The sequence below is a fragment of the Canis lupus genome, chromosome 13 (genome assembly GCF_048164855.1).
Source record: "Canis lupus baileyi chromosome 13, mCanLup2.hap1, whole genome shotgun sequence".
Lineage (NCBI taxonomy): Eukaryota > Metazoa > Chordata > Mammalia > Carnivora > Canidae > Canis > Canis lupus.
In genome coordinates this window covers 11,340,292-11,462,187 of record NC_132850.1, presented here as the reverse complement: position 1 = coordinate 11,462,187, position 121,896 = coordinate 11,340,292, and the positions used below count along the sequence as shown (strand labels likewise).

Here is a 121,896-nt window from a genome sequence, read left to right as displayed (position 1 = left end):
TCCACCACCTCTAACCACAATTACTGAATAAATTTTTGACAGCTTCATAAAATTAAATTTAAAATATTTCATTTTTAAAATTTAGAAAGAAATAGAAATTGGGATATTTTTAAGGAAAAAGTGTTGTGTTTTGGATCTTAAAACCAGAATCAGTACACAAAATACACTCCTTTGGAAAGCTGAATGCTTTCTAAACACAAGCCTTTTACTGAAAAATAAAAAGAACCCTTCTGCGAGTTGCAACTGTAAAGATGGACGTTTCTGAATTTAAAGTGGAGTTTAATGAACTCTTCAGTATCCAAGTTTCAGCATTAAAATTACTTTTTAGAAATTTCAAATATAAAGGCATAGGGTGTCTATAAAGCTAGAGAGGAGTACTTTGTTCTTAAGTGGTTGGGAGTACAGTAAGGGGAGTCGGGAGCTCTCTCTTCATTTGCCTAAAATTTGCTAAGCATTAAAATATCGGCACATTTCTCTGGTTCTTTGCAGGAAATAGCTTTACTAATCTAAGTATTTTAGAAATGAGTTATGTGGTCCCCTCTAGGAAATATGAAAAACCATTATTCAATCTCTCAAAAACCTCGACAATATTCAGCAAGACTTTGCATATGCCGAAATGTATAGGGTGGAAGAAAAGGTGCTGCTGAGTTTAATGGAATCTAATTGGCAGGGAGCTGAGGTTGCGGAGGGTCTGAACTTAATTCAGATGCAGAGCGGAGCGGCAGCGCCCACTGACCCAGCGCTCAGAACCCCAGGAGACTACGCTGTAGGAAGGATGTGGGATGCTGAAGTAGGGATGCGCTCTCAAATGCAGTTCTCCACTGGGTCCGCATACACCTCTGGCAACTCGGGCTCAGCCTTTGCCCAGTAAATCGCATTCAAGCTTATACCTGGGGGAGGCGGGGGACACTAGCCGCACCTCAGGCCCCTTTCTGGTCCTTGAGCCTTTGAGCAAGCCCCATTTTACCATATTTCGGTAGTGAGTCAATAGTTTTCTGCTAAACATTACACAATCCCAATGAGGTGATGAGCTCCCCCCCACACACACCACACTGGGTGACTAATCAATAGATAAAATAATTCTAGCCCAGGAAAGCAATTCAATTGGTAATATTATAAATGTTCCTAATCATGTTGATCAAACGAACGTTGTGGAATCCGTAGCCTGAGACTGGTTTCGAAATCTCAGTTCCCAAAAAAGGTGCTTTCGGCTTTTGTCGGGGGTAGAAGTAGGAGTCCAGACGCGCTGCAAGGTCACGGTGCTGGAGCGAGGGGGGGTCGTGCCCGCAACCCTCCTGACCTGCCCTCAGCGCCCATCATCCTAAGGCTCTGGGGGGGGGGGGGGAGTCCCGGCCCTGCCATCTCCAGACTGTTGTGATTTTACAGGGCAGTTCCAAAAAAAAAAAAAAAGATCCACGGAGAGACCTACTGGGAGAGGCTGGAGAAATCTCAGCCTGAGACCCGGGGCGAACCTCTACCCATTGCCAAGCTAACCCGCGCCGTCCATGCAGGGGCTGCGAGGACATCCCTTCTCCCTTCGAAGTTCTCGGGCTCCAACGGCAGCTCGGGCCGCGCAGCCAGGAAGCCCGAGCCTGGCGCTCGCTCCGGGCGCGCGGAGGAGCCCGGCGTGGGGGTGGGGGAGCCTCAGGACCGTTAGCTCGCGTCGCGGGTGTGTGTTTTTTTCTTTTCCCTCCCTCGCTAAGGTTTCTTTTCTTTTCTCTTCCTGTCCAAATATTTCAAATTTCCGCGCCTTAAATAACAGTCTCCTTTTATTTAGCTCGTTCCCTCGGCAGGTCCGGCCACCCGCTGCTCTCTGCCCCCCCTCGGGCCCGGGGCAGCTCGCGCGCGGCGGAGCAGACGGCAGCCCCCGGCCCGGCTGCACGGCCCCGGGTGCACGGCCCCCGCTGCGCGGCCCCAGCCCGGCGCCCTGTCGCCGCGACCTCGCCTGACCCGGCGCCCCGGGCACCCGGAGCCAAGGGAGGCCGCCCCCAGCCCGGGCGCCCGTGTGCCTCCGCAGCTCGGCCTCCCTCCCCGCGCTCGGGAGCCTCCTCTGCCTCGGGGCTCGCCCCCGCGGCCGCCCGGGAGCGTCGGGAGGGCCGCGGCCCCGGGAGCCGCAAGGAGGCCGGCGGCCGGAGCCCGCCCCAGCCCCCACCCCGCGGGTAACCTTGGAGCCGCCCTGGGGTGAGTGCGAGCGCGGCCGCGCCGGGCGGCGGGCGGGAGGCGGGGGGCGGGGGGCAGGGAGCGGGCCTCTGTGCTCCGGGGCCGCGGGCTGCGGGGGCGGCCGGGGTTCTTCGGGCCCGGCCTCGGGCACCGTCCCCGCGGAGGCGGCGGTCCTCGCGCCGGAGGGTCCCCGCGACCTGCGCCGAGCCCGGGGCCGGCGGGCGACGGCGGAGCGGGTGCCGCGGGGCGGGGAGCGGATCGCTGGCGGCGGAGGTGAGCTGGCGGGGACCCGCGCGCCGCCGCCCCCCGCCCCCGCCCCCGCCCCCGCCCCCGCCCGCGCCGGCGCCCGCGTCCCGCCGGTGCCAGCGCGCCCTGCGCCCCGCGGCCCCGCGCCCGGCGGAGGAGCGGGAGGACCAGCGCACCTCGGGCTGCCCGGGCCCAGCCGCCGCGGGCATTGCCGCCGGTGCTGCCCTCCCCGCCTGGACTCCGGGTCGCCCGGGGCTCAGGACGCACGCTCTTTCGGAAAGACCCTCCGCTCGCGGGGCCGGGCGCAGGCCCGCCGGCGCTTTGGGTGCGGCCGCGCGTGCAAACCACCTCCGAGGGGGCTTCTTGTTTTGTTTTCACCCGGAATAGATCCGGAGAGCCAGTGGGGATCTGCAGCGGTGTCTCCAAGAATAAAAACTCTCCAGATCTGGATGTTGACTTGGTAAATTAAGGTTCCAGCGAGATGTGCCATCTGCTGCAGAAGCAGTGTGCAAGCTTCAGGTGTTAGGATGTGAGCTTGGGATTTTTCGGTACTGTCTTCTAATTCCCCAAGACATTAAATAACAGCAGGGTAACACACCCGACAAGTGAGCAAAGGTTATCCTTGCCACCACAGCACCTGCAAAAGCACAAGTGGAACTCGCAGAGTTTGCTTCCTGAGTTCTAAAATGGCTTCTGAACGGTCCAGAGGTACCAGCACATACAAGGAGGGGGACAGGAGTCAGGGAAAGAGTTTGCACTTTTTTTTTTTTTTTTTAAACCACACTGACATTATTACACTTCAGTTAATCCACCTCCCCTCTCCTTCTCCAAGCCCCCATCCTCATTGGTCAAGGAAGAATTTTAGTGTAGGCCTGTTGTATGATTCTATGTACTGCCTTTTTCTCTTCTCTCACCACCCTCCCCCCAAAAACCCAGTCGGCCAGAAATATCAGCTCTTTTGCGAGGAAGTAAAAAAACTACCAATCCTTGTCCAAACTACCCCTCATTTCTTTTGTATATTAAGAAGAAATCCTACATATAACCAATACTGTGCAAGAAGAAATGGTTTTCCTGGACCTCAAACGCTTTTAATTGGCATAATTAAAGTGATATTAATTATATTTTAACATGAAAATAATGGGACAGTTTCTGGAATTGATAGGTGAAAAGCTAAAAAGTACCACGGACATGTTTGGAGACATAGCTTCTGCTCCTCTTTATATTTAATCAGTACACTAGTTACTTAGGAAAAAAAAAATAGATCCTTTATCTTGACCATATAAAGCAATATCATGCTGACTAATTTTATTTTAGTTATATGCCTTAGTTTTTCAGATTAGTTATATATAGTGAAAGTTCACTATAAAGCAAAACTGACATCTTGTAATGTTAAACTTTTAATTTGGAAATGCAACAAATTATCACAACCATATTAAAACACAGTCTACTCCCTTGTTTCTTCTAAATGTGCAATGTGCACAACTTGTTGGTAAAGAAGTCTGCCCTGAGTTTAAAATGTTAAAGTGAAAAATAACTCACTGGTCTTTAATAATAATTATTCTATAATTTGGCTATTCTGTGTACAGCTAATGTAACAGTAGCTCCTTGTCTTACATCCTGGAACTGTTGTAAAAGCCATTTGGGCCCAAATAGTACTTGTTCCATAGTTTTCTCCTTCAGATATTCCTACTAAAAAGGGACTGTCCTCAATGATGCAGCAGTGTTCTGATGTACATTGTGCTAATCCAAAAACTTTAGACCAAACCTATACAGGCCATTTTAAAAGGAACATGCACTTCTTCTTATGTTAAAGCCTAAAAAAGATATGATTGAATCTTAACAGTTGAAAGTCTTGGGATAGCTAATTTGCAAATCAGTTATTAAGGTGTAGGGATGATTCAAGATGAAATCGTAAAATTTCATGTACTAGGAGAATAGGTGGGATCAAATTATTGAAGGGAGCAACATTTGATGATGATTAATAGTACAGTATTTCCTATCTCAGTACTCAAATAAGTAATAGTATGTATTCTGGTATGATTTTTAACTGTCAAGATAATAATATATAAGAATTATCATTAGATACAGAAGTAATTGTTCCAGAGTCTCTTTTCCATGGCTAAGTAAAATATAATTAGAACATAGGAGCACCTTTAAAAAAAAAAACAAAAACCTTCACTACATAATCACCTATATTTTTGGCTGGCCACCTCTTTTTTCTTTTTTCTTTTTTTCTTTTTTTTTAAATTTGATTTTGTGCTTTTTTGCCTCCACATTTTAGGTGATGAACAAAAATAGCATGTAGAAAGAGGTTTCCATTTCTCCCTATTCCTGTTTTCTCAGCCATCTATTTCCCTATTCACAAACGTTACTTCAACTTTAACAATCATATTGTGATGCTAAAAAGTAATTGTTATTCCAATTAATTTAAATTTATCACAGGCCTATAAGTGAAAAAGCACTCAATCTGTATTTTATTTAAAGTTAAATGGAAAAGTGTGGACATTAGGTTGTAGCAAGTGTGTATTTATGTTTTGAATACAAATTTGCTGGAATCTTAAAACCTATCTAATATTTTGACATATGCTAAGACTTTTAGTGCAGGATCAAGATCTAGAAAGTCTTAAATTTCTGGTCTTCAAAAAATAATATATTTTAATTTGCCATATTAAGATAAGACCAATTGTTTTAACTGATAGAAAGTTAAAATGTTGATACTTATAGAAAAATATAAAGAGAGGACTATGATATCAAATCTAATGTGGCTTTTTAAAGTAAATTATTTGTACTGGTAAATTGTATATGTTAATTATAGTGATCATTATTTTACAGTTAAATGTTGCACTGGGCACATGGACCAGAGTTTTCTATGTTTATCTAAAAGCATATAGTTGTTATCATGCAGGTATTCAAAATAATACTTTGTAGTCCTGTCCTAAATGGGTATTTTTATGTACATGCGTGCATGTTTAGATATTCTTTACTAAAGTTCACTACTGAGCAAATAGATATTTTGAACAAATACTGTCAATTCATTTCATGTTACCATTTTAAGATGTAAAATCATGATCTATAGAAATGTAAGCTGATAATTTTTTAGATATAGGTGAAATAATTTTCATTAATGGTCCAGGGAAAGATATAAATTAAAATCAGAGAACTGAAAATACTGAGGCAGGTCCTAGTTCTACCTAGGTTATTTTTTCAAATTCTTGTCATGAGGCAAATATATATGAAAGTGACTTAACATCCACAATTAATATAACCAATTTGAAATAATAGAAATGGAATTGTGATAGGGACAAGAGGAAGAAAGAACATTTAAAATGTTTTAGATAGCTATGACTGTAGGTTAATTTAATTTCAGTTACATGATGGGCAACTTGCTAACTAATCCAAAAGCAAGGACGAAACAAGATCACTGAAAAGATAGCTGCCCAAAAATTCAAAACCAGGGCAAACAAGATCAAAAATTATTTTCATTATACCACTGTGGGAAATATAAACAAGTTAATCTTGATATGGATAATTTAACAATTTCCAGTGTAGTTTTCTACCAATTCACTTGCTTAATGCTTTTAAAACCCATAGTTAGGAAATAACCACTTACTGTTTATGGTCAAAATTTTAAATGACATATGTATGTCTTACTTAAATACAACAGATACGTATTCTGTCCCAAAAGAGCAAGTTCAGCACCTTTCTGAAAGGGAGAGTGGATACCATTGGACATCTGGACTAGAGAAGCCTGAGTAGGGCCACATGGGCAAGAGCACTGAATTTAATGCTGGCTAATTTGCTCAGGAGTGATCAAAATGGCTGAGACTGGTATACATTGTCTATAATTGTTTAAATACACAATGTACTTACCGAAAGCAAGGAACTTTATTCAAAGGCACTTAGAGGAAGATATATATTTTTTTGGCATCCAGAAGGACATCGCCGATGTCACAGGGAAAATATTGATGTAGCAACATAAAAGAGAAGTAACTGTACATAATAACATCAGCTGAAGATAAATGACTGTTTTCGATTTCTTAAAAAAGGCTTGTTTTAAATATTTAAAACGCACAGTTCTTCAAATATATGGCTAGTATCTATAAAATACACAACACAAACTTATTAATATTCTAATTTTTAAAATTTCCACAAAGTACTCCAAAGTACCTTTTAGTTCATCAGATCGTATTGAAATATCACGCACCATACCCTAAGATCAGCAAGTAAATGTTGTGGTTTATCAATGTAAAAGAATCTTAAAGATCAGTACTATCTAAGGAAAATATCCTTTTTGAGTTATTAGGATGAAGATATGGGAATTTTTAGTAGCACATTTTGTATTCTACAAAAAAAAAAGACATTGTATTTAGGATCAGTGTGAAATTAATTTGACATTTCTAAAGCAAAGTAATATTTTATATCATTGTTTTAAGTTTAAATATGTAGAATTTAACCAATAGAACTGTGGATGGCCATTGTGAGATTTCTTTATCCAGCAACACAATAGACTGAAGAGAAATTAGATCAAGACATAAAATTCAGACATAAAATTCAAATGATAGAACAACAGTGATATTAAACCAACCAAGAGAAAAATTGTCTCACCCCAAAATCTTGTTTATTTGGGGAAAAGAATGTAAGAAAGACTATTTAAATCCCTTTTCATTAGATTAAAAGATTGCTGCCTTCTTATTCAATATTATAGGGAATAAAATCCTAAATATTTATAAAAGATATGAACATCCTAAGATACAAGTGGCTCCCTCCTTAGAAAGTATGATAGTAATTGATCTGGGATGGTTCTCTGAAGATTTTCAATGTAGTTATGAATATGTTAGCATATAAAAAGTACTGAATTGATTTTTGTCATCCTTTAGTAGTCCATTAAGGTGTATATATACAAAGAAAATAGAGGATACTTTAATAAATGTCTTTTCTTTTTGGAACTTCTTAATTTATACATATACTAATTAAGTTTACATTTCAGTAAAAGGAGAGAGAAAAGGAACAAAATCAAGCAAGTTAATAAACCAATATTTGTTATTTTGTATCTGTATTACCTAATTTAATATTCATAACCTTTCTCATGGATTGAGCTTTATTCTTGAATTTTACAAATCAGTTACTCAGATATGGACTGAGTAACTCCCCCATAATCACAGGCTAGTAATTTATAGCATACAGATACAAACCCATGTCTTCTTTAACTTCATTATGGCCAGATGGAAAGATCTTTGAGGAGAATTACCACATATCAGTCAATTCAACAACCACATATTAAGTACTCATCACTATAGTCACTTACTAGATTTACAACCTTGGGACAAATTATATCAGAGGTTTCCCACATCTGTAAAATGGGGGTAATAATACTTAATTTGTCATGTTATTATAAATAATAAATGAAATGTGTGTAAATCTCCTGGTACTTAGTAAGCCTTTAATAAATGGCAATTATCATTAGTGGAGAATACAAAGTAACAGGAAATCCATTCTTGACCTTAAGGAACTTAAAAAATATTTGGGTAAAGTTTACACATGGCATACACATAACAACTAGAAAGCATGCAAAGTCTAAGTAAGCGCACACACAAAAAGCAGTTTTATTATGGAAATTCTTATTAGAAGAATTATGATATGGATTTAAATATCCCATAGCGGAAAACTTCCCTTATTGAGAAGAAAAAGGAAAAGCTACCTCAAAAACATTGGCTGTTTTTCCAGCATGAACTCTTTGAGGGTGTCTATATCAGCAAATACACCAGGTGAACAATAGAAAGTAACTGCAAGGACATAAAATACATTATTAAACGCATAAGTAAGTAGGTATTTTGAAAGGTGTCTTCATTTATTTTGAAATAAGTGACTATGATATTCTGATTCAAATGAGAATAAAAAAAATACATAGGAGTTTCCTAAGCATTACATAACGGGATCCATAATAAGTAGTCAGTGTAGGCTAGTGAGTGAATGGTTTTAGAGCCAAATAAACTTTAGTTCCAACTCTGGAACACACTATATATCTCACCTTGGAACAGCCACTTAACCTTTTTTTTTTTTTTTCACTTAACCTTTCTGATCCTTATTCTCACATTTGTAAAATGGATATAATTATATTTATGTTACAGCGTTGTAACAAAAGAATAATATTTATTAAGAAGTCATTTTGTGGTCTAATACAGGAAACTTGTTTTGACATAAACCAACATGTTTCCTGAGACTTATATTTAGTTAGATTAATCAGAAAGAAAAGAAAATCCCTCTTAGGTGACCATAACCTTGAGTAACACAGATATTGTGGATTAAGAATAAAAACTTTGAGGGGCACCTGGGTAGCTCGGTGGTTAAGTGTCTGCCTTTGGCTCAGGTCATGATCCCAGGGTCCTGGGATGCTTCTCCCTCTGCCTGTGTCTCTGCCTCTCTCTGTGTGTCTTTCATGAATAAATAAATAAAATCTTTAAAAAAAAAGAATAAAAACTTTGAATTAAGACTTAAAGTCATTGCTACAAGCAACTATATATACATCTGTACATGTGACCATTATGCAGGTATATTCCTTTTAATAACCACTTGTTAAATACCTATTATATATGAGGTATTTTTCTATATGCTGAGTATACAGAAGTGAGTGACTAGGAACTTATTGAAACAAAACACCATATACAGAGTATAATAAGATATTAGATATAATGAAGGCACAAAGAAAAAATAAATTGGACTTGGCAAGTAATAAATACCTGAGAGAAACCAAACTCCATCTTCAGAAAGTTACTCTAGAAGAGTCAATCAGACTTTCATTTACAATAAAATGAAGACTAGATTTTCTTAAAAAAAAATCCCCAAACAAAACAAATAATTGGATAAAATATTTTTTATTTTTTTTTATGATAGTCACACAGAGAGAGAGAGAGAGAGAGAGAGAGAGGCAGAGACACAGGCAGAGGGAGAAGCAGGCTCCATGCACCGGGAGCCTGACGTGGGATTCGATCCCGGGTCTCCAGGATCGCGCCCTGGGCCAAAGGCAGGCGCTAAACCGCTGCGCCACCCAGGGATCCCGGATAAAATATTTTTTAAACATATTTTGAGGGATGCCTGGGTGGCTTAGCGGTTGAGCATCTGCCTTTAGCTCAGGGCCTAATCCCGGGATCCGGGATTGAGTCCTGCATCGGGCTCCCTGCATGGAGCCTGCTTCTCCCTCTGCCTATGTCTCTGCCTCTCTGTCTCTCATGAATAAACAAATAAATATTTTTTAAAAAACCAAACATTTTGGCATGCAGAGTGTAATGGAAGAAAGTAAGGGTAATCTACAGAGACAAAAAGTGGGGGAAAGTGAGTCCTGATAACAACTGCTCTGGGGGCATCCACTGACCTCTAATGTGTTAGTTTCTTGGGGACACCACAACAGGTATCACAAACTGGGTGGCTAAAACAAGAGAAATGTATTGTCTCACAGTTCTTTTTTTTTTTTTTTAAGATTTTATTTATTTATTTGAAAGAAAGAGAGTTCAAGCAGGGGAAGGGTAGAGGGAGAGGGAGAAGCAGAGCCCGATATGGGGCTCGATCCCAGGACCCTGAGATCATGACCTGAGCGAAGTCACTCAGCCAACTGAGTCACCCAGGTGCCCCTTGTGTAACAACAGTTCTAAAGGGTAGAAGTCTGAAATCATGTTGGTTCCTTCTGAGAGCTGAGGAAGAATATATTCCATTTGGTTCTCCTGGCTTCTGGTAACCCCAGACATTCCATGGCTTGTGGATGGTGTTCTTCCTGGGTCCTGGCATTGTCTTCCCTCCATGTGTGTCCAATTTCCCTGTATTTATAAGAACACCTGTCATAATGAATTAAGGCCCACCCTAATAACCTCATCATACCTTGATCATCTGCTAAAACCATTTCCAAGTAAGACAATACTCACAAGTACTGGAGGTTAGGACTTCAGTGTCTTTTGGGGGAGATACAATTCAGCCCATACCATCTGACAACCTCAAGTTTTTGTTTTACCTTTTTTTTTTTAAAGACTTCATTTATTTATTTGACAGAGAGAGAGAGAGCACAAGCAGGGGGAGTGGCAGGCAGAAGAAGAGGGAGAAGCAGGCCCCTGCTGAGCAGGGAGTCAGACACAGGGCTCCATCCCAGAACCCCAGGATCATGACCTGAGCCAAAGGTAGACACTCAACCAAGTGAGCCACCCAGATGCTCCTTAAGTTTTGGTTTTAAAGAGAGGCTAAAAGACAGTGGTTAAGACAATGATGAAGTAGGAAGACTGACAGAGAACCCCTTTTTAAAGCTGCACACCGCAAACTGTAACATGCTTAAGGAAAAGTTAAACTGTCTGTACAAACATTTTGCCCATCTGTATTGGTTTTTTTGTTTATTTTCCTTCCTTTCTTTTTTAAGATTTTATTCATTTATTCACAAGAGACACACAGAGAGAGGCAGAGATATAGGCAGAGGGAGAAGCAGGCTCCCTGCAGGGAGTCCGACGTGAGCCAAAGGCAGATGCTCAACCACTGAGCCACCCAGGTGCCCTTGCTTGTTTATTTTCTTATTGAGTTTTGAAAGTCCTTTGTATATTCTGGATACAAGACTTTTATCAAGTATGTGTTAAATATTGCCTCTAAAGTCTGTGGCTTGTCTTATCATTTAGTCTTCTCTTTTGAAGAGAAGTTTTTAATTTAATGAAGTACAATTTATCAATTTTTAAAATTTCCTCTTCATGCTTTGTGTGATCCAAGAAATCTTTGCCTAAGCCAGGGTAAAAAAAGTTTTTTTCCTAGAAGCTTCATAGCTTTATGATTTACATTTACAGGTATGTGATCCATTTCAAATAAATTTTTATATATGGTGTGAGGTAAGGGTTGAAGGTTTTTTTTTTCCTTTTGTATGTATATTCAGTCATTCTAGGATTATTTCTTAAAAACACCATTGGATTATCTTGATGTCTTTGTGGAAAAATCCATTGGCCATATATATGTAAGTCTAATTATGACTCATGTTCTGTATCATTGATTTATATGTCTTTCATTATACAAATGTAACATTGCCTTGATTACCATAGCTTTATAAGTCTTGAAATCAAACCGATTGTATTTGTTCAAATTTAATTTTGATATTCCAGATCCTTTGATTTCTGTATATTTTTAAATTTTAGAATTAGTAAATCAAATATTAAAAAACGATTGGAATTATGTTGAGTCTATAAATCAATTTGGGGGAGAACGCACATGTCAATAATTTGAGTCTTCTAACCATGAATATCTCTCTACTTATTCAGGTTTAAAGTTTCTTTAATTACTATTTTTCCATTTTCTATATGGATCTTGCATAAAATTTGTCAGACTTGCTCCTAAACATTTCACATTTTTAAGCTTTTTTATTTCAATTTACAATTGTTCATTGCTAGCATACAGAAATATAGTGACTTTTTAAATTCCAGTAGAATTAACATACAGTGTTATATTAGTTTCAGGTGTGCAATATAGTGATTCAACAATTCCATACATCACCCAGTGCTCATCATGACAAGTGTACTCCTTAATTCCCATCACCTATGTCACCCAAACCCCACCCACCTTCCCTGTGGTGGGGGTGTTTGTTCTCTATAGTTAAGAGTCTTGTTTCTTGGTTCATTTCTCTCCTTCTTTTTTCCCTTTGCTCATTTGTTTTGTTTCTTTTTTTTATTTTTAAAAAGATTTTATTTATTTATTCACGAGAGACAGAGAGGCAGAGGGAGAAGCAGGCTCCATGCAGGGAGCCTGACATGGGACTCGATCCTGGATCTCCAGGATCAGGCCCTGGGCTGAAGGTGGCGCTAAACCACTGAGCCACCCGGGCTGCCCATTTGTTTTGTTTCTTAAATTCTACATATGAGTGAAATCCTATGGTATTTGTCTTTCTCTGACTTACTTATTTCACTTAGCATTATACTCTCTAATTTCATTCTTGTTGGAAATGGCAAGATTTTTTTCTTGCAAGATTTCATTTTTTATGGCTGAATAATATTCCATTGTCTATTATATCACATCTTCTTTATCCATTCATCTATTGATGGATCCTTGGGCTGCTTCTATAATTTGACTACTGTAAATAATACTGCTGTAAATATAAGGATGCATATAACCCTTTGAATTAGTGCTTTTGTATTCTTTGGGTAAATACCCGTAGTGCAATTCCTGGATCATAGGGAGAAAAACAGTAACTTTTTTTATACTGATCTTATATCCTCCAACCTTGCTAAAATTCCTAATTATTCTAGGTTTTGAGTTTGTTTTGTTTTGGGGGAGATTTTCATGGATAGCCAAATTGTCTATAAGCAAGAAGTTTTATTTTTTTCCTTTCCAGTTTGTATGCTTTTTTTTTTTTTTTTTTCTTGCCTTACTGTCCTGGCTATCACCTCCAATACAATGTTTAATAGAAGTGATTAGAGTAGACATCTTTGCCTTATTTCTGATCTGAGAAAGAAAGCACTTAATCTTTCACCATGATATTAGCTCTAGATTTTTCCTTTTTTTTAATTTAAATTCAGTTAGCTAACACATAGTGCATCATTACTTTCAGATGTAGTGTTCAATAATTTATCAGTTTAAATTATAATTTAAATGGATGAGGAATTTAATAATTTTTTCTGCTTTTTATTGAGATGATTATTTGTAGTTTTTTAGCCTGTTAAGAGAGTGAGTTATATTGATTTTCTTTTTTGATTTTCAAATATTGACTTACCCTTGCATTTCTAGGAGAAACCCCACTTGCTTTTGATGTATCACACTTCCTACATATTGCTGGATTTGATATGCTAATATTTTGTTAAAGATTTTAATGAGTATATTCATGAGTAATATTGATTTATAGCTGGGATCCCTGGGTGGCTCAGCAGTTTAGCACCTGCCTTCAGCCCAGGGCGTGATTCTGGGGTACTGTGGTTGAGTCCCACCCCCATTGGGCTCCCTGCATGAAGCCTGCTTCTCCCTCTGCCTGTGTCTCTGCCCCTCTCTCTCTCTGTGTCTCTCATGAATAAATAAATAAAGAATCTTTAAAAAATATTGATTTATAGCTTTCTTTCCTATTAATGTCTTGCTATAGATGGAATATTTGTGTCCTCTCAAAATTCCTATGTTGAAATGTAATGCTCAGTGTGATGCTATGAGGAGATGTGGGAACTACTTAAGTCATGAAAGTGGAACCTTCATGAATGGGCTTAGTGCTCTTACAAAAATGAGACTCCACAGAGATCCCCAGTCCCTTCCACCAATGAACCAGAAAGCAGGCCTCCATCAGACATTCATTCTACTAGAGCTTGGATCTTGGATTTCTCAGCCTCCAGAACTATGAGAAATAAATTTCCATCGTCTATCAGTCACCCAGACTATAGTATTTTGTTATAGCAGCCCAGAAGGACTAAGATAACATCTTTTTCTGGTTTTGGTACCACAGTAATGCTGACCTCATGAGTTGGGAAGTGCTCTCTCTTCTGTTTTCAAAAAGAGTTTATACAGAATTAGTATTGTAACTTTCTTAGATGTTTGGTTGAATTAACCAGTGAAGCCCTCTGGAACTGGAGTCTTCTTCATGGCAAAGTTTTTATCTATAAATTCAAATTTTAAAATAGATATGGGCTATTCAGGCAATCTTTGGCAATGTGTATCTTTCTTTCTTTCTTTCTTTCTTTCTTTTTAGTGTGTATCTTTCAAGGAATTTGTCCATCTTGTTTTTGTTTTCAATTTTTTTGAAAATAAATTTGTCATAATATTGCCTTATTTTTTAAATATATGTAGTATATTAAATTATGTCCCCTCTTACATTCTTAATATTGCCAGTTAATATCTTCTCTCTTTTATTTATTTATTTTGATCAATTGAATATATTAATTTGTCAAACTTTTCAAAGAACTATCTTTTGACTTCACTGATTTTCTTTATTGTTTCTCTGTTATCAATTTCACTGATATCTGTTCTTGCCTTTATTATTTCCTTCTAGCTGCTTACTTTCAGTTTAATTGCTCCTTTATTTTAAAGTGAAATCTTAGAGTACTAATGATTCAAGACACTTCTTATTTTCTAGAAAAAGACAGTTTCTCAAATTTCTCTGGATCCCACAAATTCCAATATGTTATGTTTTCATTTTCAGTCAATTAAAAATATTTCTAACTTCCCTTATGACTTCCTTTTTGATCCATGGGCTATTTCCACTATCTATGGTTACAAAATATACTTTGTATTATTTCAGTGGAGATCAAATACATAGGTCATATCAATAAATGTAAATGGGCTTGTTTTGGGGCACCTGGCTGGCTTAATTGGTAGAGCATTGATTCTTGATCTTGGGGTTGTGAATTCGAGCCCCATGTTGGATGTAAAGATTACTTAAGTAATTTTTTTAAACCCAATAAATAAATAAATAAATAAATGGACTTGTTTCACCTATTTTTTGGTAAATATTTTATTTATTTATTCATGAGAGACAGAGAGAGAGGCAGAGACATAGGCAGAGGGAGAGGGAGAAGCTGGTTCCCTCTGGAAAGCCTGACATGGGACTCGATCCTGAAACTCCAGGATCATGACCTGAACCAAAGGCAGAGGCTCAACTGCTGAGCCACCCAGGCATCCCTTTGTTTCACCTATTAAAAGAAAAAGATACTCACATTTTGAGACAAAACAAAAGTCAACCTATGCTTTACTTAAGAGACATACTTAAAATTAAGTGAAACACAGAGAGGATTGGACTCCTGGGTGGCTCAGTGGTTGAGCGTCTGCCTTTGGCTCAGGGCGTGATCCCGGGGTCCAGGATGGAGTCCCGAGTCCGGCTTCTTGCAGGGAGCCTGCTACTCCCTTGGCCTGTGTCTCTGCCTCTCTGTGTCTCTCATGAATAAGTAAGTAAAATCTTAAAACAAACAAACAAACAAACAAATACAGAGACTAAAAAAAACCAGGATAGGCAAAGATATACCTGATAAATACAAACAAGCTCACTTAAAAAAAAAAGTACAAAAAAAAAAAAGTACAAGGAGAAATAGAAACACACTAATTGTATAAATCTATAATACGTGATTCTAAATCTAACACGTCAATTTTAACAAACGATGTAAAAGAGTTCTAAACAGTATAACAAATATGGTAGCTTTAATGCATATATCAAACTTTACCCTCTAATAATAGGAAATATACCTAATTCTTTAGTGCACATGAAGCATTTATGAAATTAGTTACATAGTAAAAAAAAAAAATCTCAACAAAAACCATGAAGTAAGTATATTACAAACAGGGACACCTGGATGGTCGAGCATCTGCCTTCAGCCCAGCGTGTGATCTTGGGGTCCCAGGATGGAGTCCCACATCAGACTTCCTGCATGGAGCCTGCTTCTCCCTCTGCCTATGTCTCTGCTTCTCTCTCTCTGTCTCTCATGAATAAATAAATAAAATCTTTAAAAAATGTTTAAGAAAGACACATTACAAACAACATTCTTATTACAATCTAAGAAAACTTGAAATCAAGAGTAAAAATTTTTATTTATTTTAACATATTCTTTACGCCCAATATGGGGCTTGAACTCACAGCCCTAAGATCACGACTTGCAAGAGTCACATGCTGTACTGACTGAACCAGCCAGGTTCCCATTTTACATTTTATTTTATTTTGTGAGTAAAAACTTTCTTTTCCCTCTGCCACTTTCTCGCTCTCTTTGTCAAATAAAAAAAAAATTTTTTTCTTAAAGATTTTATTTATTTACTCATGAGAGACACACAGAGAGAGAGAGACAGAGACAGAGACACAGGCAGAGGGAGAAGCAAGCTCCATGCAGGGATCCTGACATGGGACTCGATCCCGGGTCCCCAGCATCACACCACAGGCTGAAGGTGGCACTAAACCTCTGAGCCACCCAGGCTGCCCCAAATAAATGAATTCTTAAGAAAATAGATAAGCAAAAAACCTTAGTGGCTTAAAGCAAGATTTATTGTTTAATATGATTCTATGGGTTAGCTAGACAGTTCTCATCTGGGCCAGGACAGATGATGCTGGATACTTTAGGATGACCTTTAACAATTTCAAAAAAATGTTCAATTTCACTCAAAATTAGATAAATGCAAAGTAAAAATATAATTCTCACTGATAAGCTGGGTAAAAAAATAAAATTTGGTAAAAAAAAATGTAGTGTACTCTGTTGATTAGGCTATGAGGAAGCAGGCACTCCATTCATTGCTGACAGGAATAAAATAATGCTACAACCTCTATGAAGTGAATTTGGCAACACATAAGAAAACTATATATACATTCATGTTCTAACCCTATAATTTTAATTCTAGGCATTTAACCTGAAAATACACTTCCAAGATAGGAGAAAGACATGCACAAATATTTCATTATGTGTAAGTATTTCTTTGTAAACATTATTTGTAATAGCATTACTATACATTAGCTAATTGAATTTTTTTTAGCTAATTGAATTTAAATTTAAAAATGAACATTATTTTTCAGAGCATTATAGTGTTTATGATAGCATTACAAATAAGCATTTGTAAAAAAAAAACAAATAAGCATTTGTAATAACGAAATATTGTAAATATCCTAAATATCCAGCGACAAGGACTGATAAGAATAAACAGTGACACATTTACACAATTGAAAACTATACAGCCATTTGAAAAGGTAGGAAGAGGGCAGCCTCGGTGGCCCAGCGGTTTAGTGCCTGCCTTTGGCCGAGGGCGTGATTCTCGAGTCCTGGGATCAAGTCCCGCATTGGGCTCCCTGCATGGACCCTGCTTCTGTCTCTGCCTCTCTCTCTCTCTCTCTCTCTCTCCCTGTCCTTCTATTGAATAAATAAATTTAAAAAAAAAGAATGGATAAACAAAATATGATATATTCATACAATGGTATATATTTAGTTATAAAAAATAATGAAGGGCCGCCCTGGTGCAGCGGTTTAGCGCCGCCTGCAGCCCAGGGCGTGATCCTGGAGACCCTGAATCGAGTCCCACGTCAGGCTCTCTGTATGATGCCTGCTTCTCCCTCTGCCTGTGTCTCTGCCTCTCTCTCTCTCTGTCTCTATGAATAAATAAATAAAATCTTAAAAAAAGAAAGTACTAATTAATGGTACCACATGGTTGAAAATTATGCTAAAGATTGACACAAAAGACTATGTATTGTATGATTCCATTTAAATAAAATATCCAGGATAGGCTGCAGAGACAGAAAATAGATTAAGTGTTGTAAGGGGCTACTGGAGGGAGGAAATAGGGAGCCATTGCTAATGGGGACAAAGTTCCTTTTAGGGGTGATAAAAATGTTCTTGAACTAGAAAGTGGTAATCACCGCACAATTTTGTAAAGATACTAAAAAAAATGTCAATTATATACTTTATTGAAAGAGTAAATTTTTTTTTTTAAGATTTTATTTATTTATTCATGAGAGGGGATCCCTGGGTGGTTCAACGGTTTAGCACCTGCCTTCGGCCCAGGGCACGTCCTGGAGTCCCGGGATCGAGTCCCACGTCGGGCTCCCTGCATGGAGCCTGCTTCTTCCGTCTGCCTGTTTCTCTGCCTCCCTCTTTCTGTGTCTCTCATGAATAAATTTTTTAAAAATTTAGAAAGAGGGAGGCAGAGACAGAGGCAGAGGGAAAAATAGGCTTCCCCGCAGGGAGCCCAATGTGGGACTCGATCCTGGAACCCAGGGATCATGTCCTGAGCCAAAGGCAGATGTTCAACTGCTGAGCCACCCAGGCGTCCCTGAAAGAGTAAATTCTGTGGTATATGAATTAACTAATCAGTTTTTTTTTTTAAAGAGGAAGAGAGAAGCAAAAACAACAAAAGAACCCAAGCATGGGTCTACTGCCCTTTACTCAATACAAAGATGATGATCTCTAAAAGTAGGACTTATTCTTTAGATATTTTATGTAACTGGTTTTTTGGAGTGCTCGAAAGAGGTTTCCTTATTTATTTCCTTCCACAAGAATGAGGAAATGTGTTTATTTTGGTCACTTCACTATCTTCAGTTCCTAGCATGGTGCCTAGCACATGGTTGACACCCAGTAAATAAGTGTTGAATGAAAAAGAAAAGTAGAATGAATGATAATAGAGTTAAGAAATCCTATCTGGTAATTACCAGTGCAATACTTAGAAATTATTGTATGAAAGTTTGATGGGTAACAGGATATTTACAAGATCCCAAGGGATTACCCCTAAGATTACTTCATCATGAAGGGGAAAAGTATTATTACAATGGAGAGGTCTTTGGACACCACTTTAATCATGTGATCAAATTTAGCATGACCATAAGGGAATTACTTGACATTAGGTAATTCCTGATGTGATACAGAGGGAGCGCAATACTACATAGGAAATTCCTTGCCAAGAATGTTTAATCTGAATCTAATTTTGAAGAGGCAATCAGACAATGACTATGAGATCTTCTATGAGACAATTGGCTAGACTGTTTAAAAATATCAAATATTGTCAAAGAAAAAAAGCAAAGTGATATCTCATTGTGGTTTTAATTTCCATTTCCCTATTGATTGTGATGTTGAACATTTTTTCATGTGTTTTTGGGCCATCTGTGTGCCTTCTTTAGAAAAATGTCTATTCAGGTTGTCTGCCCATTTCTTTTTTTAAAATTTTTTTTAAAAGATTTTATTTATTTATTCATGAGAGAGACACACAGAGAGAGGCAGAGGGAGAAGCAGGCTCCTGTAGGGAGTCCGATGTGGGACTCGATCCTGGGACTCCTGGATCACTCCCTAGGCCGAAGGCAGATGCTCAACTGCTGAGCCACCCAGGCGTCCCTGTCTGCCCATTTCTAATTGGATTATTTGTTCTCTTGTGTTGAGCTGTATAAGTTCTTTATATACTTTGGATGTTAATCCCTTATCAGATATATCATTTGCAAATATCTCCTCCCATTCAGTAGATTGCTTTTTTGTTTTGTAGGTAGTTTCCTTCACTATGCAGAAGCTTTTTATTTTGATGTAGTCCCAATAGTTTTATTTTAATGTCTGGAAAAATGTTTCTATGGCCTACATCAAATAAATTACTGCTTATGTTTTCTTCTAGGAATTTTATTGTTTCAGGTTTCATGTTTAGGTCTTTAATTCATTTTAAATTTATTTTTGTGTAAGAAAGTGGTCCAGTTTCGTTCTTTTGCATGTAGTTGTCCTGTTTTCCCAATACCGTTTATTGAAGAGATGATATTTTTCCCATTGTGTATCTTTGCTTCCTTTGTCATAAATTAAATGACCATAAAAGCATGAGTTTATTTTTGGATTCTATTCTGTTCTGTTAACCTATGTGTCTGTTTTTTTTTTAATGTCTTATTTATTTATTCATAAGTGACAGAGAGAGAGAGAGAGAGAGAGGCAGAGACACAGGTCCAGGGAGAAGCAGGCTCCCTGCAGGGAGCCCAATGTGGGTGGGACTCCACCACAGTGCCCCAGAATCACGCCCTGGGCAGAAGGCAGCGCTAAACCGCTGAGCCACTCGGGCTGCCCTGTTTTTGTTTCAGTACCATACTGTTTTGATTACTACAGCTTTTGAAATCCTCGTGTTCTGTTGGTGGGAATACAAGTTGATGCAGACACTAAAGAAAACAGTACAAATTTCTTCCAAAAATTAAAAATTGAATTACCATATGATCCAGTAATTCCAATACTGAGTATTTACCCATAAAAACACAAAACATTAATCTGAAAATATATATACACCCCTATGTTTATTGAAGCATTATTTACAATAGCCAAGATATGGAAGCAACCCAAGTGTCCATTGATAGATGTGGTATTAAAAACTATGAAATTTTACTCAGCCATAAAAAAGAATGAAATCTTTCCATTTACAGCAACATGAATGGAACTAGAGGGCATAGTGCTAAGTGAAATAAGGCAGACAGAGAAACACAAACCATATAATTTCACTCCTATATGGAAATTAAGAAACAAATGAACAAAGGAAAAAAGAGAGAAACAAAAAAACCCAAACTCAAATATAGACAACAAACAGGTGATTGCCAGAGGGGAGATGGGTGGGAGGATAGGTGAAATAGGTGAAGTGGATTAATGTACACTTATGATGAGCAATGAGTAATTTATAGACTTTTTGAAACAGTATAGTGTACATCTGAAATGAATATAGCACTGTTAGTCAATTATACTAGAATTTTAAAAATCACTAAAAAATTTTAAGACAAATGACCCAATTAAAAGTGGACATAACAATTTGAATAGATACTTCTCTAAAGGAAATATACTAGTAGTATAAAAAAATGATCACTATCATTAGCAAATCAAGCCCAGAAAGAGATACCACTCTTATATCCAATAGAATGGCTGTAATCTAAAATAATAGGCACATCTGGATGACTCAGATAGTTAAGCATCTGACTCTTGATTTTGGCTTGCATTCTGATCTCAGAGCACAGGGCTCTGCACTCAGCAGTCTGCTTGAGATTTCTTTTTCTCCCTCTTCCTCTGTTCCCCCTGCTCCCCCTGCTCTCTCTCTCTCTCTCTCTCAAATAAATAAATGAGTAAACTATTACAAAAAATAAGACTACAATAAGTGTTGACAAGAATGTGGAGAAATTGAAATCCTCATTCACTAGCAGTAAGAATGTTAAATAGTACAGCCACTCCAGAATACAGTGTGGCAATTCCTCAAATTGTTAAATGAGGAATTAACTGTATAGCCCAGAATCCTACTTGGAGTGTATATCAAAGAAAAATAAAAATATATTCCATAAAACTTGGATACAAATGTTCATAGAAGCATTATTCATAATAGCCAAAAAAGTGGATACAACTCAAATGTCCATTAACTGATAAATGAATATACAAAACGTGTATATTTATAAAATAAGCAGATATTTTAAAATTTGATGAAGCCCATTTTTATCAGTCTTTTCTATTATTGTTTTCTGGTTCTGTCTGCAAAAACTTTGCCTAAATCATGACCATGAAGATATTCTCTTATTTTTTCTTCTAATAGTTTTAGCTTTTTATACTTAGATCTGTTATCCAACCTATCTGTTGTTGGTAGATGGGTGTTTCAGTCTCCAATTTTAGTTGTGGATTTGTTTATTTATCCTTTCAATTCTACCAGTTTGTACTTTACATGTTTTGCAGACCTGTTGTTTGGTGCATATATTTTTAGGATTGCTATGCGTTCTTGCTGGGTTGACCATTTATATAATGTATTTCTCTGTTTTCTGGTTATTTGCTTTGTTCTGAAGTATATATATATATATATTTTTTTAAAGATTTATCTATTTATTTATGATAGACATAGAAAGAAAGGCAGAGGGAGAGGCAGGCTCCACGCTGGGAGCCCGATGCGGGACCCGATCCTGGGGCTCCAGGACCATGCCCTGGGCCAAAGGCAGGCGCCAAACCGCCGAGCCACCAGGGATCCCCTGTTCTGAAGTATATTTTATCTGATATTAACATAGCCATTACTACTTACTTTTAAAATTTAACAGGTTTACTTATAATTGTTAAAAAGTTGAACTGCTGAAATTTGTTCACTGAAACACTTTGATTTGTATGAATGCTTTATGTTCCCTTATTTATTTATTTATTTATTTATTTATTGTTCCCACATTTATATTAAAAATTCACACACAAACGAAAATGGAAAAACTGCTACTACCTAATTTCTGTCTTCTATTTTTCCACTTACAGTCATATACTTTAGGTGCCTTTTGACTCTATGGGAAAAAATATCTAACATTCAGAGCTACCAATAACAGGAAAAATAGAATTTTTTTATATTTTAGTTTTTTAGAGAGAGAAGGCATGGGAGCACAGAGTGGGGGTGCGGGTAAGGGACAGGAATAGAGAGAGAGAGAGAGGGAATTTTTAAAAAATTTTATTTATTTATTCATGAGAGACACACACACACAGAGGCAGAGACATAGGCAGAGGGAGAAGCAGGCTTGCCACAGGTAACCTGATGTGGGACTCGATCCCAGATTCTGGATCCCAGGATCACACCCTGAGCTGAAGGAAGACACTTAACCGCTGAACCACCCAGGTGTCCCGAAAGAGGGAGAATCTTAAGCAGGCTCCAAGCCCATTGGAGGCCCACACAGGGCTCAATCTTATGACCCCGAGATCATGACCCGAGCCAAAATCAAGAGTCAGAGCTTAAACCACTGAGCCACCCAGGCGCCCAGAGAATTTTTCTTTTTTTAAAGAATGAAATGTTTTTCATCATAGTGGAAATGCTATGTACCTATGCAGAATGCTAGCTGGATGTCTTTTGGTATAATTGTTACATGTTTGGCATGGATAGCACTCATGTTGATGTCTTCAAAAAGGCCCACAAGATGGGTCTCACTTGCCTCCTGCAAAGCACCAAAAGCTGCAGTCTGGAAGCACAGATTTGTTTTGAAGTCCTGAGCAAGTTCTCCCACCAGCCACCGGAAAGGAAGTTTTCCAATCAGAAGTTCAGAGGACTTCAGATAACATCAACTTCCCGGAGTGCCACAGTACCAGGCCTTTACTACTGTGAAGTAGGTTTCTTCACCCCTCCAGTAGAGGGCACCCTTTTGCCACAGCTTTTGTAACCAGTTTCTTCCTCTGAGCTGTAGCACTGGTGGATTTGCAAGCATTCTGCTTTGTAGGAGCCATGGAATAGAGACCTCCTTATCTCTCTTCTCCTTTGGCTAGAGCTCGGTGAGATACAGGTGTCACTGGTTATTATATTTTTCAACTCTAAACTTTCCATTTGCTCCATCTTTACATTTCCAATTTCTTTACCAAGAATTTTTATTTTTTCATGTTTCAAGCATATTTTTACATTTGTTTCTTGAAGTATTTTTTTTAAAATATTTTTTATTTATTCATGAGAGACAGAAAGAGACAGAGGGAGCACAAGCAGGGGGAGAGGGAGAGGTAGAGGGAGAGGGAGAAGCAGACTCCCCACTGAGCTGGGAGCCCAACGTGGGGCTCCATCCCAGGACCTGGAAATCATGACCTGAGCCAAAGACAGATGCTTAACCATCTGAGCCACCCAGGCCCCCCTGTTTCTTGAAGTATTTTTTTTAAAGATTTTATTTATTTATTCATGAGAGACACACACAGAGAGGCAAAGACACAGGCAGAGGGAGAAGCAGGCTCCATGTAGGGAGCCCGATGTGGGACTTGATCCTGGGTCTCCAGGATCATGCCCTGAGCCAACGGCAGAGGCTCAACTGCTGAACCACCCAGGTGTCCCCTTGAAGTATTTTTATGATGGCGATAGACCCAAAATCTCCGTCATCTTAGAGTGGCAAGTATTGATTATCTTTTTGTTTGTTTGTAATTTACTTTGAGATTTTCCTAGTTCCAGGTAGGATGTGTGGTTTTTGATTGAAACTTTGACATTTTGGGGTTATGTGTTTTGAGACTCTGGATTGTATTTATTTATTAAAAAATTTTTAAAAAGTACGATAAACCAGCAGTAATTCTTTTTTTAAGTAGTAATTCTTTATTATCATCAAACATCCAAACAGTTTTTTAAATGTTCTTAATTGCCTCATTTTTTGACTATTTTAATCAGAATCTTAATAATGTCCACACTCTGCATTTCATCAATAAATCCCAAGTCTTTTTTATTCTATAAGTTCTCTCCTCCTTTAAAATTTTTCTTTTTTAAAAAAGATTATTTATTTATTCATGAGAGACACACACAGAGAGAAAGAGATAGGGAGAGATACAGGCTTCTCCCACAGGCAGAGGGATAAGCAGGCTCCCCGCAAGGAGCCCAATGTGGGACTCGATCCGGTACTCCAGGACCATGCCCTGGGCTGAAGGCAGACGCCCAACCTCTGAGCCACCCAGGCGTCCCCTTTAAAAGTTTTCTTACAAAATTTTTGTTGTTCTATTGTTATTGCAGAAACTGGGTGATTTATACTGTCTGGATTTTGCCAATTGCTTCACCATTGAATTCAACTTACCATGCTTCTCTGTTCCCTTTAGGTGTTGGGTTGAGCCATGGATATTATTTAAATCTGTTTTAGCCAGCTTTCTCTGACATTTCTATTGCTAGGGAAGGGAAGTGCAACATGGGGTAGGAGTCAGGGTACAAGTCCAAATTTCCAATTTGGACTCTGTTTATATGTAGGGTGGGGGCTATTCATTACTGCTGGGCAAGGATGGGGTTCTGGTTCCCCACTAGTGCTCCGACTGATACCACTCTGCACGGGAAAGATAGGAGTGCTTCATTTCTGTTCCCAATGTGACCTCCATTGACACTATGGGGGGAGAACAAAGTAGCTTATTATTGTTGGACATTGGTGAACATCCTGGCTCTCTACTAGACCTCCTCTGACACCACTCCCCATTATCCTTTTTCAAAAAGTAATATATTTAATTGTAAGTTTATGTAATTTAATTTTTAAAAATGACTATTTCTAACAATTGGCTCATAAAGTTCTTGAAAATTTAACAATCAACTCTCATGAGCCAGCAGAAGCTGGCTCTAACACAACTCAGTAAAAATGCACATAACCTTTGATCCAGCAACTCTACTGCTAGGAATCTACCCTAAGGAATTCTAAGTTTATCTTCAATTCATCTGAGCAACTGTTTGCTGGGCATGTCTTATACCCACGTGTGTCTAATAGGCATTTCAAATTTATTATGTCCAGAACTAAACCCTCAATTTTTATTCCATAAATTTGTTTCTTCTCCTGTGTTTCCCATCTTAGTTTAGAACTGTCATCATCCAAATGCTCAGGTTCATTAGTCCTGACTCTTCTTTTTCTCTTAATCATCTGAACTATTAGCAAATCCTGCTGACTGCTTCACCAATATATATTATAATCTGATGACTTCCTTCTTTGTCATTGAGCCTCGCTGGTTCTAAGTAACCAATATCTGAAGTCATCACTGTGGTTTTGTCTGGCCAAACCTGAGTTTGCCCATCTCTGGGAGTATAGAGTCAATCCCACCTAAGCACTTTCATAAATGGATTCTGGCAAAAAAGACAATTTTGACTTTAATGTTGCAACACGGTCATTTAACTGCTTATGTTCTCTGTGACAAACATCACATAATTCTATACATATATAGAAGATTAAGTAGGAAAAAACAGAAGAAAGAAATCCAGAATTTAGTGATTATAATGCTCTACATTTTCATGTGTAGCATGTTTTTATTTTTTAAATTTTTTTAATAAATTAATTTTTTTTAATAAATTAATTTTTTATTGGTGTTCAATTTACCAACATACAGAATAACACCCAGTGCTCATCCCGTCAAGTGTCCCCCTCAGTGCCCGTCACCCACTCACCTCCACCCCCTGCCCTCCTCCCCTTCCACCACCCCCAGTTCGTTTCCCAGAGTTAGGAGTCTTTATGTTCTGTCTCCCTTTCTGATATTTCCCACACATTTCTTCTCCCTTCCCTTCTATTCCCTTTCACTATTATTTATATTCCCCAAATGAATGAGAACATACACTGTTTGTCCTTCTCCGATGGACTTACTTCACTCAGCATAATACCCTCCAGTTCCATCCACGTTGAAGCAAATGGTGGGTATTTGTCGTTTCTAATGGCTGAGGAATATTCCATTGTATACATAAACCACATCTTCTTTATCCATTCATCTTTCGATGGACACCGAGGCTCCTTCCACAGTTTGGCTATTGTGGACATTGTAGCATGTTTTTTAAATGTTAAATTAATTCACATGATCTAAACAAGCCCTTTTTTCAATGGATATTTTAAATTATCTAGAGCTAGTTTGTTCTTTTGAAAAGGTCATTGATACTTTATCTTTGTTTGCATAGAATGGAACAAAGTGATTATATATGAAAATTCGTGGCAAATTCCTCTATATGGAAAACATACTTTTTTTTCCTAAGATGCTCTTTATTTCACTGCTCATACACTTAAAAGTAAACATGAAAGAAGACCTGTTTTATGCCTTTGTGCCAGTATCCTTTTAAATGTCTGTTCTGTTTATTGCTGATTTCTCTGGTTTCTTCACTAGACCCACAAGAGAATAGTTTTCTTCATTTGAAATATAGAATTGCCAAATAGAACACAGTTCTAAATTTGAAATGTTCTGACTTTTATAAAAGTTACCTTGACTTTTTAACTGCAGTAATTACTTTATATGCAATATTTCAGAAAATTATGGCTCATATGATTACTGCTGTTCAAGAAAGTTATATCTGTTAGATGCAATTTTTTGTTGTTTGGGAAGAATCTAATAAAGGAATTATGTTTACCTTTGTAAACTCTGCATGCACAGAGTTTAAGGAAACCAACAATGGATGCTGTAGTATCCCATCTCTTATAACAGTACGAGAGCTAGTAAAAGTGGATATTTCTTACCAGTATTCTCAACTGTTGGCTTTGCCAACAGACAAGCCAGGGCAACAGGACACACAGAATCATGAATGTGGTAATATATTAAAGTTGGAGACATCGGTAAGAATGCATGTTTAATTACTATAGGTACAGGGATCCCTGGGTGGCGCAGCGGTTTGGTGCCTGCCTTTGGCCCAGGGCGCGATCCTGGAGACCCGGGATCGGATCCCACGTCGGGCTCCCGGTGCATGGAGCCTGCTTCTCCCTCTGCCTCTCTCTCTCTCTCTCTCTCTCTCTCTCTGTGACTATCATGAATAAATAAATAAAATCTTTAAAAAAAAAAATAATTACTATAGGTACAGATGGTTAAGTATAGGAATATTGATAGATATGTGTACACACATGGGTTAGTATATGCACACATACTTCTTTGTTCTGTCCGCTGAGAGAGATTAGAAGAAATGACACCCCAAAAATAATGAACACACTTAGGGCTTAAATCTTGGCATCTAATACCATTATCCATGAAAAGGAAACAGGGCTCCTTGGAAAATAGCTGATTCTATGACTAGGGCAGACAATATACAAGATGAACCTGGATCATCTTGTGGTGTCAGAAAGTACAGAATTATTTAACACACACACATATACATACACACTGGTGGGATATGTCAAAGGGGCCTAGGAGCCAACTGAGAAAACTCTTAAATTGCCAACAATTGAATAATTTGAGCAACAAAATAAAAGTAGCATCAAACTATGACCCAAAGTATAACCCAAAGTATAAAATAAATATCCCTAAGTTCATAATGATACAAATACATGACTAAATCAATTAATGGGGAAAATTAGGCAAATTTCCCATGCAGAAGAATTCTCAATACATTATATAGATATTCAAACCTAAACAAAGGGGAACATAAGTTCCTACTCCTTAAATGTAGGTTGCACATAGTGACTTTCTTCCTAAAAATACAATATGGAAAGTTGGGGGGTAGGAATATCTTCATAGTAGAAAAGCCTAACACACGCTACAGTCAGAGGAGATCAAGGTCAATATGCACAGTTCTATGTCATGTTGGTGGTGTGTAACTTTGATATCTTAATGCAACCAAGATATCCATCAGTAGGGGAATGGATAAACTGTGGTACAGCCAGACAAGAGAATATTATTCAATGCTAAAACAAAGTGAGCTATCAAGCCATGAAAAGACATGAAGGAACCTTAAATGCATGTAACTAAGTGAAAGAAGCCAATCTGAAAAAGCTGCATATTGTATGATTCCAACTATATGATGTTATGGAAAAGGCAAAAAATAATCAGTGGTTGCCAGAGTTTGAGTGTTTGGAGGGATGAATAGGAAGAACACAGAAAATGTTTAGGGCAGTGAAAATACTCCGTAGGAAAAAAAAAAAAAAAAAAAGAAAATACTCCGTAGGCCACTATAATGACGGATACATGTCATATGTTTACCCAAATCCATAGAATGTGCAACACCAAGAGTTAACCCTAAGGCAAACTATGGATTTGGGGGTGATTATGATGTGTCGATTTAGGTTCACCAATTGTAACAAGCATACCGCTCTGGTCAGGTATGTTGATAATGGGATAATGAGACGACACATGTCGGAGGCAGGGAGTGTAGGGAAATCTCTGTACTTTCTTCTCAATTTTGCTGTGAAACTAAAATTAACATAAATAATAACAAATAACAAAACATTATTAACATGTACATAAACTTACAATTAGCACATTTTTATTGTCTTAAAAAATAATTTATCATTTATTTTTTGTCATTGAAACATTATATTCTACTGGGAAGTCAATTTAGAATCAGCATCCAACACCTCAAACGCAGCTACATGTTTATTTTTATTTTTTATTTATTTTAAAAAATATTTTATTTATTTATTCATGAGAGACACAGAGACAGAGAGAGGCAGAGACACAGACAGAGGGAGAAGCAGGCTCCATGCAGGAAGCCCAATAGGGTACTCGATCCCAGGACTCCCCAGGATCCAGGACTCCGGGATCACACCCTGAGCTGAAGGCAGACCCTCAACTGCTGAGCCACCCAGGCGTCCCTACATGTTTATTTTATTTTATTTTATTTTATTTTATTTTATTTTATTTTATTTTATTTTAAAGATTTTATTTATTTATTCATGAGACACACACACACACACACACACACACACACACACACACAGAGGGAGGCAGAGACACAGGCAGAAGGAGAAGCAGGCTCCATGCAGGGAGCCTGATGCAGGACCTGATCCCGGGTCTCCAGGATCACAACCCAAGCAGAAGGGAGGCGCTAAACCGCTGAGCCACCCAGGGATCCCCTACATGTTTGTTTTAAAGTAAATTCATAATGGTTCACAATTGCTTGAGTTCACTACTGATGCTATTCTTGTCTTCAACCCCTGTGTTACTACATATTTCTGCACTTAAACAGCAAATTTGATACAAAAATGATAACAGAAACGAAGAAACAAACTTCAGTTCCTTTATTTTTGTCATTTATTATGTCACTCATATCTAACAATATGAGTTCTTAATTGTGTTTAAAACTTTAAAATGCAGAGACATTTGAAAGCTGATAAAAGCAATACTGAAGAAACAAAGACATGTATGTAATTTCTAAAATTTATTGCGAAATAGGATTTTTGTGATTCTCTGCCAAGTCTATCCTTTCTGCTTGCAACTTTTACTATTTGTAGATATGTTGCTTCATTTAAAGAAACTTTTCAAAATTAAAGAGTTTTTCAATCAACAGTAAGTAAAGATAGATTGACAAATCTGGCTATATTCTCTATTGAATATGAGTACACAAAGGCCAATTTTGATGAAGTAATTGACAAAAATGCAGAAGGTATGGTGCAAAAGCAAAATGGCCTTCATTACTGCAACAGACAACTTGTTAAGTATAAGTTTCTTTCCCCTTTAAAAAATAATTATAAAGTATTGGGGGACTTGAGTGGCTCAGTCAGTTAAGCCTTTGACTCTTGACTTTGGCTCAGTCATGATCTCAGGGTCAAGAGATTGAGCTTCACATTGGGCTCCATGTTGGGTGTGGAGCCTGCTTGAGATTTTCTTTGCCTTCTCCATCTGCCCCTCCCCCCAAGCTCATGCTCTCTCTCTAAAATAAATAATTAATGAAAAATTATTAATTTTTATTTTATTTTTAAATATGGCCTTAAAATTTTTTTTTTCTAATTTACTCATTCATGAGAGACGTGGAGAGACAAAGAGGCAGAGACACACAGAGAGGGAGAAGCAGGCTCCATGCAGGGAGCCCCATATGGGACTCGATCCTGGGAATCCAGGATCACACCCCAGGCCGAAGGTGAAGCTAAACCGCTGAGCCACCCGGGCTGCCCAATTTTTATTTTATTTTTTAAAAGATTTTATTTATTCACGAGAGATACAGAGAGAGAGGCAGAGACATAGGCAGAGGGAGGAGAAGCAGGTTCCGTGCAGGGATCCCGATGTGGGACTCAATCCCAGGACTCTGGGATCATGCCCTAAGCTGAAGGCAGACGCTCAACCACTGAGCCACCCAGGTGTCCCTATTTTTTATTTTCCTGTACTGTAATTTTAAATTATTTTAAATTATTTTTGCTATTTAAAAATATTTACTGAGATACAATTGACATATTTTGTAAGCTTTAGGTGTACAATCTATTGGTTTTATTTTTTATTATTTTTTAAAAATTTTATTTAAATTACAGTTAGTTAACATACAGTGTAATATTAATTTCAGGTGAACGATATAGTGATTCAGTTCTTCCATACAATACCTGGTGCTCATCATAACAAGTACCCTCCTTAATCCCCATCACCTATTTGACCCATTCCTACAACCACCTGCCCTCTGGTGAACATCAGTTTGCTCTATAGTTAAGAATCTGTTTCTGGGGATCCCTGGGTGGCTCAGTGGTTTAGCGCCTGCCTTTGGCCCAGGGCGCGATCCTGGAGTCCCGGAATCGAGTCCCGCGTCGGGCTCCCTGCATGGAGCTGCTTCTCCCTCCTCCTGTGTCTCTGCCTCTCTCTCTCTATGTCTATCATGAATAAATAAGTTAAAAAAATGATTTTTTTGTCTCTCCCTTTTTTCCCCTTTGCTTGTTTGTTTTGTTTCTTAAAGTCCACATATGAGTGAAATCATATGGTATTTGTCTTTCTTTGACTGACTTAATTTTGCTTAGCTTAATACTCTCTAGCTCCATCCACATTGTTGCAAATGGCAAGATTTCATTCTTTTTATGGCTGAGAAATATTCTATTGTATATATGTATACCACATCTTTTTTTTTTTTAACCATGTCTTCTTTTTTAAAAAAAGAAAAAAGGTTTTATTTATTTATTCATGAAAGAGGCAGAGACATAGGCAGAGGGAGAAAGAGGCTCCCTTTGGGGAGCCTGATGCAGGAGTCAATCCCCGGGCTCCGGGATCATGACCTGAGCTAAAGGCAGATGCTCAACCACTAAGCCACCCAGGTGCCCCTCTACCATTTCTTCTTTATCCATTCATCTATTGATGGACACTTGGGCTGTTTCCATAATTTGGTTATTGTAAATAATGCTGCCATAAACATTGGAGTATCCCTTTGAAGTAGTATTTTTGTATTTTTTAGGTAAACCGAGTAATGCAATTGTTGCATTGTGGGGGTAGTTCTATTTTCAACTTTTTGAAAAACCTCCATACTGTTTTCCAGAGTGGCTGCACCAGTTTGCATTCCTACCAACAGTGCAAGAGGATTCCCCTTTCTCAGCATCCTTGCCAGAACCTATAGTTTCTTGTGTTGTTGGTTTTATCCATTCTGACAGGTGTGAGATGATATCTCACTGTAGTTTTGGTTTGTATTTTTCTGATGATCAGTGATGTTGAACATCTTTTCATGTGTCTGTTAACCATCTGTATGTCTTCTTTGGAAAAATGTCTACTCATGTCTTCTGCCCACTTTTAAATTGGATTATTCATCTTTTGGGTGTTGAGTTTGATAAAATCTTTACAGATTTTGGATACTAACCCTTTATCAGATATGTCATTTGCAAATTTCTTCTCCCATTCCATGGGTTGCCTTTAGTTTTGTTGACCATTACCTTTGCTGTGCAGAAGCATTTTGATGAAATCCAAGTTGTTTTTTTTTTTTGCTTTTGTTTCCCTTGCCTCAGGAGACATATATAGGGATCCCTGGGTGGCGCAGCGGTTTGGCGCCTGCCTTTGGCCCAGGGCGCGATCCTGGAGACCCGGGATCGAATCCCACGTCGGGCTCCCGGTGCATGGAGCCTGCTTCTCCCTCTGCCTGTGTCTCTGCCTCTCTCTCTCTCTCACTGTGTGCCTATCATAAATAAATAAAAATTAAAAAAAAAAAAAAAGGAGACATATATAGAAAGAAGTTGCTACACCGATGTCAAAGAGGTTACTGCCTTGTGTCTCAGTATTTTGATGGTTTCCTGTCTCACATTTAAGTCTTTCATCCATTTTGAATTTATCTTTTGTATGGTGTAAGAAAGTGGCCCAGTTTCATTCTTTTTCATGTAGTTGTCCAGTTTTCCCAAGACCATTTATTGAAGAGACTTTTTTCCATCAGATATTTTTTCTACTTTGTCAAAAATTAATTGATCATAGAATGGTACATTCATTTCTGGGTTTTCTATTTTGTTTCATTGAGATATGGGTCTACTTTTGTGCCAGTACCATACTGTTTTGATCACTACAGCTTTGTAATAAAACATGAAGTCCAGAATTGCGATGCCTCCAGCTTTGCTTTTCTTTCTCAAAATTGCTTTGAGAAAATTGCTTTTATTTCAGAGTCTTTTGTGCTTCCAATAAATTTTAGGATTGTTTGTTCTAGCTTGGTGAAAAGTGCTTATGGTATTTTGATAGCCATTGCATTAAATACGTACATTGCTTAGGAGAGTAGAGACATTTTAACAGTACTTGTCCTTCCAGTCCATGAGCATGGAATATCTTTCCATTTCTTTGTGTCATCTTCAATTTCTTTCATCAATGTTTTATAATTTTCAGAGTAAAGGTCTTTCACCTCTTTGGTTAGGTTTATTCCTAAGTATCTTATTGGTTTTGGTGAAATTGTAAATTGGATTGATTTTTTGATTTCTCTTTCTGTTGCTTCATTATCGCTGTATAGAAATGTAACATTGATTTTGTATACTGTAACTTTTCTGAATTCATGTATCAGTTATAGCACTTTTTGGTGGAGTCTTTTGGGTTTTCTATATATAATATCATGTTATGTTTCTATATATATTATCATGTCATTTGCAAATAGTGAAAGTTTGACTTCTTCCTTACTGATTTGGATTCCCTTTGTTTCTTTTTGTTGTCTGATGCTGTAGCTAGGATTTCCAGTACCAGTATGTTAAATATGGTTTCTTATGTCTCTTATGGTTTGTCTCTCTCCTTCATTTCGTCTTGTTTTATTTTTTCCTCTCTTTCCCTATGATCCTTTGTTTTATTTCTTAAATTCCACATATGATTGAGATCATATGATAACCATGAGAGACTCTCAACTATAGGAAACAAACAGGGTTGCTAGAGGGGAAGTGGGTGGGGGGATGGAGTAATTGGATGATGGGCATTAAGACAAGCATGTGATGGGATGAGCACTAGGTATAACTGATGTAACTGATGTAACTGAACTCTACATTTGAAACTAATGATATACCATATGTAGGTTAATTTAATTTGAATAAAAAAATAAATGTGTCCTGGATAGACAAAGAATTTTAAAAAGTGGGCAGAGGATCTGAGTAGACATTTTTACAAAGAAGACATATAGATAACCAACAGATACATGAAAATATGTTCAACATCACTAATCCTCAAGGAATTGCAAATCAAAACCACAATGAGATATCATTCACAGCTGTTGGAATGGCTATTATCAAAAAGACAAAAAATAACAAGTGCTGGTGAAGATGTGGAAAGAAGGGAACCCTTGTGTACTGTTGGTGGGAATGCAAAATTGGTGCAGTCACTATATAAAACAATATAGAGATTCTTCAAAAAAATTAAAAATAGAATTACCATATGATCCAGCAATTCTACTTCTGGGTATTTATCCAAAGGAAACAAAACACTAACTTGAAAAGACTTATGCATCCCCCTGTTCACTGCAGAATTATTTACAATAGCCTTGTTATGGAAACAACCCCAGTGTCCATTGATGGATGAATGGATACAGAAAATGTGGTATATATACACAATGGAATATTATTTAGCCATAAAAGGAAAATTTCCCATTTACAATGCTATGGATAGACCTTGAGGGTATTATAACTGAAATAACTCAGAGAAAGACAAATACCATAAAATCTCACTTATATGTGGAATCTAAACAAATTAAAACAACAACAACAACAACAAAAAAAAACCAAGCTCATAGATACAGAGAACAGATTGGTGGTTCCCAGAAGTGGGGGGTGGGTGAGATATGTGTAAATGGTCAAAGTGTACAAACTTTTCAGTTATAAAATAAATCAGTCCTGGGGATGTGATGTGAGAGATGTGATGTACAGCATGGTGACTATAGTTAACAATACTGTATTGTATATTTGAAAGTTGCTAAGAAGTAGATCTTAAAAGTTCTTATCACAAGAAAAGAATTATAACCATGTAGTGACGGATGCTAATTATATTTATTGTGGTAATCATTTCACAATAGATACAAATATCAAAAAAACATTATGTTGTACACATGAAGCTAATATAATGCTATATGTGAATTATATTTCAGTAATAAAATATTTTCACTGTCCATATTTATTTTCTGGCCATTATGATTATTCATTTCATTTTCTGATTTTTACTAAAAATAATTTTGTCAACTAGAGGAGGAATGTGCTAATAAAACTATCCAAAAATAAATAAATAAAACCATCCAATTCTTGTGTCAAACACACTAAGTCATCACTGCCAATAATAATAACAATTTATTATTTTAAGAATGAGGTTAAGGGGCACCTGGGTGGCTCAGTAGGATAAATGTCTGCTTTCAGCTCATGTCATGATCCCAGGGTCCTTGGATCAAGCCCCATGCTGGGCTCCCTGCTCAGTAGGAAGCCTGCTCTCCCTCTCTTCCCCTCTTGCTATCTCTGTCTCTCTCAAATAAATAAATAAAATCTTTTTTAAAATGAGGTTAAGAATGTTCTCCTTTCCTGAACACTCCAATCTCTATATATGACACTTTAGGTTTTTTTTTTTTTTTTTAGATTTTATTTATTTATTCATGAGAGACACACAGAGAGAGGTAGAGTCATAGGCAGAGGGAGAAGCAGGCTTCTCGCAGGGAGCCCGATGTGGGAGTCGATCCTATGACTCCGGGATCACACCCTGAGCCAAAGGTGGACGCTCAACCACTGAGCCACCCAGGTTCCCCGGCACTTTAGTTTTTATATTTTACTGAATCATTCATCAATTTGTGTATCTTACAAAATTACTAATTGTCTTATCTCTCCAAATAGACTAAATTCCATGAGGGCAGTTCATTTAATAGGAAATCAATCAATAAATATAAGTAAAAAATACTCTCATGGCATCCTGACTAGACTAAAAAATGAATTTGATTTTGAGGTGGAAAAAGGTTAGCACTGAAGTGTAATTATTCCAAATTTAGATGTTCATGTTCTGAGGCAACATCATTCTTAATCACGAAAAAAAAATAGTTATAACCATGACATTCTCCTCCTTTGTAGCAATGTCTTTGGTATTACCCATATCACATATCCAAAGCCCATCTTTGATTTTCTTTTTTTTTTTTTTAAGATTTTATTTATTTATTCATGAGAGACACAGAGAGAGAGAGAAAGAGAGAGAGAGAGAGAGAGACACAGGCAGAGGGAGAAACAGGCCCCATGCAGTCTGATGTAGGACTCGATCCCAGGTCTCCAGGATCAGGCCCTGGGCTGAGGGCGGTGCTAAACCGCTGAGCCACCCGGGCTGCCCCCATCTTTGATTTTAGCCATATCTATTAGGTCATCCCAATTCACTTCATATTGTCCTTGTCCTATTCAAAAAGTCTATCTTCTTTCCTAGAGTCTTCAGACATTATGAGAGCCTACTTAGCCCATTGGGCAAGCACAGCTCAGATAAGTGGGGGATTTAACTTCTTCTGAGGCAACTTGCAATTGATAGGATGTGAGATTCATGGATAAATGCTCCAGCCTCTTTAAAGTGGATTACAAAAAATTCAACATGTCCTTATATTTGATTTCCTCTTTCCCTATTTCACTTTACTTACTGCCTCCCTGCTGGTTCCTGGGATGACCTCCTAAATAAACTACCTGACTCCTAAATAAACTGTCTGCATCCAAGACCATGTCTATGACTCTGCTTTCAGAGAAACACAAATTGAAAATATACTCAACCACTATATTTCAATAACATTAGGGATTTTGTAGTTCTGTGAAAAGGGCAAGCTCTTTCTTGCCTCAAGGTTTTTGTATATGCTATTCCTTCCACTTTTTTGTGCATTTTCCCACCTCATCAGTCAGGTATCAACTTACAAATCACTTCGTGAGGAAACCTTTCCTGACTCTATAAAGTAGCTTAGATGGCTCCTTGTTTAATGCTCTTATTAACTAGTACTTTTCTTTCATGGGTCTTATTATAACTGTAGTTGAATATTTATTTGGGTAATTTTATTTTTAAAAAAAATTTAAAAGATTTTATTTATTCATTCATGAGAGACACACACGCACAGAGAGAGGAAGAGACACAGGCAGAGGGAGAAGCAGGCTCCATGCAGGGGACCTGATATGGGACTCGATCCCGGGAATCCAGGATCACACCCTGGGCCAAAGGCAGGTGCCAAACCACTGAGCCACCCAGGGATCCCAATTTGGATAATTTTATGTCTAAAGTTGGATTTCTGAGTTAGGCTGTAAGTTCCATGAGATCAGGGATGATGTCTATTCACAGTAGTATTCTCAGCATCTAGTAAAAATCTGGAATCCTTTGAGTAGTCAACAAATATGTACCCAGTACCTATCATTGGTTGAGCACTTTTCTAGACTCTAGGGATACAGTAAAGAACAAACCAGACAAGAATTCTAACCTCATTCTATGAGGGAGAACCAAGATGAAAACCAAAATATACAAATAAAATCTGTGGTATGCTAGAGGGTGGTAAATGCTATGCGAAAAAAAAATCAAAGGAAAAAGAAAGTATTGTGGGAATTGCGATTTTAAATAGGGTGATTGTGGAGGGAATCAATAGGTAAAATTTGAGAAAACATCTAAAAGTTATGAGCCATATTGCTATCTGGGTTAAGAGTGTTCAGACAGAGGGAAAAAAAATGAAAAGGCCCTTGGGCAAGGGCATGTCTGTCGTGGGCATATTCAGAGAACAGCAATGAAGCCAATACTGTAGAATTAGTAGAGTGAGTGAGGGGAAAATAGAGATTACATCAGAAGTACTGGGGGATAGTGAGGCAGATAATGTATAATCTTGGAGACCACTGTCAAAATTTTACCCTGAGTGAGATGAGGAGAAACATTTAAAGCTTTGAGGAGGGAAATAATATGATCTGATTTCTATTTTAACACTAAGATGTGTGGAAGGGAAGAGTTGTAATCATTGACCATAGAATTTAAATTAGGTAATTAGGTAAGAAAAGTGTGAGGTCATAAGTGGGATGAAGGATAATTAAAAGGTCACAGGAACAGTCTTGGGGCTTTGAGACTTATTGGAGTTATGATCTTAGAGAGAGTAAGTGGAAAGACAAATGATGGTTGGACAGTATGATGCTTGGAGTTGAGATTATAGGAAGGTTATAATTACAGGTAAGACAAGGTCCAGAGTGTTACAATGGTAGTGATTGGTAGATGTAGGTTGGAAAAAGAGTCAAGTAATGAAATACACATAGTCTAAAGGAAATTACAGTCTCAGGTAAGAGGGATGACCTATTGATCTGGGCTTTTTATAGAGGTTGGTATAAACAGGGACAAATGACCATCACAAGGTTATTTCTGATGGCCCCAAGGAAGATGTTTGTGGTAAAGTAGCGAATATTGCAAGAGAGAAGAAATCTTGTTAAAAGCTGAGAGTTTTGTGCCACACCTCAAATTCTGGCAGAGGTATTAAAATATTCAGAGGGTCCCTGAATAACAAAATTTAACAATTATTGAATGTCAATAATTCAGAATAACTGAATAAATGTAAGAAAATTTTGGGGTCAACTCACTGAAGTCTGGCTTCAATCCCTACCACTGTTATGAAGAATGCCAGTGAGCCTGCTTGGGTTTTCTTGAGAGGGACTCCATACAGGACTGCTTGAGAGTGAGGTGACCTCAATAGATAGGTGAACTGTCAGAAACTAAGGTTGAGGGGAGTTGTAACAATAAGCTAGGAGAGTCATTAGGTATTGTAGAGAGATTCCGAATTGAAAAGAAGGGTCTACAATTGAAAAAGCCCACAAAAGTACTCTATGAAAGAGAGAGCTACTAATTGTGCAACTGGCCTAAAGAAGACCCTAAAGGCAGATTATAAGTAAGTCAGTTAAGGGAGATTTTTCTGCCTCTTCCCTCTTCTCCCTCTCCCTTGTTCCAATCCAGATATACCCTAGTGAATAGGAAGGGGGGAGTGAAAGAGCAAGGTAGTAAAGTAGAACAGAAGTCAATTACATTACTCTCCTCAACTCGGGGTTTATATCTATCACAAGTCAAGCTGGATAAAGAAGTTTAAACTGTATGCAAGTTTGAAGTAGGAGAGTTTGGACTGGACGTTTTTAGTTTCAAACAAAAAACTCCTTTATTTGACTGGAAGTTACTAAAAATAATCTGAAAAGCTATGAAACATCTTGAGATATCATCCAAGGGTGGGAAAGAAAAAGTTGAGAGTAGTGTTGAAAGAATCTGGGGGAACAAACAACGTTATTTTCTGGTAGCACTATACCAGGTCCAGGTTGTTAGTAAAGAGGCTACAATTACAAAGTAGAATATGATAAGTGACATAGGAAAAGAAGAAAAGTTCTTTGAGAATTGGGTGAAAAAAAAAGAACCCAGGAAGTAAAATGGAAGGGGCAGCAATTAAGCATGACTTGAAAATAATATTGGATACTTCAGAGTAGATAGAATTTAAAGCTGAGAAGGAAAGACTACTAACTAACAAGTCACATTAGCCTGGGTTCCCTAGAAAACAAATCCTGAGGCAAAGCTGAAGTATTAAAGTAAGACTGAGGAAAATAGGGTGCCTTGGTGGCTCAGTCAGGTAAGCATCTGACTCGATTTCAGCTCAGGTCATGATCTCAGGGTTGGGGGATCAGGCTGGGAATCAGGCTCTTTGCCCAGCAGGGAGTCTGCTTGAGATTCTCTCTCTTCCTCTGCCCCTCCCCCTTCTCTCTCTCTCTCTCTCTCTCAAATAAATAAATCTTAAAAAGGAGAGAGAGAGAGAGAGAGAGACTGAGGGAAAAAGGCAGTGAAGTAGGGAGAAGTTGGTAGCAAATACTATGTATTGCATTGCTAAACTGGCTATTACTTCTCAAAGTTAGACAGCCAGCAGCAATTTACCCAAACAGGATATCTGCAGACAAGTTATACAGAAACACTTGACCCAGACATACCAGACCAGAGAAGAATGAAAAAAGAATCTACTGGTTGACCCCTCCTGTGTCCTGTCCCCATTGTCAAAGTTTTCCCCTGACAGAGTTAACTACCCTATATTTTCTAGTCATTTGGCCTCTCCTATACTTTTTGGATAAACAAGATCTCATACTCTATGGCATGATCCCTTAGTTGAGTCTGGAATTTGTGGGTGGAGTCTGAGACTTAAAGATTCAGTTGTGAAACAATTTGGATCAATTGCAATCTTTTTAATTGACCAAAGAGGCAGTAGCTAGGGCTGACCAAGTAGCTGAGGGCCAGGAAAACTGGTAGAAAAACTGAGGCAATGCTGGAAAGTATCAAATATACTCCCAAATCTGTAACTATAACCTACATATTCCCACTTGGATTGTCTACAGGTATTTTAATCTCAATATGTCTAAAATATGTTCAAACTTTTTTTATTATGATATATTACATACCCAAAGAAAACTGGGGGAAAAAGCCATGGAAAGAGAGAATATATTTGCAATACATAAAACTTACACAGGACCCATTCTAGAAGAATATACTAAAAAGCTCCTTTAAATCATTAAAAAGTAGGGGTGCATGGGTGGCTCAGTTGATTAAACAATTGGCTCTTGGTTTCAGTTTAGGTTGTGATCTCAGGGTCATGAAATCTAGTCCTATGTTGGTCTCCACACTTAGCACAGAGTCTGCTTTGGGACTCTCTCTCCTTCTCCCTCTGCTCTGTCCCCCTGTTCTCTCTCTAAAATAAATAAATAAATAAATAAATAAATAAATAAATAAATAAATAAATCTTTTTAAAAAGTAGAAAACTCAGTAGAAAAAAATCTTTTGCAACATACATTTCACAAAAGGGAAAATCCAATGCCCCTAAATAACATGAAAACAGCTCAATTTAATTAGTAATCTGGAAAATTCTCTTTAAATCATGATAATTCCACCTGTGGGTAGGATACGGTGGGAAGGAAAAATAAATGTTCTTTTGTAACAAAGAAATGGATAAATTCCAAAAATGTTTTTAAATACATCAATGTTCATTTAGATGAATTAGACTTTTATTTATTTTTTTAAAGATTTAAAAAAAATAAAGATTTTTATTTATTTATTCATGAGAGACATAGAGAGAAAGGCAGAGACACAGGCAGAGGGAGAAGCAGGCTCCATGCAGGGAGCCCAATGTAGGACTCGATCCTGGAATTCCAGGATCATGCCCAGGACCGAAGGTGGTGCTAAACCACTGAGCCACCCAGGCTGCCCTGAATTAAACTTTTAATGGGAAGAGCCCTCTCCAGGTAACTTGATAACAACCAACAGTTTTCTTTCCTCATTATATTTATTAATTCTAGGCACTGAGGAGTTGGGCTTGGCCAAACAGAGGGATTCCCTTGGGAGAAAAAGGAAACAGAAAAGCATCTGACAGCCATTGGCTGGTATAATGGATAGGAATTTAGAGGTACACCGAATAGAAAGAGAGAAAGAGAGAGAGAGAGAGAAGTAAACCATAAGGAACTCTTAATGATAGAGAACCCTTAATGATAAGGGTTGATGGAGGAAGGTGGGTGGGGGATTGGCTGAATGGGTAATGGGTAGTAAGGATGGCACTTGTTATGATGAGAACTAGATGTTATATATAAGTGATGAATTGCTAAATTCTATTCCTGAAATCAATATTACCCTATATGTCAAAACCTAGAATTTAAATAAAAATTTGAAAAAAATAGAAGTACACCATATATGGAGCCAGTTTATCATAAGGGTCATTTTCTAACTGAGTGGAGCAGGAAGCAAGAGAACCTGGGCCAGGGAGGAAGTGAAATTGCATAGGGCAGGAGACAGAGTCTTGCTGAATTAAATGGGCCTGCAATAAACACACATCAGGCCTCCCTCCCTCCCAATAAATTTGCTAGGTTTCATATCTGCATGAGAAGAGAAGCAAAACATTAAGTTTAAAACAAGGAAATTTCAGAGCTGAGGAGATAGAGACTCACCAGTCTTTCGTAAAAGCCTGGAATGGGCACACTGAAGGATGGGGCTGGGCTGAAAAGGTAGAGTGAAATCTCTGTGGTTTCCTGTTGTTCAGACCTCTGAATGAATGTCCATTAGTGTGTTAGGCTTCTCCCACAGTAGGTCAGTATTGCAGACTTACCAAAATTCCAATTAAAAGCTTAGAAGGGGGCAGCCCCGGTGGCGCAGCAGTTTGGCGCCGCCTGCAGCCCGGAGCGTGATCCTAGAGACCCAGGATCGAGATCCACATCGGGCTCCCTGCATGGAGCCTGCTTCTCCCTCCTCCTGTGTCTCTGCCTCTCTCTCTTTCTCTCTTTTTGTCTCTATAAATAAATAAATAAATAAATAAATAAATAAATAAATAAATAAATAAATAAATAAAATCTTTAAAAAAAGAAGCTTAGAAGGGCCACTTCTAGAGAACGGGGACAAATCAGAGGTGAACTGAGTTTCACTAAACGTATAATTCAGCTTTTGCCTAGTTCACTTTCCAGATTATACTGAGGTGATCTTACCTTATTTCGTTTATTTAGCAGAGAAAAGAGTGAACTATCCCTGAAGGAAAATAACATCACCAGTACTCCCTATAATTACGTTATACACAATGTCTGCATATAATTAAAAATTATAATACACATAAAGAGAAAAAATGACACCAATAAAAAGAAAAAGAAAAAAACAGAGCCAGAACCCAGATGATACATATATTGGAAATAGCAGACAAGGACTTTAAAAATCACTATTAACAAATATGTTTTTAAAACTTAAAGAACAGATTTTTATTTCATTTTATTTTAGAAGATTTTATTTTTAGTAATCTCCACATCCATTGTGGGGCTCGAATTTGCAAGCCAAAGATCAAGAATTACACACTCTGAGGGGTGCCTTGGTGGCTCAGTGGTGGAGGTCTGCCTTTGGCTGGGATTGTGATCCCGGCATCCTGGATCGAGTCCCATGTCGGGCTTCCCACAGGGAGCCTGCTGCTCCCTCTCCCTATGTCTCTGCCTCTGTTTCTCTTTGTCTCTTATAAATAAATAAAATCTTTAAAAAATTTTTTTAAAGAATCACAAACTCTTAGATCAATGGGGCAGAGTAGAAAACCAGAAATGAACCCACCACTCTCCAGTCAACTAATCTTCAACAAAGCAGGAAAGAATATTCAATGGAAAAAAAGATAATCCCTTCAGCAAATTACATAGGGAAAACTGAACGGCCATATGCAAAAAAGGAAACTGGACCACTTTCTTAACCCCATACACAAAAATAAATTAAAAGTGGATGAAAGACCTAAATGTGAGACAGGAAACCATCAGAATTACTAGAGAAGAACACAGGAAGTAACCTCTCTGACCTTGGCTGTAGCAACTTCTTACTAGTTATGTTTCTTGAGGCAAGGGAAACAAAAGCAAAAATAAATTATTGGGACTTCATCAAAATAAAAAGCTTCTGCCCACTGAAGGAAACAACAAAATTAAAAGTCACCCATGGAATGAGAGAAGATATCTGCAAAATGACATTTAATAAAGGGTTAGTATTCACTTTTTAGAAGATTTTATTTATTCATGAGAGACACAGAGAGGCAGAGACATAGGCAGAGGGAGAAGCAGGCTCCCTGAGGAAAGCCCGATGTGGGACTCGATACCAGGACTCCAGGATCATGCCCTGGGCTGAAGGCAGGTGCTCAACCACTAAGCCACCTAGGCATCCCAAGGGTTAGTATTCAAAATAAAAATAATGAACTTATCAAACTCAACAGCCAAAACACAAACAATCCAGTCAAAAAATGGGCAGATGACACGAATAGACATTTTTCCAAAGAAGACAAACAAATGGTTAACAGACACATGAAAAGATGCTCAGCATCATTGATCATCAGAAAAATACAAATCAGGGATCCCTGGGTGGCGCAGCGGTTTGGCGCCTGCCTTTGGCCCAGGGCGCGATCCTGGAGATCCGGGATCGAATCCCACGTCGGGCTCCCGGTGCATGGACCCTGCTTCTCCCTCTGCCTGTGTCTCTGCCTCTCTCTCTCTCACTGTGTGCCTATCATGAATAAATAAAAATAAAAATACAAATAAATAAAAAAAATACAAATCAAACCTACAGTGAGATATCATCTCACACCAGTCAGAATGGCTAAAATTAACAACACACACACAAAAACCCAACAGGCTTCCTCAGCAAGAATGCTGAGAAAGAGGAGCCCTCTTACACTGTTGGTGGGAATGCAAACTGGTGTAGCCACTCTGGAAAACAGTTACCAAAAACTGGATCGTTTCTTGAGAACTGGAGGTTTCTCAAAAAGTTAAAAATAGAACTACCCCACATCCAACAATTGCATTACTAGGTTTACCCCCATAATACAAAAATACTGATACAAAAGGATACATGCACCCCAATATTTATAGCGGCATTATCAACAATAACCAAAAAAGAGTCCAAATGCCCATCGACTGATGAATGGATAAAGAAGATGTAATATATATATATATATATATATATATATATATATATAATTAAAAAAGAATAAAATCTGGCCATTTGCAATGTCATGGATGGAGCTAAAGAGTATTATGTCAAGCAAAATAAGTCAGTCAGAGAAAGACATATACCATATGATTTCACTCATATGCAGAATTAAGAAATGAAACAAATGAACATAAGGGAGAAAAAAAGAGGCAAACCAGAAAACAGACTCAACTATAGAGAACAAACTGAAGGTTACTGGAAGAGAGGTGAACAAGGAGATGGGTTAAATGGGTGATGGGTATTAAGGAGGGCACTTGTTATGATGAGCACTGGGTGTTGTATGTAAGTGATGAGTCACTAAATTTTACACCTGAAACTAATATTACACTGTAATACTACACTGTATGTTAACTAACTGGAATTTAAATAAAAACTTTGGGGAAAAAGAGTGGAATACTCTAATAACTGAACCAGCCAGGTGCCCCAAGAAGAGATTTTTTATTTTATTTTATTTTTTATTTTAGAGAAAGAGCATGAGCAGGAGGAGCAAAGGGAGAGGGAGAGAGAATCTCAAGCAGACTCCACGCTGAGTGTGGAGCCTGACTTGGGGCTAGATCCCAGGACCCTGAGATTGAGCTAAGCTGAAACCATGAGTTGAAGACTTAACCAACTGCACCACCCAGGCACCCCTAGAAGAGATTTTTAAAAAGTGTTTGAAAAGGTGGAAAACTTCAAGAGCGAGTTGAAATGTATAGAAAGGAATCAAATAGACACTCCAAAACTGAAAATACAACACTGAAATAATGAATTCATTAAGTGGGTTTAAAAGCAGATTAAAAAGACCACTGAACTTAAAAACAGGTCCAATGGGGATCCCTGGGTGGCGCAGCGGTTTGGCGCCTGCCTTTGGCCCAGGGTGCGATCCTGGAGACCCGGGATCGAATCCCACATCAGGCTCCCGGTGCATGGAGCCTGCTTCTCCCTCTCCCTCTCCCTCTGCCTATGTCTCTGCCTCTCTCTCTCTCTGACTATCATAAATAAATAAAAATTAAAAAAAAAAAAACAGGTCCAATGAAAAATACCCAAACTGAAGCATAAAAAGAAAAAAGATGAGAAAAACAGAACATAAAAAATGTTAATGAAATATTCTACATTCTTTTTTTTCATACTGTCTTCCAAATCTAGTGAGTTTTACTTTTGCAGTGCATCTTAATTTGAACTAGCTACAACACGGCACCTGGCTAGCTCAGTTGGTGGAGCATCCAACTTTTGATCTCAGGGTCATGAGTTCAAGCCCCACACTGGGCAGAAACCTACTTTAAAAAAAAAAAAAAGAACTAGGTGCATCAAATACTTAATAGCCACATGCAGCCTAGTAGCTACCAAATTGGACAAAACTCTAGACATGTCAATATTTTTCTTTACTTATTATAATCATTACCACATAAGTCAGTAAATTCAGTCAAAGTAAATCAAGGGGACGCTTGGGTGGCTCAGGGATTGAGCATCTGCCTTGGGCTCAGGCATGACCCTGGGGTCCCGGGATCGAGTCTCACATCGGGCTCCCTGCATGGAGCCTGCTTCTTCCTCGGTCTGTGTCTCTGCTTCTCTCTCGGTGTCTTTCATGAATAAATAAATAAAATCTAAAAAAAAAAAAAAAAAAAGTAAATCAGGACTTCTATCACAATAGAAGAATCTTACAATAATCTAGCTCCACTTATTCCCCATCCTCCCTTTGTGACATTGTTGTCATATGTTTTATTTCTATATATGTAATAAACCCTACAAGATTGCATTATTGTTACCTTTTAAAAATCTGTATTCTTTTGTACCAACTCACATATTTACCCCTATGGTATTATTTATTCTTTTCTGCAGTTCTGTACCTCTTCTGGGATCACTTTCCTCTAACTTGAAAATCTTTTAGAATTTATTATTGGGTGGGGCTATTGGCAACAAAGTCATTTAGTTTTCTGTCTGTCTTTCTGTTACCTCATTTTGAAGAATATTTTTTTCTGGGTATAGAATTCTAGTTTGGGAGGGTGTTTGTTTGTTTAGCAATTTAATGATATCATTACATGATCTTTTTGGCTTTAGCTGAATGTCAGTTGGAAATCTTGTTGTTACTCTTTTAAAGAATACTTTCTTTTTTCTCTGTATGCTTTGAAGGATCTTGGTTCTTTTTCTTTTATTTTCAGCAATTTTTCTGAATTGTATCCGGTCATGGTTATCTTTGCATTCATCCACAACTTCTTGAATCTGTGTAATACTATCTTATAATCAATTTTGTAAAGTCCTTGATTATCATTTCTCAAATATTGCTTCAGCCCCATTCTCTTTTTCTTTTCCATTCCAGACTCCAGTTATATATTTATATATTTATATGTCTATATATTTATTTATATATTTATTATATATATGTTGATTACATGTTTAAATGATAATATCTTAAATATATTTGGTTAGATAAAAACATTGTTTAAAGTAATTTCACCTCTCTCTTTTTGCTTTGTAAATGTGGCTACTAGAAAACTTAAAATTACATATATAACTTATTTTATATTTTGGTTAGACAGCACTAATTTAGAGCAGTGATTCTCAAACAGGATTAATTTGGCTATCCTGGGGAACATTTAAAAATGTCTTGGAAATTTGGGGATGTCACAACCTTGGGTGGAAATTTGGGGATGTCACAACCTTGACTAGGTACAGGTCTTAGATGCTGGTAAACACCTAGAATGCACAGGACAGTCTCCACAACAAAGAATTATCTGCTCCAAAATGTCAGTAGTGCTGAGGCTGAGAAAACCCTTTCTTTCTTTCTTTCTTTCTTTCTTTCTTTCTTTCTTTCTTTCTTTCTCTCTTTCTTGGAAACCCTGCTTTAAAGTGATCTTTAATATAATAATACCTAGTGTGTAACTAAAAATTCACTATTCTAAAAGAAGAAGATGAGGACTATGGGAAAAGGTTAATAAGGAAACATAGATGAAACAAATAGCAAGATGACATATTTAAATCTAAATATATCAGTACTTAAATGTACATGGACATTGATTAAAAGAAAAGTATTGTAAGAATGACTGAAAACAAGACCTGGGGATGCCTGGGTGGCTCAGCGGTTTAGCACCTGCCCTCAGCCCAGGGCACGATCCTGGAGTCCGAGGATCGAGTCCCACATCAGTCCCTGCATGAGGCCTGCTTCTTCCTCTGCCAGTGTCTCTGCCTCTCTCATGAATAAATAAATAAAATCTTAAAAAAACCTCAACAAGATCTGATTATATACTGTTTACAGGAAACATGCTATAAAGACAAGAACAGGTAAAGGTAAAAAATGAACCTTAATCAAAAGAAAACTTACAGCTATGTTAACATGGGAAAAAGTGAAGCCAAGGCAAGAAGTATTGTTAGATATAAAAGGGGACATTTGATAATGATTAAAGTTATTAATTCAAAAGGAACACACAGCAATCCTAAGTTTATATGCACCTAATAACATAGCTTCAAAATATATAAAGCAAAAAAAAAAAAAAAAAAAGAAAGAAATAGAAAAACAAAAAGAAAAACAAAGAAGAAAGAAAAAGAAAAAAATCCAAATGGTCTTATACCTATTAAAGAAATGGTATTCAAAACTGAAACCCTTTCCACACAAAAGAACTCTAGGCACATATGGCTTCACTGGTAAATCATTCCTAACATTTTAGGAAGGAAATAATAACGGTATTAACAGCCTCTTTCAGACTATAGTGAAAGAGTGAACACTTTACAATTTGTTTCATGTAGCCAGCATAACTCTAATTATAAATAAAGACATTGTAAGAAAATAAAATTATAGGCCAATATCTCCCATGAACCTAGATGCTAAAATTCTTAAAAAAAAAAAAAAGTATTAAGAAATCAAACCTTGTGATCTGTAAAAAGAACATATCATGACCAAGTTAGATTTATTCCAGGAAGCAAACATGCTTTAACATTTGAAAAAGCAACTAACTAATTTATTTTACCACATAAAAGAATAAGAAGGAAAAAAATAAAATCATCTCAATAGCAGCAGCAAAAGCATTTAATAAAGTTCAAAATGAATTCATGATAAAGGGACGCCTGGGTGGTTCAGCGGTTGAGCATCTGCCTTCGGCTCAGGGAGTGATCCTAGGCTCTGGGATGGAGCTATATTGGGCTCCCCGTGGGGAGCCTACTTCTCCTTCTACCTATGTCTCTGCCTCTCTCTCTCTCTCTCTCTCTCTCTGTCTGTCTCTCATGAATAAGTAAATGAATCTTTTAAAAAAAAGAATTCATGATAAAAACTAAGAAAAAATAACTTTAAAATCTGATAAAAGTTATTTACATAAAACCTACACTTAGGTTACATCTCCTTTAAATCTGATAAGATGTTCACTATCATCTATTCAGTATTATACTAGAGGTCTTAGGCAGTGTGATAAGAAGAATTTTGCAATATGTGAAGATTGGAAAGAAAGTAAAAGTTGTATTTACAGATAATATGATTATATATATATATATATATATATATATATATATATATATATATAGCAAACCCAAGAAAATATACCAAAAAAATAGGTGATTTTGGCAAGGTAGCTAGATGCAAGGTTATTAGATAATAATTAATTGTATTTCTATATTCAAGCTAATTCTAAAATTTATATGGAAATGCAAAGTATTTAGGTTAGTCAACATAATCCTGAATAAGAATAAGATTTGAAGATTTACTGCAAAGGTACATTGGTTAATATACTGTGGTAGTGGCAAAAGAATAGACATTTGTGTCCTTCCCCCTCCCTTCCCAAATTCATAGGTTAAAATTCTAACCTCCAATATGGTAACATTAGGAGGTAGGGCCTTTGGAATATAATTAGGTCTTGAATGGAGCCATCATAAATGGGATTAGTGCCCCTATAAGAAGAGACAGGAGAGTTTGCTCTCTATTTCTCTGCTCTCCACTATGTAAGGATACAAAAAAAGACCCATCTAGAAACCAGGAAGCAGGCTCTCACCAGACACTAGCTCTGTGGGCATCTTGATCTTGGACTTCCCAGCCTCCAGAACTGTAGGAAAAAAATGTTTGTTGTTTACACCAACCAGTCTATGGTAATTTGTTATAGCAGTTTGATGTGCAACAGTAGACATACAGACCAATGCTGTTACAGAATAGAGTTCAGAAATAGATTCATATGTATATAGTCATTTGATTTACAATGAAGTAAGTTAAGTAACTGTAACTGCAATTAAGTGGCAAAAGGATTTTTTTTTAAGTAGTGCTAGGTAAAGTGGATACCTGTTTTAGAAACAATGAAACTTAACCCCTATTCATACCATCTATAAGAATTAGTTGAGATGAATTGTGAATCTAAATGTGAAGGCTAAAACAATTAAGTTCAGAGGGGCAAACATAGGAGACTATCTTTATGATCTTGTGGTAGGCAAGGATTTAAATAGGTCACAAACAAACACTAACTCTAAAATAAAAATTAATAAATTAAATTTAATTAAGAACTTCAGTTCATCAAAAATACTAGTAAGACAGTACAAAGGAAGGCTATAGTCCAGAGAAGATGTTTATAGCACATACAACTAATGAAGAACTTGTACCTTGAGTTTACAAAGATCTCCTACAAATAAGATGAAGGGAAAAATTAATTAAAAAATAACGAAGGAATTCAACAAGTATTTCTGAAAGAAGGTATCCAAATGACCAATAAAAATCAACATCATTATCATCAGGGAAATGTACTTTAAAACTACAGTGAGGGGCACGTGTCTGGCTCAGTCAGTAGAGCATGCAATTCTTGATCTCATGTTGGAATTTAAAGATTTTAAAAATAAAATCTTAAGGGGCTTCTGGGTGGCTCAATAGGTCAAGTGTCTGCCTTCAGCTCAGATCATGATCCTGGAGTCCCAGGATGGAGCCTGTATCAGACTCCCTGCATCAGTCTCAGTGAGGATTCTGCTTCTCCCTCTCCCTCTGCCTGCTGCTTCCCCTGCTTGGACTCAATCCCCCACCCCCCTCTCTCTGTCAAATGAATAAAGAAAATCTTTTTAAAAATAAAAATAAAAAATTACAAATAGAGTTTCCATACGATCCAGTAATTTCCTACTAGGTATCTATCTAAAGAAAACAATAACAGTAATTTAAAAAAATGAACCCCTATGTTTATTGCAGCATTATTTACAATAGCCAAGATATGGAAGCAACCCAAGTATCCACTGATAAATTGAATAGACAAAGATGTGGCAATAATGGAATATTATTCAACCATAAGAAAGAATGGGATCTTGCCATTTGCAACATGGATGGACCTAGAGGGTACAATGCTAAGTGAAATAAGTCAGTCAGAGAAAGATAAATACCGTATGACCTCACTCATATGTGAAAATTGATAAATAAAACATGATCAAAATAAAAAGAGACAGACTAAAATATAGGGAATAAATTGGTGGTTGCTAGAGAAGAGGTGGCTGGGAGGATATGTGAAATAGATAATAAAGGGGATTTAGAGTATACTAATCATGAGGAGCATTGAGTAATATATAGAAGTGTTGAATCAGGGGCTTCTGAGTGGCTCAGTTGTTTAAGTGTCTGCTTTTGGCTCAGGTCATGATTTCAAGGTGTGGGATCAAGCCCTGCATCAGGCTCTCCACTCAGCAGAGAGTCTGTTTCTCTCCCCTACTCTCCCTCTGTGTGCTGTCTCTCTCTCACACAAATATGTAAATAAAATGTTTTTTTAAAGAGAAATGTTGAATTATTATATTATACATCCAAAACTAATATAACACTGTTAATTGACTCGAATAAAAAATAATAAAACTGAGGAATAAAAACTTCATAGTTATATACTTAATATATTTTGCTACATGGATATTAAGCTTAGGAAAAATGGTGGCATGGCTATCACTAAACATCAGACTATATCATATTCAGAATGAATTTTCAAGTTATAGGATTTCATTGGAGACACTTCTTTTTTTCTTTTTTTTTTTTGATTTATTTTTTATTGGTGTTCAATTTGCTAACATACAGAATAACCCCCAGTGCCCGTCACTCATTCACTCCCACCCCCCGCCCTCCTCCCCTTCTACCACCCCTAGTTCGTTTCCCAGAGTTAGCAGTCTTTACGTTCTGTCTCCCTTTCTGATATTTCCCACACATTTCTTCTCCCTTCCCTTATATTCCCTTTCACTATTATTTATATTCCCCAAATGAATGAGAACATATAATGTTTGTCCTTCTCCGACTGACTTACTTCACTCAGCATAATACCCTCCAGTTCCATCCACGTTGAAGCAAATGGTGGGTATTTGTCATTTCTAATAGCTGAGTAATATTCCATTGTATACATAAACCACATCTTCTTTATCCATTCATCTTTCTTTGGACACCGAGGCTCCTTCCACAGTTTGGCTATCGTGGACATTGCTGCTATAAACATCGGGGTGCAGGTGTCCGGGCGTTTCATTGCATTTGTATCTTTGGGGTAAATCCCCAACGGTGCAATTGCTGGGTCGTAGGGCAGGTATATTTTTAACTGTTTGAGGAACCTCCACACAGTTTTCCAGAGTGGCTGCACCAGTTCACATTCCCACCAACAGTGTAAGAGGGTTCCCTTTTCTCCGCATCCCCTCCAACATTTGTTGTTTCCTGCCTTGTTAATTTGCCCCATTCTCACCGGTGTGAGGTGGTATCTCATTGTGGTTTTGATTTGTATTTCCCTGATGGCAAGTGATGCAGAGCATTTTCTCATATGCATGTTGGCCATGTCTATGTCTTCCTCTGTGAGATTTCTGTTCATGTCTTTTGCCCATTTCATGATTGGATTGTTTGTTTCTTTGGTGTTGAGTTTAATAAGTTCTTTATAGATCTTGGAAACTAGCCCTTTATCTGATATGTCATTTGCAAATATCTTCTCCCATTCTGTAGGTTGTCTTTGAGTTTTGTTGACTGTATCCTTTGCTGTGCAAAAGCTTCTTATCTTGATGAAGTCCCAATAGTTCATTTTTGCTTTTGTTTCTTTTGCCTTCGTGGATGTATCTTGCAAGAAGTTACTATGGCCGAGTTCAAAAAGGGTGTTGCCTGTGTTCTTCTCTAGGATTTTGATGGAATCTTGTCTCACGTTTAGATCTTTCATCCATTTTGAGTTTATCTTTGTGTATGGTGAAAGAGAGTGGTCTAGTTTCATTCTTCTGCATGTGGATGTCCAATTTTCCCAGCACCATTTATTGAAGAGACTGTCTTTCTTCCAATGGATAGTCTTTCCTCCTTTATCGAATATTAGTTGCCCATAAAGTTCAGGGTCCACTTCTGGATTCTCTATTCTGTTCCATTGATCTATGTGTCTGTTTTTGTGCCAGTACCACACTGTCTTGATGACCACAGCTTTGTAGTACAACCTGAAATCTGGCATTGTGATGCCCCCAGATACGGTTTTCTTTTTTAAAATTCCCCTGGCTATTCGGGGTCTTTTCTGATTCCACACAAATCTTAAAATAATTTGTTCTAACTCTCTGAAGAAAGTCCATGGTATTTTGATAGGGATTGCATTAAACGTGTATATTGCCCTGGGTAACATTGACATTTTCACAATATTAATTCTGCCAATCCATGAGCATGGAATATTTTTCCATCTCTTTGTGTCTTCCTCAATTTCTTTCAGAAGTGTTCTATAGTTTTGAGGGTATAGATCCTTTACATCTTTGGTGAGGTCTATTCCTAGGTATCTTATGCTTTTGGGTGCAATTGTAAATGGGATTGATTCCTTAATTTCTCTTTCTTCAGTCTCATTGTTAGTGTATAGAAATGCCACTGATTTCTGGCATTGATTTTGTATCCTGCCACGCTACCGAATTGCTGTATGAGTTCTAGCAATCTTGGGGTGGAGACTTTTGGGTTTTCTATGTAGAGTATCATGTCATCGGCGAAGAGGGAGAGTTTGACTTCTTCTTTGCCAATTTGAATGCCTTTAATGTCTTTTTGTTGTCTGATTGCTGAGGCTAGGACTTCCAGTACTATGTTGAATAGCAGTGGTGAGAGTGGACATCCCTGTCTTGTTCCTGATCTTAGGGGAAAGGCTCCCAGTGTTTCCCCATTGAGAATGATATTTGCTGTGGGCTTTTCATAGATGGCTTTTAAGATGTCGAGGAATGTTCCCTCTATCCCTACACTCTGAAGAGTTTTGATCAGGAATGGATGCTGTATTTTGTCAAATGCTTTCTCTGCATCCAATGAGAGGATCATATGGTTCTTGGTTTTTCTCTTGCTGATATGATGAATCACATTGATTGTTTTACGGGTGTTGAACCAGCCTTGTGTCCCAGGGATAAATCCTACTTGGTCATGGTGAATAATTTTCTTAATGTACTGTTGGATCCTATTGGCCAGTATCTTGTTGAGAATTTTTGCATCCATGTTCATCAGGGATATTGGTCTGTAATTCTCCTTTTTGGTGGGGTCTTTGTCTGGTTTTGGAATTAAGGTGATGCTGGCCTCATAGAATGAATTTGGAAGTACTCCATCTCTTTCTATCTTTCCAAACAGCTTTAGGAGAATAGGTATGGTTTCTTCTTTAAACGTTTGATAAAATTCTCCTGGGAAGCCATCTGGCCCTGGACTCTTGTGTCTTGGGAGGTTTTTGATGACTGCTTCAATTTCCTCCCTGGTTATTGGCCTGTTCAGGTTTTCTATTTCTTCCTGTTCCAGTTTTGGTAGTTTGTGGCTTTCCAGGAATGCGTCCATTTCTTCTAGATTGCCTAATTTATTGGCGTATAGCTGTTCATAATATGTTTTTAAAATCGTTTGTATTTCCTTGGTGTTGGTAGTGATCTCTCCTTTCTCATTCATGATTTTATTAATTTGAGTCTTCTCTCTCTTCTTTTTAATAAGGCTGGCTAATGGTTTATTAATTATGGTCTTATTAATTCTTTCAAAGAACCAACTCCTGGTTCTGTTGATCTGTTCCACAGTTCTTCTGGTCTCGATTTCGTTGAGTTCTGCTCGAATCTTTATTAACTCCCTTCTTCTCTTGGGTGTAGGATCTATTTGCTGTTTTTTCTCTAGCTCCTTTATGTGTAAGGTTAGCTTTTGTATTTGAGTTCTTTCCAGTTTTTGAATGGATGCTTGTATTGCGATGTATTTCCCCCTTAGGACTGCTTTTGCTGCATCCCAAAGATTTTGAACGGTTGTATCTTCATTCTCATTAGTTTCCATGAATCTTTTTAATTCTTCCTTAATTTCCTGGTTGACCCTTTTATCTTTTAGCAGGATGGTCCTTAACCTCCACGTGTTTGAGGTCCTTCCAAACTTCTTGTTGTGATTTAGTTCTAATTTCAAGGCATTATGGTCTGAGAATATGCAGGGGACAATCCCAATCTTTTGGTATCGGTTCAGACCCGATTTGTGACCCAATATGTGGTCTATTCTGGAGAAAGTTCCATGTGCACTTGAGAAGAATGTGTATTCAGTTGAGTTTGGATGTAAAGTTCTGTAGATATCTGTGAAATCCATCTGGTCCAGTGTATCATTTAAAGTTCTCGTTTCTTTGGGGATGTTGTGCTTAGAAGACCTATCGAGTATAGAAAGAGCTAGATTGAAGTCACCAAGTATAAGTGTATTATTATCTAAGTATTTCTTCACTTTGGTTAATAATTGATTTATATATTTGGCAGCTCCCACATTCGGAGCATATATATTGAGGATTGTTAAGTCCTCTTGTTGAATAGATCCTTTAAGTATGATATAGTGTCCCTCTTCATCTCTCACTACAGTCTTTGGGGTAAATTTTAGTTTATCTGATATAAGGATGGCTACCCCTGCTTTCTTTTGAGGACCATTCGAATGGTAAATGGTTCTCCAACCTTTTATTTTCAGGCTGTAGGTATCCTTCTGTCTAAAATGAGTCTCTTGTAGACAGCAAATAGATGGGTCCTGCTTTTTTATCCAGTCTGAAACCCTGTGCCTTTTGATGGGGTCATTAAGCCCGTTCACATTCAGAGTTACTATTGAGAGATATGAGTTTAGTGTCATCATGATATCTATTCAGTCCTTGTTTTTGTGGACTGTTCCACTGAACTTCTTCTTAAAGGGGAATTTTAAGAGTCCCCCTTAAAATTTCTTGCAGAGCTGGTTTGGAGGTCACATATTCTTTTAGTTGCTGCCTGTCCTGAAAGCTCTTTATCTCTCCTTCCATTTTGAATGAGAGCCTTGCTGGATAAAGTATTCTTGGTTGCATGTTCTTCTCATTTAGGACCCTGAATATATCCTGCCAGCCCTTTCTGGCCTGCCAGGTCTCTGTGGAGAGGTCTGCTGTTACCCTAATACTCCTCCCCATAAAAGTCAGGGATTTCTTGTCTCTTGCTGCTTTAAGGATCTTCTCTTTATCTTTGGAATTTGCAAGCTTCACTATTAAATGTCGAGGTGTTGAACGGTTTTTATTGATTTTAGGGGGGGATCTCTCTATTTCCTGGATCTGAATGCCTGTTTCCCTTCCCAGATTAGGAAAGTTTTCAGCTAGAATTTGTTCAAATACATATTCTGGCCCTCTGTCCCTTTCGGCGCCCTCGGGAACCCCAATTAAACGTAGGTTTTTCTTTCTCAGGCTGTCGTTTATTTCCCTTAATCTATCTTCATGGTCTTTTAATTGTTTGTCTCTTTTTTCCTCAGTTTCCCTCTTTGCTATCAACTTGTCTTCTATGTCACTCACTCGTTCTTCCACCTCGTTAACCCTCGTCGTTAGGACTTCTAGTTTGGATTGCATCTCATTCAATTGATTTTTAATTTCTGCCTGATTAGCTCTAAATTCTGCAGTCATGAAGTCTCTTGAGTCCTTTATACTTTTTTCTAGAGCCACCAGTAGCTGTATAATAGTGCTTCTGAATTGGCTTTCTGACATTGAATTGTAATCCAGATTTTGTAACTCTGTGGGAGAGAGGACTGTTTCTGATTCTTTCTTTTGAGGTGAGGTTTTCCTTCTAGTCATTTTGCTCAGTGCAGCGTGGCCAAAAGCAAGTTGTATTGGGAAAAGGAGAAAAAGAGAGGAGAGAAAGAAGGAAAGAAAAGAGAAAGAGAAAAAAAAAGGGAAGAAAAAAAAAAGAAAAAAAAAAAAGAGAAAGAAAAAGAAAGGAGAAAAAAAAGGGGGTGGGGGAAGGAAACAAATCAAAAAGCAAAACAAAACAAAACAAAACAAAACAAAACAAAACAAAACAAAAAAAAAGAACCACCGGGGAGTATCTTCTGATTCTGTGTACTTTAAGTCCCTTGGCTTCCCCTGGAAGTTGTCAGTCTAGCTGGTGTTCTCGGGGAGGGGCCTGTTGTGCTGATTTTCAGGTGTTAGCAGTTGGGGGAGCTGCTGTGCCCCTGCCTGGTGCAGGGCTCAGTGGGGGTTGTTTACCCCGTGAGGCCCCAGGAGCAACAGCCCCAGTGGCGGGGCAGCTCGGGAAACCTGGATTCAGCTCCGGCAGGAACTCCGTCTGCAGGGCCTGGAGGCTCCGGGGCGGGGCCGCTGATCTGCTCAGCTGGGGCAGGAGCGTCCTCGCTGTCCTGGGCCCTCCCGGCCTCTGCCTGTCCCGGGGGAGGCCGGATCCTGGGCTGTGTCCCGGCGCCCTGTGCTCCGGAGCCTGTGCTGGTGGATTCGCGCTCCCGGGCCGCGCAACCCCCTCCGCGGAGCTGCCGCCCGAGCCCCTCCGAGCTGCTCCTGGAACCGCGCAGCCCCCTCTGCACGGAGCCTCTTCCTCTGCCCGAGCCCCCCGAGCTGCTCCCGGGGCCGCGCAGCCCCCTCCGCGGAGCCGCCGCCCGAGCCCCTCCGAGCTGCTCCGGGTCCCGCCGTGCGCGCTGCAGCCCTTAGGGAGCTCGGCGCACTCTCCTGGGCGCGCAGTTGCTCTGTTACTGTCCCAGGGAGCCTGAGGTCATCCCCGCCCTCCTGGGTCCTGCTCCAACTCCCCGCGAGCCCCTCTCCGCCCGGGAAGGTCGGTGCAGCTCCTGCGTCTCCGGGACGGGGCTCTCCTGTCCTGGGGACCCTCGCCCCGGCCTCAGCCCGGCTCCTCCGGGGCCCCTCCCCCTTGGAGGCCTTTGTTTCTTTATCTCTTTTTCCCCGTCTTCCTACCTTGATAGATGCGCGAACTCCTCTCACTGTAGCATTCCAGCTGGTCTCTCTTTAAATCTCAGGCCGAATTGATAGATTTTCAGGATAATTTGAAGGTTTTCTAGGTAATTTGGTGGAGACAGGTGAATTGGAGACCCTACTCTTCCGCCATCTTGCTCCTCGGGCTCTTTTTTTCTTTTTAAAGATTTTATTTATTTATTAGAGACAGAGAGAGAAAGAGGCAGAGACACAGGCAGAGGGAGAAGCAGGCTCCATGCAGGGAGCCGGACATGGGACTCGATCCCAGGACCCCAGGATCACGCCCTGGGCTGAAGGCAGGTGCTAAACTGCTAAGCCACCGGGGCTGTCCTGGAGATACTTCTTGACCTGGACTTTGCCTTTCCAGAAATATTTATTCATTCTACCAACAGGCTCCTATTTATTTGTTATAGCTAAATATTTAGTGTTTTCTATAATATGCCACACACTTTTGAAACTTTGCAAATGCTGTTTTCTGCCTAGAATATCCTTTTCATCTCTTTATCCTACTCCAAATTTTCCTGAGTAATTTATACACAATTTTAAGTCTTGATTCAATTAGTATCTCGTCCGAAGAACCTTGGCAAGACATCTCAGATACAGTTAGGATACCTCTTTGCTATGGTTTTGTTGTTGTTGTTGTTGTTGTTGTTGTTGTTGTTGTTGTTGTTTTAGATTTTTAAAATGTATTTATTCATGAGAGATACAGAGAGAGAGAGAGAGAGAGAGGCAGAGACACAGGCAGAGGGAGAAGCAGGCTCCATGCAGGGAGCCTGACGTGGGACTCGATCCTGGATCTCCAGGATCACTCCCTGGGCTGCAGGCGGCGCTAAACTACTGCGCCACCGGGGCTGCCCCTCTTTACTATGTTTTTGCACACCCAATCATAGCATTTTCAAACTGCATTATAAGTTTTTGTTACTTGTGTGACTGTTTCACTAAATTGTGAATTCCTTAAGAACAACCATCTTATATTTGGTGTCTTTAAAAAATACTATTAAGGGATCCCTGGGTGGCGCAGCTGTTTGGCACCTGCCTTTGGCCCAGGGCGCGATCCTGGCAATCCAGGATCGAATCCCACGTCGGGCTCCCGGTGCATGGAGCCTGCTTCTCCCTCTGCCTGTGTCTCTGCCTCTCTCTCTCTCACTGTGTGCCTATCATAAATAAAATAAAAAAAAATACTATTAATACATAACATAGTCTGACATAAATTAGGCACAATAAAAGTTTTTGTAAGTAACTGAACAAGAGAACAATTAGGGGAAAACCTGATAGATTACTGTATTGAGTTTCTTCTATATGTTTAATGTAGTGTCTGTGGCTTTTCTATTATGGAGAAACTCAAAAGACAGAACTCCGTAATTCCTGACTTGAGTACTACAAGGATGGCATTAAATTTACTTCCTTCAGGGAGGTACTTAAATATATAAAATTGTTTGTATTCCCAGAAACAATTTTAGCAGTCAAATGACTTGAATAGAGGATAGATGATTTTGCCCAAGGAAGGTCCAACAATTAGTAGATCTATAATCTTTCCTTAAGAATAACCAGGAGAGATAAAACTGACCAAATCAGGCTAACATAGTTTATTCAGATGATCATTCATCATGAATAGAATGTCATTAAACATTAGAAGGTACAGAAATGATGGTCTTCATAGCATTTAAAAATTCATTTATCATTTTAAATTTTTAAAAAGTAATCATCTTCATTTCATCATTAACAAAACAGTGCTTTCTGAAGATATTACATACAGAGTATACAGGATTAATTATCTTGTACTGGGACAACTGGGTGGCTCAGCAGTTGAGTGTCTACCTTCAGCTCAAGGTATGATCCCAGGGTCTTGGGATTGAGTCCCATATCAGGCTCCCCACAGGAAGTCTGCTTCTCCTTCTGCCTATGTCTCTGCCTCTCTCTGTCTCTTATGAATAAATAATGAAAATCTTTTTAAAAAATTATCTTGCACCAAAATAATGGGTATTTGTTTTTTTTTTTTAATTTTTATTTATTTATGATAGTCACAGAGAGAGAGAGAGAGAGGCAGAGACACAGGCAGAGGGAGAAGCAGGCTCCATGCACCAGGAGCCCGATGTGGGATTCGATCCCGGTCTCCAGGATCACGCCCTGAGCCAAAGGCAGGCGCCAAACTGCTGCGCCACCCAGGGATCCCAATAATGGGTATTTGATTGACAATCTGTGCAGGTGTATCTTAAATTCAACCTAGTTGTATTACTCTAGGATAATGCACTTTTTAGATCAACAAAAGATGTTTGCAGTATCACACCAAAGCTTATTGAAACCATGTGTTTGGTCCCTATATTCTTTTTTAAAGTAGCTTTTAAATTATAAAACATTAACTTAGCAAATATACAGTCAAATGTGTTTTCAAGACATGATTATTGCCTTCATTTCATTATATTTTTTAAAATTGGAATTTTAAGCTAACACCTCTCAAAAATCAATGTAACAGATCACGTTAAAATGTATAGCAGCTGCTTAGTTTGTTGTAACGTATATTTGAGATTCCCTCATCCATACATTCTTTTTTTTTCATACATTCTTATTGTTTTTTTAAAGTTTTTATTTTAATTCCAGTTAGCTAACATACAGTGTTATATTAGTTTCAGATGTACAGTAAAGTAATTCAACACTTCCATACATCACTCTGTGCTCTCATAAGTGCACTCCTTACTTAATCCCCATCATCTATTTAACCTATCCTTTCACTACCCTATTGGTTTTGATAATGATCTGAGGTAAATCTTTTTTTAACCAGACAATCCAAAGAACATGTTCTGGATATGGTACAATTTAGTCTAAATACCTTATGATGTTTTTTTTTTAAAGATTTATTTATTTATTCATGAGAGAGAGACAGAGAGAGAGGAGGAGACACAGGCAGAGGGAGAAGCAGGCCCCATGCACCGGGAGCCCGACGCGGGACTCGATCCCGGGTCTCCAGGATCGCACCCTGGGCCAAAGGCAGGTGCCAAACCACTGAGCCACCCAGGGATCCCCTTATGATGTTTTAATAGCAGGAAATCCTGTTACAAATTTGTTAATAACATCTACTTCTACTAAGATTTTAATAGTAATTTTGCTTTTGTAAACTTACAGTCAAAATATTATTTGGGAATGTGTATGCAAAACCAAATTTGGAAGTAAGTGAACTACAGTAAATTTTTAACAGGAACACAACTTGAGAATTTGGAAAATTATCATTTTAACAACATAAAATAAGCATTTCTCATAAGAAGCCACCTGTAACACATTAAGTATAAATCATAGTTTCTCAAGTGCTGTTTGGGGACCTTTATGTTGCAATTCCAGAAACATAAATTGATTAAGCAAGGGTATTGTTGCATTTGGGATGAGCAAAACAGTGATGAAAGATAGGTCTTAAAATATTTGGGGGAGAAACACTTTGGAATTTACACTCGATATAGAGTAAATGTGGGGGAAAATAATAAAGTAAGAATTTAATGTATAAATATCTACATAGCAAAGGATCATTAATTTACTGATCTTACTAGATTATTTTATAATTGTGCCATGAACAGATTCCCTTTTATTTAAAAATATAACCAAACAGGGGCGCCTGGGTGGCTCATTTGGTTAAGCATCTGCATTTGGCTCAGGTCATGATCCTGGGGTTGGGCTCCCTGCTCAGTCTCCCTCTCTGTCTGCTCTTCCCCTTTTGCTTATGCTCTGTCTCTCATTTTCTCTCTCTCAAATAAATAAATAAAACCTTTAAAAAATATGTAACAAAACAGCACCGAAGTTGTAAATTAGAAGAAAAATTATATATTTTAACATTGAAATGCAACAAAATACAGAGTTCAGTCCTAATCCTAGAGCCTCTTAAAACCTTTACTAAAAATCCTCATTATTTTTTAATATTTATAATGCTTACAAAGTATCAGCTACAATTATAAGCATTTTATAAGTATGAAATTATTAAATCCTTATAATAAACTCATTTTACAAATGAAGAAAAAAATTGCTTTTGCTTGGGTAAAACCTACAACATATTGAAGTTAAGTAACTTGCCCCAGTTCACCAAGATAGTAAGTGGCAGAACCAGCCTTTTTTTTTTTTTTTTTTTAAGATTTTACTTATTTATTCATGAGAGATGAGACCCAGAGAAAGAGGCAGAGACACAAGCAGAGGGAGAAGCAGGCTCCATGCAGGGAGCCTGATGTGGGACTTGATCCCAGGACTCCAGGATCACACCTGGAGCCACCCAGGGGTCCCCAGAACCAGACTTGAACACAGACAATCGCTCCAAAGACTATGATTTTATTCACTCTATGCTATGCTGCTACCCCAATGCCTAATATTTAGTCTTCAGAAGATTAACTAGTATCAGATGTAGAACTAAACTAAAATGGAGTCATTTATGTCAATGACAAAATGGGAAGGGTCAATGCAGGTGCATAAAGAAAACAATCTAACCTTATAGGAATTTATAGCTCTTCTTGCAAATCAGCAGAGGACACCAGCCAATCCCCCAAACTCCAAGTCTGTTTTCATCATCTCTGGACTTCCTTGTTCCTGTGGCTCAGCTATCCTGATCCAAATAAGAAAACTACTAGGCAGCCAATCAGCTGAAAAAGCCAAATAACTTCTGCATTCATCTCATAAAAATCTCTTATTTTGTAAGCAACTTCGAATTCATCACTTCTGCATTCTTGAGTTCCTGGTTTGCAAGTCGAAAGCCTTGCAGTGAACTCATCTTTATGCTTTGTTTTATTCAGTATGTGGAGTTTGGCTTTTGACACAGGGAATAATAGTGCATTTTGAAATTTTTTAATTCAACAGAATATCAAAGAATATAAAAGCTAAGGGCATTTTATTCTCCTAAAACTCCCCATAGATAGTTGAATTCCCCATAAATAGTTGAATAGCAGGAATTTCTAACGTGTCTTCTAAAGTCACATGAAATTAACCTCATTTTTTTCACACTTACTCTTCAAATATGTGAAGGAAACTGACTGTGTTCTAAAATGTGTTCCTCATTCGTACTTTTTCTCCTCTGAATCTGCCCCAATCTGTCTTGTATCTTTTAAAGTGCACCATTCCTAAACTGAATTCCACATTCAGGGAGGTTTTTTTTTGTTGTTGTTAACTAAAACAGAGTAGCAACATTACTATTCATTCTAAATACTATTAATGTAGATGACTATTGATATTTTATTTTATATTTTATTTTATTTTATTTTATTTTGTTAGTAGGCTCCATGCCTAGCAAGGAGCTCAATGTGGGGCTTGGACTCAGAACCCTGAGATAAAGACTTGAGCTGAGATCAAGAGCCAACCGCTTAACTGACTGAGCCACCTCGGCACCCCATATTTTTATTTATTTATTTACATAATCTCTATATCCAATGTAGGGTTGAACTTATGCCCCAGAGAACAAGAGTTGCATGCTCTACTAACTGAGCCAGCCAGGAGCTGACTTTTTAGATAGCAAAAACTTACAGACTTGCATCAAATTTATCATAAAATAAAGCCTCTAAGATTTTTTTCACATATATTCTGCAGCTTGCAACCGATTTACTTATGCAGTTGATTTTTGAACATAAATTTAAATTTAGCCTTATGAAATTGAATCTTACAGAAGATCAGTCTATCATTCCAGTCTATTGAGATCTTTTAAAATCCCAGTTATCTTTTTTTTTTTTTTTAGATTTTATTTATTTATGCACGAGAGACCGGCAGGGACACAGGCAGAGGGAGAAGCAGGCTCCACGCAGGGAGCCCGACGTGGGACTCGATTCCGGGTCTCCAGGGTCACGCCCTGGGCTGAAGGCGGCGCTAAACCGCTGAGCCACCCGGGCTGCCCAAAATCCCAGTTATCTTAACAAATTAGCTATCACTTCTTGTTCTTCTCCACCGAAGTTGATTGGGACACTATCAATATTTATACATGATAGTCATTTAAATACCAAACATGAAAGAAACAAAGCTCTACTACTAACTTAAAAAATTATTTATTAAATGAACTGTTTACTTTATAACAGTTTGAGATGTATGTAAATATTACAAAGATAGTACAGAGACATATACCCCATATCCAGTTTTTCTATTATTAACATCTTACATTGTTAGTATGGTATATTGTCAAAATTAATGAAACAATATTTATATATTACTATTAAGTAAAGTCCATAGTTTATTCAGATTTACCCCGTTTTTCCCTAATAGTCCTTTACTGTTCCAGGATCTCATCTGGGATACCACATTTTATTTATTTATTTAAATTCAGTTAGCTAACACACAGTACATCATTAGTTTCAGATGTAGTTTTCAATAATTTACCAGTTGCTTATAACACCTCTTGTCTCTTTAGACTACTCTTGGCTGTGATGGTTTTTCAGACTTTATTTTTTATGACCTTGACAGTTTTGAAGAATCCTTTTTTTTTTTTTTTTTTTTCAAAATACAAGGATACAAGAATAAATTTTTGTGAAATTGACCTGGTGTTTTTCTCATGAGTAGAATGAAGTTACAGGTTTTGGGGAGGAAGACCACAGAGGTAAAATACCATTCTCCTCAAATCTTATCAATATGACTGCTTTCGATACTATCAATATGACTTATCATTGTTGATACTAGTCTTAGTCACCTGTCTTGAGATTGTTTGCCAGCATTCTCCACTATAAAATCACATTCTCCCTTTTAAAAAAAAATATTTTTCCATGATTTACCCTTTGAGAGAAAGTCAAAGAGTGTGCAGCTCACACTTGTGAAGCAGGGATTTCTGCTTCATCTCTTTAAAAGTAGATAATTTATGTAAGTTATTTGGAATCCTGCATGCGATACTTGTCTATTCTTTCTCATGTATTCATTTATTTAATCATTTAATTATATCAATATGGGCTTGTGGATATTTGTTTTAGACTTTGAGTTATAATTTGATACTATTTCATTTATTTTTTTTTGTTCAAATTGTTCCAGCTTTGGCTGTTGGGAGTCCTTTCAGATGGCTATGTCAGCCCTTCAACATACTCTCATCACTTGGGTGGGTGTTTGAGCACTTTCTTATTTTCTGGCACTACTTTTTTTTGTTTGTTTTTAAGAAGTCTCTGTACCCAATATAGAGCTCGAATTCATGATCCTGACATCAAGGGTTGCATACTCCACTGAATGACCCACCCAGTTGCCCCTCTGGCACTAGTTTCTTACTTTCTGGCTCATATTGTGTACTTGTTGCCCCAGTTATAGAGTTATCCATCTCTCTAAGGCTTATCAGTAGCTTTTTTTAAAAAAATATTTTATTTATTTATTCATGAGAGACACAGAGAGGAAGGGAGAGAGAGAGTGAGGCAGAGACACAGGCAGAGAGAGAAGCAGGCTCCATGCAGGGAGCCTGACATGGGACTCCATCCCGGGTCTCCAGGATCAGGCCCTGGGCTGAGGGTGGGGCTAAACTGCTAAGCCACCCGGGCTGCCCTTATCATTAACTTTTAATGACCAAATACTTCTTCAAGTTTAAAACGGACCTATAATTCTTACTCACTGAGTATTGTTTTTAATATAAATACACATTTTATTGCTGAATTATCAAGTCAACATGGCTATGTTATCCACTCACTGTTGTCACAAGCAATTAGGTCTAGAGAGTGTGTGAGCTGAAGTCCAGACACAACATATAATGGTTTCCTTATTCTAATAAAGGTCTATTAATACTTTCTAATGACATTATCCAAAGAAGAGAAGAGTTGATATGACTTATAAAACACAGGCTATATGCATGTATGACTGAAAAGGACTTATAGAACGAAGTATCACAACCTGAAAATAAGTCTAATTATGAAGCTGTTAAAAAAGCAAATAAAATCCTAGCATCCAGAAAAGAAGAGCAATATGCAGCAATTTGTAATTATCCCTCTTTATACCAGGTAGATATTTATTAGACTGATTTTGAGTCAATAATAAGTTACATAACCTCAGAAAGACAAAGCTTTTTAGAGAAAGCTTACAGAATACTCATGAAAAGGATGAAAGGGTAGGAAAATGGAAAAATTAATAGTTAAGATTAAGGAAAATTATATTACTCTAGAGAAAAGACAGATACAGTGTTATTTAACAGTGACACGTCTTTCAGTGCCTAGAAGAGATTTAGATATTACTGAAATAATTTAAAAAATCACCTGATACTGTATATTTATGTGGATAGCTGAGGATACCCTTTTGAGACTCCAACCCATAAATCTCTCAGAGATCAAATTTAGGATGGAATTAATTTAATCACTTGGAAGCTGAGTCCAAAAATAAAACAAATCTAAAACCAACTTATTGTTGGCATAATGTGCCCTTCTAATAATAGCTGAAGGCCTAAAAGACTTGCACATAGATAATTTTAGTCAGTTGTTTAATTTTCAGTTTCAGTATATGCTACATAGATATCTCGTATCTTGGAAAGTTTTAGTGCAAGAATATGTAGGTTTGTGGTAGTCATAGCCAATGCAAAAGACAAAATTATAAAATTGAAAATACTAAGAAAGAGGCAAAAGTATTATTATTTTGCAGATAAAACAATTGAATATGTAGATAATCTAAGAGAATCAACTGAAGACTTTTAGAAATGTGAAAATCTTTAGTAAGTAGTTGGTTACATAATATGCAAAAGTTGAAAGTTTTACTATATAAGATAAAAACATTATGATGACAACTACCATGAAAAAAATCTAAAGGATGTCTAGTTAAGAACTTGATAAGAAATATTCAAGACATATTGAAAAGCATAAACAAGATGGACATAAGGAAATAAATAGAAAAAATATAAGCATAGAAAAATGCTACTTCTCCCCTTATTAATTGATATACTTAATACATTCATCCCCTTATTAATTGATATACTTAATACATTCACAATCAAGATAAAAAATTTTTGGAACATAATGCCTTCAGAAATTCTTCTGAAAACATTAATATTGAGAGGTCTGTTTCCAGCAAATTGTTGGATTACACACTCTGAAGGGCTTTCCTACTACTGTATAATGACATCCTGGATAAAATACAACAAGTATATATTTTTTAAAGCTTTGCTGGCCATTCAATAAAGTAAAGGAAATTTCCAAGAGCCAAAATAAAGACAGTGATGTGAAAACAGAATTGTGAGGGGTTAGTAAATTCTGAAGTGGAGGTTTCACTGGAGTTAGATGCCAATACAAACACTTATATTGCGAGGCAGAATGTAGATCCTGCCTTGAAGTAAAAAAGCAGAATTCAAGATTCAGATAATTAACAGGAAGATAATAAAAAACACCTCATGAACAGGGCTGAAATTGTTCCATATTTATATCACAACTGCTTATTATTAGGAGCAAGCATAAATCTTCTTTGAAGGAAAGTAATCCCATTTAGACCTTCATGATTCTATATATTGAATTTAATAAATTATGTGAACTCCCCACAATACCAAACACACAAGGAAACAAGTTACCACGAGTAAAAGTCAGCAAAATGATAACAAATTTAGACCTCCAAAAATTTCATATATTAGAAGATCAGATAAAGAATACAAAAACTAAAATATAGAATGGTATTTTTAAATTATCAATAAACAAGAAATAAAATGATTAGGCAAACTTGAAAGTAAATAAAACTTTTAGAAATGAAAAGTAGAATAAGAGAAGTTTTAGGGGCAACTGGGTGGCTCAGTTGGTTAAGCATTTGCCTTTGGCTCAGGTCATGATCCTGCAGTCCTGGGATGGAGCGTATTGGGCTCTTTGCTCAGTGGGGAACTTGTTTCTCCCTCCCCCTCTGCTGCTCCCCTTGCTCTTCTCTCTCTCTCTCTCTCTCTCTCTAATAAATATGTAAAATCTTTAAGAAAAAAAGAAGTTTTAAAAAAATCTGTTTCTGAGTGAACAGATTAGCTACAGAAAAATATGGATAAGAGATGTAAAATAGAAAGGAAGATGGATATAAGACAATTTCCAATAATAAAGCACAAAAAGGTTAAAATAGAAAATAGGAAGAAGAATTTAAGAGCTAACATACCTCTAAGACAATTTCAAGAAAGAATATGGGAGATGGAGTATTCCAAGAGATTATAGCTTAGAATTTTCCAGAAATGATAAAATATACAGATATATTTTAATATAAAAATATAAAATTATAAAATATGCAGATAATAAATGTACAGATATATCAACAATAGTATTTACCATACAGGATAAGCAAAAACAAAGTAAAACCAAAAAACCCACTCCTAGATATATTGCTGACACATTTGAAAAACAACATAGATGAAAAAGATGAAAAAGATATATTCTAACAATAGCCAAAAAAAAAAAAAAAAAAAGGACAGGTAAAAAGAAGACATCTTAAAAACAATCATGGAAGCATAAAAAAATGGAGTATCTTCAAAGTGCTTAGAAAAAAATAACCACCTAAAATTGTACAGCAAAATTATATTTCAATAATGATTTTTTAAGTGCTTTTAGAGTAACAAAATAGATGTGAAATTACTACCAAGAAACCTAAATTAAAAAAATCTTCTAAAGGATTAATTTTAGGAATAAAGAAAATGTTCCCAGCAGGTAGTCCACAATACATAAAGAAAAAGTGAATACATAAACATGTAGAGAAATCTAAACAAAAATGGCCTATTAACAATAATAACAAAAAAATACTTTGTGGTGTTAAAAATACAGAATTAAGAGGAAAGGACTTCTAGCTTGGGCAGAATGAAAATTTTGACAAATCCATTCACCTCAAAACAACTATAAACCTGGAAAAAATTGTTTAATTTTTTTTTCACGTTCTGGAAATAGACCAGAGGGAAGCAACGAATTGAAAAGTGTTGTGAAGAACCACTGAATAGTATCAGTACGTGGAGTTCTTGCCTAGGGCTGCTTGCATCCGCAGAATAACAGGGAAATATGATCCATATTCAAGAAAAGTGCGATCAACAGAAACTGAGTCTAGGTGGGTCATGATATTGGAGTTAGCATAAAATGACTTCAAAGCAGTTATTATAAATAAGTTCAAAGAATTAAAGGAAACCATGTTTAAAGGTTAAAGAAAACTATGATGAGAATGAATGAACAAATATGGCATATCAATATAAATAGAAATTATTAAAAGAAGCAAATTTTAGGGTTTATAGGCTTTATTTTACAAATGTGAAATGATTAGAATGAAAAATTCACAACTGCAATTTAAGTGCTAAGTTTTTGTTTTGTTTTTTTTTAAGGAATCAGTGGGGATGCCTGCGTGGCTCAGTGGTTTAGCGCCTGCCTTCATGCCCAGGGCGTGATCCTGGAGTCCCGGGTTCCAGTCCCACATCGGGCTCCCTGCATGGAGCCTGCTTCTTATTCTGCCTGTGTCTCTGCCTCTCTCTCTCTCTCTCTCTGTGTGTCTCTCATTAATAAATAAAATCTTTAAAAAAATAAAAGAATCAGTGAACTTGAAGCTAGATCAATAGAACTAATTTAAGAACACAAAGTAAAATTACTAAACTGTTTTTTTTTTTTTTTTTTTTTTTTTTTTAGGAACAGGGAAGAGAGGGCAGAAAAGTATTTGAAGAATAATGGCTGAAACCTTTGCAAATATGATTAAACAAAGAAAACATTAACTGAGATATCAAGAAGCTCAAAAATACAGTTACTAGGAGAAAATCTTGAAAGTAGCAAGAGAAAAAAGATTATCAAGTGTAGAGAAACAACAACAATATGATTAACAGCTGACTTCTCAACAACAATGACCAGACAATAGGCAGTGGGATGATATATTCAAGGTGCTGGGAGAAAAAAATGTTATCACCGAAGAATTATATAATGAAAATTCAGGAAAAAAAAGGTATTTCCAGATTAAACAAGACTGAAAGAATTCAGTCAGGAAGTCCTTCAGGCTGAAAGGAAATGATATGAGACACTAACTTAAATCCACAGGAAGAAATGAAGTGTGCCAGAAATGGTAAATATATGGGTAAATATAAAAACCTGTATAAATATCTATAGTTCTTTTTTCATTTCTTAATTTAAGAGACAAGATTGTATGGAAGCAACAATCATAACATTATATTGTTGAATTTATAACATATACAGATAATGTATGACAATAGTAGTACCAAGGATGTAGCTATAATTTACTGGAATTGATCAGTATTGACCTTAAGTAGATAATCATGAATTAATATGCATATTGTAATTCCTAGAGCAAATATAAAAATAAGTACAAAATATTCAGTTAAAAAGATAACCAGAGGAATTAAAATGATATGCTAAATGTAGTTGTTTAAAACAAGAATGCAGTATAGAAAAAATATTACATTAGACATTTGGAAAACACATAGCAAAATAGCAGATGTAAATCTAACCATATCATAATTAATTAAATGTGAATGGATTAAAAACTACAATTAAAAGAGAGAGTTTAAGACAGTATAATAGGCAAGATTTAACTATATGCCATATACAAGAAATACACGTTAGATTTAAAGACACAAATAGATTTAAAGTAAAATTATCATTCAAAGAGTAACCATAAAAAAGTCAGAATGACTATGTTAATATCAGATAAAATATATTTTAAAGTGAAAAGACACATTTCATAACGTTTTTTTTTTAAGATTTTATTTATTCATGAGAGACACACAGAGAGATGCAGACACATAGGCAGAGGGAGAAGCAGGCTCCCTGGGATCATGACCTGAGCCAAAGGCAGACGCTCAACCACTGAGCCATCCATGTAACCCACATTTCATAATGTTAAAAAGCTTGATACATCAGGAACACGTAACAAGTAAAAATTTACACACATTTAACAACAGAGGCACAAAAAACATGAAGCACAATCTGACAGAATTAAAGAGAAAAATTGATAGTTCCACAGTTTGGGGTACAGATGTCAATACACCTTTCTCAATAATTGACAAAATAACCAGGCAAAAATTTAACAAGGAAAGAGAAAACTTGACTATTTACCAACTTGCCCTAAGGTATTTTTTGGACTAGTCCACCAAACAACAGCAGAATACACCTTATTTTAAAGAATATATAAACTATTTCCAGAATTGATCACATGCAAGGTTATATAGTCACATGAAAAAAGTCTCAGTAAATTCAAAAGGACAGACGTCATTAATCTATGGATTTAAAGTAGAAATCAACAACAGAAAGAAATTTGAGAAATCTTCAAATGTTTGCAAATTAAACAACATAACTTTAAATAAAAATCAAAAGAGAAATTAGAATACATTTTGAAAAGAATGAAAATTAAAACACAACATACCAAAACTTGTGAGACAAAATGAGTGTAGATTAAAAATATAGCTTTAAATGCATATATTAGAAAAGAGGAAAGGTTTTTAGCATATGTCTAAGCAATAACTATAACAAAACAAAAACCAACCAAAAAAAAAAAAAGCAAATCAAAAGCAAGCAAAACAAGGAAAGTAATAAATCAATGAGAGGAAATCAATGAAATAGAAAATAGAAAACAGGGGATCCCGGGGTGGCTCAGCGGTTTCGCGCCTGCCTTTGGCCCAGGGCGCGATCCTGGAGTCCCGGGATTGAGTCCCGTGTCGGGCTACTGGCATGGAGCCTGCTTCTCCCTCTGCTTGTGTCTCTGCCTCTCTCTCTCTATGTCAATCATAAATAAATAAAAATAAATCTTAAAAAAAAAAAAGAAAATAGAAAACAATTTCGAAAATCAATGAAACCAGAAGTTAATTCTTTAAGAAAATCAACAAAATTGCTAAACATCCATTTAAATCGACAAAGAAAAACAGAGAAGACTCAAATTACCAAAATCAGGAATGGAAAAAGGGATATAGTTACTATTGTCAATCCTATTGGAAAAAAGCAATTAAAGGGATTATTTTCGACAACTTTGCACCAATTAGGCACTTTAGATGACATTGACGAATTTCTAGAAAAACAAAAATTGCCAAAGTTGACTTAAAGTACTAGAAAATCTGAATATACATATAACAAGGAAATTAATTAAACTAGTAATAACAATTTATTTATTTATTTATTTATTTATTTTTATTGGTGTTCAATTTACTAACATACAGAATAACACCCAGTGCCCGTCACCCATTCACTCCCACCCCCCGCCCTCCTCCCCTTCTACCACCCCTAGTTCGTTTCCCAGAGTTAGCAGTCTTTACGTTCTGTCTCCCTTTCTGATATTTCCCACCCATTTCTTCTCCCTTCCCTTATTTTCCCTTTCACTATTATTTATATTCCCCAAATGAATGAGAACATATAATGTTTGTCCTTCTCCGACTGACTTACTTCACTCAGCATAATACCCTCCAGTTCCATCCACGTTGAAGCAAATGGTGGGTATTTGTCATTTCTAATAGCCGAGTAATATTCCATTGTATACATAAACCACATCTTCTTTATCCATTCATCTTTCTTTGGACACCGAGGCTCCTTCCACAGTTTGGCTATCGTGGACATTGCTGCTATAAACATCGGGGTGCAGGTGTCCCGGCGTTTCATTGCATTTGTATCTTTGGGGTAAATCCCCAACAGTGCAATTGCTGGGTCGTAGGGCAGGTATATTTTTAACTGTTTGAGGAACCTCCACACAGTTTTCCAGAGTGGCTGCACCAGTTCACATTCCCACCAACAGTGTAAGAGGGTTCCCTTTTCTCCACATCCTCTCCAACATTTGTTGTTTCCTGCCTTGTTAATTTTCCCCATTCTCACTGGTGTGAGGTAGTATCTCATTGTAGTTTTCATTTGTATTTCCCTGATGGCAAGTGATGCAGAGCATTTTCTCATATGCATGTTGGCCATGTCTGTGTCTTCCTCTGTGAGATTTCTGTTCATGTCTTTTGCCCATTTCATGATTGGATTGTTTGTTTCTTTGGTGTTGAGTTTAATAAGTTCTTTATAGATCTTGGAAACTAGCCCTTTATCTGATATGTCATTTGCAAATATCTTCTCCCATTCTGTAGGTTGTCTTTGAGTTTTGTTGACTGTATCCTTTGCTGTGCAAAAGCTTCTTATCTTGATGAAGTCCCAATAGTTCATTTTTGCTTTTGTTTCTTTTGCCTTCGTGGATGTATCTTGCAAGAAGTTACTATGGCCGAGTTCAAAAAGGGTGTTGCCTGTGTTCTTCTCTAGGATTTTGATGGAATCTTGTCTCACATTTAGATCTTTCATCCATTTTGAGTTTATCTTTGTGTATGGTGAAAGAGAGTGGTCTAGTTTCATTCTTCTGCATGTGGATGTCCAATTTTCCCAGCACCATTTATTGAAGAGACTGTCTTTCTTCCAATGGATAGTCTTTCCTCCTTTATCGAATATTAGTTGCCCATAAAGTTCAGGGTCCACTTCTGGATTCTCTATTCTGTTCCACTGATCTATGTGTCTGTTTTTGTGCCAGTACCACACTGTCTTGATGACCACAGCTTTGTAGTACAACCTGAAATCTGGCATTGTGATGCCCCCAGATATGGTTTTCTTTTTTAAAATTCCCCTGGCTATTCGGGGTCTTTTCTGATTCCACACAAATCTTAAAATAATTTGTTCTAACTCTCTGAAGAAAGTCCATGGTATTTTGATAGGGATTGCATTAAACGTGTATATTGCCCTGGGTAACATTGACATTTTCACAATATTAATTCTGCCAATCCATGAGCATGGAATATTTTTCCATCTCTTTGTGTCTTCCTCAATTTCTTTCAGAAGTGTTCTATAGTTTTGAGGGTATAGATCCTTTACATCTTTGGTGAGGTTTATTCCTAGGTATCTTATGCTTTTGGGTGCAATTGTAAATGGGATTGACTCCTTAATTTCTCTTTCTTCAGTCTCATTGTTTGTGTATAGAAATGCCACTGACTTCTGGGCATTGATTTTGTATCCTGCCACGCTACCGAATTCCTGTATGAGTTCTAGCAATCTTGGGGTGGAGACTTTTGGGTTTTCTATGTAGAGTATCATGTCATCGGCGAAGAGGGAGAGTTTGACTTCTTCTTTGCCAATTTGAATGCCTTTAATGTCTTTTTGTTGTCTGATTGCTGAGGCTAGGACTTCCAGTACTATGTTGAATAGCAGTGGTGAGAGTGGACATCCCTGTCTTGTTCCTGATCTTAGGGGAAAGGCTCCCAGTGCTTCCCCATTGAGAATGATATTTGCTGTGGGCTTTTCATAGATGGCTTTTAAGATGTCGAGGAATGTTCCCTCTATCCCTACACTCTGAAGAGTTTTGATCAGGAATGGATGCTGTATTTTGTCAAATGCTTTCTCTGCATCCAATGAGAGGATCATATGGTTCTTGGTTTTCTCTTGCTGATATGATGAATCACATTGATTGTTTTACGGGTGTTGAACCAGCCTTGTGTCCCAGGGATAAATCCTACTTGGTCATGGTGAATAATTTTCTTAATGTACTGTTGGATCCTATTGGCCAGTATCTTGTTGAGAATTTTTGCATCCATGTTCATCAGGGATATTGGTCTGTAATTCTCCTTTTTGGCGGGGTCTTTGTCTGGCTTTGGAATTAAGGTGATGCTGGCTTCATAGAACGAATTTGGAAGTACTCCATCTCTTTCTATCTTTCCAAACAGCTTTAGGAGAATAGGTATGATTTCTTCTTTAAACGTTTGATTAAATTCTCCTGGGAAGCCATCTGGCCCTGGACTCTTGTGTCTTGGGAGGTTTTTGATGACTGCTTCAATTTCCTCCCTGGTTATTGGCCTGTTCAGGTTTTCTATTTCTTCCTGTTCCAGTTTTGGTAGTTTGTGGCTTTCCAGGAATGCGTCCATTTCTTCTAGATTGCCTAATTTATTGGCGTATAGCTGTTCATAATATGTTTTTAAAATCGTTTGTATTTCCTTGGTGTTGGTAGTGATCTCTCCTTTCTCATTCATGATTTTATTAATTTGAGTCTTCTCTCTCTTCTTTTTAATAAGGCTGGCTAATGGTTTATTAATTATGGTCTTATTAATTCTTTCAAAGAACCAACTCCTGGTTCTGTTGATCTGTTCCACAGTTCTTCTGGTCTCGATTTCGTTGAGTTCTGCTCGAATCTTTATTAACTCCCTTCTTCTCTTGGGTGTAGGATCTATTTGCTGTTTTTTCTCTAGCTCCTTTATGTGTAAGGTTAGCTTTTGTATTTGAGTTCTTTCCAGTTTTTGAATGGATGCTTGTATTGCGATGTATTTCCCCCTTAGGACTGCTTTTGCTGCATCCCAAAGATTTTGAACGGTTGTATCTTCATTCTCATTAGTTTCCATGAATCTTTTTAATTCTTCCTTAATTTCCTGGTTGACCCTTTTATCTTTTAGCAGGATGGTCCTTAACCTCCACGTGTTTGAGGTCCTTCCAAACTTCTTGTTGTGATTTAGTTCTAATTTCAAGGCATTATGGTCCGAGAATATGCAGGGGACAATCCCAATCTTTTGGTATCGGTTCAGACCCGATTTGTGACCCAATATGTGGTCTATTCTGGAGAAAGTTCCATGTGCGCTTGAGAAGAATGTGTATTCAGTTGAGTTTGGATGTAAAGTTCTGTAGATATCTGTGAAATCCATCTGGTCCAGTGTATCATTTAAAGTTCTCGTTTCTTTGGGGATGTTGTGCTTAGAAGACCTATCGAGTATAGAAAGAGCTAGATTGAAGTCACCAAGTATAAGTGTATTATTATCTAAGTATTTCTTCACTTTGGTTAATAATTGATTTATATATTTGGCAGCTCCCACATTCGGAGCATATATATTGAGGATTGTTAAGTCCTCTTGTTGAATAGATCCTTTAAGTATGATATAGTGTCCCTCTTCATCTCTCACTACAGTCTTTGGGGTAAATTTTAGTTTATCTGATATAAGGATGGCTACCCCTGCTTTCTTTTGAGGACCATTCGAATGGTAAATGGTTCTCCAACCTTTTATTTTCAGGCTGTAGGTGTCCTTCTGTCTAAAATGAGTCTCTTGTAGACAGCAAATAGATGGGTCCTGCTTTTTTATCCAGTCTGAAACCCTGCGCCTTTTGATGGGGTCATTAAGCCCGTTCACATTCAGAGTTACTATTGAGAGATATGAGTTTAGTGTCATCATGATATCTATTCAGTCTTTGTTTTTGTGGACTGTTCCACTGGACTTCTTCTTAAAGGGGAATTTTAAGAGTCCCCCTTAAAATTTCTTGCAGAGCTGGTTTGGAGGTCACATATTCTTTCAGTTGCTGCCTGTCTTGGAAGCTCTTTATCTCTCCTTCCATTTTGAATGAGAGCCTTGCTGGATAAAGTATTCTTGGTTGCATGTTCTTCTCATTTAGGACCCTGAATATATCCTGCCAGCCCTTTCTGGCCTGCCAGGTCTCTGTGGAGAGGTCTGCTGTTACCCTAATACTCCTCCCCATAAAAGTCAGGGATTTCTTGTCTCTTGCTGCTTTAAGGATCTTCTCTTTATCTTTGGAATTTGTAAGCTTCACAATTAAATGTCGAGGTGTTGAACGGTTTTTATTGATTTTAGGGGGGGATCTCTCTATTTCCTGGATCTGAATGCCTGTTTCCCTTCCCAGATTAGGAAAGTTTTCAGCTAGAATTTGTTCAAATACATATTCTGGCCCTCTGTCCCTTTCGGCGCCCTCGGGAACCCCAATTAAACGTAGGTTTTTCTTCCTCAGGCTGTCGTTTATTTCCCTTAATCTATCTTCATGGTCTTTTAATTGTTTGTCTCTTTTTTCCTCAGTTTCCCTCTTTGCTATCAACTTGTCTTCTAGGTCACTCACTCGTTCTTCCACCTCGTTAACCCTCGTCGTTAGGACTTCTAGTTTGGATTGCATCTCATTCAATTGATTTTTAATTTCTGCCTGATTAGCTCTAAATTCTGCAGTCATGAAGTCTCTTGAGTCCTTTATACTTTTTTCTAGAGCCACCAGTAGCTGTATAATAGTGCTTCTGAATTGGCTTTCTGACATTGAATTGTAATCCAGATTTTGTAACTCTGTGGGAGAGAGGACTGTTTCTGATTCTTTCTTTTGAGGTGATGTTTTCCTTCTAGTCATTTTGCTCAGTGCAGAGTGGCCAAAAGCAAGTTGTATTGGGAAAAAGAGAAAAAGAGAGGAGAGAAAGAAGGAAAGAAAAGAGAAAGAGAAAAAAAAGGGAAGAAAAAGAAAAAAAAAAACGAAAAAAAAAAAAAAAGAAGAAAAAGAGAAAGAAAAAGAAAGGAGAAAAAAAGGGGGTGGGGGAAGGAAACAAATCAAAAAGCAAAACAAAACAAAAACAAAAACAAAAACAAACAAAAAAAGAACCACCGGGGAGTATCTTCTGATTCTGTGTACTTTAAGTCCCTTGGCTTCTCCTGGAAGTTGTCCGTCTAGCTGGTGTTCTCGGGGAGGGGCCTGCTGTGCTGATTTTCAGGTGTTAGCAGTTGGGGGAGCTGCTGTGCCCCTGCCTGGTGCAGGGCTCAGTGGGGGTTGTTTACCCCGTGAGGCCGCAGGAGGAACAGCCCCAGTGGCGGGGCAGCTCTGGAAACCTGGATTCAGCCCCCGCAGGAACTCCGTCTGCAGGGCCTGGAGGCTCCGGGGCGGGGCCGCTGATCTGCTCAGCTCCGGGCAGGAGCGTCCTTGCTGTCCTGGGCCCTCCCGGCCTCTGCCTGTCCCGGGGGAGGCCGGATCCTGGGCTGTGTCCCGGCGCCCTGTGCTCCGGAGCCTGTGCTGGTGGATTCGCGCTCCCGGGCCGCAGCCCCCTCCGCGGAGCCGCCGCCCAAGTCCCTCCGAGCTGCTCCTGGAACCGCGCAGCCCCCTCTGCACGGAGCCTCTTCCTCTGCCCGAGCCACTCCGAGCTGCTCCCGGGGCCGCGCAGCCCCCTCCGCGGAGCCGCCCCCGAGCCCCCCGAGCTGCTCCGGGTCCCGCCGTGCGCGCTGCAGCCCTTAGGGAGCTCGGCGCACTCTCCTGGCGCGCAGTTGCTCTGTTACTGTCCCGGGGAGCCCGAGGGCATCCTCGCCCTCCTGGGTCCTGCTCCAACCCCCTGCGAGCCCCTTTCCGCCCGGGAAGGTCGGTGCAGCTCCTGCGTCTCCGGGACGGGGCTCTCCTGTCCTGGGGACACTCGCCCCGGCCTCAGCCCGGCTCCTCGCGGGGCCCCTCCCCCTTGGAGGCCTTTGTTCCTTTATTTCTTTTTCCCCGTCTTCCTACCTTGATAGATGCGCGAACTCTTCTCACTGTAGCATTCCAGCTGGTCTCTCTTTAAATCTCAGGCCGAATTCATAGATTTTCAGGATAATTTGAAGGTTTTCTAGGTAATTTGGTGGAGACAGGTGATTTGGAGACCCTACTCTTCCGCCATCTTGCTCCTCCTAGTAATAACAATTTACACACACAAACACACACAACCACTTGTGCTCTGAGGCTCAGGTAGCTTAACAGGTAAATTCTTTTTTTTTTTTTAAGGTTTTATTTATTTATTCATGAAAGACACACAGAGAGAGGCAGACACACAGGCAGAGGGAGAAACAGGCTCCTTATGGGGAGCCTGATGAGGAACTCGATCCCCAGACCCCGGGATCACAACCTGAGCCAAAGGCAGATGCTCAACCACTGAGCCACCCAGGTGTTCCACTTCATAGGTAAATTCTATCAAACATTTAAAGAATAAAATAATGCCAATCCAAATAAACTATTTCAGAACATCTGAACCAATGTTCAGATGATGCACTTTTTCCAGCTCAACTTATAAGGCCAGTAGTACCCTGTACCAAAGCTAGATGAAGATATCACAAGAAAATAAAATTACAGCCCAGTATCCCTCATGAATTCAGGTATAAAATCTTTAACAAAGTATTAGCAAGTAGAATACAGCCATATATAGAAAGTATTACACACCATGGGCATGTGAGATTTATCCTAGTAGTTGGTTTAACATATGAAAATTCATTAATATGGTGCATCATATTAATAGAATTAAATAAACATGATAATTATAGTCAATACAAAAAACATTTGACAAAATTCAACACTTACTAATGATAAAATCTTTTAACAAACTAAGAGTAAGAGAACTTCCTCAATCTGATGAAGGGCAGCTAACAAAGCTTTGGACATCTAGAATGGATAAAGAAGATGTGGTGCACACACACACACACACACACACACACACACACACAGGAATATTATTCAGCCATAAAAAAGAATTAAATGACATGGATGGAGTTTTGAAATGACATGGATGGAGATAGTATAATGCTAAGCAAATAAGTTAGAGAAAGACAAATACCATATAATTTCACTCACATGTGGAATTTAAGAATCAACACAAATAAGCAAAGGAAAACAAAAGAGAGAGAGAGACAAATAAAGAAATAGACTCTTAATCATAGAGAACAACTTGATAGTTACCAGAGGGGAGGTGGGTAGGAGGATGGGTTAAATAGGGGATGGAGATTAATGAGGGCAACTTTTGATGAGCACTGACTGATGTATGAAATTGTTGAATTACTACATTGTACACCTGAAACTAATACAACACTGTATGTTAACTATACTGGAATTGAAATAGAATTAAATCTTCAAAAATTTTATTTATTTACTTATTTATTTATTTAGTTAGTTATTTGAGAGAAAGAGAGAGAGAACAAGCAGGGGGAATGGCTGAGGGAGAGCGAGAAGCAGGCTCCCCACCAAGCAGGGAGCCCAATGTGGGGCTCGATCCTAGGACCCTGGGATCGTGACCTGAGCTGAAGGCAGATGTTTAATTGACAGAGCCACCCAGGCATCCTAAAAAATGTTTTTTAAAAAGCCTTACATATTTAAAATCATATTTTAATGGTACAAGACCAAATATTTTCTCCTAATATCAAGATCAAGTCAAAGAAGTCCTCTCTCACCACTTTCTATTGAACATTTTACACTAAATTCTGGCCAATGCAATGTGACAAGATAAAGTTAAAGGTATACAGATTTACAATGTATTTCTTTATTCCTATTTAATGTTTGTACTGATTACATGTATTCAGATATAATTTTATGTCTGTTGAATTTAATAAGAAATTTGACTTGATTTTTCTATGTCTTTAAAAACTATTGCATTTTTAAAAAAGATTTTATTTGTTTATTCATGAGAGAGAGAGAAAGAGGCAGAGACACAGGCAGAGGGAGAAGCAGGCTCCATGCAGGGAGCCCGACATGGGACTCGATCCCAGGTCTCCAGGATCACACCCTGTGCCTAAGGCAGCACTAAACTGCTGAGCCACCTGGGCTGCCCCTATTGCATTTTTAAAGTAATGCATTTTAATTTTATTTTCCCAAAGTATTATTATGTGATAGATGGGTTTTAAAAAACAGAACCTGAACTTTCCCCACTGGAAATTTGAGAAGTGCTGCCCTAGACTAGTTTGCTATCCAGGGTCTCTAACTATATAGAGAGTCTGGCAATACTTATGTAGATTCCAAAGCTTCTGTTCAGCAGGCTGACCAGTGCTATAAAATAAACTCTATATAATCAACCACCCATTACTTATTAAACGCATTAATGAATCCAAAAGAAGAAAATTAGAAAAGGGAATTATTCATCCAAGACCACATAAAAGGAAAAACAAAACCACAAATATTATCAATACCCATCTAAGCAATGTCTAAGGGTAAGGGTAGGTAGCCACATTATTTATTTCCATTATATTTGCAAAGCCATGCCTACAAGACATTGATACTGTTGCCAAAGAAACTGGAATATTCTTATTCTTTTAATAGTATTAATATTTCTATGGACTCATAACTGTGGAATTAACCATTACATTCAGTCTCTGGATTAGTGACTTCATACAGGATGGTGAACTAGCAGTAGTTGTTGGCTGTCTCAGTTAATTCTGTTACTGTCCCTGAGCTCCAAGCTCACCCTTCTATACTCTGCTTTGTGAGGCTATTTCTTGGACGCTGCAAACTCTGGGTAGCTAATATATTTCAGGACAATTCTCACCAACCAACACAAAGACTGAGAAAATTTCCAGGAGGTTGAAAGTGGCTCTGCCAAAAGGTGGCAGTTGAGAAGGACTACAAGCCTTGGGCAGAAAGAAGAAACTTGCTGTTCCTGTTTGTTCTTTTTGGGCCTGTGTGGGCTTCCTACTTATTTGCAGTTCCTTTAAGTGGCATCCCAGTAATTATTTACCCATGGCAATACTTTCTTCCTATCACATCAACTAAATCCAGGATGCAGTTATTCCAACACTTGTAGAACCAGCTTCATTGTTCCCTATTCCCTCTAAAGGTACTAGCTTCAACTGGGTACCCCCTTCAAAGAAGGTAGTCCCAGGCCTAGGTTGGCAAGATCTCTGTTCAAACTTAATGCCATTAGTAATAGTCAAGCAGCACGCCTACTGAGATGTCTGAGTTTCATCTCTGTCTCCCCTTCTTTAAGTTTCCAAATTTTAGTAATTCCAATCTCTTCACCTCTTCTCAGCCACAGGAGTTTTAGCTGCCTTCTGCAGTTGCTACTTCTGGGATACCCTACAGTTCTCTGTTTACCCTTTCAGTTACATGGGTAAAAATAATTATATCAAATTTGTTGTATACACATGACTAGTATGGTTGCTGTTCCTTGACAGACTCTGATCCACTGGCTCCCTTCAGTGAATGCTTTCTGGAGAAGCCACAGGAAGGAGGAATTGATAGATCTCAGATCCATTCTTATCAACTAATTCAAGAACTGTGAGAAAATTTTAGGAAGACTGAATATTTCTAGGACAAACTGTAGAGAAAGAGTGTCCTAGGCCCATAGAAGGCTAGGGACCACAGACGGACAGATTTCTTTTTTTTTTTATTTATTCATGATAGTCACAGAGAGAGAGAGAGGCAGAGACACAGGCAGAGGGAGAAGCAGGCTCCATGCACCGGGAGCCCGACGTGGGACTCGATTCTGGGTCTCCAGGATCGCGCCCTGGGCCAAAGGCAGGCGGTAAACCGCTGCGCCACCCAGGGTTCCCGACGGACAGATTTCTAATTGCACTCTTTTCTCTTTACTATATTGCATTATATAAGTCTGACAACAAAAACAAAACAAGTGTGATCTAAATTGGGAAGATTGTTTTTTTACTGGCTGGTGACTCCTATTACTTTATTACACTGAAAACACAAATAAAGTAGAACACCCAGGCAGAACTGATCAAGAAAAAAAAGAGATCAATAAAATGTGGTGGTGGGGAGAGTGTGGGGGAAGGGAGGAGGGAGAGGGAGTTAGAAAAAAAAGGAGAGAAGAAATACAGAATTAGAATCAGAAAACAATCATAGATATATCCAATATTTTTTTTAAGATTTTATTTACTTACTCATGAGAAACACGGAGAGAGAGGTAGAGATACAGGCAGAGGAAGAAGCAGGCTCCCTGTAAGGAGCCTAATGCGGGACTGGATCCCTGGACCTCAGGATCACGCCCTGAGCCAAAGGCAGACGCTCAACCACTGAGCCACCCAAGAGTCCCTATATCCAAGATTTTACACTAATAAAAGAAATTATGAAAAACTATATGCCAAAATATTTGAAAACTTAGATAAATAGACAAATTCCTGGAAAGGGTTTTCAAATGGAAGAAAAAAAAACAGCACAACATTCAGTAGAAAACTTTCAGAAAGAGATAACATACAGAAGATAAAATGGGAGTCCATTCCCTCTTCCCTATTTCTCTTTTCTAAGTGCTAGTGTCAAGTAGTAGAGTTCTATTAAGTTTTCAAAGAACATAGAAAAGAAGTAGCACTAATTCTTTTTTTTTTAATTTTTATTTATTTATGATAGTCACACAGAGAGAGAGAGAGAGAGAGAGAGAGAGAGGCAGAGACATAGGCAGAGGGAGAAGCAGGCTCCATGCACCAGGAGCCCGACGTGGGATTCAATCCCGGGTCTCCAGGATCGCGCCCTGGGCCAAAGGCAGGTGCCAAACCGCTGCGCCACCCAGGGATCCCTAATTCTTTTTTTTTTTTTTTTAAAGATCTTACTTATTTAATCTGAAAGACACACACACACACACACACACGCACACACACACACACACACAGAGGCAGAGGCAGAGGCACAGGGAGAAGCAGACTCCATGCGGGGAGCCCGAGGTGGGACTTGATCCTGGGTCCCCAGGATCACAGTCTGGGCAGAAGGCGGCGCTAAACTGCTGAGCCACCAGGGCTGCCCAGTAGCACTAATTATGATATAATAATAATAATTATGAGATAATAACCTTGACAGAACATCCAAATATAGTACAAGAAAATTGTAAGCCAATTCCACTTATGAAAATACATGTAAAAATCCTAAACAGTAGCTAATTGAATGCCACAGTATATTTAAAAAATGCAACATGATCAAATTTAATTTAGCTTACTAACATGAGGAAACATTATTGAAGTTAGATATTTTGGATAGTTTTCTCAATCACTATTTCTCTCACCAATTATTTGAAGGCTAGAAGTCTTAAAAAACAAAACCCAAACATCTTCTAGATCCCTTTGCAGCTAGGGTTCTGAATATAAATCAGGTTCTACCAGTAGAATACACCACACCAGTGAGATTTAGAAGGTGAAAGTGAGATAGATATCTATTTAGCTGTAGTTCTGGTCTGTTGATGCTAGAAAGCAAGTTTTGTAAACATGCAGCATTCTGCAAAAGCATTCCAGTATCCAAAAGTAAGGATAAGTGTCCACATTCTTTGTTTATTCCAATCAGATTTGCAAAGCCATGCCTACAAGACAGATTGATACAAGGAACTGTTGCCAAAGAAACTGAAATATTCCCAGTTACCTGTGAGTAAAGAGGCAATAGTCATGGCAATGCTTCTTCATCTGAATTCATACTTTGTAATATCCTGTCTGTTGTATTAGATACTCATATGCTGCCTTGTGTGTAAGAGACTGTTGTAACAGCAACTTCTTTTTTTTAAGTTTTTATTTAAATTAGCTAATTAATATACAGGGTAATATTAGTTTCAAGTGCACAATATTAGTGATTCAGCACTTCCATAAAACACCCAGTGTTCATCACAAGTGTACTCATTAATCCCCATCACCTATTTAGTCCCCCCACACCTGCCCTCTGGTAACCATCAGTTTGTTCTCTATATTAAGAGTCTGTTTCTTGTTTTGCCCCTCTCTCTTTCTTTCTCCTTTGTTCTTTTTTTAATTTAAAATACATTAGCCAACATATAGTACATCATTAGTTTCAGATGTAGTGTTCAATAATTCATCAGTTGTGTAAAACACCCTTTGCACTTAGATGCAGTGGCCTCGGTGATAGTTGTCCCCTAGTGTATCACTTCAGAATTATTCTGGTAGTAATTCCAGGATACTTATTCAAGAAGCTGCTCCTACTACTCTCCAAAGATTTTGTGGATGGAAAGTAAATAACTGCACACTGACAAGTTAACTTATTTGTATGCTGTGGCAAAACATTTGGTAAAACTATTGTCTGATAAATTGGAAGTAAAATTATGTACTGACTGGGGTTAGAAAATAAAAACATGTAGTATACATTGGCTATTATTCGCTGCTTGTAAAAAGATGTTACAAGAAAGAAATATGCTCAGAGAAGAATTATCCAAATTTCAAGGAGAGATAAAAGATAATTCATCTGCTAAGGGAGACTCTTCTGCCTGTGGATTACAATCTAAGTTGACTCATACCTACCAGGGTTGGAAAAATTCAGCTGCTCATATTCCTCCAAACAAGAGAGTATATAGCTCCAGATTCTTCTCAGGATTCTTCCATTAAGACTTTTCTTCCAGGATGAATAAATTACAAAATAAACCAGCTGCAAAGATTGGGTTAAGAGTGATGCCTTCCAATTCAAGATTGTTATTAATTTAAGTGGACTCAAGATAGCTGCCATTTATCTGTACAAGATCAGACAAAAAATGTAAATAAGTTAGTCTCAAAAAAAACAACAACCTGGACTATGATTCTTTTTTTGAATTTTAAGATTTTAGCTTTGAACTTTATTTTTTTATAATTATTTTTATTGAGTTTGATTAGCCAACATGTAGCATAACACCCAGTGCTCATCCCATCAAGTGCCTCCTTCAGTGCCCATCACCCAGTCACCCCAACCTCCCACCCACCTCCCTTTCTACTACATGTTGGTTTGTTTCCCAGAGTTAGGTGTCTCTCATGTTCTGTCATCCCCACCGATATTTCCCTCTCATTTTCTCTCCTTTCCCCTTTATTCCCTTTCACTATTTCTTATATTCCCCAAATGAATGAGACCATATGTTTGTCCTCCGATTGACTTACTTCACTCAGCATAATACCCTCCAGTTCCATCCACATTGAAGCAAATGGTGGGTATTTGTCGTTTCTAATGGCTGAGTAATATTCCATTGTATACATAAACCACATCTTCTTTATCCATTCATCTTTTGATGGACACCGAGGCTCCTTCCAGTTTGGCTATTGTGGACATTGCTACTATGAACATTGGGGTGCAGGTGTTCTGCCATTTCACTGCATCTGTGTCTTTTGGGTAAATCCCTGCAGTGCAATTGCTGTGTTGTAGGGCAGTTCTATTTTTAACTCTTTGGGGAACCTCCACACAGCTTTCCAGAGTGGCTGTACCAGTTCACATTCTCACCAACAGTGCAAGAGGGTTCCCCTTTCTCCACATCCTCTCCAACATTTGATGTTTCCCGACTTGTTGATTCTCACCATTCTCACTGGTGTGAGGTGGTATCTCACTGTGGTTTTGATTTGTATTTCCCTGATGGCAAGTGGTGCGGAGCATTTTCTCATGTGCTTGTTGGCCATGTCTATGTCTTCCTCTGTGAAATTTCTGTTCATGTATTTTGCCCATTTCATGATTGGATTGTTTGTTTCTTGGGTGTTGAGTTTAATAAGTTCTTTATAGATCTTGGATACTAGCCCTTTATCTGATAGGTCATTTGCAAATATCTTTCCCTTTCTGTAGGTTGTCTTTTAGTTTTGTGGACTGTTTCTTTGGCTGTGCAGAAGTTTTTTATATTGATGAAGTCCCAATAGTTCATTTTTGCTTTTGTTTCCCTTGCCTTCATAGATGTATCTTGCAAAAAGTTGCTGTGGCCAAGTTCGAAAAGGGTGTTGCCTGTGTTGTCCTCGAGGATTTTGATGGATTCTTGTCTCACATTTAGATTTTTCATCCATTTCGAGTTTATCTTTGTGTCTGGTTTAAGAGAGTGGTCTAGTTTCAGCCACATGCAGAAGAATGAAACTAGACCATTCTCTTACACCAGACACAAAGATAAACTCGAAATGGACTATGATTCTTAACACCTATAATTGTCTGGAAGTATATCAGAAACCTACTAAATATTTTAGGAAATTGTGTTGCCAAAGAAACCATAACCTGGCTTGAAGAAGCCTGTGGTTGTGTCTAGGTATAAATATCTTTGAGCTTATCATACTTGGGGTGTGTTGAGCTTTTCTGATGTATAATGTTTTTCATCAAATGCAGGAAGTTTTTGATCATAATTTCTTCAAGTATTTTCTTCTGCTCCTTTTTCTTTCTCCTCTCTTTCTGGTACTGTCATTATGCATTATGCATTATATATATACATCACTATGCATATATGAGGCTGCATGTTTGAGATTATCCAGTCTGAGGACAGAAAGAAAAAAGAATGAACAAAAATGAACAGGGTCTCAGAAACCTGTGAAACACCATCAAACATATTGACATATATATAATGAGAGTCCCAGAAGAAAAAGTGAGAAAGATCAGAAAGACTATTTGAAGAAATAGTGGCCAAAATCTCCCCAAATTTGATTACAAAATCAATCTACACATGCAAGAAGCATAGCAGGCTCCAAGTCAAATAAATTCAAAGATATCTGCATCTAGACACTCCAAATGAAACTATTGAAATCCAAAGAGAAAATCTTGAAAGCAGCAAGGGAAATGCAACTCATCAGGCAAAAGACCCCCAAAAAAAGATTCACAGCAGATTTCCAATCAGAAATCTGGGAGGCAAGAAGTTGTGAGTTGACATCTTCAGAGTGGTGGGAAAAAAGACTGTCAAGTATTCTATATCAAGCAAAATCACCCTTCAAAATTGAAGGAGAGGGATACCTGGGTGGCGCAGCGGTTTGGCGCCTGCCTTTGGCCCAGGGCGCGATCCTGGAGACCCGGGATCGAATCCCACGTCGGGCTCCCGGTGCATGGAGCCTGCTTCTCCCTCTGCCTGTGTCTCTGCCTCTCTCTCTCTCTCTGTGAGACTATCATAAATAAATAAAAATTAAAAAAAATGTTCAAAATTGAAGGAGAACATAAGGATAACAAAAGCTAAGAAAATGCTTCATTTGCACACCTGTACTACAAGAAATTAAATACCAAAGGGAGCTTTCAGGCTAAAAACTACACTGCAGTATCATTTCTCACCTGTTAGATTTGCCAAACTTCACAAGCTTTTCAACACTATTTTGGTGAGGTTTCAAGAAATAAGCACTCTCATACATTTCTGATGGGAATTAAAAATAGTCCATTCCCTGTTGAGGTGAATGTGGTATTATCTAATACTATATATATAGTATATATAGTATATAGTATAGTATATATAGTAATACATATAGTAATATATATAGTTATATATAGTTATATATATATATATATATATATATATATATATATATATATATCCTTTGACCAGCAATCTCATGTTTAAAAATTTACCCTGGAAACGAACTAGGGGTGATAGAAGGGGAGGTGGGCGGGGGGTGGGGGTGACTGGGTGACAGGCACTGAGGTGGGCACTTGACGGGATGAGCACTGGGTGTTATTCTATATGTTGGCAAATTGAACACCAATAAAAAAAAATTTATATATAAAAAAATTTAACCTAGGATCCCTGGGTGGCTCAGCGGTTTAGCGCCTGCCTTTGGCCCAGGGCGTGATCCTGGAGACCCAGGATCGAGTCCCGCGTCAGGCTCCCCGCATGGAGCCTGCTTCTCCCTCTGCCTGTGTCTCTGCCTCTCTCTCTCTCTCTCTCTCTGTGTGTGTCTATCATGAATAAATAAATAAAATCTTAAAAAAATTTACCCTGAAGACACATCTCTAGGAATATGAAAATACATATGCACAAGGTTATTCATTGTCCCATTATTTGTAATTATTTGTAAACAGAATACAGAAAAAAAAACAGAAATGCTCATACATAAGAAATTGGATGAATAAATTACAGGACATCCACACAATAGAGCATGCAGTTGTAAAAGATAATGAGGAAGATCTGTATAAACTGAAATGAAGGGATTTCTAGGATATAATGTAAAGTGAATAAAGCAAATTTAAAATAAATATGCTATCTTTTATGTAAGAGATAAAGGGAAACAAGAAACATAAACATATAAACATAGTATATATATATATATATATATATACACTTTAAAAAGTAGCATAGGAAACACAAACCAATAACTAATGGAAATTACAACGTAGCAAATATAATGAGACAAATTGACATAATCATTATGATTTGGCCAAAATACATAACCTGAATTTAATCCTAAGGAAGCATAAGAAAAACAAAAATCAGAGGATATTCTGCAAAACAACTGTCCTACACTCTTCAAAAGCGTCAGTATCATTAAAACTTTAAAAAGTCCAGGGATCCCTGGGTGGCGCAGCGGTTTGGCGCCTGCCTTTGGCCCAGGGCGCGATCCTGGAGACCCGGGATCGAATCCCACGTCGGGCTCCCGGTGCATGGAGCCTGCTTCTCCCTCTGCCTGTTGTGTCTCTGCCTCTCTCTCTCTGTGTGTGACTATCATGAATAAATAAATAAAATCTTTAAAAAAAAAAAAAAAAAAAAAAAAAAAAAAAAACTTTAAAAAGTCCATTCTAAGGGGACCTGGGGGTCTCAGTCAGTTAGGCGTCTGACTCTATAAGTACATATATATATGTACTTATATATACTTATAGTAGCCAAAAAAAAAAAAAGACAGAAAATAGAATGGTAGTTTCCAGGTACTGGGAGGAGGAGAGAATGGGGAGTTGTGTGTGTGTGTGGGGGGGGTTTGTTTTGTTTTAAATTTTTTTTATGAAGTAATTTCTGTGCCCAACATGGTGTTCAAACTCACAACCCCAAGATCAAGAGTTGCATGCTCTACTGGCTGAGCCAGCTAGGTGCTCCAGGAGTTATTGTTTAATGGAAATAGAGTTTCAGTCTTACAAGATGAAAACTACAAGATGGAGAGTTATCCATCTCCACAGCTCCATCTTCATAGCATGTGATGGTTCCACAATATTATAACTGTATTTAATACCACTGAAGTGTACACTTAAAATGGTTAATATGGGTAAATTTTATGATAAGTGAGTTTTACCACAACACAAAATTGAAACATATGTATGTGTGTTTGTGTGTCTAGAGAGAAAGGAGTGATAATGAAAAACTAGCAAAATATTAAAATTAGTGAATTTGAGTGATTGGTATACAAAATGTACTATTTTTTCTTTTTTAAAGATTTGTTTATTTATTTGAGAGAGAGAAAGAGAGCAGAGGGAGCGGCAGAGGGAGAGAGAATCCCAAGCAGACTCCCAGCTGAGGTGAGTCCCATGTGGGACCCCAAGATCATGACCTGAGCCAAAACCAAGAGTCAGGCACTCAACTCACTGAACCACCCAGGAACATCATAAAATATGCTATTTTTGCTGTTTTTTAGGTTTGAAATAACTTCAAAATAAATTTTTAAAAAAGATATCGATTACCCATACCATCAGATGGTTTTTATTATAAAGGTCTGCATTAAGTGAATGTATGATGTGATGATGAGTTTGAGAAATCACTATTGAAAGATGAGAGATGGTAATTTTGAAGAGTTGCAAAGCTCAGAATAAGTCCAAAAGAAAATAATTTCTGAACAATAACATTACCAAAATAGAACTTATGAAACGTAGTTCTTAATATAGATCATGTTGGAAATAGGCTACTAGATTAGAATATGTTAGAGTATGTAATTTTAAATAAGTAGTACAGGTTTTTTAAATAAGTAATTTTAAAATGAGGTAAAAATATATTAGACTTATTGCAAAGGGGAAAAATTGGCCAAATCTTGTGATGGGTAAGTTATGTCAAATAAAGAACTGAGAAATCAAAGATTTCAAGTTTTCCAGTATAGCTAACAATAATAGTTACACATCATAAGAGAAAAATGTAAAGAGATAAGAGTTTAGTGATAAATTTTTAAAATAATGACTTTTATTTTTATTTTTTTAAAGAGGGATAAACATTTTTAAATTGTTGAAATATATTGGTAAATTGAGTAATCTACATTGTAGTACTAAGTGGCTACACATGGTCATCCTCAAATTAAGAACTTTCCAAATACCCCACTAACCATCAATCACAAGTCCTTGAAAATACTATAGGATTAACTTGATGAGATGCTATGATCACACAAAGGAGAATAGGAGAATCAATGACTGCAAAGGATTCGTGGTGACATCAGCCTTCGACTAAAAAGAAAATAGAAAATCAATCAAAACATGCATAAGGCATGCGAATTTTGGTGGCTTATTTTTCAACATTGCAATGTCATACATTGTTCCTAACAGAAGAAATCCTCTGACACTTACACAAAGCTGAAAACCAAAACATAAAAAACAGTCAAGAGAGAACCGTTAAGAATCAATTTAACCGTTTTACAGCTAAAAATTAATGTGACATAAAAATAGTGAAAGATAACCCACAAATATATTACGTTAGGGATTCATTTATAGTGCCTTCTTATCTGAAGTTATAAATAGAATAAGGATTTTTTATATAAAAACTATCAAAAAAGTATCAGTGAAAAGACATGATCTTCATGAGCTGTACTGAATGGCCAGGGAACAAGTCCTGCGAGACACAGCAGGCTAGCTCCAGATACCAGCAGTTTGTCAGCTTGTCTTTCACAGAAGGACCCCAGAAAGTTCCATATACCCGTGTATTGTTGACCTGATTCCTTTCTAGTACAACATTCAACATGTACCCGTGGTTTCAATTACAGACTTAAGAATTTGGGTGGAGAGGGGAGGCGGAGCAGGCGACTATTTAGAATTTCCTTGGAAATTTCTGTACACATTATGATGTCCTGTGGAATGCAATTCCTTCCAAATCTCAATGAGCAAGCTCTTGATTATTGAGTCATGATATTTTCTTCTAATTTTTGTGTACAGTCCTTGTTTGATTAGATATCATATTGATAGCTTCAGATGGCAGACCTACTTATATCCCTCCATAGTTTCTCCTCTTGTCATCTTCCATTATCGATTCTTCTGTAGCATCTTTAGCTGCTCCTGCAGGGCCTAGGCTGGTCCCTGCGCTGGTGGCGGTAGAGTTACTGCAGCCCATCGCGCCGCTGGCCGGGTGAGCGGCGCTCAGGAGCTGGCGGCCTAAAATAATGACTTTTAGATGTTTTTAGGAAAACCAATCAGAGACAGGTTCACCTTTCATCTTTTCCATAGCAAGTTTTTCATTTCACTTTTACCCATTTCTAGCTTCCTTCTTAGCTGCTTTCTAAAATTTTAATACATTCTTGCTGCATACCTTTGGTTGTTTTTGGAAATCCTCCCCACCCACTCATCAAATTTTCCTCTAAAATTTTCCTTCAGAACAATTCTTTAAAATTATTATATTAGCTATTTCATCAAATGTAAGCAATTACTATATTACTATAGCTATGGTGAGCTCAAATTGCAATAGTCTTAAATATTATTCACATTTATATATAGTTAACTATAGATAATAGTTAATTATTATTAACTATACCCATTTCCATCTACTGTGCAAAAGTCCTGATTTTTTAATTAACTGTTTTCTGTAATTTTGGTAAGTTTTTCCTTGTTAAAGACTGTAATAGTTCTTTCAGGATTCTTTAATGAAATACCATAGACTGACTGGGTTAAGCAACAGATATTTATTCTCTCACAATTCCAAAGGCTGGAAGTCCAAAATCAGAATGTTAGTATAACCAGTTTCTGGTGAGAAACCTTCCAGGAGTGCAGACAACCACCTTCTGGCTGTGTCCTCACATGGTGGAGAGAGAAAGAGCAACTCTGATATTTTTTCTTTAAAGGCCATTATTCCCATCATGAAGATCTGATCTCATGATCTTATCTAAACTTAATTCTCCTCCAAATGCCCCATCTCCAAATACCTTCACATTGGGGATAATCCTTTAACATATGAATTGGAGGGGTGCATCATACAGTCCATAGCAAAAACCTGGCCTTTATATAAGTTTAATTTATATTAGTTTATGCCATTTGGATGTTATTCTTAATCCTGGCAGTAAAGATGGAGCAAGAGATCATTTAAAACACATCCATTAATCTGTAAAGTATAAAAGATCCAATTTATGTCTCTATTACCAACTTTGAATATCATTTCATTATTTAACATTCTCTTTGAAAATATGTTTACAAAAAATAAAAATCTTGACAATAAAATGTAGTAATTTGAACATCTGAAATGCAAAATTAGTATTATTATAACAAATAAATGAAAATTGGTGATGATTTTGTGGTATACAATAGAATGTCACTTTTCTCTGTTCTCATTCTCAAATTCCCACATTAATATGTTAACCATGGCACCATCTTGTGGATATTTTATCAAATAGCTGAGCTGTGCAAACACGTATATGGAAACAATGAAAGCACATGTATTAAAAAAAAAAGAAAAATTTAAAACAAAGTAAGTTAATAAAATAAAATGTTGGCAAGTAATTTTCTTCAATCTTTTTCAAAGGGCTTTAACTAAGGACGCCTGAGTTGCTCAACAGTTGAGGGTCTGTCTGCCTTTGTCTCAGGGTGTGATCCTGGAGTCCTGGGATGGAGTCCCGCATCGGGCTCCCTGCATGGAACCTGCCTATGTCTCTGCCTCTCTCTCTCTGTGTGTCTTTCATGAATAAATAAATAAAATCTTTACAAAACAAAAACAAAAACAACCCTCCCCCTCCCCCAAAAAAAACCCACAAAAAAAACCAAAGGGCTTTAATTATATAAGTAAACTCTTGAACCAGCTCCAGCTTGGTTACTTTTTCTTTTTAAGGCATTTTCTGTACTAACTGCTTATATTAAGTTTCAAACTGGCCAACTGGTTCTGAATACACTAAATAGATTGTATTTAGTGTGTATAACGTATGCACATGTTTGTTTACACATATAAATATAGGGGTACCTGGCTGGTTCTGTCAGAGGAGCATGCAACTCTTTATCTCAGGGTCATGAGTTCAAGCTGCATGTTGGGTGTAGAGATTTCTTAAATGAATAAATTTTTAAAAATACATATAAATGTGTGTGTATACTACTGTAATTTTATATTGATCTAACTTCAGGCTCTATTAAAAGATGGGAATTGACAGATTAGGTTAAAAAAATAAAATAATAAAATAAAAAAGAAATTAAAGTTAGGGGGATCCCTGGGTGGCTCAGCAATTAAGTGCCTGCCTTTGGCCTAGGGCCTGATCCTGGAGTCCCGGGATCAAGTCCCACCTCAGGCTCCCTGCATGGAGCTTGCTTGTGTCTCTGCCTGCCTTTCTGTCTCTCTCTCTCTCTCTCTCTCTGTGTCTCATGAATAAAAATAAATAAATAAATAAATAAATACATAAATAAATAAATAATCTTTAGAAATTAAAGTTAGTTACCTATTGGCTATGAACAACTTACTTTGAATCTAATTTTTCTGAGGTAGAATGAAACATACTGGCAATTGTCAAATATTAAAGGAGATATAATAAAACACACCAAGTTCTGATAACATCAAAACTATATATTATTTTTTTAAGATTTTTATTTTTTTATTTATTCATGAGAGACACAGAGAGAGAGAGAGAGAGAGAGAGAGAGAGAGAGAGGCAGAGACACAGGCAGAGGGAGAAGCAGGCTCCATGCAGGGAGCCCGACGTGGGACTTAATCCCGGGTCTCCAAGATCAGGCCCTGGGCTGAAGGCGGCGCTAAACCGCTGAGCCACGCGGGCTGCCCTATATTATTTTAATATGAAGGATTTAAATGTCTATTTTTAAAAAGATTTTATTTATTTATTCATGAGAGGCACACAGAGAGAGGCAGAGACACAGGCAGAGGGAGAAGCAGGCTCCATGCAGGGAGCTCAATGTGGGACTTGATCCCGGGACCAGGATCACGCCCTGAGCCAAAGGCACACGCTCAACCACTGAGCGATCCAGGCATCCCTGATTTATTTATTTATTTTTAAAAGATTTTATTTATTTATCAAAGACAAAGAGAGAGATACAAAGACACAGGCAGAGGGAGAAACAGGTTCCATGCAGGGAGCCCGACGTGGGACTCGATTCTGGGTCTCCAGAATCATATCCCAGGCTGCAGGCGGCGCTAAACCGCTGGGCCACCGGGGCTGCCTAGATGTCCTTGATTTAAATGTCTATTGACTGTGATAGGAAAATATACTAAATATATTTTAATTAGAAAGGTATTGATCACACTTTTTTTTTTTTTTTTTTTACTTTTTTTAATTTATTGATAGTCACACAGAGAGAGAGAGAGGCAGAGACACAGGCAGAGGGAGAAGCAAGCTCCATGCACCGGGAGCCCGACGTGGGATTCGATCCTGGGTCTCCAGGATCGAGCCCTGGGCCAAAGGCAGGCGCCAAACCACTGCGCCACCCAGGGATCCCAATCACACTGTTTTGATAACTTCGTCAGAGAGTATGTGGAAAAATCACTGGTGAAATTGATGAGATTTTTCAAAAAAAATTACTGAAAGTGTTTTTCTGTAACACTTTCATTGTAGTTTCAGAATTTAGAGTTTACAACCACATTTAAAACCTTTCATTACTGGGGTGTACGGATGGCTCAGTTAAGCATCTGACTCTTGATTTTGTCTCAGGTCAGGATCTCAGGGTCAAGAGTTGGAGCTCCAAGTGGGGCTTCATGCTGGGCATGGAGCCTGCTTAGATTCCCTCTCTGTATCTCTCCCTCTGCCCTTACCCCCTACCTCATACACATGCTCTATCTCTCTCTCTCTAAAAAAAACTTAACAAAACTTCTCATTACCATATTTACACAAAAGAGAAAGGAAAGAGGAATAGCATCTCTTGTAAACCCTACTATATGCCAAGCATTTAGATACATTACCAATAAAAAGTATACTAATCCTTTGAGTTGGTATAATTATTTCTACTTTTCAGGTAAGGAAAACTGAGACTCTGTAGTTATATAACTCACCAGGGTCATAGAGTAGTAAGAAGTCATAATTTTAGCTTAAGTCTTCAAAGTCTAAATTCTTGTCAAAACACAATCCTGCTTCCAAGAAATTTAGATAGATATCAGAGATTTTAGTCCAGAGATTAAAATAGAATCTTAAAATATATTTACTCAAAGTCCTATATTTATGCCAAATTAACATTGTTTAATTTTTCACATACAAAATTTAAAATATATTAAACTTAACATTATTGCATTTTGAGACAAAACTCTCCCAATAAGACCATACTTTGAAAGTATAGAAATGCTAGGTATATTATTATAAAATTCTAGATAACTGTAAATAAGAATAAAATATAAAGAGAGAGCAAATTTTCTTTCTTTCTTTCTTTCTTTCTTTCTTTCTTTCTTTCTTTCTTTCTTTCTTTTTTTAGGGGAAGGAGGGGCAGAAGGAGAGAGAGAATCTTAAGCAGACTCCACACCCAGCATGAAGGCCCAGGTGGGGCTTGATCTCATGACCCTGAGATCATAACCTGAGCTGAAATCAAGTTGAACACTCAACCAACTAAGTCACCCAGGTACCCCCAAGACCAAATTTTCTTTTCCTTTCTTTTAATTAATTAACATATAATATATTATTGGTTTCAGAGGTAGAGGTCAGTGATTTAACAGTCTTATATAACACCCAATGCTCATTGCATCACCCAGTTACCCTCTCCCCTCTAGTGACTCTTAGTTTGTTTCCTATGATTAAGAGTTTCTTATGGTTTGTCTCCCTCTCTGATTTCATCTTGTTTCATTTTTTCCTCTCTTCCCCTATGATCCTCTGTTTTGTTTCTTAAATTCCACATATGAGTGAGATCATATGATAATTGTCTTTCTCTAATTGACTTATTTTGCTTAGCATAATACCCTCTAGTTCCATTCACGGCATTGCAAATGGCAAGATTTCTTTCTTTCTTTCTTTCTTTCTTTCTTTCTTTCTTTCTTTCTTTCTCTCTCTCTCTCTCTCTCTCTCTCTCTCTCTCTCTTTCTTTCTTTCTTTCAAGGCTGATATATATTAATATGTGATTATATATTATATTATATATTAATATATATTATACATATTATTATATATTATTATCACATATTTTTTATCCATTCATCTACCGATGGACATCTGGGCTCTTTCTATAGTTTGGCTATTGTGGACATTGCTGCTATAAACATTGGGGTGCAGGTGCCCCTTCAGATCACTGCATTTGTATCTTCGTGATACATACCTAGTAGTACAATTGCTGGGTCATAGGGGAGCTCTATTTTCAACTTTTTGAGAAAACTCCATACTGTTTTCCAGAGTGGCTGCCCCAACTTGCATTCCCACCAACAGTGTAAGAGGGTTTCCCTTTCTCCATATCCTTGCCAACATCTGTCATTTCTTGACTTGTTAATCTTAGCCATTCTGACTGGTGTGACGTGTTGTCTCACTGTGATTTTGATTTGTATTTTCCTGAAGCCGAGTGCTGCTGAGCATCTTTTTCATGTGTCTGTTGGCTATTTGTATGTCTTTGGAGAAATTTCTGTTCATGTCTTCTGCCCATTTCTTGATTGGATTATTTGTTCTTTGGGTGGTAAGTCTGATAAGTTATCAGATATGTCACTTGCAAATATATTCTCCCTTTTTTTGGCTGCCTTTTGGCTTTGTTGTCTGTTTCCTTCACTGTGTAAAAGAAAAGCTTTTTATCTTGATGAAGTCCCAATAATTCATTTTTGCCCTTGTTTCCCTTGCCTTTGGAGACATGTCTAGTAAGAAGTTGCTGCAGCCGAGGTCAAAAAGGTTGTTGCCTGTGTTCTCTAGGATTTTGATGGATTCCTATCTCACATTTAGGTCTTTCATTTATTTTGAGTCTATTTTTGTGTATGGTGTGAGGAAACGGTCCAAATTAATTCTTCTGCATGTGGCTGTCCAGTTGTCCCAACACCATTTGTTGAAGAGACTTTTTTCCATTGGATACTTTTCCCCACTTTGTCAAAGATTAGTTGACCATAAAGTTGAAGCTCCATTTCTGGTCTCTATTCTGTTCCATTGATCTAGTGTCTGTTTTTTTTTTGTTTGTTTGTTTGTTTTTGTTTTTTGTTTTTTGTTTTGTTTTTTTTGAGGACCATATTCTCTTGATGATTATAGCTTTGTAATAGAGTTTGAAATCTAGAATTGTAATGTCACCAGTTTTGGTTTTCTTTTTTTTTTTTCTTTTTTTATTTTTTGGTTTTCTTTTTCAACATTCTTTTGGCTAATCAGTCTTTTCTGGTTCCATACAAATAGCTCTCTGAAATAAATTGATGGTATTTTTTTTTTTAAGATTTTACCTATTTATTTGAGAGAGACAGATAGAGATAGTGATAGTGATAGAGAGCACAAGCAGGGAGGAGAGGGAGAAGCAGGCACCCTGTCCAACACGGGGCTTAATCCTGGGCAGGACCCCGGGCAGACGCTTAACTGACTGAGCCACCAAGGTGCCCCAGTTGATGGTATTTTAATGGAGATTGCTTTGCACGTATAGATTGCTCTGGGAAGCATAGACATTTTAACAATATTTGTTCTTTCAATCCATGAGCATGGAACATTTTTCCATTTCTTTGTGTCTTCCTCAATTTCTTTTATGAGTGTTCTATAGTTTTCTGATTACTGATCCTTTGCCTCTTTGGTTAGGTATATACTTAGGTATTTTATGGTTTTGGGTGCAATTATAAGTGGGATTGACTCCCTAATTTTTCTTTTTTTCTCACTGTTAGTGTATAGAAATGCAACTGATTTCTGTGCATTGATTTTATATCCTGCCGCTTTGCTGAATTTCTGTAGCAATTTTGAGATGGAGTCTTTTGGATTTTCCAGATAGAATATCATGTCATCTGCGAAAAGTGAGAGTTTGACTTCTTCTTTGCCAATTCAGATGTCTTTTATTTCTTTTTGTTGTCTGATTTCCGAGGCTAGGACTTCTAGTATTATGTTGACTAACAGTGGTGATAGTGGACATCCCTGCCATGTTCCTGACCTTAGGGGAAAAGTTCTCAGTTTTTTTCCCATTGAAATGATATTTACTGTGGGCTTTTCATAGATGGGTTTTATGATATTGAGGAATGTTCCCTCTATTCCTATACTGTGGAGAGTTTTAATCAAGAAAGAATACTATACTTTGTCAAATGCTTTTTTTGCATCTGTTGAGAGGATCACATGGTTCTTGTCCTTTCTTTTATTAATGTGGTGTATCACATTGATTGATTCATGGATGTTGAATCACCTCTGCAGCCCAGGAATAAATCCCACTTGGTTGTGGTGAATAATCCTCTTAATGTACTGTTGGACCCTATTTTGGTGAGAATTTTTGCATCCATGTTTATCAGGGATATTGGTCTGTAATTCTCCTTTTTTAGTGAGGTCTTTGTCTGGTTTTGGGATCAAGGTAATGCTGGCCAAAACTGAAACAGAAAGAAATAGAAAACCTGAACAGACTCATAACCAGCAAGGAAATGAAGCAGTAATCAATCATGCAGGGAATGATCCCAATCTTTTGAAGACCAAATTTTCTCAATGGTAATTCTTTTTTTTTTTTTTTTTAAGATTTTATTTACTTATTCATGAGAGACAGAGAGGCAGAGTGAGAAGCAGGCTCCATGCAGGGAGCCCGACGTGGGACTCGATCCTGGGTCTCCAGGATCAGGCCCTGAGGCCGAAGACAGCGCTAAACCGCTGAGCCACCCGGGCTGCCCTCAATGGTAATTCTTAAGCATCAATATCCCTTAAATCATTGTTTTCTTTTTTTTTTTAAGTACTATAGCTTAAAATTATTTATGTCTTTTAAAAATTAAAAAGAATATCATGCTAAGAACACTTAAGATCTACCTGCTTAACAAATTTTTAAGTGTACAATACAGTATTGTTAGCTATAGGCACAATGTTGCTCAATAGATTTCTAAAATTTGTTCATCTGAGTAACTGAAACTTGATACCCATTAAAAAAGCAATTCCCTATTCTCCCTCTTTTCAGTACATGGAAACCACTATTGTACTCTATTTGTATGAGTTTGACTATTTTAGATACTCTATAAGTGGAATTATGTAGTATTTATCTTTTTAAAAAGATTTTATTTATTTATTTGAGAGAGAGAGAGAGAGCGCGGGGCGTGGTGGTTGGCTCAGAGGAAGAGGGAAAGAAAACCCCAAGAAGACTCCATGATGAGCACAGAGGCAGATGCAGGGCTTGATCTCACAATCCAGAGATCATGACTTCAGCCCAAATCAAGAGTCTGAGGCTCAACCAACTGAGTCACCCGGGTGCCCCAGTATTTGTATTTCCATGATTGACTTATTTCACTTAGCATATTATCTTTTAGGTTCATCCATGCTGTTGCATATGGGTAGATTCTCTTCTTTTTTTAAGGCTGAATAGTATTTCCTCATATGTATATATTACATTTTCTTTATCCATTTATCCGTTTATGAACATTGAGTTTTTTTCCCCACACCTTGGCTATTATAGTGTTGTAATAAACACTTGAGTGCTAGTATCTCTTCAAGATCCAGATTTCAATTCTTTTGGATATATACTCAGAAGTGAAATTGCTGGGTTAAATAATAATTGCATCATTTTTTTAATGAATCTGCATACTATTTTCCATAATGGCTGCACCATTTTATATTATCCCCAATTTGTCCATATCTGAGCCAACACTTGTAACCTTTTGTGTTTTTATTACAGCCATCGATGTTTTTTTAATTTATTCAGTCATGAGAGACAGAGAGAGAGAGAGGCAAAGACACATGCCGAGGGAGAAGCAGGCTCCGTGCAGGGAGCCCGACGTGGGACTCGATCCCGGGTCTCCAGGATCACGCGCTGGGCGGAAGGCCGCGCCAAACCGCTGAGCCACCGGGTCGCCCCGTGAGGTGTTATCTCATTAAGGTTTTGGTTTGTATTTCCCTGATTAGTGACAGTGAGCATTTTTTTCATACCTATCGGCCATTTGTATGTTTTCTTTGAAGAAACATCTATCACAGTCCTTTGCCCGTTTTTTTTTTTTTTTTAATCTTTTAAAATTTCTGTGATGCTTTTTATTTTTTAATTTTTTTTATTGGAATTCAGTTTGCCAACATATAGTGTAACACCCAGTGGTCATCCTTCAAGTGCCCCCTCAGTGCCCATCACCCAGTCACCCCATCCCCCCGCCCACCTCCCCTTCCACTACCCCTTGTTTGTTTCCCAGAGTTAGGAGTCTCTCATGTTCTGTCTCCCTCACTGATTTTTCCCACTCATTTTCTCTCCTTTCCCCTATAATCTCTTTCACTGTTTCTTATATTCCCCGTATGAGTGAAACTGTATAATGTTTGTCCTTCTCCGATTGACTTATTTCACTCAGCATAATACCCTCCAGTTCCATCCACGTTGAAGCAAATGGTAGGTATTCGTCGTTTCTAATGGCTGAGTAACATTCCATTGTATACATAGACCACATCTTCTTTATCCATTCATCCTTCCATGGGCACCGAGGCTCCTTCCACAGTTTGGCTATTGTGGACACGGCTGCTATGAACATTGGGGTGCAGGTGTCCTGCTGTTTCACAGCATCTGTATCTTTGGGGTAAATTCCCAGCAGTGCAATTGCTGGGTCAGGGCAGATCTATTTTTAGCTGTTTAAGGAACCTCCACACAGTTTTCCTGAGTGGCTGTACCAGTTCACATTCCCACCAACAGTGCAAGAGGGTTCCCCTTTCTCCACATCCTCTCCAACATTTGTTGTTTCCTGTCTTGTTAATTTTCACCATTCTCACTGGTGTGAGGTGGGATCTCATTGTGATTTTGATTTGTATTTCCCTGATGTCTTTGCCCATTTTTAAAAAATATTTTATTTATTTTATTTATATAGTCATGAGAGACACACAGAGAGAGGCAGAGACATGGGCAGAGGGAGAAGCTGGCTCCCTCCAGAGAGCCAGATGCAGGACTCAATCCCAGAAACCCAGGATCATGCCCTGAGTCAAAAGCAGATGCTCAACCCTTGAGCCACCCAGGTGTCCCTAATTCCAGTATATTTAAACATAGCATTTTGTGTTTCAATGTTTTTAAAAAAGATTTTAAACCTTTTTAAAAATATTTTATTTATTTATTTAAGAGTGAGCAAGAGAGATAGCATGAGTGAGAGGCAGAAGAAGAAGCAAACTCCTCACTGAGTAGGGAGCCTGATGCCAGGCTCAATCTCAGGACTCTGGGTCATGACCTGAGCCAAAGGCATACACTTAACTGCCTGAGCCACCCAGGCACCCCAAGAATCCTTTTAAAAAAGATATATTTATTTATTAGAGAGAGGGAGAGCATGAACAGGGAGAGGGGCAGAGGGAGAGAATCTCAAGCAGACTCCCTGCTAAGTGCAGGGCCTGATGTGGGGCTCAATCCCAAAGACCCCAAGATCATGACCTGAGCTGAAATCAAGAGTTAGAAGCCCAAATGACTGAAGCACTGAGGTGCTCTGGGAGAGAGAGAGAATCTTCAGCAGGTTTCAGGCCCAGTGGGAGCCTGACTCAAGGTTCGATCTCACAGTCCTGAGATTATTACCTGAGCCAAAAACAAGAGTTGGATGCTTAACCAACTGAGCCACCCAGGTACCCTTTTGTGGAGATTTTTTTTAATTAAAAAATCATTTCTTTAATAGATATATGGATATTGACATTATATTTTTCTTCCTGAGTGAGTTTTGTTAGTTCCTTTCAAGGAATTTGTCAATTTGATTGTTATCAAATTTATTGTCACAAAGCTATTCATTATAGTCTCCTTTAACGTCTATAGTACCTGTAGTGATGTTCTCTTTTCATCCCTAATGTTGACAATTTACATCTTCTTTCTATTATTGATCAATCCTACTAGAGGTTTATATATTTTATTGATTCTTTCAAAGTACCTGCTTTTGTTTTCATTGACTTTCCCCAATTTTTCTGTTTTCAATTTTATCAGTTTTATTTCCTTCTTCTACATGCTTTGGGTTTTATTTGCTTTTTCTAAGTTGGAATAAGTTAGTATGTACTTGAGACATTTCTTATTTTCCAATAGAAGGTTTTAGTCCTACAAATTTCCCTCTAACCACTGCTTTAGCTACATCCCACAAATCCTATTATGTGTATTTTCTTTCCTTTCTTTTTCTTCTCAAGTTGCTTTAAAAAAGTTTTAAAAAATATAATTCATACATGGTATATTTCACCTATTTTAAAGTGCATAATTCAGTAGTTTTTAGAGTATTTGTTAAGTGGGTAATTATCACAACATTCTAAGTTTCGAATATTTCATCACCCTTAAAACAAACCTTATACCTATTAGCAGTCATTCCCATTTCCCCACACGACCCTAAACAACCACTGATCTATTATTGCCTATCTCAAAGAATTTTCCTATTTCACATCAACTTAATCATATAATATGTGCCTTTTCATGTCTGGCTTTTTTTTTTTTTTGATTATTTATTTATGAGAAACACACAGAGAGAGACAGAGACATAGACAGAGGGAGAAGTAGGTTCCCCATGAGGAGCTTGATGTGGGACTTGATCCCAGGCCTGCTAGATCATGACCTGAGCCAAAGGCAGATGCTCAACCACTGAGCCACCCAGGTGCCCCATGTCTGACTTCTTTTATTTAACATAGTATTTTTAAGATTCATCCATGTTGCAGGATGCCCGGGTGGCTCAGTGGTTACGTGTCTGCCTTTGACTCAGGGTGTGATTCCAGAGTTCCAGGACCAAGTCCCACATTGAGCTCCCTGCATGGAAACTGCTTCTCCCTCTGCCTGTGTCTCTGCATCTCTCATTAGTAAATAAAATCTTAAAAAAAATAAGATTCATCCATGTTGCAGTAGGTATCACCTACTTTATTCCTTTTCATAGTCAAATAATGCTCCATTGTTTGGATATACTGTATTTTATTTACTCATACACCACTCCACATTGGTTTATACAGGTCTTCTTAACTTTTTAATGCCTGTGTAGTCTCCATGATGTATATTTACCACAGTTTATTCCAATCGGCCCCCTGCAAATGGATGGGCAGTAAGTTTTCAAATTAGGAAGTGTGAGTACTTGAGCTCTGTTCTTTTTCAAGATTGTTTTGGCTATTCTGGATTCCCTACATTTACATATGAATTTTAGTATTATCAATTTCTGTAAAAAGGACAGGTTGTATTTTTTTTTAAGATTTATTTACTTATTTATGATAGACATAGAGAGATAGAGGCAGAGACATAGGAGGAGGGAGAAGCAGCCTCCACACCGGGAGCCCGACACGGGACTCAATCCCGGGACTCCAGGATCGAGCACTGGGCCAAAGACAGGCGCTAAACTGCTGAGCCACCCAGGGACCCCCGGACAGGTTGTATTTTGACACAGATTGCTGGGATTACTTTGGAAAGCACAGACATCTAAAAATATTAAATCTTCCAATCCAAACATATGAGATGTCTTTCCATTTATTTAAGTCTTTAAATTTTTTTCATATGTTTTATTTTTTTTAAAGATTTTATTTATTTATTCACGATAGACAGAGAGAGAGAGGGAGAGAGAGAGGCAGAGATTTAGGCAGAGGGAGAAGCAGACTCCATGCCAGGAGCCTGACGCGGGACTCAATCCCGGGACTCCAGGATCGCTCCCTGGGCCAAAGGCAGGCGCCAAAACGCTGAGCCACCCAGGCATCCCCTGTTTTATCATTTTTAGTATATAAGTCCTGCACTTCTTTTGTAAAATTTATTTCTGGGGCACCTGGGTGGCTCAGTCAGTTGTGTCTGACTTCAGCTCAGGTCATGATATCAGGGTCCTAGGATTTTTTAAAAAGATTTTATTTATTTATTCATGAGAGATAGATATATATATATATAGAGAGAGAGAGAGAGGCAGAGACACAGGCAGAAGAAGTAGGCTCCATGCAAGGACCCCAATGTAGGACTCCTTCCCAGGACTCTGGGATCACTCCCTGAGCCGAAGGCAGACACTCAATCACTGAGCCACCCAGGCATTCCAAGATTTAGGATTTTCTATCATATCATACTCAAATAGAGATGGTTTTACTTTTCCTTTGCAATCTGGGTATCTTTTATTTCATTTTTCTGAATAATTGCACTGAGTAGGACCTCCAGTACAAGAATGAATAGAAAATGGCAAAAGTGGACATCCTTGTCCTATCTTAGGGGGCAAACCTACAATATGATTCTAGCTGCGGATTTTTCATAGATGTCTTTTGTCAGGTTGAAGAAGTTCTCTTTTATTTTTCACTTATTATTTTTTAATGACAGGGTATTAGAATTTGTCGAATGCTTTTCTGCATCTAGGAATGATTTTGTGAGTTTCCCCCATTATTCTATTAATATAGTATAATAAATGTATTTTTCTGTTTTTATTTTTAAATTCAATTAATTAATATATAGTGTATCATTAGTTTCAGAGGTAGAGTTCAGGGATTCATCAGTTGCATATAACACCCAGGGCTCATTCCATCAAATGCCCTCCATAGGGACACCTGGGTGGCTCAGTGGTTGACCATCTGCCTTCAGCTCAGGTCCTAATCCTGGGGTCCTGGGATCGAGTCCCACATCAGGCTCCCTGCAGGGAGTCTGCTTCTCCCTTTGCCTGTGTCTCTGCCTCTCTCTCTCATGAATAAATAAATAAAATCTTTTTTAAAAAAGTGCCCTCCTTAGTGCTCATCATCCAGTTGCCCGCCCCCCCCCCCCAGCAACCCTCAGTTTGTTTCCTATAGTTAAGAGTCTCTTATGGCTTGTCTCCCTCTCTGATTTCATCTTATTTTATTTCTTCCTCTTTTCTCTATGATCCACATACGAGTGAATTCAAATAACGGTGAATTCCACATATGAGTGAAATCAAATAACTGTCTTTCTCTGATTGATTTATTTTGTTTAGCATTATACCTTCTAGTTCCATCCAGATCATTGCAAATGGCAAGATTTCATTCTTTTTGATGGCTGAATAATATTTCATTGCATATATATCATATTTTTATCCACTCATCTGTTGTTGGACATCTAGGCTCTTTCCATAGTTTTGCTCTTCTAGACATCACTGCTTTATAAACATTGGGGTGCAGGTGCCCCTTTGGATCACTATGTTTATATCCTTTGGGTAAATACTCAGTAGTGCAATTGCTTGGTCACAGGGTAGTTCTATTTTTAACTTTTTGAGGAACCTCCATACTGTTTTCCAGGGTGGCTGCACCAACTTGCATTCCCACCAGCAGTGCAAGAGGATTTCCCTTCTTCTGCATCCTCACCAACATCTGCTGTTTCTTGACCCATTCATTTTAGCCATTCTGACTAAAATGTATGAGGTGGTATGAGGTGGTATCTCATTGTGGTTCTGATTTGTATTTCCCTGATGCTAAGTAATCTGGAGCATTTTGTCATGTATCTGTTGGTCATTTGTATGTCTTCTTTGGAGAAATGTCTGTTCATGTCTTCTGCCCATTTCTTGACTGGGTTTTTTTGTTGTTGTTGTTGCTGTTTTGTTTTGTTTTTACTGTTTTTTTTGTTTTTGTTTTGTTTTGGGAGGTATTAAGTTTGATAGGTTCTTTACAGATTTTGGATACTAATCCTTTATCATATATGTCATTTGCAAATACCTTCTCCAATTCCATAGGTTGCCTTTTAGCTTTGTTGAAAATTTCCTTCACTATGCAGAAACTTTTTATCTTGATGAAGTCCCAGTAGTTCATTTTTGCTTTTGTTTCTCTTACTTTTGAAGACATGTCTAGCAAGAAGTCGCTCAAAAAGGTTGCTGTCTGTGTCTATGCTTTCTAGGATTTTGATGGATTCCTGTTTCCCATTTAGGTCTCATCCATTTTGAGTTTATTTCAGTGTATAGTGTAATAAAGTGGTTCAGTTTCATTCTCCTGCTTGTGGCTTCCCATTTTCTCAACACCATTTGTTGAAAATACTGTCTTTTCCATTGGATATTCTTTATTGATTTGTTGAAGATTAGTAGGCTGTTAAATATTACAGGAATACCTCACACATGAGGAGCTGCTTCTCTCTTGCTCCTTATAAGATTCTGTGCCTTTGGCTTTCTACAGTTGGCTATGTTGTCTTTAGGTATGGGTCTTTTTTAGTTTATCCTCTTTGGAGTCTCTTGAGCTTCTCTATTGTGCAAACAAATGTTTTTCATCAAATTTGGGACGTTTTCAGCCATTGTTTCTTCCAGTATATTTCCTATTTCCTTCCCGTCTTCTCCCCTTTCCTCTCCTTCTACAGGTACCATTATGGATATGCTGGTATACTTGATAGTGTTCCCAAGTCTCAGGATCTATTTTTGTTCATCTTAGTTTTCTTTCTGTTCCTCTGTCTAGATAATTCTTCTGCCATCTCAAATCTGCTATTGAACTTTTCTAGTAAGTTTTTCATTTCAGTCGTTTTCAACTCTTGAATTTATATTTGGTTCATTTAAATCATTTCTATCTCTTTATGGATGTTCCTTATTTGGTGAAGCATCATTCTCTTACCTTCCTTTAGGTCTTTAGAAATAGTTTCCTTTAGTTCTTTAAACATATTTAATAATAGCTAATTTAATGTTTTGTTAGTAAGTCTAGTGTCCAATCTTTCTCAGGAGTAGTTTTTATTAGCTCCTTTCTTCCAGTATGAGTCATACTTTATTTCTTTGAATCTCAAAATTTCTGTCAAAAATAGACACTTTAAATAATATGTGACAGCTATGGAAATCAGATTCTTACCCTCTCCAGGGTTTATTATTATCGATAGCTGTTTATTTATTATTGTTGTTTATTGTTGCTATTTACTTAGTGACTTTCCTTAACTCATTCTGTAAATTATATATTCTTTTTCATGTGTGGTCCCTGAAGGCTCTGCTCAATTACCTCAGTGGTTAGCTAACAATTACAAAGATTTTCTTAGGTGCTTGGAATCAGCAAATCTCCTAGTCTTTGCCAAACTGCCCATTGGGGCACTTTCAACTCTCAGGAAGGCAGTTTACAACTCTGCTTTAGCTGTCACTTCCTGTTTATATAGACTCAAGGTCAGTCATAAGTGAGAGCTTAAAGCTTTATTAGGTCTATCCTGCACATACATACAGCTTTGCTATACATGCTCACAGCCCTATGCATTTGCATTGCCTAATAAATTTCTGGGACTATGTCAGAGTTTTTTAAGACTCTGTGTGGATATCTTATTTTCTAGATTTTTTTTAAAGGTTTTTGGTCAGCTTCTTGTTTACCCTATCACTGCCACCCTAGGCAGTCTTAATGTTCAACAGTTGCCAATGACTGTTTATGACAAACACTCCAAGGTGAGCTCTGAATCAGGTGAAATAAAGCAAGCCCTCTGTGTGAAATTTTCCAGAGAATAGTCAGGTAGGTCAAATAAGGACAATTCTCTGATAATAGAGATTTGAGCAAGCTCCTCCTCATGGATGCAAGGCTTCTGATTTTCACCATGACTGTGAAACTGTTGGTTTTCAAGGATATCACTTAACTGGAGACAGGAAAATGGAAATAAGACAAGTAAACATACTTCAAGGCTTACAGTGCTTACAAAGTCACTTAAGTTATTTTTCTTAAACAAATGGTCCATGGATTGCTGCAAACATGAGGCTAATTTCCAGAGTTCTAGAAAAAGTTGATTTTGACAATTTTGTCTACTTGTTGTCTTTGCTTTTAAAGAGGGGAGGATTTTTGGAGTTGTTACTTCATTGCTTCCACTAATGTTACCCATATTTTCATTGTCAGTCAATTTAGAATATTTTTAATTTCCCTTTAAACATTCTGCTTGAATATGGGTTATTTGGTAGTTTTTTCCAGATTTCTTTGTGTTCTTTATTCTTAGTTTAATTCCATTGTGTTCAGAAATATACTTTGTATTATTTAAATTATTTTATATTTCTTGAGTTTGCTTTATGACCTGGAACACTGTCTATCTTGGCAAATGTACCATGTTCAAGTTCTTTTAAGTCTTTGATGGTGGCACTTATTTACATCATGCCAGGGAAGCTCTGGTATCTCAGCCTTATTAAATATAGTTTCACTCATATGGGGAATATAAAAAATAGTCAAAGGGATTTTAGGGGAAAGGAAAGAAAATGAGTGGGAAAAATTAGGGTGACAAAACATGAGAGACCCCTAACTCTGGGTAATGAACAAGGGGTAGGGGAAGGGGAGGTGGGCAGGGGGATGGGGTGACTGAGTAACAGGCACTGAGGGGAGCACTTGACGGGATGAGCACTGGGTGTTATACTATATGTTGGCAGATTGAACTTCAATAAAAAATAAAAATATATAAGCTATTGTTGAGTCCAAGTTCCATAAACAAATCAAGTAAGCTGTTAAGCTGCCATGAGTTAATGCATTAAATCCAGTGTAATATTCCACTTTCCTTGGTCCAATTCCTTCAGAGTTACTCCCACATTTCCCAGATTTCTGCTGATATATATTAGCAAAGCCTTTCAATCATTTCAGTGGTGTGTAAGCTATTTCTTCCTGGGTAATAGTGTTACTTGATTCTATGGAGCATGCTGAAAATTGACCCTTAATTGGGGTCTAATGGTAATAAGAGATGGCTATGGTTGGTCTTAAAAAGAATGAGCATCCCCTTTTAAGGCATCTGTGCCATAGGAGGGCATCACAAAGTTTTCTAGAAAAGGAAGGCTAGTCTACTCAGAAACAAAAGGGCAACTACTTTCATAGCAAGTGAAGCCCAGAGTGACAATCACATCTGGGTTCAACCAAAAGTTCCCATTCCAAGTTTCAAGATCCTATTCTTTCCAATTGCTATGGTCTAAATGTTTGTGTTCCCCCAGACCCCAATCTACATATTGGAATCCTAACACCCAATGTGATGGTGTCAAGAGGTGAAGCCTCCAAAAGTGATTAGGTCCTGAGAATAGAGCCTTCATAAATGCAATTAGCACTTTTATGAAATAAATCAGCAGAATGTCTTACCCCCTCCCACCATGTGAAGATATGAGAAGGCTGTGATGCATTCAATGGCCCTCACCCAACCATGCTGGCACTCTGATCTTAGACTTCTAGCCTCCAGAACTGTGGGAAATAAATTTCTGTTGTTTATAAGCTACCCACTCTGTGACACTTTGTTGTAGCAGCCTGAATAGACCAAGACACCAGTCAATTTTCTAAGTTTTCCTCAGAAACTTGGTAGAACTATTAATTCTACTGACACTGTAATTCAGCAATATATGTAATTAGATTTTACATATTCTTTCTAGGAATATCAGCCCTGTGGCCATAAGATATCAGATTATTTTTATGACTGTCAAGGCAGCTCTCTGGTTCTTAGATCATAACTTCAGCTGAGAGATAAAAGATTTGAACTTGTCATTTTCTTTCTGTAAATGTTCAAGACAGTCGGATACATTTCATACTAGTTCTTTTAGTCATTATCATAACATTCAACTACAGCAGTCACTTGGGCTCATAAGTGAGTTGTTCCAGTTGTTATCTATTAACAATCATCTTCAGGTAGTAGCATGATTACTTGTGGTGATATTGCTTAACATGAACTACTAGCATCCCACTTCCTATTGGCAAGGATCTCAGCACTGCATTCAAGCCCAAGGGCATGACTAAACAAATCCCCAAATTCAATCTTTTCTGGTCTATCTCTTGGGACCATTCCCAGTACCAAATTTGGATTAGTTGGGGTCCACTTAGCAGAAAGAAACTACACAGTAATTTAAACAGGGAAAGAATTATGAATTGTTATCAAAAAGAAAAGAGAACTCTAAAGAAGAGTAGAATAGGAGATATAGGGAGTAGCACTATCTGTAGGACTGAGCAGAGCATTCAAAGAAATACAAATCTGAAAAAGCTCTCTACCCACCATTGGACATGGTGTAGCTGTGGCCCACTGAGGTACCAGGGGAAGTCATCTAGAAAGGTGCTCCACTGATAGAACTCACCGGGGCTGCCACACACTGTGCAGAAAGTTGCCTCCTAAGGGTCCAAAGCAGGCCATTAATGGTAAGATACCACATGCTGATGCTCACTAAATGCTGTTGGCTGCCACATATTGAAGAAGCCATTTACTACAGAACCTGCTGAGAAAAGCATACTAAAACCAGGAAGAGAAATCAGTTTTTTTCTTCAGTGTCTCTCCAGCAACCTGTCCTGACAAAGATTAACATTGTATCATCAGGCAAAACAGAGATGTTTACAGGTTCAAGTTCTATTTTACAAAGCAGGCACTGAAATGTGGACATGAAGCTGAAAGGTACTCAAAACATCTCTGAACAAACTACTTATTAATCTCAATGGTGAGAAAACTGATCCCTTAATCAAATGACAGAGGTTAACTTCACCAATGATGTAAGAAATCAGCATGGATGCTACTTGATGGGATGTAATTTAAAAATCCAAGAATGATTTTTTTTATGTTCCTGCCAAAGATGCATAACTGAATCTAATTATGAAGAAACATCAGAAAAAAACCAATAGACATTCTACAAAATAGCTCTCCTGCCTTGTTCAAAACTGTCAAGATCCTGAAAGTCAAAAAGGACTTAAGAAATTCTTCTATATTGAAGGACAATAAAAGAAATCTGACCACGAGAATCTTTTTGCTATAAAAAACATTTTGGGAACAGTTAGTGAAGCTTTAGTGGGATTTCTAGAGGTTCTTTGTACTGTGCTTACAGTCTTTCTGTAAGTTAATATTATTTCAAAGCAACATAAGAGTAAGTCAAATAAATAAGACAGTCCTATCTGTTAATACTGTTACATGTCTCACCAAAGCAAATACAAATTCCTTAGAATGCCTTCAAAGAATTCACACGGATAGAGTTCAAAAACATATAAGCTCATAGTAAAAAAAAAAATCATAAAACACTTGAGGAAATGACATATCATATATGAAAGCCAGCATAAAATCAGATAGTAGAATCAGATCCACAGACTTCAGGATCATCATAAACATAACATAAAATGTTCATGTTTACTATATTTTTTAAAAAGAAGGAATTGAAAATATAAAGAGCAAGAGATTATTTTTTAAAACAACAAACAATATGGAAAACAACGGAATTTCTAAAAAATGGAAAATGTTATACTCAAAATGAAGATTATGAAGATGAATTTGAAGGGATTATTTTACACTTAGCACAGGAAAAAATGATAGTGATTAAGACACATGGAGGATAGATTAAGAAGGAGGCCTAATTAGTTTTCAGAAGGTGAGGACAGAGTGAACGAAGCAGCAATACTTTAAAAGATAATGTCTTAGAATTATTCAGAAATTAGAAAGGATACCAATCTATAAGTTCAGGAACCCCAAAAAATACCAAGTATGATAAACAGAAAATCTATACTTAAATATTAAATAGTGAAATCAGAATATAAGACCAAGAAAATCCTAAAAACTAGCCAGAGAGAAAAAACCATAAGCCCGTGAAAAGAATGCTATTAGACTGATAGCTGACTTATTAATACTAGCAATAAAAGTTGAATGAGAATAGAGAAAGTAAGTTTCAACCTAAAATTCCCATTTTGTTGAAAATATTTAAGAACAAATTCAAACTAAAGATACTTTTAAATGTTAAAGAACTGAGAGAATTTGTTACAAACAGATCCTTAGTAAAAAACATTTTAAAAGAGAAACTTCAAGTAGAAAGAAAGTAAACAGAAGGTCTGTGAAATGTGAGGTGAATAAGCAAGATGGGATAAATAACTCTAAATCTAAAAAGAATAATTTTTATTCAAGAAGGTAATTCTAACCAAACTGATTTTTTTCTTTCTGAGTTTTGATTTAAATTCCAGTTAACGGGGATCCCTGGGTGGCACGGCAGTTTGGTGCCTGCCTTTGGCCCAGGGCGCAGTCCTGGAGACCCGGGATCGAGTCCCACGTCAGGCTCCCAGTGCATGGAGCCTGTTTCTCTCTCTGCCTCTCTCTCTCTCTCTCTCTGTGACTATCATAAATAAATAAAAAAAATTAAAAAAAATAAATAAATAAATTCCAGTTAACAGACAATGTAATATTGGTTTCAGGTGTAGAATTTAGTGAGTCATCACTTATATATGACACTCTGTGCCCATCACAACTGCCCTTCTTAATCCCTATCACCTCCTTAACCCATACTCCCACCCACCTCCTCTCCAGTAATCCTGTTTATTCTCTATAGTTAAGAGTCTGTTTCTTGGTTTTGCTCTCCCCGCCCCATGTTCATTTGTTTCTTAAATTCCACATATGAAAAAATAAATAAATAAAAAAAAATAATAATAATAAAAAAAAATAAATAAATTCCACATATGAGTGAAATCATATGGTATTTGTCTTTATCTGACTTATTTTGCTTAGCATAATCTAACTCCATCTATGTTGTTGCAAATGGCAAGATTTCATTCTTTTTGATGGATGAGTAATATTCTAGTGTGTGTGTGTGTGTGTGTGTGTGTGTGTGTGTGTGTGTACGCCTCACATATTATTTACCCATTCATCTGTTGGACATTTGGGCTGTTTCCATAATTTGGCTATTGTTGATAATGTTGCTATAAACATTGAGGTGAATGTGTTCCTTTGAATCAGTATTTTTGTATGCTTTGGGTAAATACCTAGTAGTGCAATTGCTGGATCATAGGGAAGTTCTAGTTTTAACTTTTTGAGGAATCTCCAAACTGTTTTTCAGAGTGGCTACACTGGTGTTTGCATTCTTACCAAGAGTTCAAGAGGGTTCTCTTTTCTCAGCATGCTTGCCAACACCTGTTGTTTCCTGTGTTGTTAATTTTAGCCATTCTGACTGGTGTGAGGTGGTATCTCATTGTGGTTTTGATTTGCATTTTCCTGATAATGAGTAATGTTGAGTTCACGTGTCTATTGGCCATCTACATGTCTTCGTTGGAGAAATGTTTACTCATGTCTTCTGTCCAACTTTTTAAAGATTTATTTTTATTTATTTATGATAGAGAGAGAGAGAGAGAGAGAGAGAGAGAGAGAGGCAGAGACACAGGCAGAGGGAGAAGCAGGCTCCCTGCCGGGAGCCTGACACGGGACCCGATCCCGGGACTCCAGGATCACACCCTGGGCCAAAGGCAGGTGCGAAACCGCTGAGCCACCCAGGGATCCCCTTCTGTCCATTTTTTAACGGGATTATTTGTTTTTGGGGTGTTGAATTTGATAAGTTCTTTATATATTTTGATACTAACCCTTTATCAAATATGTCATTTGCAAATATCTTCTCCCATTCTGTGGGTTGCCTTTTAGTTTTACTGTTTCCTTTACTGTGCAGAAGCTTTTTATATGGATGTAATCCCATTAGTTTATTTTTGCTTTCATTTCCCTTGCCCCTGAGACATGTCTAGTAAGAAATTGTTGCTATGGCCAATGTCAAAGAGGTTATTGCTATGTTCTCCTCTAGGACTTTTATGATTTCCTATTTCACATTTAGGTATCTCATCCATTTTGAATTTATTTTGTATATATAGGGTAAGAAAGTGGTCCATTTTCAGTTTTTTGCATGCTACTGTCCAGTTACATTACAAAGCTATAGTTGTCAAGACAGTATGATACCAGGATAAAAACAGACACATAGATCAATGAAACAGAATAGAAAAACCCAGAAATGAACTTTCAAGTATGGGCAATTAATCTTCAACACAGCAGGAAAGAATACCCAGTGGAAAAGACAGTCTCTTCAACAGATGGTGTTGGGAAACATTGATTTTTAAAAATAATAACATCATCAGGGTTAAAAAAAGCAGAAGTACAGGGAAAAATAACATGTAAGTCAGGAAAATCTGATCTAAATTATTCTACTGATTCACTTATTCCGAGGATGGTTGTTTTTATTTTGTCTTTATGCCTATATTTCAGTATTGTGGAATAAAATCAAATGTCTGCCACTCAAATATTTAGATTAAATAATGCAAACAGAAAAAATAATTAAAGTATTCTAGAATCTTGGTGTTGTTTGAGAAAAGGATAAACATTCAATAATTTTCATCTTTGATACAGTAAATGGAAATATAAAAAGTAACCACTAATATATTAGAAATAGAGTATATACTTCCTGAAATAGTAGTGGGTAAAAAATTAAAATGACAAGAATTCAGAAGTTGCAAAAAAAAAACAAAAAATAAAAACGAGATAACAAAATAAGGTAAGACAAATCCAAGTATATTAATAATTGTAGTACATAAAAATATATAAAATCTCAGTTAAAAGACAAAGACTGATACAGTGGATGAAAAAAGATCTAGCAATACCTGGTTTACTAGAGACATACCTAAAACCAAAGAATACAGTAAGGTTACAAACTAAATAGTTGGACAAAAATATACCAGGAAACTATTAACCACAAGAAAGTTAGTATCATTATATTAATTCAGAAATAGGTTTCAGTGGAAAAAATATTAACAACACAGAGAATAATAACATAATTTAAGAAGTTTAATAATTCTAAATAATTTTAATATGTACCTAAAAATTGTCATACATATATATATCATTTCTCACCATTACTACATATATATGTATATATCCTATATATATATATATATATATATATACATGACATAGGATATATATATATACATGACACATATATATATACATATACTACATATATATATATATACACACACATACATGACAAAAACTGACAGAATTACAAGGAAAAATAAGCAATTCTACCAAGCATAGTGGAAGACTTTTATTATTATAAAATAAAATACAGATAAAGAGTAATACATGAATGTGTATATATATATATATATATATATATATATACACATATATATATATGGTGAATACCCTTGAAACTAGGTGAGAAAAACATACAATTCAGTATGTCCCTCCTGTTATTTCCTGCAAGTTGATAGCTACATCCAGTGGTTTCAATAGACTCAGTGTTAATGGTTTTAACAGCCATTGCTGCCTAATGCTTACAACCATTAACTCACTAAGACTTCCAAAATGCTAATATTCTAATGCTAACATTTCTTTTTTATTAGGTAAAATACTTCCTTAAGGTGACACTTCTCTTTGTCTATTATTTGGGTACCAAATGATACAGTTTCATGTAGGAAATGTAGGATAAATTCTTGATCTTTCCCTCTATCAGCTTTAAAGTACTGAATTTGTTTCCCATCATTTTCTGAATGTGATCAATTTTTTTATTACTATGAACTCATGGATTCTATGAATTTCAATCTATTGTAATTATGATCCTTACTGAAGCTCAATTTGTCCATATCTGGCCAGTGGGAACCTCTTCAAGTTTAGTCATGTGTCCTTTTGATTTGATACTTGTAATCTTTGATAGCTTCCTTGCTATCTAGTATGACAAGGTGTCCTAGGCTCATCTTGCATATTTCCTGAACTAAACCATTTTTCTAAGAAGCTCTGGTTTCTTTAAGTGGCAAATGTTAGTTTTAGGCTACAGTCTGGGAATGTGGGTGCTAGGGTTGCTCATTATTATTGGGTTGGTCATTTCTCTATTCCTTCTTAGTGGACAAAACTATACATACATATATATGCATGTGTACATATACATACACACATCTATATGATACCTCACATGTTCAAATTAACACTTCCAATTCAAATGTTTTTTATTTACAATGCTTTTATGACCTCTCTATCTTCTGTATAATTTCTCTATTTCCCCTCTTCCATACTGAGAATCTTGGATCTCAGAATATGGGCATGATGGTAATAAGAGATGGTAATAAGAGACTTTAATATACTCTGTCAATAACTGATATATAGATTTTTAAATGCAGTTATATAGAATATATGAGTATAATTCACAAGCTTAATTTAATGAGAATACTTAAGACATTGCATTTCCAACTGAATAATTCATGTTTCAATTAGGGTCTCAACAGTAAACACATGGCACACTTGAAAAAGGACAATTCATTAAGAGTTTATTTATAAAGGAATATTTTTAATATGTAGGTACAGGGAAGCCACAAAGGATAGTCATTAACCTAGAGTTTCATAGTAGCTGTTGAATTAGTTTGGGTTTGTTTGTTTGTTTGTTTTGTTTTGTTTTGTTTTTAGAATTACGTATCTTTAAAGGAATAGTAGTTGTTAGGCAAGAGACACAGCCATGTAACCTTGCAAGAAGTAATCCACTTGCAGAAGAATAATTACCTGACCTCAGCCTTATCCCTCCCTCCAATTTCCTGCTGGGGATCTTTCACCTAGATTACTTACTGCAATACTTCATAATTTGTTCATGCTTCTTCCCTTGTTTTCCTTCAGTACATTCTCAGCACAGTAGCTAAAATGTTCCTGTTAAAACACAATAGATGGGGCAGCCCGGGGGGCTCAGCGGTTTAGTGTCACCTTCAGCCCAGGGCCTGATCCTGGAGACCGGGGATCGAGTCCCACATCGGGCTCCCTGCGTGGAGCCTGTTTCTCCCTCTGCCTGTGTCTCTGCCTCTCTCTCTCTCTCTCTGTCTCTCATGAATAAATACATAAAATCTTAAAAAAAAAACTACAATAGATGATTTGGGGGAGATGGCAGAGTAGGAAGCACCATGAATCTGTCTCCCTACTTAGACAACAGCTGCACTGTCAGAATCTGCCTGATATAACTAATTTTGAAACTCTGGAGTCTGTTGAAGGCTTGCAACTTCCAGGATAAGGCCTGGACAGGTAAATTGTGGTTAATTTTAGCCAATTTCGGCTCCTAGCACAGTAGCAGCTACCTTCCCCTCAACCCCCAGACACATGGCAGCCAGCTGTACATGTGTTCCTAAAGCATCTTGCACACAGCTTGTGGGAGCTAGGATGTGTACCTGTCCTCCAAATATTGGTGATTTGTGCTCTGATGACTGATTGCTGCAACTGGTCACAAAAGTACAGAAAAAGAGGCTGGCAGTCATTGTTGTACATCTCCAAGAGTTGTAAGCCCCTCCCCCTCTAGCTGAAGTGACTTTCAGGACGTTTAAAGGGTTTGTGCCCTTTTTTTTTTCTACCCTTCATTTTTTGCTTTTCTCCTTTCAGTAGCCAGACATTAAAGACTAGTATATTCAAAAACAACTGAATATATGGAGAAAACCACAAAGTGACTGTGCATTCCCAGAAAAGAGTTAAGAAAACATTAAATTTATTTGTTAGGCTGATCCTTGAGACAGAAATAGCACAGAAAAAAAAACAATTAAAAAAGCAGGAAGAAAAGGGACCTGTGGGACACTAATACTCATTGTGGAAGTCCCAGAAGGATAAGAGAAAGAGAAAGGGGCAGAGAGAATATTTGAATAGAAAATGGCTGAAAAGTTCCCAATTTGAGGAAAGACATGAATATTGACATTCAAGAAGCTCAACAAACTCCAAAATAAGATGAACTCAGAGAAACCCATGACACATTATAATCCAACTTGCAAAAGCCAAAGAGTAAACCTTGAAATCAGCCAGAGATAAGCATATTAACACACACAAGGGATTGCCAATAAGATTATTAGCAAATTCTCATTAGGAACTTTGGAAACCAGCAGGCAATGGGCCAATATATTCAAAGTGCTAAAAGGAAAAAGTGTCAACCAATAATCCTATATCTGACAAAACTGTTCTTCAAAAGTGAGGGAGAAATCAAGACATTCTCAGATAAACACAAGCTGAGAGATTTCATAACCACTAGACCTGCCTTGCAAAAAATACTCAATGAAATCCTACAAGGTAAAACGAAAGGACACTAGATGGTAACTTGAAGCTATATGGAGAAATAAAGATCTCAATAAAGGTAAACACACAGGTAACTACAAAACCTATTATTACTGTAACAATGATATATAACTTTTTGTTTTCTATGTAATTTAAGAGACTAATGTTTAAAGATTAAAATATTCATGTAACTTGGGTTTGTATCTCTAATCTTGTTTTCTATATAATTTAGAATATTAACACATTTAAAAAATTATTAGTTTATGTTTTGGGGCACACAATGTATAAAGATGAAATTTTGTGACACATCAACCAAAAGGAGTGGAGTTGGAAATGTAAAGGAGCAGAGTTTTTGTATGTGATTAAGCTAGGCTGCTATAAATTCATTTAGAATGTTATAACTTTAGAATGTTAAATGTAATACCCATAGTAACCACAAATAGCTATTGATTATACACAAAAATAAATTAAGAATTTTAATACTTCATTACAAAAAATCAACAACCTAATAAGACAGGAATGCAGGAAATGAGAGCCAAAAACCTATAGGGGCATGCAGAAAACAACACAATGATAGAAGCAAATCCCTTTTTATCAGTAATTACTTTAAATGTAAATGGATTAAATTTCCAATCAAAAGACAGAGAATGGCAGAATGGATTACAAATGCATGACTTCTTTATAAGAGACTCACTTAGGATCCAAAGACACAAACAGGTTGAAAGTGAAAGTATGGAAAAAGATATTCCATGAAAATACTAACCAAAAGAGCAGAAAGAGTTATACTAATATCAGACTAAAAAGACTTTAAATCAAAAATGTTTATGAGACAAAGAACATTATTTATTAATAAAAGTTTCCATTCAGAAAGAAATATAACCATTATAAACATTTATGCACCTAATGATAGACCATCAAATTATATGAAGTAAAAACAGATAGAACTGAAGGGAGAAATATACATGTGCACAATAATAGCTGGAGACTTCAATACCTCTAACAATAATCTGGTTGATAGAGCAGCCAGATAAAAGATAGTAAGGAAATAGAACACATAACCAATGCAATAAACCAACTACATCTAATAGACATACAGAATACTCCATACATCAATAACAGCATACCCATTCTTCTTCAGTGCACATGGAACATTTTCCAGCATAGACCATATATTAGGCTACATATTAAGTATCAATAGATTTTAAAAGATAGATATCCCACAAAGTACCTTCTCTGACCAATAGCATAAAAAAATCAATAACATAAAGAAAACTAAAAATGCACAAAATTGTGGAAATTAAACAACACACTTTTAAACAACCAATAGATCAATGAGAAATCACAGGGAAATTAGAAAATACTTAGAAATGAATGATTATGAAAATATACAGAAACTTATGAGACCCAGAAAAAGCAACGATAAGCAGGAAATTTATAACTATGAATACCTACTTTAAAAGCAAGAAAGAGCCGAAATCAACAACCTAATATTAAAACTTAAGAAACTAGAATAAGAACTAACTAAACCCAAAGCTAGCAGAAGGAAGGAAATATTAAGATGAGAACAGAGAGAAACAAAATAGAGGGTAGAAAAACAATAGAAAAATCAATGAAACCAAAAGCTGGTTCTTCAAAAAAGATGAAAAAAATGGACAAACCTTTAGGTAGACAGACTAAGAAAAAAGAGAGAAAACTCAAATTACTAAAATCTGAAATGATAGTGAGGGCATTAATGCTGATTTTCTATAGAAATGAAAAGGATTATAACAGAGTACAATGCATAATCGCCAAAAATTTATTTATTTATTTATTTATTTATTTATTTATTTTTAATAATTGTTTATGGTTTATTTTTTTAATTTTTTAATTTATTTTATTTTTTATAATAAATTTATTTTTTATTGGTGTTCAATTTACCAACATACAGAATAACACCCAGTGCTCATCCCGTCAAGTGCCCCCCTCAGTGCCTGTCACCCATTCACCCCCACCTCCCGCCCTCCTCCCCTTCCACCACCCCTATTTCGTTTCCCAGAGTTAGGAGTCTTTATGTTCTGTCTCCCTTTCTGATACTTCCCACACATTTCTTCTCCCTTCCCTTATATTCCCTTTCCCTATTATTTATATTCCCCAAATGAATGAGAACATACACTGTTTGTCCTTCTCCGATTGACTTACTTCACTCAGCATAATACCCTCCAGTTCCATCCACATTGAAGCAAATGGTGGGTATTTGTCATTTCTAATGGCTGAGTAATATTCCATTGTATACATAGACCACATCTTCTTTATCCATTCATCTTTTGATGGACACCGAGGCTCCTTCCACAGTTTGGCTATTGTGGCCATTGCTGCTAGAAACATCCGGGTGCAGGTGTCCCAGCATTTCATTGCATCTGAATCTTTGGGGTAAATCCCCATCAGTGCAATTGCTGGGTCATAGGGCAGGTCTATTTTTAACTCTTTGAGGAACCTCCACACAGTTTTCCAGAGTGGCTGCACCAGTTCACATTCCCACCAACAGTGTAAGAGGGTTCCCTTTTCTCCACATCCTCTCCAACATTGGTAGTTTCCTGCCTTGTTAATTTTCCCCATTCTCACTAGTGTGAGGTGGTATCTCATTGTGGTTTTGATTTGTATTTCCCTGATGTAATTGCCAAAAATTTAGATAGCCTAGATGAAATGAAATCAGGGTCTCAAAGAGATAACTGTACACCCTTGTTCATGGCAGCATTAGTCAAAAGAGCCAAGTTATAGAAACAGTCTAAATGCCAATCAACAGATGAATAAAGAAAATGTGGTATATACATAAAATGGAGTATTATTCAGCCTTAATAAAGGAAGGAAATTCTACAATATGTTGCAACATGGATGAACCTTGGAGACATTATGCTAAGTGAAATAAGCCAGTCACAAAAAGAAAAATATTGTATGATTCTACTTACCAGAGGTACTTGAATCTATCATGAAGATAGAAGAATAATGGTGGTTGCCAGGGGCTACGTGGACGGGAGAAAGACAAGTCAGTGTTTAAGTCAGTGTTCAATTTTACAAGATGAAAAAGAGTTATGGAGATGGATGGTGGTAATAGCTGCATAACAGGGTAAATATACTTAACACTACTGAACTTTACACTTTAAAATGGTTAAGATGATACGTTTTATATCATGCATGTTTTACCACAACTTTTAAAAAATGGCAGATCAGGTTATTTGTCAGTTCAATATCCTTCAATTTTTATCTCATTCAGAATTAAAGTCAAAGTCTATTAAAACCCACAAGGCCTTTCATGATCTGAACCCCCTCTTACCATCTTACCATCTACCTCCCGCATATTCTGTTCCTACCACATAGACCTCAGCACCTCTGGATCCATCTATTGGAATGCAAGCTCCACAGATATCAACTTGTCTCTTCTTTCCTATTTCCTTCAAGTCCTCCTTGGCCATCTGACCTAAAATTGCAATAATCACTACCACATACTTCCTATGCCCAAGCTCCGCTTTACTTTTCTGTTTAGCATTTGTCATCTAAATATGCAACACACTTTGTTGACATTTATTTATCTTGTTTACTGCCTTAATCTCCAACCAGAATGTAACTCCTTGAAGACAAGGACTTGTGTCTGATTAATCATATGTCTCACACATATAAGAGATCAACAAATATCTGTTGGATTAACGAATGAAAAAATATGGTTCAAAAAGTAATAAAGTTAACCTACATTTTATGTACATTAAAAAAACGATTAATGTATTTTCACCAGTCTGTATAATGTTTTCCTGAACTATTCACAGTTACTAAATGCTAGCTTTGGCTTGCTTAATGATAACTTAGAACTCTGCCTATTTCACTAGATGCTCTCTTCTTTTCCTCCACTCTATAGATGGGGCTAAATGAACTTGGAGACAAAGGCCAAAAATAGGTAGAAGTACACAGGACAGGCATAGGCCTTGGAATCAGATAAACCTGGATTTACATCCCAGACACTCCACCTGATAATGTAGGGTTTTCAAACCTCTATGTGCTTTCATTGTCACCAAGACAGTATGAAATAGGGAAAAGTATATTGGCTTAAGAATCTGAGAGTCTTGGATTCCAATGCAGTTGCATCTTTGGGCAGCTATTTAATATATAACTGAATTTCCTCATCTATAAAGCGAAGATAATATCTCTTTCATAGGGTTCTTGTAAAAATATACCATAAAGCACCTGACACAGAAGGTAACCAGTAAATGTTCATTTCTGTTGCTAATATAGGGTAGTCATTAATTTTCAAAGATAATTTTGTTCATTAGTGAGAGGCATGTACCCTGGAGGGTTTTTTTTTTAAATGATTGCTACCCTCCAAACGAGTCTAGGATGGATGTGTTTCAATATTGCTAATAATCCACTTAGAAATTAAAGCCAGAGGTATATTCCTCTTAGCAAGATTTTACCCACAAATACCATTTTGAAAGGCATGGAAGGCAGAAAGCGAGCACTGCCAGCTTACAACATTCCTCTTGCATCCACTTTCTGTTTTCTATTACAGGTGGAATCTCATTTTAATGAATACCATTTCAAACATCTGTTTCTACATACTGAGGCTATTTTTGTGTTCTAGCAGATGGGCCACAGGAACTGTGCTCTGTTGACTTGGCTAAAACAAATTCTTAAAAAATGAAAATTCTTTCTTTACAAGAGCTGTTTATGCAGAAGTATTTTCATAAGAGGCAATTATCATTTGTAAGTGATATACCCTGGCCAAAGCTACTTCCAAGAAAATAGACCTGGGTTGTGGGTGTGTGGAAGGCAAAGTGGGCTGGAAAGCAAGAGAAAATTAAGGAAAAATGGAGCAAAAACCTCAAGTTAGCTCTGTTGGAAAGTACAAACCTTAAGCCAGAACTCCACTTGTAAACAGCCTCTCTTTTCCAGGGCTTACTACACATGCTGCTCCTCCACCAAGACTTTCCTCGTCCCTCCAGATGTGTCACTCACTTCTCGGCCTCCTGTACCCGTCCTCAACCTGTTGTAGTAGCATTTACCAGGGGTTTCTCTTACACTATACAAAATAATTATTTTGCATGTCTCTTCCTTCTAGGAGCTCGGATCTCTAGGACAAAGGTTGATTCGACTTGCTATGACCAATTCCTAGGACAGCTTAATTTAGAAGAGATGTTGAATAAATTCTCATTGAATTTAGTATATATATTAAGTATTGATATGCTCCAATCGAGTATTTTTTACTTATATTGGATGCTTCTTGAGAGCAAAAAATGTTTCCACAGGATCTGACACCCAAATGCTCAGTGCTGTGTTGGTTGGAAAAAT

General features: G+C 37.5%; 1 protein-coding gene and 1 long non-coding RNA gene across 2 annotated transcripts; one reads left to right on the top strand and one right to left on the bottom strand.

Moving 5' to 3' along the window:
- Positions 1-1,402: 1,402 nt before the first annotated feature.
- LOC140602542 (uncharacterized) lies at positions 1,403-68,276 on the top strand. The gene is made up of 4 exons (XR_012005479.1): positions 1,403-2,181; positions 16,702-16,764; positions 63,830-63,893; positions 68,076-68,276. It is a non-coding gene; the product is annotated as an uncharacterized lncRNA (long non-coding RNA).
- A 20,722-nt stretch (positions 68,277-88,998) lies between these two features.
- On the bottom strand, positions 88,999-90,121 carry C13H12orf75 (chromosome 13 C12orf75 homolog). The gene is given in 1 exon segment (XM_072771542.1): positions 88,999-90,121. A coding segment is annotated over 1 exon segment (192 nt). The 5' UTR covers positions 90,107-90,121; the 3' UTR covers positions 88,999-89,914.
- Positions 90,122-121,896: the final 31,775 nt, after the last annotated feature.